A 144,179-nucleotide genomic window follows, 5' to 3' on the forward strand; every position below is an offset into this window, starting at 1 on the left:
ATACAGAAAATATCACACATAATGAAACATTTCATATAATCCACTATATACATCAAAATATCACATTATTTCCCTTATAAAACGGCACAAGTAGTATGTCAATCAAAAATAAAATAAATTTTTAAAGGGCAAAAACAGGTAAGGATGTCTTATCTTATATAAAATAGATAAATGAATACCACAGTATCAGTACTATAGTAATACTATATTACTACATTAATATGTTAGTAACATGTTCATACTAATCTACATTTTCCTAAATTCCACAAATAAATAAAAGAAAAAAATAACACATAAGTTAGAAGAAAAAAAAACAAAATTGTGATTATCTATATATAATATATTGAAATTTCAAGAGAATCAAATAAATTACTACAAGTGACAAAAGAGTTTCGTAAGCGGACCATATAAGATGACACAGAAAAATCAGTAACTTTCTGAAATGTCATGTATCTTGTTAGGGATTGTTTGTGTGTGACAGAAAATCTGAATAAACAGTGTCTAAAAACAAATTAATGGAAGCCAGGCACAGTGATGCACACCAGTAACTCTGGCAACTTGGAAAGCTGAGGCGGAGGAACATAAGTCGGAGGCCGACCTGAGAAACCAAGTGAGACCCTGTCTCAAAAATAAAAAAAGCCTGCAGATGTAGCTTATGGTAAGTGTGCCTCTGGGTTCAATCTCAAGTACCAGAAAAAAAAAAATCATATTGTCAAGGAGGCTTTCTCTAACTCAAAGACTCAGGTCATACATAAATTTTATATATTCTCAATCAACCTAATGATTTTAAGAAAATATTGATATTTTTATCCCAAGTGTGTATGTGATTGGTTTCTGGATTCCACATTTTGTACCATATTTTCGTGTCAATAGCACATGGGATTTGATGTCTAATAGGGCAAATTTTCTCTCATTATTCATCTACTTCAAAGTCATCCTGACAATTCCTATAGTCTACTATATGAGTTTTAAAATTAGTTTCTTAGAATATGTGGGAAATTCTATTGGGATTTCAATTTTGATTAATTTAGTAGGTTGATTTGATAAGAATAGATGCTTTTACAATAGTGAGTTTTTGGATCCATAAGTTTGACATATTTTTTGTTTATTTTAAATCTTCAATTTTTTTTCTTCATTCCCCCCCCCCCAGTTTTCTGAATATAGGGATTCTACACAGAATTTTTACAAGTAATATCAAAATAATACATACATAAATGTACAAAAAAGATCTGGAATATTACAAACCAAACTGATATTGGTGGCTACCTCTGAAGAGAAGTTCTGCATGAACCCCTATGAGCTCATGAAAGGAGAATTTTAGCCTAATGTATAAGGCTTTAAGTTTTACACAATTAAAATGTAAGAGGTCCCACAACTGCCTATATCTATCAAAACTCGTAGAACTGTGATTATTCTGCATTCCATCAATTATGGGAGTTACATGAATCAACGCATAGGTAAAAAAATCTCATAGAACCACTCAACAAAATAAGTAAATTTTATTGAAAAGTTTAAAATTTTTAAATCTGTAAGCAATTATATATCTGTCACCTAAAATAGGTAAGTTAGGATGTACATAAATTATACCTCAATATTCATGACCTTAAAAGAGTTTAATTAAAAAAGAACAACCATAACTTGTTTAAAGAATAAAGATAAAATTACATTAGTGGTATGAAAATTACCTATGATATATTAATTTTTAAAGCAGATACAAGATATGCATACTATGTATGTGTATAAAATAAGATCTCACTAATAAATCTGAATCATATCTCTCCATACTGGGATTATGAACATTTTTTTTCTCTTACCTGTATTTTTTTTCCTATTGTGGACACATTAATTTCTAATAATAATTTTCTTCAGTGTTAGCTGGTTGGGCACTGGCTTAACTGTGGAGACTCAGCAAAGAATCTCCTCTCAGTTTGGCTTTCCTGCCTGAGCCCAAACTCCAAGGGTGAGCCTTGGCAATGGCCCAAGGGAATGCAGTGGGGGTTCCCGTGAGAACAAATGAAAAGCACTGAAGGCCCTGACAGCAGTGTGCCTCTGGTATCTGATCATTTGGTTACAGGCATGCATGAAAGAGTTTGCCAAACTGAATATAGCTCTTAAGAACTGACTTTGAGGTCTCTTAAGGCACTGTCAAAGATTTCCTTCTCAACACACTAGAAAGCATTCTCTGCCACCAGATTGGTCCCTGTCAAATTATTTATAGGCAATTGGTTCACATACTCAAAATGGTATGAATACTTCTAATTATATCCAAACATGCCAAATGTCACTACAAACTATGCTGAGGGTTCATGTTGCCAAATGTGTTGCCTTAACAAAGAGGAGGTAGTTGCAGCATCAGCACAGTAGTTCCTATATAAACAGGATTGGCCCTTGAGCCTTATCTCCACCAAGAACTCAGAGGTAAGTGATGGGGTCTTGGGAACCCAAGGACCCCTAAAAGAAGAAAGAACTGAGCCTGTGGCTATCTCTGAGCATGAAACTCTTCCTCCCAACTTTAATTTTTTTTTTCATAGAGCCAGGCTTTAGGACAGGGAAATTTTAATTCTGTAACTGTATTACTGAAATTGTAGAGTCACTAATTAGAAACTTCTTGTTTTATAGTGTGGGACACTTCTGACCCTGCATTTTCTTCTGGAATTCCAGAGGTAAGGTTTGGATTGATTTAATCATTGGTGATAGAGAGGATTTATTTAGTCTAAGGAAACTTTGAACAATTCTTAATTATACACCAATTCCATGTTTTTACAGTTATAGCAATATAAATACTTGCAAGTGACTACTTCTAAATGCTGGAGAATTTTTTTTTTCTTTTTTCAAAATGTCTTATCTTTAGAGATTACTATTTTCATTTGAGTTCCAGGGTTAAAAGACCGTTTAGGACAGAATAAGTTTTGACAGTGAGTTCTCAGTGGTTCTTAAAATCATCCAAGGCAATAGAGTATCTCACACCAATCTCCCTACTGCAAAGCATTGAACACTTAGACATTTTACAAACATTTTTTAAACACCCTAGAAAAATTCTTACCAAAAAAAAAAATGAACGCAAACATTGTTAAAACAATATTTTAGCTATTTTTGATTATTCACTTGTTGTTGTTAGAAATATTATTGTTCTTTTAAAAAGTTGCAAGTCTTTAAAAGAAAAAGAACCTCATGGAATTTATATGGGAAGAGAGCCTCTATGATGAAGCTCTCATTTCTTGTGGTTAGATCTGTAACTGACAGATGAAATCTCTCATGGCATAAGGAGAGTGTCAGAAGAGATTTAGGAAATAGAACAATGCTAAGTTTCTTGGTAACAAGCCAAATAATGAAAAAAATCAAGAGAACAAGGATTTATTTAGATTCTCTTAACAAACCACTAAGAGACATAACACCAAAAATCAACATGAAGAAGAGGTTAAAGTTAATTATTTGGATCATAAGAGAAAAATGACTATCTGAAAGACAAAGATATTTTGGATAGCTTTGAAAATATCCTTAATTTGCATAAGATAAACTTTCTTTCCCTACTACGTGATTGTCCTAGCATATGGCCGTTGCAAACATTATGCTGAAGGAGAAATGAGGATTAAACAATGACAGATCCTATCCATCACTGGTTTTAGCTACAAAGATTGTTAAAGCTTAGAAATAAAAACGTGAGGATTCCATTCTAACTCAATTGCAGGTACTCCACCTGATGATCAAGGTATATAATCTGGAAAGGAAACTTACAAATTGTACAAATGAAGTGTCAAATTACAGTCTCATTCCAAACTAGTCCTTTAGATTGTGTTAGAACACCAGTGAATGTCAAGATTGGAGGATTAGTCACAGCAGCAGCTAAACTCAACACTTTGTTCATTTCCCAGCCTAACTTACTTTATGATTTCTGCTTTCCCTTTCTACCTTTCTTGTTTTTTTTTTTTTTTTTCCCCTGCACAGAATCCTCTGCTACATAAACTGCAGCCATGAGCTCGGGTTCAGATGCCGAGATGGCTGTTTTTGGTGAAGCCGCTCCCTACCTTCGAAAATCAGAAAGAGAGCGGATTGAGGCCCAAAACAAGCCTTTTGATGCTAAAACATCTGTCTTTGTGGCGGAGCCCAAGGAATCCTATGTAAAGAGTGTCATACAAAGCAAGGAAGGAGGGAAAGTAACTGTCAAGACTGAAAGTGGAGCAGTAAGTAAAAGCATAAGGAGAAAATAATCCCCATTTAATTTCTCTATCTCCTATTGCTGGAAATCTCCAAGCCTGTTGCTAATACAAACACACTTCTAGTTAGCGGGTAGACATCAGATTTGAAAGGCAAAAGAATTCACAGCAGTAACTGCATGTCTTCCTTTCCAACTTCATATAGGACTTTAACCCATTAATACAAACCATTTCTCTTCGATTCCCAACTTCCCAGTCTGAATCTCCCAATTAGGAAAGTAAAAAATAGCTTCTCTGACCACAAGAATTCTTCAGTTACTTATTTAGTTCAATAATGTATTAATATCTCCTTTACTTCAAAAAGAAAAAAAAAAGCAGTTGTTTTATAATGAGTAATAAGAAAAAGAATAAAAAGATATAAATTGATAGATAAATCTGGATAGGAAAAAGATAGTGGGAAGAAAGAAAATCTTTTAAAAAATGGATAGTGCCACAGTGAACATGCATGCAGGTAATCTCTTTGATACACTGATTTCATTTCCTTTAGATATATATCCTGGAGTGAGATAGCAGGATCATGGGGAGATGAGCGGGTAGAAAAAGGGTGATTGGATTTGATCGATGCATGCTGTAATGTATGTATGAAAATATCACAGTGTATCCACTGATATGTACAATTAGTATATATTAATTTTTAAAATGGTAGTATCCTAACTTATCATAAGAAACATTTTCTTGGCATTAAACTCTAAATAAATATGTTTATATGCCTTTAAAGAATATAAAATAATATAACAAAAAGTATGTGTGATTAGTTTTATATCATAAACCCTATCTCCAACCATTAATTCAAACTCATCTCCTGCTTCCTTACCAGACTCTAACTGTCAGGGAAGATCAAGTCTTCCCCATGAACCCTCCGAAATATGACAAAATTGAAGACATGGCTATGATGACCCACCTAAATGAGCCCGGAGTACTGTATAACCTCAAAGAGCGCTATGCAGCCTGGATGATCTATGTAAGTGTCCTTCAACATCTCTTTTTAGTCCATTTATTTTTCTGAAAAAAGAGACAGGAGCTAGGGATATAACTCAGTGGTAGAGAACTTGTTTGGCATGTGCAAGGCCCTAGGTTGAACTTCCAGCACTACCAAAAAATAAAAATAAAAAAGCAAGATACATATTTTGAATTTTCTGATTTTCTAGACCTACTCAGGCCTCTTCTGTGTCACTGTCAATCCCTACAAGTGGCTGCCAGTGTATAACCCTGAGGTGGTGGCTGCCTACAGAGGCAAAAAGCGCCAGGAGGCCCCACCCCACATCTTCTCCATCTCAGACAACGCCTATCAGTTCATGCTGACTGGTGAGTAAGGCATGTATAAATAGACTCTATGATGAACAAACAGACTGCATCCTAGTCTTATTATAATAATGTATTCCAGCCACTTGGGACTTCACTGTTTTCAAAGAACTTTCACAGTCATTATGTCATATTTCTTCCCAGGTGAAACTCACTGAATTCATTGTCCTGCCACGCTAATACAGCTAGTAAATGGCAACCTATTTAATTCAAGTAGAAGACTTCTGTAAAAATAGTTATTACTGACCAAATTTTTTTAAACTTTCTGATTTGGGTACAAAAGAGTTTAAATAAAAAATTTTTAAAAAAGAATCTACATCCACAGTCATGGAGGAAAAGACTTCTCAGCCACAGCTGGAGGATTTTGTGAGTTTTTATCTTTATTTTCAAATGGCACAGTTAATTCTACCAGCCTCTTTGGTGAGTGAATGAGGCATCTATTCACAGAAATGTATTGCCAGCCTCTCTGGCACTACTAGAACATGAATAAAGAAAGAGCTGTGACTCTCCTCCCAAAGATTGTGAAGGGCTTTCCTACCAGAATGGAAGGGAAAAAAAATCTACTTTCACTTTGGGGAAAAAAAAATCTCTTTTCTCTGAAACATTTTTTTAAAAAACTGTATGAAAGTCTGTTATTCCTGCCTTATCAGAGCATAAACAGGCAGCTTAGATTCACATTAGAGGCCCAAATGTAGGATTAAAACCTTTTATCTTCACATACCAAATGTTTTGCCTCTGGAAATATTCTAAATTCTCTAGTTTCCTGTTCTTCCATGGAATTTTGGAAACTGAGGGGCTTTTTTTTTTTTCATTTTTCTTTCTTTTTTATTTTTCATTTTTCTTTCTTTTTTATTTTTTCATTTTTCTTTCTTTTTTATTTTTTCATTTTTATTTCTTTCTTTCCTTTCTTTTTTTTGTTCATTTCGTTGCACTTTCTTTTAAATTGTCTTTTATAGAGGGAGAGAGAAGAAAAAAAATGATAAAATAAGAATATCCTATTATGAATTATTCAGGAGTTCTACAAGGATTCTATTCCAGCAAACTGCTCTTTGGTTGTCTACAGAAGCTAGCTACCTCCCAAAATTTATCCAAATGCTAGCTTATGTCAGAGATTTTAATACTCAGCAGCTGCATTTACAAAATCATGGAAGCTATGTACATCACCCCAACTAACTCCTCAGGCTTTGGGGCTACTCCAAACCCAAGATCACCTATGGCTCCCAAATATGATTTTTGTTTAAAATCATGCACAACTGTGGCATTCAACCTAATTAATATTATTTTAGCACTGCCAACAGACACCAGAATGCTGTTATCCATTTTCCACTATGTGCAATAGTATCTTCCATTATTTTGCTTATAGTAAAAATAAAATCATCTGAATATGATCCAAATCTGCATTCTATTTCCCTGAATAGAACTTTAAAGTTCTTTAAAGCTTATGTCTATATCTATATCTAGAAATGAATACAATGTTAAAAGGAAAATAAAAGTAAGTAAACTCCAAAATTCACAATTCCAGATCTCTTCTTATTTAGTATTATCAGCAATCAAATTAGTGACATCAAAAACTGGAAGGAGACCAGGTAGCAGAAAAATATGTGAACTGGAAATCAAAAACATGAATATATTTGAGTTTAACTAGCTTGTAATTAATATTACAAAAGTCACTTTTTCCTCTTTATGTCTCAGACTATTAAGACTTTGCCTAAACAATTTCTATGGTTTCTTATGACCTCAAATTTATATAATTCTTTTTAAAGAATTTACCAAAAAATTATATGATGCCTGAGGTTTTCTTTTTTATTAATAATAAATTTATTTATTTTAATTAGGTATATATGACAGCAAAATGCATTGATCCATTGTATACAATTACAGCACAACTTTTCATTTCTCTGGTTGTACACAATGTAGCATGGCACCATATGTGCAGTCATACATGTACCTAGGGTAACGATGTCCATGTTATTCCACCAACTTTGCCTGAGGTTTTCTTTAAAATAATTCAGTGAGTTTGGTATGGGGTTGAGATGATATAAAACTGGCTGGTTAAACTGCAAATTTTATGCTATGTATATTTTACCACAATAAAAAAATTTAAAATTGTTGCATCTATAAGATGCTCATACAGGGACTCAGTACATTATTGTGTCCACTTTTGTGTACATTTAAATTTTTCTGAAACAAAATTTTTAAAAATTAGTAAAATATGTACCTCTGTGCATAATATATATATTATAATATGGCTACTATTTAAAAAACAGAAAATAACAAATGCTGACAAGGGTATAGAGAATTTAGAATCCTTGTGCACTGCTGATAGGAATGTAAAAATGGCACAATTACTGTGGAAAACAGGTGGTCTCTCAACCAATTAAAAATATAATTATAGTATGATCCAGCATCCATTTCTGGATATGTACCCAGAAGAACTGCAGCAGGATTTCCAAGAAATATTAGTACATCCATGAGCACCATTCGCAATAGCTAAAATGTAGGAATAATTCAAGAATCCATTAACATATTAAGAGATAGGCAAAATATGTTATATTCATATAATGATATATTATTCTGTCTTTAAAAAAAAAAGAAAATTCTGGTCTGTGCTATATGGATGAACCTTGAGGAAATCATGCTAAGTAAAATAAGTCAGTCACAAATAAAGACAAATACTATTTTACTTCACTTATATAAGGTATTTATAGTAGTAAATTCAGAGAGACAGGAAGTAGAATGGGGTTGCCAGGAGCTAGAGGAAGAGGGAAATGAGGAGTTAGGGTTAATGGTTATGGCATGTCAGTTTTACAAGATGAAAGAGTTCTGGAAATAAAAGGTAGTAATGATTACAAAACATTATGAATGTACTTAATATTAATGAACTGTACATTCACATGTTGTTAAGATGGAAATTTTATGCTATGTGTATTTTACCACAATAAAATACAAAAAAGAAAAAAAGAAAGAAAAAGAAATGCATGATTCTTTTACCTCTAATTTTCACAGACTTTACACCAAGTGTCAATTGGCTATTTGGAGGGCTAGACACAAAGCCAAAATCCTAAACAAAATCTTCAACAAATTAAAAAGAACAAGCTTTGTCTGAGCTGAATCGATTTAATTATCTTCCTATTGAATGCACTTTTGTTTTAACTGATGATCTTGATTTCTTTCACAGATCGTGAAAACCAGTCAATCCTGATCACGTATGTGATTTTTTTTTCTTCTTCTTCTCTGATTTGCAGTGATTGTCTTAGATGTTGACAATGTGGGTCATAGTTCTGATCTCTTCTGATTTGTTTGACAGTGGAGAATCTGGTGCAGGGAAGACTGTGAACACCAAGCGTGTCATCCAGTACTTTGCAACAATTGCAGTTACTGGAGAGAAGAAGAAGGAAGAATCTGGCAAAAACCAGGTGGGCCTGACTGCCATGGTCAGAATCCAGGCTCTAATTAGGGCTCTCAGGTACCGAATTCTTGAGCCCCAGATGTGAGAACTGCTCTCTCCTTTGCAGGGGACTCTGGAAGATCAAATCATCAGCGCCAACCCTCTACTAGAGGCTTTTGGCAATGCCAAGACCGTGAGGAATGATAACTCCTCTCGCTTTGTAAGTCTCTTGTTCATGAAGCTCTTCTCCTTCTTCAAGTGTCGAGTAGCCATGTCTGAATTATTATTTCAGTTTCATCTCTCTGTATGCTTTGTTTTTTTAAAACTAATCTTTATCTTTTCAAGGGTAAATTCATTAGAATCCACTTTGGTACTACAGGGAAGCTGGCATCAGCTGATATTGAAACATGTGAGTAACAGGACTGCTGACAATCCAAACAGAGATACAAGTAATTTCATTTCCAGGGTTATTTTGCAATACTTACTATGCATGAAGCCTATAAAACAGTGGCCTGCTGCCTTGTTGCTTGTGAGCTCATGCCAGAGTTCCCCAAAATTCACTGTACACTCCCTTTATCTCAGTCTGAGACTGATGGTCCTATAGCACAACCTAGAGAATATCTGCTTCAGAAGCAGCTATGATTTTTTTCCCAAAACAAATACTAGGACTACCTATGGGTTCCTATGAGTTACCTGTGAGGTTGCAATATAACTTTACTCAATAAATTTTGCTCTTGATCTCAACTTTGATGTGTCCAAGGTAGCCCCTCACCATGGATTGACTCTGACATCATCCAAGGAAGGATGAGATATTATATATTAATTAAAATAGAGTTCACATATCCTCCATATGAAGCTGTTTTTGTTCCAGAGCAGGTATGCTTCGATTTCTGCTATTAGATGACGAGAAGCATAGGAAATGTCATATGCCTATGTACAACTGCAGGATGGTCATCCAGGTGCAATCTCAGTGAAGCCAACTGTAGTGCCCTCAATTTTGACTAAAGACACTGAGGTTCATTTAATTTGTCAAAAGAAATGATATTTTTTTTCTAGTTGTCTTTCTCTCTTTCTAGATCTTCTGGAAAAGTCTAGAGTTACTTTCCAGCTGAAGGCAGAAAGAAGCTACCATATTTTTTATCAGATCACTTCCAATAAGAAGCCAGATTTAATCGGTAAGAAAGAACCTAAATTCATAGATGTTAATATTTTTACAAAAAAATTCTAATATAAAACATAAACTCTGAATTCTGTGTACCCAGAAATGCTCCTGATCACCACCAACCCATATGACTATGCCTTTGTCAGTCAGGGAGAGATCACTGTCCCCAGCATTGATGACCAAGAAGAGTTGATGGCCACTGATGTAAGTCAGTCTCTCTCTCTCTCCGCCCACCTCACTCCCCCTCTCTTTCTCTCTCTCTCTCTCTCTCACACACACACACACACACACGATTTTAAAAAATCCATGTATGGTAATGATAATAGCAATCTAGTATATGTAGGATGTACCATAAATTTTCATAAATATGTAGTGTCTTCTTCCCTAACTTTTGTGCCCTTATCTTTTCTGGTAGAGTGCCATTGACATCCTGGGTTTCACTCCTGAAGAGAAAGTATCCATCTATAAACTCACAGGGGCTGTGATGCATTATGGGAACATGAAGTTCAAGCAAAAACAACGTGAGGAGCAAGCTGAACCAGATGGCACTGAAGGTACCAAATGAACCTTCATCTGGGTTTAAATCAAGAGAATATATCAACAACAACAAAAAAAATATTAAACCCTATCCTACACTCATCTCTCCTATATGGCAGGACTTCTGAAGGGAACAAACACATTTATACACTCTGCGTGCTTTCCTCACCACTACTTTCCTCTCTCCATCTCTCCTTCATTTATATCCAGCCCAAATAAGATCCAATATCCACTCACAAGCCTAACCTAGGACCAGATAATTGGACATAAAATACAATGCACTAGTACTCCTGCCTTGCCTCAGCAATGGTGGGTCATTATATTAGATAATTTTGCATACTGGTCTATTTTATCATTATCTGGACAAGACTAGGAGCTGGCAATAGAGGATCTGCCCAAATACTGGATAAGGGGTGAAGAATGCCCCTAGGGACATATGCATGTATATGTGAGTTGTGTACATATAAACCTGTTGGCAATATCAGCAGCACATAAGATTTTAAAAAAAGGATTTGAGGAAAAAAATCATGTACTCTGCATATGACAAGGATATGCAATGTAATGGATATACAACCCAAAGCTAGTTACCTGCTCTTTAAAGCCATTCCTGACCACCAAAGTTTAACATTTGCTCTTCCCTCCTCTAAACTTTCTAGAAGTTACTTTTGAACATGACATGTGTCATTACATTATAGTCACTAGAATTTTAGTCAGAATCATCCATTTTAATTTAATCCCCACATTTTCAGATAAAGAAATCAAACCAGTAAGGTTAAATCCAGAATGGCAAAACTAAGAAAAAAATCCAAATATTCTGATTTTTACTCCTCCCTATTATTTAGTATTAAGGTTTATTTATCTTATCTTTTCAACTATATCTAAAATGTCTTAAAAGAAGAGACTATGAATTTTACCTTACATAAAATATTACAATATACACTAGACACATGTTTACTTTTAATGAAAAACTTCTCAAAATCTACTTGGAAAAATCACTAAAGGCCAGTATACATGATCAACCTTTCAGAGGCAATTACATGTCCTGATGTACAGAGAATCTTATTTGACCTTCTACAGAATTAATTAAAGCTTTTTATTTGAATAATAAGAAAACTGGACTGAAAGAAAATGGAAAGATTAAGTTTAAAAGGATGTGCATTATTACACAGTCCCTGATTTGTGTGTCTGCAGTTGCTGACAAAGCAGCCTATCTCCAGAATCTGAACTCCGCAGACCTGCTTAAAGCCCTCTGCTACCCCAGGGTCAAGGTTGGCAATGAGTATGTTACCAAAGGTCAGACTGTGCAGCAGGTAAGCACACAACTCCAATGAATCACATCCATCCCAGGCTTCCATGACATGTTTTTGATAATATTAACAAACATTACTGTTTGTGAAGGTATACAATGCAGTGGGTGCTCTGGCTAAAGCTGTCTATGAGAAGATGTTCCTGTGGATGGTTACCCGTATCAATCAGCAGTTGGACACCAAGCAGCCCAGGCAGTACTTTATTGGGGTCTTGGACATTGCTGGCTTTGAAATCTTTGATGTGAGTTATATTAATATTAATACTAAGTGAGGGGGAGGCAATTATGGGATTTGATATACTAGGTATTTTCATTATTCACTTACATTGTTACAGTGTCCACATGGTTTGTTCCAATGATGCACCTAGAACAAGACTTATCTCCAAAATATCCAGGCAGTAATAGAATGCAATAATACTAATAACTAACTTTTATTGAGTAGTCAGTGTATTTCTGGCACTATACTAGGGATTTCAAAAGGTTACTTCATTTAATCTTCAAAACAACCCATGAAGGAGGAGTTAACATTGCCTTTAGTTACATACAAAGAAGTTGAGATTCAGGGAAGTCAAAACAATAGCAAAAGATCTAACAGACATTCAAGACAAAGCCACATCATGAACCCAGATCTGCAGCATTTGAGCCACACGCAGGCATCTTTCACGGAGGAGAAAAGGTAGAAAGACATCCAGACATAAATGATAGTCTTTCCTTGTCCAAGTTCATCTTATACAAATGATTTAACGTCCAGGAGGATTTTTTAAATGTTTGATGTAGAGATAATAGCCTATTCATTTCACTTTATACATCAATTTAAGATAAGATTTCCTAGCTGGGTGCTGTGGCTCATGCCTATAATCCCAGTGGCTTGGAAGGCTGAGGCAGGAGGATCATGAGTTCAAAGCCAGCCTCAACAACTTAGTGAGGCCCTAAGCAACTCAACAAGACTCTGTTTCTAAATAAAATAAAATAAAAGGCTAGGGATATGGCTCAGTGGTTAAGAACCCCTGGTTTCAATCCCTAGTACCAAAAAAAAAAAAAAGATAAGCTTTCCTTAATAACATGACAACCAAGGTGAAACATGAACTTTATTTTGAATTGTAGCATTGGGGCAGTTAAATAAGGGAGGCGTTCCAATAAGTTTCTTTCCCTTTTGCTCTTAAATCTGAACCACAGCATACAGGACCATGATTGCATTTTTAATGTACATTCTTGTCTGTGCAATCTTAAAGTGAAAAGATACCTTATAGTGTAATTGATACCTGGGCCCCTAAAGAATGTCCAGAATTCATAAGAAAGACTCATGTCAATAATGGTCATATTTTCCTGGAAATTTTGAAGGAAGAATAATTACTTTAAATAGTATCTCATTACTCTATTACACATTGTTTCAGTAAAAGATAATTTTCGGTAATGAATTTTACCACCATAAAAAACAGTTAACATTGGAAATCTCTTCTGTTTTGAGCAGTTCAACAGCCTGGAACAGCTGTGCATCAACTTTACCAATGAGAAACTGCAACAGTTTTTCAACCACCACATGTTCGTGCTGGAGCAGGAGGAGTACAAGAAGGAAGGCATCGAGTGGACCTTCATTGACTTTGGGATGGACCTGGCTGCCTGCATTGAGCTCATTGAGAAGGTCTGTTTGGCTTCCAAGGGAAAGTCAGGCTGTGAGGATTAGTTTCACATATGTCTTCAGCAATTCTAGAAAGTTAATACTGTAATCTCAAGTAATTTAAGATCTGAGTGAACTGGAAAATAACTATTTAGAAATAACTTCTTCTATGACTCTTACATTGGAAGGATGAAAGAGAGGTTAATTTTGTTCTACCCAGTTTTCCTTTTCCTTTCTTTCCTTTTTTCTTTTCAGTACCGGAGATGGAACCCAGGGCCTCACCCATGCTAGGCAAGCACTCTAAGATTCTATCTTCAACCCTTTTTATTTTACTTTGAGACAGGATCTCACTAAGTTGCTCAGGCTGGCCTCAAACTGTGATCCTCCTGCCTCAGCCACCTGAGTAGCTATACAGCAGGCATGCACCACCATACCCAGTCAGTTTTATTCTAATACCAATACAAACACAATTTTAAAGCAGCACTGAAAATTTTACTTGAGGTCTGCTTCACCAGAAGAATCACCCTTATTAGATTAACTATCTCCATTACGATCCAATGTCATTATAAAAGACTTCTCTAAACAAAAATGAATGTACAGGTGATACAGTTGGTGCTTTTATGAAAGCTAATTTGTTAAAGTCCAACTGCTCATGCTACTTCATAATCTGTTTTTTTTTTAACTTTTTTTTTTGTAGTTCTAGATGGACAGAATGCCTTTATTTATTTTTATGTGGTGCTAAGGATCAAACCCAGTGCCTCACACATTCTAGGCAAGAGCTCTGCCACTGAGCTACAACCCCAGCCCCATAATCTATTTTTAAGGAGATAAATATACAACCCTTTAAATAAAGTTTGGGTTACTCATACAATTCCATTATTGTGTGTAGAGTCAACATCATTCTAAGTAAGTAGGTTCTTTCCATAGCAAAATAAAACTTTGACATTTATTTAATAGAAAAAGAAGTGTGATTATTCAAAGCATCTTTAAAAATCACCGATAATTGCTCTGCTGACCTTTGGGATTTGTAGTCAGGTATTCTTTTAATTGAAAATAATGCTAGATTGAATGTGAGAAAAAATACACACACACATATTTAATTGAGGGACTCATAATTTTATAAAATAACAGATCTATATATTTTGAAAGAGAGGCAACTGATACCACTGTTTACTCTTCTGAATCCAGCCACTGGGCATCTTCTCCATCCTGGAAGAGGAGTGCATGTTCCCCAAGGCAACAGATGCCTCCTTCAAGAACAAGCTGTATGACCAGCACCTGGGCAAGTCTGCCAACTTCCAGAAGCCCAAGGTAGTCAAAGGCAAGGCTGAGGCTCACTTCTCCCTGATCCATTATGCTGGTACTGTGGACTACAACATCACTGGCTGGCTGGACAAGAACAAGGACCCCCTGAATGACACTGTGGTTGGACTATACCAGAAGTCAGCAATGAAGACATTGGCCAGTCTCTTTTCCACATATGCTAGTGCTGAAGCAGGTACTTTCTATGTCCTTAATCTAAATTAAACCTGTATCCATAGAGTGTTCATATAACATTCTAGCCTTTGGGATTCTATTATAATTGATGGGTTTTCTTCTTTTTACCATAGATAGCGGAGCAAAGAAAGGTGCTAAGAAGAAGGGCTCTTCTTTCCAGACTGTGTCAGCTCTTTTCAGGGTAAAATGCTAATTTAAAATAAAAATATATATTCAGCTTCTATAAATTATTATAATTATAGAATTTATAAAGGAATGGAATGTTAATAGGAATCAATTCAAATATTTACTTTTGTCATTCCTACAGGAGTGGTTGCTTTATTCATTATTCCTTATTATGATTATCTAATGAATTCAGGAATGCCAAAATATTCTTAGAAGCTTTTTATTATATAATGACCTGATTTTTAAGGAAGCATAACTGAACTTCATAGCTATTTTGTGAAGGTCATATTCCTATTTCCTAATGTTGCCCTTTGAGAATGTTTTTGAGTTTCTCTTTCAGAATGAGCCTGAATATACTCTTTTTAGAATATCCTTACACTATAACACATCTTTGTCCTCTGAAGTGCATTTAATTTTTTATATTAGCTGAAAAATCCTAGTGATTTAAATGAATAAGATAAAAAAACTCTTGAAATTGAAAGAATAATAATTTCATTACAAATGTAATTTTCTTATGTCGTTGAAAAAATGGCTCTTCCTAAGGGAAGTACATAATACATCTAGTCTAATGACTGCTTTATGAGATTTTGTGTGGCTAAGTCTCATTCCCTTCAAAACTAAAATGCAGATATGGCCTATAACCTCTGACTTAAACGGAAAATTTCTCTTGTTCTTTTCCTTTCTCACTACTGATTTGCATTATCTTACCAAATAGACTCAGTTTGTTAAATTGTTCTTATTATATGTTTTCAAGACTACAAACTCACATTACTTATTTCCATTTCCTAATGGTTAACTGAGATACAGAAAAAATCTGTCTTCTGTCTTCTTAAAGATTATGCCTAAGAAAGACTGATCAATATTTATATGTAAGATTTTTATGGCTGGATGAAACACCCTCTCCTGTCATAATCAATCTCTGTATTTTTGGAATAACTATCCCATATGCTGCAGACCATGTTCTTGGGTACCCAAGATCAATCCACACAAGATTATAAAATCTCAAAATTTTAGATTTGTCAAAAAACTAAACAAAACTAGAAGTTAGAGGACCCTGGGAATAATGAACTCAAGGTAGGAATCGAAAAAGTTGAACAATTGTTAATCTAGGTTTCCTCTGTAAACTGCTAGCAACTGTGAAAACTATTAGCACTGAAAGAGACAAAAGAGACCAAAGGATCATATCAACTATTTTCAGATGAAGCTCAGAGAGACAAAAGGGATTTTATAAAGTCAGGCAGCTCATTAGTGGCAGAGAAAGGCCACTAAGTCTTTTGTCTTCTGATTCCCAGTTGAGAACACTTCCTGTGTATCAAGGCTACTGACTTTGCAGTCTGTTTATCAAACAGATCCTAGATGTTATAAATTAATTCCTTAGAGGTCTACATTTCTTCCCAGCCCTCTGGCCTTCTGGCTACTTAGCAAAATAGAATCCTGAGACCTTCAAAATACTGAGCAATTGAAGCTCCATAAGCTTATGTCTATTAGTTAAGAGAGTATCATATAATTATTTTTTTAAAAAATCCAAAACAGAACTTTCTCATCAAGTCCCTTCTATTTGGTTTTCTAGGAAAATTTAAATAAACTGATGACCAATCTGAGGAGTACACACCCTCACTTTGTACGGTGTATCATTCCCAACGAAACCAAAACTCCTGGTAAGAAACAGAGCATGAAATAATCAAGCAGGAACAGGTTTGAAAATTCAGTGCCCAGAAGTTAAATTCTCTTCTCTATTTTTAGGTGCCATGGAGCATGAACTTGTCCTGCACCAGCTGAGGTGTAATGGTGTGTTGGAAGGCATCCGCATTTGCAGGAAAGGATTCCCAAGCAGAATCTTATATGGGGATTTTAAACAAAGGTCAGTTCTCTTTGTTGTATTTCATCAAACGTTGTGAAGATTTTATCATCTTAATTGCTGTCCTCTGTTATTCTATTTCATGTAATCTTCTTGGTATATATTATAAAATTAAGAGGTTTAATAATACAGTTTTGAGGTAAAAGTACAGGATAACAGGTTAGAAGAACAATAGGAAGGAAGTATGCAACAGAAAATCATAGTTTCACTATCTGACCTTAAAGAACAGTTAGACTTCCTACTTTGACTTTTGTTCTTAAGATTTTTATTGATATTTCTTTTTGGTGTCATTTGAATCTGGAATCACACCTTCCTAACTATTCTTCATCTGTCTAACTTAACAGATACAAGGTTTTAAATGCGAGTGCTATTCCAGAGGGACAGTTCATTGACAGCAAGAAGGCTTCTGAGAAACTCCTGGCCTCTATCGATATTGATCATACTCAGTATAAATTTGGACATACCAAGGTACGTTACTTATTTATGCCTGATCCAAGTACCTTCTGCCACTTCTGTCTCATGTAGTATGGGGATGATTTGTGGCTCTTCCTTTCTCCAGGTTTTCTTCAAAGCTGGTCTTCTGGGTCTTCTGGAAGAAATGAGAGATGAAAAGTTGGCCCAGATTATAACAAGAACACAAGCTGTCTGTAGAGGATTCCTAATGAGGGTAGAATACCAGAAAATGTTACAGAGGAGGTAACAATGATATAGAATATCAAGACTATAATTATCAATTAGACTGGAGATTCCCAATCAGACTTCATCATTCACTAATTCTTTTGTTTTGTGGTTAACATGTGCCTCTCAACCGTACAATACATCAGCTTTTGCTTCACAGCTCATACTTGAATTCCCTCCAAAACTTCTCTCTTGCCTTCAATTTCTCCCTTTTCAACTATGTCACATATAGCCACAGAAACAGTTTGCAGAAAGCACTATTTTCATCAAGCCATATCTGAGTTTGTGGCTCCCCATGGTGTGCTATATCAAATCCAAGTTGCTTTGTTTGGTTTCAAGGCCCTCTCTGTTCCCCACCTCATCTATCATTTCCAACCACACAGTCTTTTCCAGCCAGGCTAAACAGTTTACTTATCTCTTATGTTCATGTTTTCACAAGTCCTGTCCCCTCATCCAAATTTATCTATTTAAAGGTTCCATTTCTCCTTTCTGTAATTAACCTCACCAACCTTATCTACACATTCCCTTTCCTCACACACATCTTACATTCATTTTGCTTGACTGTACTTATTCAGGTTCACATTACTAGTGTTCTCAAGGCTTTCCCATGTGTCTACATTATGGTTTTGTCATAGTGTCTGCCTTGTCAGACTTGTAGTTCTTAAAAATTGGAGCTATAGAGATAGAATTTTCATTTTAACAAACTTGAAGATAGATACACATTGTTACTAGTTACTCAAACCCTTTTAGTCTATTGGTATACTTTGCAGAAAGGGTATATTCTATTACTATTTTTGAGTTTTACCTAAGATTAAACAAATTTTAGAGCACAGTTCATATTAAATACTCAGCAATTATTAATATCTAATTAAGCAGATAAGACTGAGGCCCTCAAAAGAATTTAGTAAAACCACTGTATTATCTGAGGAAGCTAACAAAAGAAGAGTGGATATTTCAGTGGTGATTAAAAAGGAGAAGTTTAAAGAAAGAGATGACAAATCAGATGGTCACTTTAGCTGGGGCAATTCTGAAACCTATTCCATTTCACAGCTAACATTCATATGGCAACAGCCAAGCAACACAAGCAACTTAAAATTGCTACATCCACTCCCAAATCATTACCACTGTAATAGGTCAAATGATCCTTCAGTGAATGGGTATGCTACTCATAAATTCAAATATTTACCCTCCAAAGTCAGCTTCTATCCTAGTTTGATGGAAACTAAGAAAAAAGAATTGCTCAATAGGAACAGAACTTATTAGCAAAGTAGTTGTGCTGAGGACTGCAAACTATGAATGTGAGTGTTCAGAGTACATGTGTGTAAATTTTGCATATACAGAATCTGACATTCATGTACAAAGATTATCATTAAAAGAACAGTTCATGTGCAATAGTTATAAAAATTTTGCATCTAATGGATCAGTCTACACTGATATTGTTTTGTTTTTGTTTTTTTGGTACTGAGGATTGAACCCAGGATTACTTAACATTGAGCTGCATCCATAGCCCTTTTTTAATGTTTTATTTTTCGACAGGGACTTGCTAAGTCCTTAGGGCCTCACTAAATTGCTGAGATTGGCTGGAACTTAAAATCCTCCTGCCTTAGCCTCCTGAGTTGCTGGGATTACGGGCATGTGCCACTGTACCTGGCAACACTGATATTTTTATATCATTTCAGAGAAGCCATTTTCTGCATTCAGTACAATGTCCGTGCATTCATGAATGTCAAGCACTGGCCCTGGATGAAACTATTCTTCAAGATCAAGCCCCTCCTCAAGAGTGCAGAGACTGAGAAGGAGATGGCTACCATGAAGGAAGAGTTTCAGAAAACCAAGGATGAACTTGCCAAGTCAGAGGCAAAAAGGAAGGAACTGGAGGAAAAAATGGTCACTCTCTTGAAAGAGAAAAATGACTTGCAACTCCAGGTTCAGTCTGTAAGTACCCCATATTCTGAACACTCCATGTTACCAAACCTTTATCTGAAATGAGCATAGAGTCTGACTTACAAAATTGTCTTCTTGAAAAAAAAATCTCAGGTTTTGTTATTATTGTGTAAGTATTTCCTGATCTTCCCATATTATGTAAGGAAGGAAAAGCACAATTACATCCAAGTTACAAAAGGGAAAAGGGAAGATTGAAGAATTTATTCAATAACATCACAAAATTTAATTGCCACAATAGAATCTAATTGAAAGTAAAGCCCCCAAATCTCAGTGAAGTATTTTATTCCTTTGTCTTGGCTGCACCATCTCAGCCTTAAGAGTATAGTCTTATTTTCTAAACACAAGTGTATGAGATTGTCTTCAAATTCAAAACTGACAGTTAATATTCTTTGTCTCTATACCTCCTTTCCTCAACACCTGAGATTAAACATAATAAACATACTTGCATTAACTTGAACTGAACTACCAAAGAAGAAGGCCAAGCAATGCAGCCTCCCAATTCCTCCTTTGATGCAAAGAAGAGTTCTTAGGCCTCTGTTTATGAGTCAAGGAGTTCTGTCAGTGTAGAAGTATATTTGTCACCAGCGTTCTGGACAAACATAACCTCCCATTTCCTTAGTTCAACAAGCCCAGCATGTCATAAGGAAGCTATAAAGAGGATAGTTTTCCTAAATTTTAAGTGATTTTTCAATGTTTCCTCTGATAGTTTCATTTATATGAAAGTTACATTTTTCTCAAAACCCAGGAACCACAGCCTATCTTTACCTCTTTCCATAGTCATGATCAGTTAGAGAATACTTATTGAATACATCACTATTTTTAAAAAAGCAAAGGAACTATAAGAGTCTCATTATCACCCTTTTTTATTACACTTATTTTCAAATAATTTTTTAAAATGTAAGATATAAACAAAACAAACTGTGAGAAGTTAAAGAAATTCCCTGAGGCAGAGTTAATCTAATAAGTTGTTGGCTGAATTGATTTTAATGTGAGTCCTTTAATCAGTCACTTATAAAAAAATTTTACAAAGCTCTCTATACAGTTTCTCAGAATTACTTATACATTCTAAAGTTCATTTTGAAGCTAATAGGTAATTCTTTAAATGGAAATGGAAATGTTAAATAATTATAGTGTTGTCATGGACTGTCAAAAAGGTTTCAGCTTAATAAAATGCTTAATAGTGTTTAAGTTATTTTTTTATTTTATTTTTTAAATGAAATCCAGCAACTAGTTGTTGATATGAGGAGGGAACAAACAAAATCAAAACTAATTGATTTCATTTAATCAATATCTTTGAACATTACAGCTGAACGGCCCTTGGCAATCATTTATTCCAGTCTCCTTTTTTACATATAGGGGGAAAAAAAACAAGAATAAGAGAAATAAAACAATTTGCCCAAGAATCCAGACTTCCTTTTGCACTGTCTAGATGTCTTTCACTCCTCTACACACTATTTTTCAGAGTCAATGGCATCTATGATCCAATCATTATGGAGACAAGTGAACTTCTGAACCTAAATCTCACGTCTAATTAGCCACATTTCTTCAGGCCATGTAATAAGGTTCACTTAAAGTGGAATTTATATTCATACTAAAAAATTCAACAGAATTCAATAAAACACTAATACTTTGTGCAAAGAATAAGTTTCAAAATCAACACCAAGTTCTCTAAATGTCTTAATGAATCTCTCCACAGGATGCAGATAGCTTAGCTGATGCAGAGGAAAGGTGTGAACAACTGATTAAAAACAAAATCCAGCTTGAGGCCAAGATCAAAGAGGTGACCGAGAGAGCTGAGGATGAGGAAGAGATCAACGCTGAGCTGACTGCCAAGAAGAGGAAACTGGAAGATGAATGCTCAGAACTGAAGAAAGACATTGATGACCTTGAGCTGACACTGGCCAAGGTTGAAAAGGAGAAGCATGCCACAGAGAACAAGGTATGAAACATACTCTGTTGCACTGTATCCAGGTTCTTCTCAGTCAGTAGCAGAAGTCACCTCTTTCTTAACCCCTATAGGTGAAAAACCTCACAGAAGAGATGGCAGGCCTGGATGAAACCATTGCTAAGCTGACCAAGGAGAAGAAGGCCCTCCAAGAGGCCCACCAGCAGACCCTGGATGACCTGCAGGCAGAGGAGGACAAAGTCAACACCCTGACCAAAGCTAAAACCAAGCTTGAACAGCAAGTGGATGATGTAAGCACATTTTTAATGGCCTTTTGAAATATTTTTCAAATATACTTTCAATTTTTAACATGTTTATTTTTTCATTAGCTTGAAGGGTCCTTGGAGCAAGAAAAGAAACTTCGTATGGACCTAGAAAGATCAAAGAGGAAATTAGAGGGTGACCTCAAATTGGCCCAAGAATCCACAATGGATATAGAAAATGACAAACAGCAACTTGATGAAAAGCTTAAAAAGTAAAACTCTGAAAAAAAAATTTATGTGATACCATTTTGCAATTAATATGGGTATTAAAATGACTTATTCTTTCTACAGGAAAGAATTTGAAATCAGCAATTTGATCAGCAAAATTGAAGATGAGCAAGCAGTAGAAATTCAACTACAAAAGAAGATCAAAGAGTTGCAAGTGAGTCATCTCACCTCTACTTTTTCTATAGAGCAAAACCACTAAAATTGAGCTGGGTTGATGTTAATGTGCTTGTTTCACTCATAGGCCCGCATAGAAGAGCTGGAGGAGGAAATTGAGGCAGAGCGAGCCTCTAGGGCCAAAGCAGAGAAGCAGCGCTCTGACCTCTCTAGGGAACTGGAGGAGATCAGTGAGCGACTGGAAGAAGCTGGTGGAGCCACTTCTGCTCAAGTGGAGTTGAACAAGAAGCGGGAAGCTGAGTTCCAGAAACTTCGCAGGGACCTGGAGGAGGCCACCCTACAGCATGAAGCCACTGCGGCTGCTCTTCGTAAGAAGCATGCAGACAGTGTGGCTGAACTTGGGGAGCAGATTGACAACCTGCAGCGGGTCAAGCAGAAGCTGGAGAAAGAGAAGAGTGAGCTGAAGATGGAGATTGATGACCTCAGCAGTAATGCAGAGGCCATTTCCAAAGCCAAGGTATTCAATACTGAATCTAAATGAGGGTGATGACATAAAAATACTCATCCACTGTTCTCTGGCATTAAACATAGTTTGCAGGCATTTTATAGCACTACTCAAAATATTTTTATCCTAATATATTCATTTTATTTCATTTTTTAAAAAAATTACTGGTTATCGGGCTGGGGATGTGGCTCAAGCGGTAGCACGCTCGCCTGGCATGCGTGCGGCCCGGGTTCGATCCTCAGCACCACATACAAACAAAGATGTTGTGTCCGCCGAAAACTAAAAAATAAAAATATTTTTTAAAAATTCCCTCTCTCTCTCTCTCTCTCTCTCCCCCCCCTTTCTCTCTCTCTAAAAAAAACATTACTGGTTATGACCCACTAAGAGGATTTCAAAATTCACTTTAAGCAAGTGTCAATATCATTGGAATACACAAATGGTCTCCAACAGCAAACAATGTAGAGGCATTATGTACTCACCATGCTTGAACTCTGGCATATCCCACAGAGTTGATATAACTTTCTACTCACACTCGACATAAATTTATACATGCTAAAAATGTTTTAGGAATCAGAGTCTAACTTTCCTTTTTATTTTTTGCTGCATTCAGTGTCTTTTATCTTTCATGGCATCTGCCCCATAGGTAAACCTTGAAAAGATGTGCCGTACTCTAGAGGATCAGGTCAGTGAGCTGAAGACCAAGGAAGAAGAGCAGCAGCGGCTCATCAATGAACTGACAGCGCAGAGGGCACGCCTGCAGACAGAAGCAGGTAACCGCACCTGCTTGGAGTCCCAAGGTTATGGTCTAGGTCAAAGTGATTCCGGGGATCTGAATAAATAGAAATACCCCCATGCAGAGGAGGACAAACTAACTATCAGAATTTTCTAGGCAGAATAAAACAGGAAAAAAAGCAAGATGAGAAGACAAGTTTACTAGTTACACTCTTCTGGCAGTTCTGCTAGTTAGTTCCCAGTTCTGTAACAATATTTAAAAGCAGATTACACACACCAAAGAAGTTTGAGGCTTATTGTTACGCCACTAAAAATTCTTTTGCTTCTATTATTCTTAGGTGAATATTCCCGACAATTAGATGAGAAAGATGCCTTAGTCTCTCAACTTTCAAGGAGCAAACAAGCATCTACCCAACAGATTGAGGAGCTGAAACGTCAGCTAGAGGAAGAAACTAAAGTGAGTTTTACCATTAATCTTCTTGATTAATCAAATCTAAGCATGCTCAATAGGGACTACTTAAGTTGTATAAACTAATTATCACTAAATACATGAACTAAAGTCACTGAATTGCCATTTCTATAGGCCAAGAATGCCCTGGCCCACGCCCTGCAGTCCTCCCGCCATGACTGTGACCTGCTGCGGGAGCAGTATGAGGAGGAGCAGGAAGGCAAAGCCGAGCTGCAGAGGGCGCTGTCCAAGGCCAACAGTGAGGTTGCCCAGTGGAGGACCAAGTATGAGACGGATGCCATCCAGCGCACAGAGGAGCTGGAGGAGGCCAAGTATGTGCTGTGAACTTGGAGGAGTAGAAAGACATAGTCTCTTCGTAGTGCAATTCTGCAACTCCTAGAAATAGCTGTGATGATTTTCATAATATAAAAGTAGGACAAGCTAATATCCACTGAGTGTATACTATGTGTCAAGTACTGTATTAGTGGATATATATCAATATATATATTTTATAACAATATTATGGTTGATATCATTATTCTTATCCCTATTTTACTGATGAGGAAATTGAAGCCACAAGATGTTAACCAATGAGCCTAAAGATATATGCTTAATAAATGTATATAGTTGGGATTAAAACCAGATATTCTGATTCAAGAACCCACCTTCTTAAGCACTGAGTAGACAAACACATCTCTTAAAACTTTTTGATACCAAAGATGCCTTCCAGTATTTTCTTGAATATTAAAACTAAAGTTTTTTTGTATCTTAAGAATATATTATTTCAAACAATTGTATATAAAACAACAATGTAAAAAAAATTTAAACAAAAAACAATCATGCCTTTGCTTAAACTATAGGAATTTTCCTGATTTTCTATCAATTTCTTTCTCTTTTTTAGATAGTCAAATATATATAATTAGAAGAAACTGGCTATTCTCAGGGGGGGAAATGGAACAGAAATGGAAAGTATGAGAAAATAATGCTGGGTATATTTTTGCCCACTAAAATATCTAGTTAGCCTCAAATCCTTTTTGAAATGAGAAAGGATATATAAATCAATCAGACTTTCCCTGCTAATCATTTTTATAACCATCCCCAATCAAAAGTCCTAAAAATTCCAAATTACTAATGAAGTAAGGCCCAATGGCAGCATCCATAGCAGCTTCTAAGAATTCAGTGATATACCAAGGACATGAATCCAGTTGTTCACTACTTCAGAACTTTCCATATAGTTTATCAATCGAGACAGCTGTTTTGGCTCCCACAGTTTTGAAAACAGAATGGGTTTTGCAAGTATTGAACAGGACTGTGAGAGAAGCCATGGAGTTTTTCACTTTATCCCTGGTCTTAGCCTGGTCTTGACTGCCTGGCTTCTTCTTTAGGAAGAAACTGGCTCAGCGTCTGCAGGAAGCTGAAGAACATGTTGAAGCTGTGAATGCTAAATGTGCTTCCCTGGAGAAGACAAAGCAGCGACTCCAGAATGAGGTGGAGGACCTCATGCTGGATGTAGAAAGATCCAATGCTGCCTGTGCAGCTCTCGATAAGAAGCAAAGGAACTTCGACAAGGTGGCCGAGCCTTCTTCAACTTTATGAATTTGTTATTTGGTTTCCCTTCTCCATGTATCTGCTGACAATTTATTGCTTCTCAGGTCCTATCAGAATGTAAACAGAAATATGAGGAAACTCAAGCTGAACTTGAGGCCTCCCAGAAGGAGTCCCGTTCTCTCAGTACGGAGCTGTTCAAGGTGAAGAACGCCTACGAGGAATCTCTGGACCTACTTGAAACACTAAAGAGGGAAAATAAGAACTTGCAGCGTGAGTCCTCACTGCCTATGCAGCCCTGACAGGACCTTCCTGTGTTGCTAGAGTCTAACTACTTCTCCCTGGTCTTTTCACACACAGAGGAGATTTCTGATCTCACAGAGCAGATTGCCGAAGGAGGGAAACAAATCCATGAATTGGAGAAAATAAAGAAGCAAGTGGAACAAGAGAAATGTGAAATTCAGGCTGCCTTAGAGGAAGCAGAGGTACATATAATTATGTTGTGAGAAAACACCCAAGACAAACATCAGTGAAAATACTGAAAGTGGGTACCATGAGATCTATACATTATTATGGATCTGATGACAACTCTAATTTGTATGATATTTGTGAAGAACAACTTGACAATGGTTATCAAAAGCTGTAAAAACACAAATTTTCTGATCCATCAATTGTAAGAATTTATCCCAAGAAAATAAAGTTAAAAAGAAGAAAAGCTTTAAGATAAAAATGGACAAAAAATAATAATAGAATAGCCATATAATGGCATTCCATATAGCCACCAAATAGGATTAATATGGGGAAATATTTATGATAGACCAAAATATTTGCTTTTTAAAATCAGCATACAGAGTTGCATGTACAACTTTGATTATGTAAAAAATATGTAGAAATGGGAAAACACATTAAGATGGGAAAAAACACATTAAGATGACTATCTCTCAGTAGAGGCACAATTAGTGGTTTTTAATTTATTCTTATACATTGCCCCTACATTCTAAAATGAACATGTATTATATAATCAGAGAAATATATATTTTTAAAATGATAGTTTCTATACCAGATTAGTATATCATGAACATTTTAATTTATAAAACAGATTGAGTTCATGTTTACTACACATTAAATTTAATCACACAACTTTGCTACTACTAAAAAGAATCTTTTTGTAACAAAGCATCTTCATTACAAAGCTGTCCTATATAATTTGTGAGTGGATAAACAAAAGCATTATTTTGCTTAGGTTTCTGTATTGTGCTTTGCACAATTAGATAAATTTATATATTAATAAGTTTGGGTCACAATGGGATAGGCTCCAGATACTCACATTTTTTTTCATTATTAATTGATCACTGTTTTGTTCAGGCATCTCTTGAACATGAAGAGGGAAAGATTCTGCGTATCCAGCTTGAGTTGAACCAAGTCAAGTCTGAAGTTGATAGGAAAATTGCTGAAAAAGATGAGGAAATTGACCAGCTGAAGAGAAACCACATTAGGGTGGTGGAGACAATGCAGAGCACCCTGGATGCAGAGATCAGAAGCAGGAATGATGCTCTGAGAGTCAAAAAGAAGATGGAAGGAGATCTGAATGAAATGGAAATCCAGCTGAACCACGCCAATCGCTTGGCTGCAGAGAGCTTGAGGAACTACAGGAATACCCAAGGGATCCTGAAGGTAAATGGGTCTACATTAGCCTCTCAGACGAGTCAAGGAAGTTACCTGGCTGTCATTCCCCAAATACTTTGCTAGGGGTGAGCCCTTTTTTTGTCTTTTAACAAATTATGTCGCTGAATGTATGAAGGCAACTAAATTAAAGGCACATAGAACATAATATTTTAAAAAATACCATATAAAGAAAAGCAAAGAGAAGCCCAAAGATAAGGTATAAACATACACAGAATTTGGTATCAGACAGGCCTAGGTTGAGTCTGTTTTGTCGCTGCCTGATTTTTGACAAGTTATTTAGCCTTTCAGAACTTCTGTTGCTTTTTCTCCAAAATAAGAATGAAATGTTCCACCTCATAGGATTACTGTGAGGATCAAATGAGATAACAGATACTATGTACTATGTAGAACATATGCACAAGGATAAGCATTCATGACTCACACATTAAATAACTACTTAAAGGCAGAAAAAGAACAAAAATCTATGTCCTCTAATAAGCAAGCAATATAACCATTTCAAATTCATTCAAATGACATGCATGTCATTTCCTGTTCCTGGTACCAGTACATTCTTCTGGTTTGTCTCCTGTGATATTTCCCATCCTCTTCATAATATCTAAAATCTTTTTTTTTTTCACTTAATAGGAAACCCAGCTGCACCTGGATGATGCCCTCCGGGGCCAGGAGGACCTGAAGGAGCAGCTGGCAATTGTGGAGCGCAGAGCCAACCTGCTTCAGGCTGAGATTGAGGAGTTGCGGGCCACATTGGAGCAGACCGAGAGGAGCAGAAAAATCGCAGAACAGGAGCTCCTGGACGCCAGCGAGCGTGTCCAACTCCTCCACACCCAGGTGAGACAAAAGCTGATTATTGGTAAGTGATCAGTCAGATTTGTTTCTATAAATATGGATATATAAACAAGAATGAGAGATATGCTTTAAAATATCAAGTGCCATTACCTTTGGGTGATGGGATTATGGGTGGCTTGGGTGTGTGTTCCTATTTAACTTTTTTATTTTATTTTTTAAGATTCTCTACCAAAAAGTGTTGTTGTTGTTGTTAACTTAAAATTGAGGGTTGCCTCTTCAGATTATCTTCAAAACTATGAGGTAGAATAAATTTCAGTAAAGACATCTGTGTCTCCAAACTCTGAAAATGTTCCATACAGAGCGCTCATTAGGGGCACTGCCATATTTGGCTTCACTGTATCCACTGTCTCTGTGCTTCACAGGATCTTTGGCATCCCTGACATGCACAGGCATTAAGTGCAATAGCAACTCCTAGTCACTGTCACACACACACACACAAAAATGCACTTCCAAGCATTATCTGATATCCATGGAAGCAGTTTTGCTTCTCTTTGAGAATACTGAGTTGAAAATTTAACAAATTCAGAATTACCCAAGGGAGCAAGCAATGAAAGCTCACCTTCTGAGAAACTTCCTGTTCCAGGCACTTACAAAAAAGAATCTACTCTTTTCTAACACAGTATTCCTGGCCTTTTAAGGATAGAATAGTAGTGCCAGGTCCCATCACTCGAGAAGCTGAGATAGGAGGATCACAAGTTCAAAGCCAGCCTAAGCAACTTAGCAAGGCCCTACAGAACTTAGCAAAACCCTTTCTCAAAATAAAAATATAAAAAATAAATGGCTGGGAAATGTTGCTCAGTGGTAAAGCACCCCGAAATTCAATCCCCAATACCAAAACATAAAAAATAAAAAGAATAGAATATTAGTGATGTCTTATTAAAATATAATTGAAAGAGCAAATAATTAATGTCCATCAATAGGAGCATTCTTAAATTTTAGAGGTCCTTATACATAAATTAGATGACTGCTGGGGCACTGGAGAGAGAATGAAGGAGTTTCAAACTGTGCAAATGACTGATTTCAGCACTGAACAAAAATTTAAAGCTTAATGAAATGTTGGTATCAAGCCAACAACAAAACATTTGTAAAATGTGAAAAGGGCAAACTGAAAATCGTGTCAATTTCCACTACCATTTTTTACCAGAACACTAGCCTCATCAACACCAAGAAGAAACTGGAAAATGATGTTTCACAACTCCAAAGCGAAGTGGAAGAAGTAATTCAAGAATCACGCAATGCAGAAGAGAAGGCCAAGAAAGCCATCACTGATGTGAGCAAGATGTGCATTTGTCTTCTTGACATACCTGCAGTAACTGCTACCAGCAGGTGTCATTATTTTCTTGATTTATTTGCTAAATAGGCTGCCATGATGGCTGAGGAACTAAAGAAGGAGCAGGACACCAGTGCCCACCTGGAGCGGATGAAGAAGAACTTGGAACAGACGGTGAAGGACCTACAGCACCGTCTGGATGAGGCTGAGCAGCTGGCTCTGAAGGGCGGCAAGAAGCAGATCCAGAAACTGGAGGCCAGGGTGGGTGTTTCAATCTATGAATTTGAGAAAGGAAAAGGAGCACTGCCTCATACATATGGCTTCCATTCATGTCTTGGGGCAAGGGACACCTAGCCCATATCTTCAGTAAGTTGTAGTCTAATTAATATCCCATAAACTAATTACAAGTGTTTCTTGGTTGCAGGTACGTGAACTTGAAGGAGAGGTTGAAAATGAACAGAAACGTAACGCAGAGGCTGTCAAAGGGCTTCGGAAACATGAAAGAAGAGTAAAGGAACTCACCTACCAGGTAAGGGGAACAGCTTTCTAGAATATCCAGACTCCCTTACTCAGAGGGAAAATGAAACCCTGGGGACTATTTATGTGGCACTCACAAACAGATACATCTTACCTCAGTAAATATAATGGGTAAAAGATGGTTTCCTATCATATACATATACTCAGCTAGGAAGATTAGGGAGGCCTTTAGAAAATAATACAGAGCTGGAGATGTAATTCAGTAGTAGAGCATGTACCAAGTATGGGCAAGACCCTGGGTTTTAATCCCCCCAACACACACACACACACACACACACACACACACACACACACCAAAAAAAAAAAAAAAAAAAAAGAGAGAGAGAAGAAAGAAGGGAAATGGCATATCAGAGAAAAGACCTGAGTAGATAAACCGAGTATTAATCCTAGTTTGGCCTGTTGATTTTTGAACTTGAGTAAACTACTGATTACTCTTAAGCTTAAGCTTTAGTTTCCTCATCTATAAAACAGAAATAACAGCATCTACTTGCCAGGAAAGAGAGGTAGGGATTAGAGAAGATGTATGTAATTCCCTAATACAATGCCTGCAAAAAGCAGACATTTAACAAGAGTGGCCACTGTTAATACAATGAGGGAATCCTCAGAGTCGGTCAAGTTTCCCCCAGGTCCATCTGCCATCATACCAACTAATTTATTTTACTACCCATAATTGGACTAATTTCTTTGGGTTGAATGCACATTTTCAAACTTTCAGACTGAGGAAGATCGCAAGAATGTTCTCAGGCTACAGGACTTGGTGGATAAATTGCAAGCAAAGGTGAAATCATACAAAAGACAAGCTGAGGAGGCTGTAAGTATTTTTTAAGCCCTTGAGCAAAGAAGCAAATTCCTACTGAGGTTAAAAGAATGTGTTAATGAGAAAGAAGGAACAAAGAATCTACCATTTATATATATTAAGAAAGGTTGATTTATAAATATAAATTTATCCCCTAGATCTTAATTAGGACTTCAAGAGAATATATTTTTATTATTAAGCACTTTGTAAGGGATAGGGGATAAAGAAAGTTCTAAATAACTCACTTACTTGATAGCTGCAAAGAATATATAGAAGAAACTCTAACACCAGGATGAATATTCCTCTCCCTTCAGATATACACAAAACGAATGGTTCTTAAAAGCCACACCAATCTTTTACCTGAACTGGTGACTCGTTCACTCCCTACCAGTATCATCAATGGGGGCTCTTGTCCCCGAATCTGCTCTAGCTACTATAAAATCATGGTGAAAGGGCTGGGGGTGTAGCTCAGTGGTGGAGTGCATGCTTTGCATACATGAAGCCCTAGGTTCAATTCTCAGCACTAGGGGGTTGGAGGGGGCGGATGTTGGAAGATTCTCCAGCCAAACATTTCCTGGTTGTCCCCTGAACTCTTCCAGATACATGTGGTGGGTAGGAAGGAAGGAAGGGAAGGAGAACAGAAAAGGAAAGGAGGCACAAATGGCAATGAGTCAAACCAACAGAGGTGGTCTTTCTCTTTCTTGCCTTTCTCTATAGGCTGAGTCAAACATGGCAAAACAATATTTGTGGGATTTTTCCTAAGTTATAATTTGACCTTACATTTACTTACTGAACTCTGTTGCGATACCTGGGTCTTCTTCCTTTCCAGCCCAGGACATGCACCATGAATAATATCTGGGCTTGACAAGAGGCTGTCCCTTGTACTCCAAAACTATTTCTCCTTTCCTTCTTTCAAGTAAAAATTGAAAATGAAGTTATGAATTATCTCTAGATTTTAAATCAGATGTGGCAAACAGAACATGAGAAAGAAGTATCTGACTAGAGGAAATAATCCTGTGTAATGACAAGTACAATGAGGACAAAAGTCACAATTCTCTCTCGATTCTTAGGAGGAACAATCCAATGCTAATCTAGCTAAATTCCGCAAGCTCCAACATGAGCTGGAGGAGGCTGAAGAACGGGCTGACATTGCAGAATCCCAGGTCAACAAACTTCGAGTGAAGAGCCGGGAGGTGCACACAAAAATTAGTGCAGAGTAAACACACCTTCCTGATGTTGCCAAGTGCTTAAGAAATGCACAAAATGTGCTATTTTTAATCGCTTGCTTTATCACGTTCATTTTTCTCTTCATGTTAAATAAATAAAACCTACGGTAAATTTATTAACTAAAAGACTTATATTTTAATTTGGAAAATTATTTACTTTCAGGTACAGTTCTCACCTACCTATTTTAACATTTATTTTGTACCTCCATTACCATCCACTGCCCCTTCCCCCACATGTTTCCCACATACACATATTAACATCTTTTGCAGGGCTTATTTTTATTAAATTTCTCTAGACTATTACAAATTACTAAGGAAAACATTCTCTGATGACACCTCTCCAAACAGACCCACTCATTTAACCATTCCATAAATAGATATTGAATATGTACTGTGTGTTAAATACTGCTCTAAGTAGGGAACAAAACATATTCTATGAAGAGAGAAAAGCAAGAAACAAGTAAGTAACCATATAATGTATAAGATGATAAGTGATAGTGAAAAATTAAAAGTAGAGGAAGACAGTCACAATTTTATAGAGTAGGCAAGTGGGTGAGCCGCAGCGACAGGAAGAAGGTCAATGTGGCTGAAAGAAATGAGTGAGACAGACAGTTCTAACATGAGAGAAAAACCAGGGATGCAGATCATCTAGGGACTGAGGGCCACTCTAAGGCCTTATTTTTACCTTTACCTCAGAGTGAAGCAGGAAAGCTTTGGAGGATTTGAAGAAGAAAAGTGATATCAACATGCATTTTAAAAGAATCACTTTGTCTACCAGCTTGTATAAAGAATGAAGAGAGCAAAGGAAGAAACTGGGAAACCGATTATGCACCTATTGCAAAATAAAAGGTTAAAAAATGTCAATGGCTTAAACCAGAGAAATAGCATTAGGAGAGGATCAGAAGTGGATGAATTCTAGATTTACTGAAGGTAGCACACATAGGATTTTCAGGTAGGTTAGCCAAAAGAGGGAAAGAGGGAGTGAGGGGAACATAGAGGGAGAGAATGAACTATGAAAAGAGGGATGAAGGATAAAATAATTTTGGAGAAGTACAATATCAAAGCTGGCCTTCAGAAAAAAGGAAAGCAGTAAAACAAAAATGCAATCTAGAAAAGACAATACTTCACGTACTCTTTCTTCCACCTTCTAGCATCTAATCTTCCCCACCTCTCAATCCCTACCAATCTCAATCCTTTACAGTATAAATTGTTCATCTCATAATTTCAAATATGTCTATAATTAATAACAACAGTTTAAAACAAAAACAAAGACAAATTTTTCATAATGTCTCTTGAAATTTTGGGTCAAAGAAGAAATCAAAACCACAATCATGAAAACTACTAAATGTAAACCTTAAGAGAAAAATCTTTGTGACCTTGGATTAGGCAATAATTTCTTAGATCTAACACTAAAAGCATAAGCCATGAAAGAAAAATTAATAAATTGGACTTCATCAAAATTTAAAGCTTCTGCTCTTCATTAAACACTGTTGTGAAGAATGAAAAGACAAACCAGAAGCAAAGAAATAATTTTTGCAGTTTATATCCTTCATAAAAGACTTGTATTCTGAATAAAAAACAAATCTAAAAGTTCAATTAAAAAAAAACACCCAAAACTTTAAAAGGTTTAAACAAACGTTGCACTAAAGAAAATAGGCATGCTGGGTACAGTGGCATACACCTGAAATCCCAGCCACTCAGGAAGCTGAGGCAGGAGAATTGCCAAATTCAAGGTCAACCTAAAGCAATTTAGTGAGACTTTGTCTAAGATTAAAAAATAAAAGGGCTGGGGGTGTGGCTTAGTGGTTAAGCATCCCTGAGTTCAATCCCCAGTATCAAAAGAGTAAAAAGAAAACAACAAAGGAGAAGAAGACGGAGAAGATGACAGAAAAGACAACAAAATAGGAGGAGATGAAAGAGGAGGAGAGAAAACATGCAGAATTTCAAAAACTGAAAAATGCTCAGCATCATGAGTCAATAGGAAAATACTAATTAAAACATGAGATACCACTATACACCTATTTCAACGATTAAAAGAACAAGAGTTAGCCCAGAAGTGGCAAAATGGGCCTCTCACAGTTACTAGTCATAATGTAAAATGGTACAACCACTTTGGAAAACAGTTTGGCAGCTCTTTAAAAGTTGATAAATTATACATATGAGCCAGCCATTCCATTTCTAGTTATTTATCCAAGAGAAATCAAAATATACATCCACATAAACACTTGGACACAAATGTTTACAGCATATTTATTTCCAATAGTCAAACACTGGAATCCAAATGTCCACCAACAGATGAATGGATAAACTGTGGAACATAAATGAATGGAATTCTACCCAAAAAAAAAGAAAAATTTCAAAATATTTACTTTTATTTTTTAGTAGTACAGGGGTTTGAACCCAGGGGTGCTCTACCACTGAACCACATCCCGTTTTTTTTTTTTTTTTTTTTTATAATTTGAGATAGGGTCTTGCTAAGTTGCCAAGACTAGATTTAAACTTGCTATTCTCCTGCCGTGGACTCCCCAGTCACTGAGATTAGAGGCATGTGCCACCACTCCCAGCAGATAATTACACTTATTGAAAGTAGCACAACACCTCTCAAAAAAAGTACATACTGTATGATTCCATATATATAAAATTTCTAGAAAATGAAAACTAATCTATAGTGACAGAAAAAAAAAAAACTAATGGTATGCAGAGGGAAGTTAAGGGAGAATAAAGAGGACAGTAGGAGAGAGCAAGAATCGTCTTGGGGTTAATGAACATGCTTATTATTAACTAAGATGATGGTTACACAAGTGTGTACACATCAAAACTTAGGCTGTATACTTTAAATGTGCTGTTTATTACATGCCAATTATATTTACACAAAGCTATTAAAAATTCTTCATTGAGGGAAATACTACAATACTGAATATTGCATATCAAATTTTAAAGCCAGAATTAAAAATTTTGAAAGGAATTGCAGTAAACCTGTTCATTAGTTCACTGATATTTTACTATGCTGAGTTCTCCATTTCATGACTACAGTCTATTTCTCCATTTATTTATATCTTGACTTAATCAGTGTTTTGTAGTTTCTAACATATAAATCCTGTGCATTTTGTTAGATTTACACATTTTACTTTTTTTGTAGCAAACATAAATGATAAATCTTGGACTTCCAGTGAGGTTATTGCCCAGGAATCCATGATAAATTGAAAATATCCTTCTCCAAACATGCATTTAATACATCTAACCTACCAACCATCCTAGCTTAGAAACACAAGACATCAGATTATCAGTTGTTTCCCCTTGTGATCAGAGGGCTGACTGGAAGCTGCAACTCAAGAGACAGTTCTACTGCATATTAGCCTGGGAAAAGACCAAAATTCAAATTTCAGTTTCTATTATATATATGTATATATGTATGGCTTTCATACACTTGCAAAACCAGAATCTCTGTCTGTACTCAGACCTATCATAAATTGGGGAGGGTCTGTGCTTTATATCATCAAAAGAATTACAAAACATGTCCTAAAAGCAGAATACAAAACTGTGCTTACAAACTGATACCTCGGTTGCATGTGTTTAGGAACACAAACATACATGCTAAAAAATGGTGGGAAGGGATTTAACCAAGATAGACATAACATCTGTGATAAAATTTTAGGAGCTGTTTGGGCAAATGGTATTTAAAGGATAAAAATTGCAGTTAAACAGGAGGAATAAATTCAAGAAATGTATTACATAGCATGATTCCTATACCTAATGACAATATTAATAATTATTATATTATTAATAATTCATTATAATTAGATAAAATAATAATTATTAAGAATTATGAATTATTTTTGAAAGATGCTGTGAGTGTATGTTAAGTGTCTTCACCACAAAATAAATATGGGAGGCAAAATATCTATAATTAGCTACATTTAAATATTTCCTTTTGTGTGCATGCATATAGATGTGACTGTATGTGTGTGCATACAAATATATGCATAACACAAAAATATTTCAAAACTTCATGGAGTACATGACAAATACCTGCAATTTTGTCAATTAAAGAATAAATTTGAAAAATAAAATAAAATTTTCCTTCATTCTGGTTCATTATATTTTTTAATGTGTTTATTACTTTGGGAAATATTTAAAGGCTCATATTTTTAAAAAGTAAATAAAAATAATCTGCCTCTTAAGATTTCCTATCCAGTTTTCATCACAACTGACAACAGAAAGGTGAAGGGGAGAGGGTCATTTGATGGATGAGACCATTAGCACAGCTGCTAAAAGCTGTGGCCTTTCATCCAAGCTTTCTGTATGGATTAACATTCCAGGGCTAACACCCAGCAGCTGTCAGTGGGCAAACTTAAATTCTGCCTCCTGGCTGTGGCAGAGGTTGGAGCACATGTTCCACATATCAGTGTCCCCAAACACCTTCACCGAAGACTTCATCGGTCACATTTTCCTAAGTGGGAAGCTGAAGCAGCAGCCGTGGGCAGATTCTTAAGCCCTACTTAAGGATGGAATTTACCACTGGATTCCTCCCTCCTGGGCTCCACAGGTCACCAAGATGCTGCTTCCGGAGCCACAAGCAGGGACTGGGGGGGAGGGGGCTCTCCATGATGAAAGAGAAAAAATATCCCGCCTTAGGGACTGCACCCCCAAACAAGGCTTTTCTTAGATTCCATTAACCTGACCTTTGGGAGAGAACGGGCTGTTTTTTTCAGCTCCCAACAGAAACCCCAGCCCCGTGGCGCTCTCGGGGGTGGGGGGGAGGGGGAATGGAGAGGATGAGCGGTGGTGCCAGGGCTCAAATGATGAGAAATTCTGTTAAAAACATGGACAGAGAAGACGGTTCTTCCACAGCAATGGAACCTTTTTATCCACTATTTTGAAAAAAAAAAGATTGCTACACACATTTTAGTACCCAAACTGGATTTTTTATGACATTTGAACTATGTCAATATAATATACGATATTATGATAATATACATGCAAAATTTTTAAATGGGATTTAGTAACTCTAAAGAATTTTCCAGAACTTTCCTTCCGGCTCAGTCATGTCACGTGCCCTGCCTCCAAATTCCCTTTGCGTTCGGTTTTTTTTTTTTTTTTTTTTTAAAGATAGAGTGAGAGAGGAGAGAGAAAGAGAGAGAGAATTTTTCAATATTTATTTTTTTTTTTAGTTTTTGCGGACACAACATCTCTGTTGGTATGTGGTGCTGAGGATCGAACCCGGGCCGCACGCATGCCAGGCTAGCGCGCTACCGCTTGAGCCACATCCCCAGCCCCTGCGTTCGGTTTTACACACTCGCCACCATAGTCCTTCACACAGTCACTCGCTGGGATCACAGGACACAAGCCAATCGCACTCCAGTCACTCACGAACCCTCCAATGCGCACTACCCACCAAATCCCAGTAATGCCTCCCGACCAGCGCCAATCATGGCGCAGTGTTACTTCCTGCCTCAGCCTGGCCCCTCCCATGATGCCCTGGAAGTGATTCCTGCCTCCTGTTGGCCATTGAACTGGGGTCGCTCTCCCGGATGTAGTGTGTCTCCCTCTAAACTGACCGCCGCGTTTCCATGTGTTATCAGTGTTGTGACCACACACGCGTCTGTACCCCAATGATCGTAAGGGGGTTGACAGAATAAACTTAATCCCCACTGCCTGGAATAGTTTCATGTATTGAATGAAAAAGCAGGCGTTCACTACAGGATTTTTGTTCGATAGAATGAAGCAATGTTGAGCAGAAAAAGAGCAAGCGAAGCCTGCATGGCCTCACTTCCATGTGGAACCTTAAGATAGATGACTTCATCAGGGCCAGTTCCACTACTTGACTACTCTGGAGGCTGAGGTAGGAGGATCACTTCAGCCCAGGACTTCCTGGCCAGCATGGATAGCATAGCCAGACCCTGATAAAAATAAAGTAAATTAAAAAAAAAAAATTCAAAGAAGTAAATGGCCACTAGAATTTGGAGTAGGGTTGGCGTCAGGGGATGATGGATAGTCAAAGGTACAAAATTACAATAGACAGGAGAAATAAGTTCTGGTACTCTATGGTACAAGAGAGTGACTCTGGTTAGTGGTAAAATACATTTCAAAATAACTATAGAAGAGAGGATTTTGAGTATTCTCAGCCACAGAGAAATGATAAATATACAAGGTGATCGATAGGCTAACTGCCCTGATTTCATCAATGTGCAATGTATACGTGCATAATACATGAAATTGTACCCCATAAAGTGTACAACTATGAAGTATCATTAAATAAAGGAAAATATCAGGTAATAGAGCTACCAGCAAAGGATAAGGAAGAATAAAATTGCCTTTATTATAACAACTGACATTTAAAACATAAAGTCCTAGGACTAGGGATATAAGCCAAATGGTAGAGCATGTGCTTAGTGTGCACAAGGCCCTGGGTTTGATCCCCAGCACTACAAAAAAAAAAAAAAAAAAAAAAGTACTAAATGGAATTCAGCCCAATGCTTACCTTAATTTGCAAGGCTCTAAACCATATGACCCCTGCCACTTCAATCCCACCACTAGTTTCATCCTGCACCAGTGATCCCCTTCTGTTCTTGCCCAGCCACACTCATCCCCTAGGGTCTTTGCTTTTGTTTTCCCCTTTGATATTCTTGTGGCTTGCTCCTTCGTTTCACTTGTGAACTAGTTCTTCTCAAATATTACCTCTTAAGAAAAACGTTCACTGATCCATCTATGTAGACACCTCAGGTCCGTTATATCTTGACTCTGCTTTCCTTTCCATTGGAGCATTTATCACTAAGTGACATCTTAGTATGTATCTAGTTTACTGTCCCCACATAAACATACATCCTAGATGTAATTTCCATGAAGGCAGAGCCCAGCACATAAAATCTTCCTTATATATAGTATTTCCTCAATAATGTTTGATGAATAAACAATGAGTGCATTCTCGCTGTATGGCTGGCTCCCTGCTGAGTACTATATACAGCTTTGAATCAGCAGTTCCAGGTGAAAATTTCTTCAACATCCTAGTTTGGTAGGAGATCTCAAACTGGTTTCACTTAGCCCCCATCTTGAGGCCAGGCTTAAGGACTTTGCCATCACACCCCACCAACTTTTCAATTGCAAGAACTCCCTCAGTCCCAAGCAACCAGGATGACTGTCATCCTACTTTCACGTATCCAGGTTCTTATTCTCCCTGTTTGTTTTATTATTGTGTATGGGAGGAAAAGAGGTTGGCCTAAGAGTGTTTGGGCTGTCTGAACAGGATGCTAGTTGTGTGTAGTGGGTGTAATGGGAGGATTTGATGGACGATGGACAGGCTGTGGGTCAGCTCCTGGGTCTTACCACACCATAGTATAAAAGATGCAGAAGAACAACATTGACCAAATTTCTGGACCCTTCTGTCCGTGGCAGTGGTTGGTGCATTCTCCAGAAAAAGCTCATGATTCCTCAATCTCAGTTCCTTCTATTGACATGACCCTAACCATTCTGCCCCTTCCCAAACTATTCATTGACTCAGAACCCATCTTAAAGATAGTAAACTAAAAATCAGAAAGGTTAAATAACTGCCCAAATTCACATAACTTAAGTGGTAAAGTCAAAATTTGGTTCACACATATTCTAATACTCAAGATCCATTCTTAGTTACTACATTATTAAGCATATTTAATAATATAAATATATACTTTGTGTCCAACAAAGGATGTAGCTTTTTGAGGGTACATTGTTAAGACCCCAATGGTAGTAATGAAAAGCAGTTCATCATTTTTTTCCTTAGTTCTGGTAAGACTTTAAGCAACTGAAGTACCAAAACATAGTTAATAGATAAAACAAAGGCAAGTGAAAGGAGACCCTAACTCTCACATCTGTCAAGGTTATGAAGCCAGGCAGGAAAATCTCCAGTTTACTGAACCGACATAGCTGGTAGGATTTATTCGCTGAACAGAATGTTCCCAGACCAGCCACACAATATTTCCATGTTATTTTCAGAGAAGATTTATACGTAATTCAGAGCAGCGTGTATAATTCTGAAAGCATTAATGTCTTACGGGATCTTGTAAAGCCAGGAGCAATGGTCTTCTAACAGAAAGACAAGCCAGATTTAGAGTCAAAAATGTTTGTTTCCACTCTCCCAATTACTAGCTGTATGACTAGTCACCTAACCTCTCGAGCCTCAGTTTCCCATCTGTAAAATTGTAATGTCTATCTCCTCATTGCCATTTAATAAGAATCAATTTAAATAATGCCTTTGAATTCCCCTTATCAATTTTTGCAATGCACATTTTCAGTATGTAAATGCCAGCCGTGAAGAAAGTTACAGATTATACTGGAAAGTTCTGCACTTACGCTCTTGGGTTTGAATAAAATGAAGAGAGGGTCAGTTTTTACCTTCAGCATGAATTAGGCGATCTGTCCAAGACCTCAACTTCTGATTCTGTAAGGTAGGAGTTAGACTAGATAATATGCAAGGCTCTCTTTAGTTCCAGAATCTAATCTTCTCCCTCAAATCCTTAGTTAAGCAGTTCAGATATGAATTAGCATCATTCACTAAATGTACCTGTCCTGTGACTTTCATCCAGAAATTTCTGGTCCTGACTGGGCAACTCCCTGCTGCTCTTTGAAACTTCATCTGTTACATAAGCTCTTAGATACCCTGAGTTGTGAGGGGTAAGACATGATCCTCTTATCAGCACAATTAATTGCCCTTTCTTCTCAAGTAGCCTTCTGAAGAATGACCTTGACCACACTTTTTCTGAGTCCTCTCTATCTGGCTTTGCTACTGCTTTCTCCTCCTTACTGCGCCATCCAAATCTACATTTTCTCTGAATGCATCTTAATTCTTGATTGGTGTCAATATGGTCTCCTAGGAAAATCAGGAAAACTTTTTCCTCCTCCTTAACACCTGTTCCCGTCATAATCCCCAGCCTTCAAATCTGCCACCCCCACCATCCTGCTAATATTACTGTCAGGATCATCTCCCTGGCCAGTTCAATGCCCTGTTCCTGGTCCTGTCTTTCTTTGGGTAGTGTTCTTTTTCATATATTTTTTTTTATTGAAAAATGTCACTTCCCTTGACTTCTTTTGACATTAATAAAAGTTACCTACATTTTACAGTTGACAAGATAACTATGCTAGGAGACTGAAGAAAATCCTTATTCACAGAACTCCTCTCAGGTTTCAGAGAGAGATGGTGAGGGTGTGATGTAGGAGCTATGGATCACAGTGGATAATATTGGGGTAAAGATGAGACCCTCTAACACAAGTAAACTCTTGGAGGTGATGAATATGCTATTGCTTTGATTGTAGCAATGATATCATGGATGTATACATAGGTCCAAACTCATCAAATTGTATACATTAAATACATGCAGCTTTTTGATTATTAATTATACCTCAATACAGATGTAGACAAAAATAAATTAAAAAGCAAAGAAAAAAAATATGAGATCCCATTCCCCTGACAGAGCATCTGTGAGTAGAAAGAGGTGGATACCAAACTTGCTTCTGAGGATGGATGCAATCTTTACTTGAGGACTGAATCACCCAGTGAGTAGAAATGCAGGTCAAATGGCTGAGTTATTTGGTTCCAAAAAGTAGAACAAATGAGTACCACTAATGGGTAGGGGAAGACATAGAGAACGAAAGTAATGACTAGCAACATCAGTGTGAAGAAAACTGGACTTGACAGAACAGCCATTTCTGGTGAAAATTGTGAAGTTTATCCTGAGGGATGTAATGTAATCTATGTTTCCCCCTTTACTTCAGTAAAGTTTGCATTGCTTATTTACATTTTGAGTGGTGGCAGATTATTTGCTGAAACCTGTGTCAAGGTTACAGAGATGAAAATGTATTGTTTGGTATGAACTAGAAACTCCATGATGTACACAATGTCTAATTTGATCCCCCATTTCATCCTCATAACTTGGGCAGAAAAAAAAAATCTGACTTTTTTGGCAGAGGGGATTTGCTGAGAGAGGTAAATCAATTTGCCAGTCAGTAAATGGCAGAAGTAAGATGTTGTCTTAGCCTGTTTTCTGTTACTAGCACATAAAAATTGAGGCTGGAAACTTCCTAAAAAAGCTTGTTTTGTTCATGATTCTGGTGGCTGGATAATCCAAACAGCCCGACACAGCATCTGAGGGCGCTCTGGCTCTGTCACAACCTCACAGTGGCAGGAGCATGTTTAAGAGACAAGCTCTATATGCAGAAGAGATCACATGACAAGAGATAAAGCAAGGGGCTGGGATTGTGGCTCAGTGGTACAGTGGTCGCCTAGCATGTGTGAGGCCCTGGTTTCCATCCTCAGCACCACATAAATAAAATAAAGGTATTGTGTCCAACTACAACTATAAAAATATATATTTTAAAAAAAGAGAGATAAAGCAAGAGTCAAGGGAAGGGTTAGTCTCACTCTTTTATAACATCCACTCTCTTGGAAACTAACCCATACCTGTGAGACCTAATCTACTTTGAGAAACTACCATTAATCCCTTCCTGGGGATGGTCATGGCTCAATCACTTCCCCCAGGCTCACCTCTTAAAGGCTCCAATACCTTCCAATACCATTACATCCCATGAGAGAGAAATCATATCTAAGCCAGAGCATGGCTGGACCCACTTGGGTCTTCTGACTCCAACAAGAAGATATTGCTTCTCACTCTGATATTGGCTTAATTCCAGAATGGAGATCAGTCAATATGATCGGTCCAGAATGTGTTCAGTCAATGTGATCACATCAGCATGTTTTCTCCAAACTGTAGCATTCACAAAGATCAGCAAGTTTTCGCCAAACTGGAGTGTTCACAAAGATCACCCTGAAACATACTCCTTTTACCTCTTGAGGTTAAGAAGTTCTCTTTTCTTTTTGTTTCTAAGTAGCACATGGTGGAAGGAAAACAAAGAGCCTGCATAATGTTCTTTTTGAATCTGTAGGTGGACTCAGCCTAAGCACTGTGAAAACCACCATCTGGTGCTTTGTAAAGTTTTAACAGAGTTGAATCCTTAGGGACATCCAGAGGTAGATTCTAACCATCTTACTGCCTACCTTCCCCCAGGATTATGGAGTTATCAGAGTCAATATGTCACATCAGCAAGTGTTCACCAAATATTTTAGTCAATAAATAGTTTTAGGTGCCCAGGTTTATTCTTCACCATTATATCCTATTCATCAGGCCTAAATATATCTCTACCATCAGGTCTAGACCCATATTTAAAAAGAAATTATATATACAAAATCTGCTCACCCACCAGGTATGGTGGTGCCTACTAATCATCCCAATAACTTGAGAGGCTGAGGCAGGAGGATTGTAAGCTCAAGGCCTCAGCAACTTAGTGAGACCCTCAACAACTTAGTGAGAACCTGCCTCAAAATAAAAAGGGCTGGGGATATAACTCAGTGGTAAGGCACCTCTGGATTCTATCCCCAGAACTTCAGAAAAAAGAAAAAATATCCTCTCACAAATCATAAAATGTTCCCCTCTGTTTTCAGAATAATGCTCTGACTTCTTAAGTGGGCACTGGAAATCTATCACAAACCTGCCCAGCCTACTTCTCTAGTCTTCACTTCCATGTTAACCCCACCTGACCCAAATCCTGCACTATAGCCAGGCTCACATGAACAGCCTGCCTGAAACATATCCTAGGAAGTCTTGTTTTCTTTCTTTCTTTTTTTTTTTTTTTTTTTTTGGAAGTCTTGTTTTCAAGCCATGATTTTTTAGTTCCTCAAGAACCTCCTCCCTGTTCTCTTTATCTGAATAAAAATCCACTTCCTTTCCATTGGGGGTGTAGCTCAATAGTAGAGGGCTTGCTTAGTATGCAAAAGCCTCTGTGATCTATCTCTAGCAGGGGAAAAAAAAAATCAACTCCTTTAAGAGAAAATGGCAGAAGAGAGAAGAAAAGCATGGCTTTGGAATTAGAAACCCTGGATTTCCACTAACTATTGGGCCTTTGGACACCCCTTTAACCCCCTTAGGCCAGTGTCCCCATTTGGACACTGGGAATAATAGCAATATAAATGGTATAATTCCTTCAGTCTTGTAGAGAAAATTAAACATAATAAATTGTACAATGATGGTATGCAAACTGGAAAGAACTAGAAAACATTATTATCTGTGTACTCAAAATGATTATTATCTTAGTCACCACTCCCTTCCAAATCTCTTCCCTCCTCCAAAGTATTAATATTATCATTAAAAACATTTTGATAATATTTTATATATACAATGCATTTCATGGTTTTCAGACACCACTGTGATCCCACTCCTTTGGGTACTTAGTTTCATCTCGAGAGAATGACTTATCCTATCCATGCCTATACACTTTGTTGCCATCTCCACTGTCAACTCCTTTAGGACACTGACCCTATCTCATGGGCCTGGTTCCCCATTCCCAGTACAGAGCTCTGTACCATCCATGCAACTCAAAAATGATATGATTCCAAAAGTGAGAAGTTTTAATCGTAGGCTGTAGAGTCGGAGAGGGTCTGAGTCCCATTTCCACTGCCCCGTACCTGTGTGGCCCTGGGTGAGTCCTGAAACTCTTAGGGTTCAGTTTCCTTGGCCATAAAATGGGAATGACATTGGTGCCTGCCTCACAGAATGATTATGAAACCTCAGTGAACTAATATGGATACAGCTTGACATGTGATGAGTTCTTAATAAGCCTTAACCATTACTATTAAATGAAACTGAGAGTCCGATCCCATGATTTTTTACCTTATCACTTCAGGCTTCTTTCAAAACAGATTCCCTTGTGAATTTTCTTGGTTTATTTATTCACCAGAACATTTACTAAGCACCTGTTATATGAAGAAAAAAAAAGTATTCCTTCAATAAAAGCAGCTGTGTGTATGCCTGATAGCTTTCTGTTGCTCTTTTCTGGGCCAAAATTTCTAAATGGATCTCATCCCTCAGCCTTCCTCTTTTGTTTTATAGAGCAGAGACTAAAGAAGTTGATGTTCCAACATTGGGAACTTCCAAGTTCCCAAAAAAGTTATTCAGGACTGGGGAAGTAGTTCAGGGATACAACACTTGCTTAGCATTTGTGAGGTCCTGAATCCCAAACAATAAATTTATTCATATTTCTTTATCAAAAGAATTCTCAGATTCCTTAACACACTAACATTTATATGACTCTATCAGGAGAGAATAGAATTTGCCCCATTTCCTAAAAGTATTTAATCAGGGAACCTTTAGAATCAGCCTGTTTTGGAAAATGCTCTGGAGAAATTCTATTCCCTTCTACTCCTATTCCACCTACATATTCATTTTTGACTAATGCAACTTATCCTTTGGAAGTGGCCCATGTGAGACTCTACACTCTGGAGGACTCAACAGAGAATCTTCAATTCAGCAAACATTGGTCATTTACAATTTAAACACATCAGACTGTGAGTGGCTTGAACTTCTACATGTACAAATTCTCCTACATATTTAAATATCACTCATTGTATCCCCTAAATCCTCTGAGTAACTATAGGAATTGTCCCAAAGACTTTTTTGTTTCAATTAGAACCCTCTAAATCTTATTTATTCTTACTTTCATCTGATCTTAACTTTGTAATCTGTTTCTCGATTCATAGCCGATTTTAAAAAGCAAAACCAGGCTAGTAGAGGTAAACTTATTAACCACAGAAAGAAAGTACACCAGAGAGGCTGATCCTGAAGGTAAAAATATAAAAAGCTGGGCACAGTGGCTCATGCCTATAATCCCAGCTACCAGAGAGCCTGAGGTAAGGGATCCCTTGAACCCAGGAGTCCAGGCCAGCCTGGGCAACATAGCAAGACCTTGATTCGAAAAGCAAAACCAAACACAAACAGGATATAAAAGCTTAAAAATAGAAATATTCACTTCAGCCTAGGAACAATGAGTGCAGGGCAAAACCCATTAAGAACCTAATATCCATGATGACCTCACTACATCATTTCCCAGAACCCTTGAATGGTCCAGAAAAAGTTAAATTCTATATTAAAGAATATTAAGGATATTAAATAAAGCAAAAAAAACGAGTAATACACTTTGGAAAACTTTCCTCCTACAGTGAATTTTTAACAAATAAACAAATTATCAAGACTGGCTGTGTCAAATGGTCAATCTTATATTTTCCAGGAATTTCTAAAACAAGAAATACTACTCCATCCACATCAGTGCTAGGTAGGTGAGGTGTAGTTACTGTCCATGCTATTGATCACCCATCACTTGACATATTAGCCTGCGTTTCTGCCCTTTGCTGACCTTCTTAGCACACTCTGCCCCAGTTCCACTCAGCCCCTAGGACTCTCTAAGTCTCAAAGATCTGTGTCCAACGTCAAAATCCCTATGCAGCTGACTTGGCATTATGCAGCCTCCGCTGGTCATTTATCCAAGTAATTTAACAAGAGTGAGAGATCAGGGCTACGACGCATTTACATCTAACAAGTAAATGGTGATCCCCCAAATATAGCCAAGTTGGAGTGCTGGGCTGGCAGATTTGGGAGTATAAAGAGAGCTGGGGGCCACACTCCTGAAATTGCTCTGACTGCAGCATCTAAAGGTAAGTACGCACAAATGTCCGATTTTTCCCTCCTTGTAGCAATGATTAACCTGATCAGATTACCAGTGAAGAAGGGACAGTGACACAGAGCACTTAAAATGTAAGGTCCCTTGTTAAGGGCAATGTCAGAGATAATATGGCAAGGCAAGACACCTGTCTCTTCAAGATTTTACAAGGGGCAAAAAGACAAGAATAAAAGCAATTATGACTAAAAAAAAAAAAATCCACGCTGCTGAACAAAACTGAATATAATGCTTAATCCACCCCCCATTCTCAAAGTTAATTTGTTATTCAATTAGCAAATTAACATGTTAACTCATCTCCTCTGTGATTGCCTTGAATATTTTTATGATTACTTAAATCTATGATTGCAGGAAGACATCATCTCATCGAATTATTCCACATTTTATCCATGATAGGATGCATCATCATCTGGTTGTTATTGACAGGTTTGCAGGCTGGTCCGGTATGACGTGCCTTCAGGACTTTGAACTAGATCCTATCTGACAGCACAGTAGCATCCATCACAATGACTCCAGCTTTCAAAGTCTTGTGATGCTTTGATTTCAGGCCACCATTACATTGGAGAACTTTCTGTCATAGACTCAAAAAGGCTGAAAGGAATTTTGAAGATTTTCTGGTCTGTTCGATTTTACAGAAGGAAAGGAAAACTTAAATCATAGCAGGTCCTTAACAGAATTGTTATTAGAAACCTATGGCTTTGCCTCCAAGTCTTACCCTTTTAGAACCAAGGATTCAGAATATAATATGCCACAAATTATTTTTTTCTGAGAAATTTGTGTGCTTATTAGGATATAGCTGGAGTTTATTAAGACTTGTGAAAGGAGAAGGGAGAAGGCAAACAAAATAGCAAACCAAATGTGGTTGAAAGGATTTCATGAAGTATATCCCTACCTCCATAAAAGTATTTCATGATAAATGGAAAGTTTGCTTAAATTAAAATTTATACCCCAAAATTTCAAACTCAGCTCCATGAATTAGTCACATAATTTCTAAACTTCTAGAGATGAGATTCCTTAGTATTGATGAGTTTTCAGCTACCCATCTTCATCTGCTCCAGGGGAATTTAGGGCATGTAAGAGGACCTTTCTTAGAACTCTTAAAGAAATCTTTGCCCACAATTCACAACTTTTCTCCTACTGGCAAAAGAATTTGACAGCTGCTCTATAGTGTCCAAGTTACACTCTAGATCATTCCCCCTTTCTCCTTTCTTTGTCTTTGATTCCAACCAGAGTCACCCCTTCAACAAGATGCAAGTCCTCTAAGCCTTAATTTTGACTCAACACTTCTTACTCTCCCTTGTTCAAAAATTTATTTCAGCATTTCTTTTAACCCTGACTAAATTTTGAATTCTTGTAGGACAGAAACAGGATTTCTTTCTTATCTGTTTCTTTTCTTACTTCCTTCCTAAGAGGCTGAATAGTTGTACATATGGAAGTTTCTAAAGAAAAAAAAAAGTGTTGTTATTAACCAGTTATATCTAAAGAATAATAAGTTGATCAAAACTAAAAATGCAAAATGGAAACTTTCTTTTCATCTCACCACACCTACTGTGTATCTATTCAAATCTAGTAAACCAGAACAAACACAATTTCTGGTAAACCAGAACAAACACAACTTACTTAAAGTCTTTGCAATTCACTCATTTTTAAATTCTATTTGTTTGTTTTTGATTTTTTGAATCACCCCCAAGAAGACACTTCATTCCTGAAGGACACTCACCAACACTTTGGGAACCAAGAAGGTAAGATCTACTTTTGACTTAATCCTGAATGCAGAAAGGGAAAACAAACATTATTTTGCACATTCTCATTCTTGCCATACGCATAAGTAGTGGAAACCAATGAATTTGAGATCAATTACTAAAGTACTCTTAAAGACAAATTTTAAAAATGTGCAGGTTTTGCCAAAGAAAAAATAACTTCCCAAGAATTTGCTCACTACATTGAAATGTGTAAAATAGATTATAGAACTTTAACGAGCAGTCTCCCGATTAGTGCATTTAGTTGTTCATAGGATCAAGATCCAGTTCACACACGGCTAACTTGACTGTTTCTTAGGCAGAATTCGCACCCCTGAATTTATGCAGCCATACCTTTGCTTATAAGTAATGCTGAAAGAATGAAGAGGGATCATTCAAATTTATGCCCCATGTGGTAATCAAACTCCTTTTTCCAAAATTTTTGTGTCTATTCAAGGTAATTCTAAATGAATTAAAATCAAAGGAACCAAAGTGTAATTGATTCATGACCACATTGTTGCTGACCAGAGAGGAAGGAAAACCAAGAGCCGTGTCGTGGTACCCTGAAAGCAAAGAGAGAGGGGAGCTCTCAGAGGTGGAGATGGAGATTAGGCAGGTGGGGGTGGTTATATCCGTTGGCAGGTTCTTGAAGACAGGAGAAGAGGAGGTGGTTGAAGGGGCACAGCTATGTAGTGCGGGAACAGGTCTTGCTCATGGAATAAAGAAGAGGCTAATTAAGGTTGTTTCTGAGAGTAAATTCAGGGGCCATCAGGAGTCATCTGGCAAGAGAGTGGGGCCAGATCTAACAAGGTGAATTTCATTAGCCAGGAATAAATGGTTTTTGCCCTTGAGTCCCAACACAGTCGCATAAATATAGGGAGAAGATCTGACTTAGCAACCACATGCACAGAGAGGATTGAGGGGCTTTGCTAGACAGTGAATGGTGAGTCAGCAGAGGGACATGGTTGCCAACAGGCAGTCACCACCTCAGCCATTACACCTAGGTCAAGAGAGGTGAGGGCACACTCTGATGGAGGAGGACATGTGGTTTGGATATCACACTTTAAGAGATTAGCAGGAGTAGATTCAGAGTAAAGTGACCAGGACAGTAAAGGAGATTCAGAAACACATCATGGAAGAAGCAGATGAAGATGGAAAATGGAGCGGAACTTATTTAACACAGAGAAGATAAAGTCAAGAACACAGGACAACCATCAAGCAAATGAAGAGCTATCTTGTTGCAAGACTTGAGCTTGTCTTACTGTTACCAAGAGCTGGAATGAGAATGAATCATCCTGAAGTTATGGGAACACGATTTCCATTCAAAATGAGAAGAATCCTTAGCCTGTCAAAGTGGCTTAAAATAGAAATGACTTGTACCTGAAGATATTCAATGAGGCTGGATGACACCTGTGTAAGAATATTACTGAAGACTACTCAAGTCATTAGATAATACAATTAGTAGATACTGGGCTCTAAGTCATGGTTAGAATAGATTTTTTTTTTCTCTACCTGAAAATTAATCGTAACTTGAGTCCCACATGGAAAAGTCTAGTTTTTTTAAGAAGACTAAAAACTATAATTTAATCATCAGTTATTGTAGTCTTTCACCAACTTCAGGATTAGCATCACAAATTTTGTAATATCCATTTAAAATCAGTACTATTAATTCACTTAATATATGTCTCTTCATTATTTTTTTTAAATTTTTTTTCTAACTTTCCCTGAATTTTTACTGTGAAAGTATTAACCAGATACATCAAAATCAGCTGAGAAATTTATAAGATATTCAAAATCTCAATCCAGATCTTCTAAAAATTCCCAGTTGGATTCATATGCACATTCAAGTCTCAGAAATATTGCTTTATATTGCTGGTATAAATGGATGTGAAATACTCTCAAATGGGAAACATTTATTATCCTGTTTTATCAATTCTTATTTTCTTCACATTTTTTCATAAAATGTTACTTCTGAAATTGGGATGCCTATTACAATCTATGTAAGGAATAGTATGGTTTCAATTAGCTGTATTTTCTTTCTCTGTAGATCACAAAATTGATGGCATCTTATATTTTGATATAATAAGGTAATGATAAGTTGTACAACATGGTGAAATATGGCTGTAATTTCAGCTACTGGGGAGGCTGAGGCAGGAGAATTATCAGTTCAATGCCAGCCAGGGCACTTTAGTAAGACCCCATCTCAAAATAAATTTGAAATATATATAAAAAAAAGAAAGAAGAAGAAGGGTGGAAGCTGAGGATGTAGCTCAGTTGTAAAGTGTTTGCCTCACATGCATGAGGCCCTGGGTTTAATCTCCAGTACCAAAAAATTAATAAAGTTAAATAAATATATAATTACTAAATTAAGAAATATTTGCCCAAGATCATTTTGTGCACAACCAATGGGACTATGTCACGATCCTAGCCTTAGAAAAGCAAAGTAGTTTCAGAAAAGCAAAATAACAATTTAAACTAAATAATAATTTAAACAATTTTAAACCCAAACCTCACTCTGAGGCCTTGTAAATAGATCTGATTCTCTGGTCCCCACTACAGAGATTCTGTTGCAGATGGTTTCTATGTGTATGATCTCTCGCCATCACTTTTGGGTATGTACTTAACATTAAGTCAAACTAAATAATAGAAGCCTGTAATTGTACATTCTGCCTAGATTCCCTAATGCAAGAATGCAGCCATTCTCAAAGTGTGGTCCGTGGATCCCTGGAGATGCCCCAAGAACCTTCCAGGAGATATGAGATTAAAACAATTTCATAATAATACCCAGCTGACTTTGTAAAATCTCTTTCACTATGTGAAAGATGTAAAATCATGGATGTATAAAACTGCTTGCAGTTTTAAAAATCACCAAACTGCACTTATAGTCATGATATTCTTCACTGCCATATAGTTGAACTAAAAAAATTTCTTTTCAACTAAAAAAGCCAGTTTCACTAAGAATTACTTAAAATTTTTTAAGTAAGAATTGTTAATTTTATTTAATTTCAATTCTTATGTATACATCCTTTTAATATCTTTTGCAATGAAATGGAAAGTCCACTAGTGTTTTATGGTTATCTCTGGGGAAAATACATGTATAGTTTTATGAGTTGCAAGCTGAACTCGACATTGTACTCATGAAACACCGTTTTTACCTAGAAGACCAACAAGCAGACAAAACTGTGGGTTATTCAAACTTAGAGATTTACTAGACATGCTCCCAAAAATAAATGAAGTGTGATTGATTTTTGGAGGAAAAACATGCATTTACTAGAAATAAACTTTAGCCTTTAAACAAAAAATAGAACATAAGAAACCATGTATCTGCCATCATTAGCTTGACAGCTTCCTAGTATTTAAGGATTTTTTCCAATGATATTACAGTGGCAACATTAATGATTGTGAGTTTTCAATAATGTGCAATGAAATGTTTCTACATATGGAAGTTCTGTATAACTCAGTGATCCACTATTTTTCAAATGGACACTATATAATGCTCATTCATAGGGGAAAAAATTAAAATACCAGATAGATCAATGGATTATAATGTACCAAAGAATAAAACATTTGTTGATATGTTTTCAGATTCCACAACTAGTCTTCAAGAAACTTTCACTTACGTGTTGACACAGTATCTAAGAAGAATATTCACAATTATTTGAAAAGGTGATTAAAATTTTCTTTTCTTTTACAAATAGTGTTGCTTTGCAAAACTGGACTTTTAAAATATTTATTTTAACTCCCCCCAAATATATGGCAATACACTGTATACAGAAGCAGTCATAAGAACACATCTATCTGTCTTCCGTTAGCAGGCATAAAAGAGATTCACAAAATTAAAACCAAAACTACCCTTCTTGCTAATTGTTTTCTTTTTTTCTTTTGCTTTGAAAAATGCTGTCTTCAGAAAAATGTTAACTTATGTTAAGATATAGGGGGGCTGGGGATGTGGCTCAAGCGGTAGCGCACTCTCCTGGCATGCGTGCGGCCTGGGTTCGATCCTCAGCACCACATACAAAACAAAGATGTTGTATTCGCTGATAACTAAAAAATAAATATTAAAATTCTCTCTCTCTCTCCTCTCTCACTCTCTCTTAAAAAAAAGATATAGGGACTTTATAGTAATTTCAAAAGAATTAATAATTTTTCAATATTAATATATTTTAATATATTAATAATATTTATATTAATAATATTATATATAACATTTATATTAATAATAGTATTATTAATAATGATATTATTAATATATTAATAATATTTTAATATTAATATCTTGATTTTAATATCTCATATGGTACATATCGAGAGGTATGACTTATATATATATAACAAAGTTCTTGGGTTCTCAGGAGTTTAATTTTAAGAGAGCCAAGGGGTCCTGAGACCACAAAACCTGAGAATGGCTGTCCTAATGAAACCCACTTAAGCCACAACACTAGGGGCTGCCTTCAGAGGAGTAAACCGGGAAAATGATGGATTCTTTTCCTTTCCATGTAATAACTGAGAAAATTTAAACTGCCTGACAGCTACAAGCCAGGGGCCCTCTTTGGAATTCTAGACTCCTAGCTATGAAATCTTAACCAGGAGTCCACAGAGAGTTCAGAACAGCCCCTGGCCAAAGTAAAACCAAATGCAACTTTTTTCCTCTATCCTGGGAATTGAACCCAGCAGCGCTCTACCACTGAGCCACATTCCCCACCCCCTTTGAGACACTTCGGGGAACCTTAAATTTGCAATCCTTCTGCCTCAGCCTCCCAAGTCTCTGAGATGACAGGCATGTGCCATTGTGACCAGATCCAAAACACAAGTTAACCTGATTAAGGCCCAAAGCAAGGCAGGTACTTCTCTCTAGGCAACATAGAACTCCACAGAATCATAGGAAGAAAGGGTTTCCCTTTTTGTGGAGCTGGGGATGGAACTCAGGACCTCAAGCATACCCCAGTCAAGTGCTCTACCACTGAGTCATATCCTCAGCCCAGAGGGGATATTTAAACCTTGACCAATGGAGAACAATACCCTAAAGGCTAAGATGGGGGAAAGATAACTATAATATGTTCAACTGTCTCACTTTTAAAAAGAGTATATAAAAGATTCCATTCAAAAAATGTTAAGTGCTTTTAAGAGGGATATGGGAAGGTGTGTGTGGTAGTGTCATTTAATTTCATTTTATTTCAGTTACAGGAGAATAAATAGGAAGGAAAAGAAGAGTGAAAGGGAAGAAGGATGAGACATGGGGAAAACAAGTGGAGGAGTTGAGGGAAAACAGATCCAAAGAAGAAGTGAAAGAGGCAAACAGAGAGGACAAGAAGGAACCATAAAGTCACACAGCAGGCAGGAGCCTTAGACAGGGGCTTTATCATTTTAAGTGGCAAGAGACAGGAGCCCAGAGAAGTTAAATGGTCTGATCAAGGTCAATGCCGGGATTTTGGGATTGGGTTTTCTGATTTCTAAGCAGAGAATACACACAAAGAGAAGAGCCAGTAAAGGGAGGGGGGTGTTGATTATAGGAGAGAGTGACCTTGCTGTGGGCCCATGTGCTGTTACTGCATTACCTAAGCAAGCGTGAGAAGCCAGTATTCTGTCATTTTACTTGTCACTGGGCTATCTGCAAGTTCTACCGGGGATTCTCAGTTTCCAGCAACTGTTTCCATATTCACTTAGGAACTGGGGGAGACCTCAAAGCCACAAGCTCAAACGGGAGGCAAAATTTAAGACGATGCTTGAAGCCCCCTTTTACTGGGCTCACCAGAGTCGTCTTTCATTGGTACAGATGTGCATACCTGGGGCTGAACGAAGAGATGTTCCCAAAAGTGACTCAGAAAGAAAAAACAATCCTCACACCTTTTTTGTTCGCTTTTGTTGTTGTTGTTGTTAGTACTGGGGATTGAATCCAGGGGGGCTCAGCCATTGAGCCACATCCCAGCCCTTTAAATATTTTATTTTTGAGACAAGGCCTCCATAAGTTGCTTAGGACTGGCTAAATTGCTGAGGCTGGCTTTGAACTCACAATCCTCCTGCCTTCAGCCTCCTTAGTTGCGGGGATTACAGAAGTGCACACCCATGCCCATCCTTAAATGTGCCTTTTACCTCATTCCTATTTGCCCACTGTAAGCCATAGACCTGGTTGTAGATCCCTCAGGACCTAGCTCTTCCCAGAGCCTTTGAATCTGGCCCTCATGTTGAATAGAGATGACAGGTTGCCACCCTATAGATGCAGTGTTCTCCCAGGTATGAGACTCAGCAATCCCCTGGTCTTCCCAGCTCCCCGCAGTCATGAGCTCAGATGCTGAGATGGCCATTTTTGGAGAAGCAGCTCCCTACCTCCGGAAACCAGAGAAGGAGAGGATCGAGGCTCAAAATCGTCCATTCGATTCAAAGAAAGCCTGCTTTGCAGTGGATGATAAGGAAATGTACGTGAAAGGCATGATCCAGAGCAGGGAAAATGACCAAGTCATCGTCAAGACCCTGGATGACCGGGTAAGTGCTGATCTCAAATGTCTTGGATAAGATGGGTGTCCTTGTTTTCCTTTGGAATGGAATATTAGAAATTGCATCTAAAGACAGATTGAAACTTACATCTCCCTGTTCTATAGTGAAGTTCTCACATCATACACCTTGCTCCTGTCTCTTTCCTTTGAGGGTTTGGTCTTTGAGGATTTTTTTTCTTTGGAGAAAAGGGGAAGGTGCAGGTGAAAGACTTTGGACTACTTAAAGGCAAATTGATGCTATTGTTGCTGAACAGAAAACCAAATATAGCTTGTGGGCTACACACAATCATTCTTAAGAGGAAGCCCAGAAGGCACTGGCTAGTTTAATACGGAGAATTGCAGCATGCCTTTCAATTCAGTACTTATTGGATACCTAGTAGGTTTCCATCAAAGCATGGATCACTTTTCAAATATTTACAAATCTTAGCACATTCCTTCCCCTAAACTTACCCATCTAGTGAAGGAATCAAGATGTATTCGGCATGTGTGAGTCTCAACTCAAACTCGGACACATGAGACAGATTTTTCTCTTAGTTTTTTTTTCTTTATTATTGGACATAATCTCTGATTCCAGATCTTTATCACTGGGCTAGAAAAAAATGTCTTCAGTCACTCTTGGGGTTGTCCCACCCTCAAGGTTGTGGCATATTCTCAACCTACACAGTCTTGCTTCGGGGTTGCATTGCCTCCTAAAAGATCTATTTAGAAAAACGTGCCAGATCCTATTGGTTCAGGATACAGAGACTTTTCTCTCATTCCTTTGGCCACAGTGGGGTCTCTCTTTCTAGACTAAAGCAGTGGCACAGGAGGGCCTCCCTTCTCAAGAATTTTAGGCTATAGCAAATCTCCTTCCTTTTACCTCTTCTGTAAAACCCTCAAACATCCTCTAAGCACTTTGGGTTTTTTTGGAAAACAAAATCCAGAAAGTCCTATAGGTTCCCTCTCTTTTCTGCCCTATTTTCTACCTCTCTTAAGAAAGAAGTACAGAGACAACTGCATGTTTGAGTGAGGACAGGCAGGAAAAACACAGAGTGGGGAAAAATCCAGTAATCATCTTGAAATACTTTACAACTATGGACCGTGCATGATGCAGGCTCAAATGTTCTAACTAGGACAGCAGGGGTACAAATAATTGTGGGAGGCATGAAGAAACAAGGAAGAGAGGAAATGGGTCTCAGAAGAGGGAGCACTTGAAGGTGTCCAGATATCATTTCAATGAAGATATTCTTTGAAGATAAAGGAACCCACTTGATCAAGGGCATTGAGGTAGAAATGCATAAAACACACTGGAGCAGTTGCTTCCAACCTTCTAACCTTTGTCACATCCCAGAACTCACAGCAAATCTGGTAAACAAAGGCAATCTACCTTGATAGTGGCTATTCTAAGCTCCATCTGGCCATCCTGAAGGCAAAAGGCTCTATAGCTCTGCACGCCTGTAACCATCTCCTAGAACCCACAATGGCAGACTGATTGGGATCATCAGACCAGCACTGGTTTGACCAGAATCAGGTTAATCAAGGGCAAGTTACTTAAAGATCATCTCTAGACATGGAAATGACTAATGAATATATCACTGAATATACCACAGTATCTCACTACTTCACCCCTCCAGTGAAGAGGGGTGCAGATCATTGGCTTCCTCTCCATTGCTTGCTTTTCTTCTCAATACGCAGACGCTAACTCTGAACAGTGATCAGGTGTTCCCCATGAACCCTCCCAAATTCGACAAGATCGAGGACATGGCCATGATGACCCACCTGCACGAGCCTGCTGTGCTGTACAACCTCAAAGAGCGTTATGCAGCCTGGATGATCTACGTGAGTGCCCTTGAACATCGGTGCACAACAAAAACATTTATTTCCCTGAGTAAAAACATATACATATACATGGATACATATGTATATGGTTTCCCCCACAGACCTACTCGGGCCTCTTCTGTGTCACCGTCAACCCCTACAAGTGGCTGCCGGTATACAACCCAGAGGTGGTGGCGGCCTACAGAGGCAAAAAGCGCCAGGAGGCCCCACCCCACATCTTCTCCATTTCCGACAACGCCTATCAGTTCATGCTGACTGGTGAGTCCTCTCTTTGTTCATGCTTTTAAAAATAATTGTCAGTTATTCAAGCCTGAGGCTTTGGTCATCTGAACAGTGCATGAACCAAAGAGCTTCAGATGATTTGGGGATGAATAGCCAGCAATGCAAATCTTTTATTTACTGGTCATGATGCATGGAAAGTCCAGTGGTCATGGCCAAAGCCACACTAAGTCCGTGCTTATTTAGGGAGCACAAAGAAATGTCCTGTCCTTACCTGCAAAGCACCCTTAGCATGGACATACTTAGAAGAGAAACTGTGTTAGTGTCCACAGAGTTGTAAAAATAGGTGGAAAAGTCTCCCTTTACCTGCTTTCCCCCTTAACTCAGGCTTCTGTGCATCTTCCCCGGATTTCCAAAGTGGCATTAGAAATAGAGATATGGTGATACTGCCATGCCATTATCACTTTTATCTTCTCAATTTTTGCCTGATTTGACTCAGCACAGAGACAAGAAATAAAAGCCAGCATTCAAGATTGGAGGACACTTAAAAATCATCCAGTACAATGTCACCCATACTTCAATCATTTCTATCCCACATTTACAATCTTTACCCTTTCTGCAAACAATATTTGTTTTCTTTAGCTGAAGTGACCTCAGTTTTAAAGGGAAGGTTAATATCACTATTAGGATGCTATAAGTGCTATAACAAAGTACTACAGACTGGGTGGCTTAAACAACAGAAATGTATTGTCTCACAGTTCTAGAGGCTAGAAGTCTATAATCGAGGTTTCAGCAAGGTTCTTTCCTTCTGAGGCTGTAGGAGAATCTGTTCCAGGTTTCGCACTTAGCTTCTGTGGTTTGCAGGCAATCTTTGATGATTCTTGGCATGTAGAAGCGTCACACTGCCCTCTGGCTTCATCTTCACATGGCATTCTATGTGTGTGTGTGTGTGTGTGTGTGTGTGTGTGTGTGTGTGTCTTTAAATGTCCCCTTATTATAAGGATACCAATCATATTGGATCAAGATTTCACCCTACCCTGAAAGACCTCATCTTGATTAATTACATCTGCATCTTATTTACATCTTATTTCCAAATAATTCTGAGGTTCTGGATATTAGGACTTCAATATATGGATTTTTTCAATCCATACACTCTCAGAAATAGTTTCTCATGAGTAGAAAATAAAAATAAGAGAAAAATACCATGACAGCCAATAAGTGCCTACAAATTCTAAATAGAAGCTGTGGTCTCCTACTTGCTCTGAACCTGAAACTGGCTTTCTTTGTTTCAAAGGGAGATGGAAAGCAAAGAGTTAAAGATCTACCAACATGAACAACTTTTACATGTGGGGTTCACTGTTCATCTCCCAGGCTTTCCATACATTCCACATTTAAGAAATCTGTACAAATTGTAGCCAAGATTAGACATGCCTGAACCACACCTCAAGTTCAAAATCCAACCAGGCCCTAGGTTCTTTAACTTTCCCCCAATTTGCTCTGTATTTAAATCCTACCTGTTTGTTGTTCACTTATTTTGTTTTGCCTCCTTTTGTGTTTCTAGATCGAGACAACCAGTCCATCCTCATCACGTGAGTAACCTGTGTTTGAGCCCATGATGACTCAGAAGCCAGTTCCCATCCCTTGCACTTTCCTTTGTCACATTTACTTTTCTTTTTGGTACTGGGGATTGTACTTAGGGGCACTTGACCCCTGAGCCACATCCCAGCCCTATTTTGTATTTTATTTAGAGACAGGGTCTCACTGAGTAGCTTAGCGCCTCGCCATTGCTGAGGCTGGCTTTGAACTCGCGATCCTCCTGTCTCAGCCTTTGGAGCCACCGCTGGGATTACAGGCATGTGCCACCGAACCAGGCCTTTAACCATTTACTTTTAAATTGACAGTGGAGAATCTGGTGCAGGGAAGACTGTGAACACCAAGCGTGTCATCCAGTACTTTGCAACAATTGCAGTTACTGGGGACAAGAAGAAAGAGCAGCCAACAGGCAAAATGCAGGTAAGCAATGGCCTGCCCTGGAGGATTATTAGAATAAGCATGTCTGACATATTGGGTGAGCGCCAAGGGTGTGTCACAGCTCAGATGAGCCAGGTAAACAGAACAGAAGTTTCCTCTTCTCTGTATTCTCACACAGAACATTTCCAATGCCAAATGTGTGAGGTTTTGTTGTTGTTGTTGTTGTTTTATTTTTTTCCCCCACACCAGGCAATATCCTAATTCTCTATAGACACCCACTGGGGTAGGGGGTGGGAGCAGCAATCTTACAATTCAATTCAATTATGATACTAACTCCCTGGAAATAGTATCATATTCCATAAGACACCCCCACTTCAGGTGTCCATTGCAAGTCCCAGTGCTAAGTGGAACTGACCAGTTACACATCTGGGGCTCCTACAAACCCCTTCTCAAGTTCAGTAATTTGCTAGAATGGTTCAAAGAACTCAGAGAAACACTTTACTTAAACACTTTACTTTTCTTTATAAAAGAAACAATTCAAGAACAACCGGTTGGAAGAGATGCATAGAGGGGTAAGACAGGGAGAGAAGCATGGAACTGCCATGCCACCTCCCAATGTCTCCATGGGTTTGTCAAGAATTCTCCATGGTTAAGAATTCTTACAGAGGTTCTGTTACATGGGCATAACCAACCAGATCATTGGCTTTGGTGATTAGTTTAACTTTCAGTCTCTCTCTCTCCCCTGAAATCTCCAGTCCTGTAATCAGTTCCCATGGCAAACAACCCCCATCCTGGGGCTGTCTGGGGACCCCCCCCCCAGACACCACTCATTCATTATTAGTATATAATAAGACACTTAGAACTTTGGAGATGCCAAGGGATTCAGGAGATTTGTGTCAGAAAACGGAAATATATATCTTTTATTATATCACAATCAGGGGCAAGGCAGAAAGTGGATTTGGGATCTAGCACTAGTTCCTTCAACAATAGTTGAGTGATCTTGACCAACTCCACATGCCCTCTGGAGAAGGGAATGGAAACACCAGGAGTTTTCAAATTGAAGCACATATCAGAACCAATTAAAGGGCTTTTAAAAGGAATTGAGAGCCTCAGCCCATAATTTCTGATTAAGAAGGTCTAAAGTGGGATCCAATGTTTTGCCTTTCTAACATGTTTTCAGGTAAAGTTCTTACTGCTGATCTAGGGATCACACTTTGAGAATCACTAGGTTTAACAGTTTCCAACCCTCTCTGGAGCCAGAAGGATAAGTGATGGAAGTGAGGTAGAAATCCTTTTTACCATAGTAGACTCCTGAGTAACAATTTTTACGATTTTTTTTTTTTGCTACTTACAAGACATTTTTTGAAAACCATTTTTTTTTTATTGCACGATCTTTGAGGTCATTTCCCCTTCTAAACACAAATGTCTATGATACTAGGTGAGTACAGAGGTACATGTATCTAAAAACCCATGATTTTTAATGAAATATAATCAGAGAAGAGAGGCAGTGTGAATGTCAAGATGGAGAGGATAATGTTCCATCCTAGAATCTGACATGACCAGGGGTTCCTTCCTTGCATCCTAATAGGAGCTTCTCTGGGGTAGGACCTTAAGACTCCTTAGGTGGGATCTGGTGGGGCCCTGGTATCTCCACATGTTTACACTGGACACCAGGTAAGACTGGTGGACACTTCTCCCTGGACCTTTCCCAGAGCACACACACTTTCCAGTCACCTGTGGGCTTCTCAGGAAGACAGTCCAAAGTCCTCTCTTCTCTTTGTTGTTAGGGAACCCTGGAGGATCAGATCATCCAAGCCAATCCCCTGCTGGAGGCCTTTGGAAATGCCAAGACCGTGAGGAATGACAACTCTTCCAGATTTGTAAGACCCAGCCCAGTTTTCACCTACCCCAGCCAACCACACCCTGTCCTTAAGTGCTGGATGTGAAAACTTGTCACATAAACTAAAACATACTGGGCCTTGTTCTACCCTCCAGCAATTCAGATTAATCTACTGAACTGGAATATTTTAATCCACTTTGAAAATAGTGTTGGCCTCTTCCTGGCAGAGGGAGGATTTAGCTGTCTTTCCCTAACTAGTCAACATCACCTCACAAGCATCCTGAAGCCTCAGAGATTCAAATTCTGCAAGTAGAAGTCAATTCTTGAATGCTATCATCAGATTCTCTAGATGGAGACATTTTAAACCTTATTTTGGCCACTTTTATAAGTGTGTAGTGATATCTAATGAAGGTTTTAATGTATATCTCCTAAATTGGTAATGACAGTGAACATCTCCTCATGTGCTCACTTAATATTACTGAACAACATCCATTGACTTAGCTACAGAATTCTCAGTGTGAATTAGGTTTGTAGATTTGACCTACTCCAAGTCAGGAAGTCCTAGGAGCTGCAGAAGAACTAGCAAAGACAAAAGGGATCCCAGTAGGAATTGGTTGGTGCTAAGTATATTAAAGTTAATCATTCTTCCTTCAACCATTTCACTTAAGAATAGTACCACCAAAGAGGTGTTTATTTCCACACTGGCAAATAAGCATTCAGCAATATGTTCAATTTCATTGGCCAGGGGAGCAAATACTCAAGAGGTACAGCCGTCATTTATGCCTCTAGTTGCAAAAGTGCCTCAGAACTTCACACATCTCACCAGCTGGACAATCTCAAGCTCACATTTTATGGTCACCCCATAAAGATAAAACGGTTGCTGATTAAAAAGTAGATGCATTCCTCAAAGACTGTATCTCTGAGCCTTGGCCTTTCTTTCCTTAGATATGCGCTTGGTCCCCTGTATACTACCCACTTGTACATCTGTCTTCCTGGGTGCAAAACTAAGCCCTTCTTTGTGGGGGATCTGAGTGCATTTTACATGTGTAGAGATGTATTACAGTGCTTGGACCAATTGTAGCTATGGTGCTAATCTGATTCCACATTTAAGTGGAGATAATGCCTTTAGGACTCCCTGTCATCACATCCATTTATTCACTTTAGGCTTTTCCTTTTGATCCTGAGCCAGAATTCATAAGCACTCTGTACACCTTCTGCCCTCCAGACATTTGTAGGCTAGTAATTCCATTGTCTTCCAGAAATTAGCTAAAAATACTGAAGCCCCAATACTCTCATTCACACATACGTCCACTGACCCTTCACAACCCTTATAGGCCTCATTCAGAAAAAAGATTGAGAATATTATTGAGTACTGACCACATTCCAAACTGTGTGGAATAAACAAGTCAACATTTTCACCCTTAAATTTGTTCACAGTATGGTAAGTACCAATTAAATGGATATGAGAAACAGGCACACATAATTTCTATGTACTATGCACATATTTATATGTACTATGTAAATTAATACATATATAATTCACATGTATGCATTATATCTAAATTTTATAAAATAATATAAATTAAAGTTTATATATTTTATATGTGTGTATGTGCATGTGTATATATACATACACATTTATATATACATATATACACATACATATGTATGTGTGTATATACATACATGTGTAAGTATGTATAATATATATGTGTATGTATGTGGGTGTGTGTATACTTTAGTATCACTCCCCAAAAAGGGAGAAACCCAGACCCTGAGTTGTTCTTTGGGGAGCCAGATGCCTAGGAGTTAGACTTGCCTGTAGTAAGTAGTATGTAAAATCTCAGAATTAGCATTCAAAGGCAAAAAAAAGAAAGAAAGAAAAAGAAATTAGACATCCCATCCATATAATCAATTCTAATATTTGAGAAAGTATTTGGGAAACAAGGTGTAAAAATAGTATAAAAACCAAGGATGCAGTCAGGAATGAGGTGGTTCCAAGCAGGGAACTGGAGGGGAGCCTATGGATGCCCCCTGAGCTGTAGGAACAAGGCTGGGAACTCTGGATAGGGCTACCTGAGCCTTGGTCGGCTCAGCCTGGGGACTGCAGGAGTGAGACAAACCGAGACAGGAAGTACTTATGCTTCTGGCTTCACTGCCTCCCTAACCCTGTGCTTCCCACCCTTCGGTGATAGCACCTATCAGAGGCCCACACAGAATCATATAGAGCAAGTGACTGTGGTGTTTTTCATCCTGCTATTGGACAGGGGAAGTTCATTCGGATTCACTTCGGAGCCACTGGAAAGCTGGCATCTGCTGACATTGAAACCTGTAAGTCTGGACACTTGATACAAATACCTTGGTAGTTTGCCACAAAGGTCACTCTTGGAAACCTGAAATTATTATTTTTGTTGTTGTTACCTTAGATCTCTTGGAAAAATCCAGAGTGACATTTCAGTTATCTGCTGAGAGAAGCTATCATATTTTTTACCAAATCATGTCAAACAAGAAGCCAGAACTCATTGGTAAGCTCTCGGATATCATTCTTATCTTCCTCATCAGTGGCTTTGGGACAATACCCAGAGTAAGTTGTGTCTACAGTATTAAAAAGATCTTGGTGTTTTGCAGACCTGCTTCTGATTTCAACCAACCCCTTTGACTTTCCCTTCGTGAGCCAGGGAGAGGTCACTGTAGCCAGCATTGATGACAGCGAGGAGCTGTTGGCGACTGATGTAAGCATGAAATTAATTTGTTTATGCAGAGAATTAAGGAGTTTGAACTGACAGGCAGCTCAGGGAACTCATGAGAAAACTGGGACCCAGGGACACTAAGTGATTAGACCAAAGACAGGGATTGAAAGCTCAGAGAATGAGTCCAGTTTGCCCTTTTCCCTACTTAGCTCCACATCACAAGATTCCAACATAAGAATCCAGGGGTTCTCCAAGCACACCGTCACTTCTATCCTCTAATACTTGAATTAGAATAAATTTTTGCATTTATAAGCTTTGTAATGTAACATTTGTTGGAAGTTTTCAGGTTACAAAATCACCTACCTACACGGCTCAAGAAAGTTTAGAAAATATGAAGAAGTACAAAACAGAGAGGCAAAATAATAATAACAATAATAAACAACCTCACACTTCAATGCCTCTCCATTATTCTTTCTACCTGTCCTTGTAGGTTCACTTTAGGGACCTATCTCCTCCGTATAACTATCTAGTCTATGGCCTTTTACTTTGGGGAATAATTTGAAAAATTATTATCTCATTAAATCCACATGAAATTCATGTGGATTTAATGAGATAATATATAGATAGTGCTTCACCCATCCAAAGTTCCTCCACTCATCCCACACCCCCACCCCATTATGGATGAGCATCCACTGCCTAGAGTGAACATTTGGCCTTTGGTTTTTTGGGATTGGCTTACTTTGCTTAGCCTGATATTCTCTAACTCCATCTAATCACCTGCAAATGCCATAATTTTATTCTCTTGTATTGCTGAGTAATATTCCATTGTGTATGTATATATATATATATATATATATATATATATATATATATATACATACCAAATTTCTTTATCCATTCATCTATTGAAGGGCATCTAAGTTGGTTCCACAGTTTGGCTACTGTAAATTGTGCTGCTATGAACATTGATGTGGCTGCATCACTGTAGTATGCTGTTTTTAAGTCCTTTGGGTATAGACCGAGGAGTGGGATAGCTGGATCAAATGGTGGTTCCATTCCCAGTTTTATCCAATGCACAGCGCAAAAAAAAAAAAAAAAAAAAAAAAAAAGGAGCTTTGCCTAAATTTGCTCCTTTTTCATTCGAAAACCAATGGTATTATATTCAGTGATCTCCTTTTCTAGATCTAATGTTCTATAATGCATTTATTTGATTCTGAACAATATTGGAACTCCTATGTTACAATGATAAACGTTCAAGCTTTGGGACTATTTCTCCATCACTACCTATGTGATTTCCTTCCCACGATGATTCCTGATCACCTCATCCAGAAAATAGCCCTCATCTATGTGCAGTGGGAAGGATTTTACTCAGTTCTTATTTGATGGACAAAGATAGATCATTCACGTATTCTTCCTACAATCACCACCAGACACACAAACATGTTAAATAAATGGTTTTTACCCACTAACTTACCACACCCCACCCATCATCCATTTATCGGAACAAATTTTATCTCATGTTCTGTAAGGAGGTGAGGTCTCTGCCAGGAGAAAGCTGCAGACAGATCCCTGGGTCCTGTTGAGACAGCTGGTCCTTTTTCCCCCTCTCAGAATGCCATTGACATCCTGGGCTTCAGCTCAGAGGAGAAAGTTGGGATCTACAAGCTGACAGGAGCCGTGATGCACTATGGGAACATGAAGTTCAAGCAGAAGCAGCGAGAGGAGCAGGCAGAGCCAGATGGCACAGAAGGTAACTTCTTTGAAGAAGGTGGATTTGACTCCCCATCTGTGTTTGTGTGTGGATGATACCATGGGAGCTAAACACTACATCTCAAGACTTGCTCTTCCAAAATTGTATAAGTGGAACTTGAGTTGTCTGAAGCTCAGAGTACCAACACTGAGGAAGTCCACCAGCTTGATCGGGGACTCCTGTAGTGGTGAATGACCAACCACTCTGCTAGTTTCCACATTCAAAGTTGGCCTGCTTTTTAAGGTAGAATTAATGCGAGAATATCATGAAGTGAACTTTACTTTCTTTCCGTGTATATCACTACTATTAATGTAAACAATACTGTCATAATCATTAGAGCCTAAAATGAGGCCTTTGATAAAGTGGGGGTCCAAATTTTGTTCTTCCTATCACTCCCACCGTGATATCTGTTGAACTTGACCTTGAAGTAAGGACTGGTGAACAAATGTTCCTCTTCCTAACTCTCACCTGGCTGATCTCACCATCATCCTCTGAGAGTCTTGGGAGTAGAGCCTAGGGAAGCAGGAGGGCTGAACAGGGACAAGATTAACCCCTATGTGTCCTGCTCATTGAAACTCTTATCTCTCACAATGCATCCTACCAATTCCTTGAATAAAAAGCTGGCAACATGGGTCACCCTGATGATTCCAGCTTTATCTGTCATTCCCACAGGATGTGAAGCAGAGTGTTTTTAACCCTTGGGTAATAAAGAAGGAATTAGAGACTAGGCCCCATAAAGCCTGCCTGCTTAGGTTAATCCCTCCTAGGATAATCTCCCTTTTGTATCAATTCAAAGTCCACTGATTAGCCATCCCATCAGGGATGTGATAGCCCATCATACACTCCTGCCACACTAAGGTGAAGAAGAGTGTGTATGCACACCCGGGGGAGCATGTCTCTGAAGCTGTCTTAGAATTTTGCCCTTGATACCTGTGCAGAGTAAATCACAGGAGAGAAAGATTCCGGGAGGAATGCATTTCTGACTGAAGTAATCAGGGAAGGCTTCCTAGAGGAGAAGCCACTGACTTGGACTGTGAAGAATGATTAGGATTCTGGAAAATGTGGGGTAGAGGGAAGAATAGGTATTAGAACTGCCTCCACAAGGTAGTCCAGAAAAGATTGTGCTGGGAAGGAAGGGACAGAGAGGGGTCCACTTTGGCTACAGAGCAGTCTGTGTGTAGTGGGTTTGTAAGAGATTAAAATTTAAACGTGATTATTTTGGCATTAGTTCTGAAAGTCCTTGAGTGCCAGGGTAAATGGTCTAGAACGTATTTGGCAAGCTGCAGAAACCACTGACACTCCAAGTAACAAGGGAAGTGTGTGACCACCTGGGATTAATCAGCCAGCAGTCAGCTTGTGAACTCACCAACCACCCAGCCCAAGGGCCACCCCTAGGGATTCACATATAACCTATGCACATCCTCCAGGATGCTTTAAATTATCTCTAGATTACTTGCAATACCCAAACAATGTAAACTCTATGTAAATAGCTGTGCTGTATTGCTTAGAAAATAAGGACAAGAAAAAGAAGTCTGTATATGTTCAGTACAGATGCAATCTTTTCCCAAATATTTTTGATCCAGCGTTAGTAGAATCACACATGCAGAACCCACAGATACTGAGGACCAAGTGTAGTCCATAAGCCATATAAAATTGCCCATGTTCAACTGCTTTCAACTGTGAACACTTGAAGGCAGGTTCAAGGTTTTGAGTTTCTCTCTCAACCATTAGCACGGCACTTTGTATAAATTAGGAAAGGGCCTAACATGTATTGTCAACTGTCCACATGGTCCTTTACTTCAGTACCATTTTATGTATTATTGGACTCTAATATTACTATGCAAGTTATGTCTTTTTATGAAGTTGAAATATCAGTAGGTCAAGATCAAACAAAAAGTTAATTGCTGATAAAGGTTATATCCAAGAGGCAGATTGCAAGTTCTTGAGACAGGTCCCTGGACTATGAGTCCAAAGCTCACTGAATCAGTGCAGTCCTGTACATATGGGAGAATGCAGAGACATCAAAAGGGACTCATAGAAAATATTTCTGGGAGGAAAGAGAGCCTCATTGGGTGCCTTAGCAGTGGCTGCTTTTGCATGACACATTTCTCCTCTTCTGTCAGTGGCTGACAAAGCTGGGTACCTGATGGGTCTGAATTCTGCAGAAATGCTGAAAGGCCTGTGCTGTCCCAGGGTGAAGGTTGGAAATGAATATGTCACCAAAGGGCAAAATGTCCAACAGGTAATGGAGATGCTTCAAATCCAGTTGATGAAGGTATTTTGCCATTTTAATCATCATATTAAAGTCTTCTCAGTGACAGTTTTCAGAAATACATATGAAACTGGTTTGGGCATTAAGGGGGAATTTATTCTTAGACCTCAGGGGTAACACAAGTCATGCCAAAGAAAAAATGCCCACCCACCACCACCCCCTGGATGTCATGAGCACCGGGAATCAGGCAGTGAAGAACCCTCTAGAGCCAGGTGGCTTTTTCTAGCATCTTTACTGAAGTGGCATGGGCAGTCATCTTTCTCCTTCTCTATTTATCTTTGCTTAGGCAGAGAAGCTTTCTCCACCTCTTTGGGTGGATGACCCCCTCATACTTCCCAAGTTTACATATCTGTGTTTCCAGATCCACCCAGATATTCAGACCAGTCAACTCCAGATTCTCTTAAGAGATACTCTAATTCACCCATACTGGAGCAAGGATCCAACTCTGGCTCCAATAAGTATGGCCAGGGGCTAGAGTCATGGGCTATAATCCTGGTTGTTAGAAAACTATCTTTGTAAGCGAAATAGTTCTCAGAGAAATAGGAGCATCATGAGCTGGACAAATATCTCAAGAAATATTTAATATTATGTTGAACAGTATGAAATTGACAAAATTCAATGGCTTTTGACCTTCTTGACATCAATTTCATCTGTTCCAACTTAATGGGACTGTAAAAATGCCAATTGGAGTGTGGTGTGGGTGATCCTTCCTCAAGGTGACCAACTCAGTGGGAGCCCTGGCCAAAGCCGTCTACGAGAAAATGTTCCTGTGGATGGTCACCCGTATCAACCAGCAGCTGGACACCAAGCAGCCCAGGCAGTACTTCATTGGGGTCTTGGACATTGCTGGCTTTGAGATCTTTGATGTGAGTTGTTTGGGGAAATGACTGGCTGACTTGGTGTCTGCTTGGCAGAATTTCCAGGGAATTTTCCAAACTCACTCAAACTCTTTGGTATTGGAAACACCTAGTTCAACAGCTTGGAGCAGCTGTGCATCAACTTCACCAATGAGAAACTGCAACAGTTCTTCAACCACCACATGTTCGTGCTGGAGCAGGAGGAGTACAAGAAGGAAGGCATCGAGTGGGAGTTCATTGACTTCGGAATGGACCTGGCTGCCTGCATTGAGCTCATCGAGAAGGTAGAGAAATGCTGCTCCCCAGGGAAAGCTCCTTTTGGCTGGGACCCTGGGATAATTGTTACTCTGTCTCTTCTCTGCTAATAGATTGGTGTCCTAACTTGATTCTCCAAGGCTGTGAGCCTTCAGATGACTGAATCCCCTTTTATAGAAAGGATAAAGCATTTGAAAAGCACCCCAGAATCTGTTCTGACACTTCAAAGAGGTGCATGGATGGTTCAGATCCAAGTGTCCCATTATTCCCAAGAATGTGAGTGCCAGTCCAACAAGGACTGTGGCACTTCTTACCCTCTAAATTTGCCCAAAGACCCAAGGGGGAAAGACCGTGCACAATGGGGTTCTTGGTAGAACATTACTATGAAAGCAGGAGATGACATCAACTTTTAAAAAATGACTTCCCATAATAATTTTGAAAACTGATCATGTTGAAATAACTATATCTTCCTAAGTAGCCATAGGAAGCCCAGATATCATTTAATGTATGATTCATCTTATGGCTCTATGTGCAACTTTCTATTTTTTCCATGTTCTTTTGTTCAACAAATATTAAACACATTCTGTATATCTACCATTGTTTGGTCATTGCACCAAAACAAGAGCCTTGCTCTTACAGAGCTTATGTTCCAGTGCTGGAAGTACCAGAGCGATGGCACCAAAGAAATTCTCTTTGGCTTCCCCAGACCATGGAGCCATTGGTAGGTACTCTTAAATATAGAGGAATGGTCTCTGTTATCCTCCTTCCAGCCTATGGGCATCTTCTCCATCCTGGAAGAGGAGTGCATGTTCCCCAAGGCAACAGACACCTCCTTCAAGAACAAGCTGTATGACCAGCACCTGGGCAAGTCCAACAACTTCCAGAAGCCCAAGCCTGCCAAAGGCAAGGCCGAGGCCCACTTCTCGCTGGTGCACTATGCAGGCACTGTGGACTACAACATTGCTGGCTGGCTGGACAAGAACAAGGACCCCCTGAATGAGACAGTGGTGGGACTGTATCAGAAATCTTCACTGAAGTTGCTGTCCTTTCTTTTTTCCAACTATGCTGGTGCTGAAACAGGTAAAATTCTTATCTTTATCCCCTCCCACCCCCTGTGGAAATCTCTGTGTAATTACTCATATCACAAAGCTGCTCATGCAACCAGTAGTCAAGCATGAGCTTCAGGCTGAGCTAGATTTGTCTGTCTCTGTTCTCCATTTTTTCTTTTCCCTACTCCAATTCCTCCTTAAGATAGACGTCTGTGGAGGTAAACTGCCCCTCTTAGTGCACAAAGTCACTAATACTAAATTATTTAATTATGTTTTCATTAATATATAATTTACATTCAATAAAATTTACCCTTTACATTTTTCAGCAGTGCTTAGTATATTCACAATGTTGTACCACCACCATCTGATTCAAGAACCATTTCATCACCCCCTGCAATCTATCAACATCCGTCACTCCTCAATTTGGTTCAGATCCCCTGAAAACCACTAATCTCCTTTCTGTCTCTGTGGATTTGCTATTCTGGAGATCTGTTACAAATTGAATCACATACAACATGGCCATTTGTGTCTGGCTTCTTTCACCAGACTAATATTTTCAAGGTTTGTCTATGATGTAGCATATTTCATCAGTACTTCCGTCCTTTCTGTAGATAAATAACATTCCATTGTGTGAATGTACCACATTCTGTTCATCCATTCACCCATTGGCAGACACTTGGGTTGCCTTGACCTTTTGGCTATTGTGAAAACTGCTGCTATGAGCATTTGTAGACACGTTTCTATGGGAATATGTGTTGTCAATTCCCTTGAAAATATACCTAGGAGTGGAATTGCTGTGTCACATGGTAACTATGGCAACCTTTTGAGGTGGCTGAATCCTTTTTCAAAGTGACTGCAGCAGCTAGTGTCACTTTTTAAGGTTACCATTGTATTTATATTTTAAATAATTGCCTAACTAGAGTTGAAAAGGAGAGACTACCTTAAATGTATAAATTTATTACATTAATGCTTTTCATTTTAAAATATATGCAATATAAACATTTCATAGATAATTGGATCTTTTTAAAAATTAATGTCTAGCATACTTTGGCAGAAAAATGTGATAAATGTGCATAAATTTAAACTTGATGTGGGCTAAATAAGAAAGTGAGCCATTCAGAAAAAATAGACCAAATATCACTGACTCCAAATTCAGATAGAAAATTGGGTTATTTCTTTTAGAAAGAAGAAAATTTGACTTGTAGAATATTATTGGCTTACTTTTATTACCTTCAGTTACTTTCTTATTAAGAAGTAAACAGGGGAACTGAGGATGTACAGCCCTTGCCTAGTGGGTGAAAGGACCTGGGTTCAATTCTCAGTACTGCCAGAAAGGTAAGAAAGAAAGAAGGAAGGAAGGAAGGAAAAAGAGAAAGAGCTAAACAAAAAATCTGGAATAAAAGGATGTCAACTCAAGAAAGAAATCACGGGGCTGGGGTTGTGGCTTAGCGGTAGAGCTCTTACCTAGCACAGGTGGGGCCCTGGGTTCGATCCTCAGCACCACATAAAAATAGATAGATAAAATAAAGATATTGTGTTCAACTACAACTAAAAAATTTAAAAAATATATTTAAAAAAAATAAATCACAATAATTAGTCATTACTTCTTAATAAGAAAGTAACTGAAGGTAATAAAAGTAAGCCAATAATATTCTACTAGTCAAATTTTCTTCTTTCTAAAAGAAATAACCCAATTTGCTATCTGAATTTGGAGTCAGTGATATTTGGTCTACTTTTTCTGAATGGCTCACTTTCATATTTAGCCCACATCTAAATCTTGCCAATTAGTCAGTCTGATTTCATGTCTAACCTCTAAAGGTAAGAGACCAATCTTCTGTTCTGAGAGTCTTAAGTTATTATTAAAGTAAAATGCCACTCACATGCACCCTCCCCACCCCATCAATGGGTATAAAGTTGAGCTTTCCCAAATCTGGACAGTTTAAAAGCATCTTTTAAAAAATCAAACAAGGGGCTGGGGTTGTGGCTCAGGGGTTGAGCGCTCACCTAGCACATGCAAGGCCCTGGGTTCTATCCTCAGCTCCACATATAAATAAATAAAATAAAAGTATTGTGTCCAACTACAACTAAAAAATTATTATTTTTAAAAATCAAACAAAACAATTTAAGTCTGTTAAGTCAAAAGAAAACCAAAGCTCCTGTTTTTGGACTTGAAAGAGGTGATTGGAGAGTCCACCACTGTGTTCTCTGGGCTGCCTCTGACATGCCCTTCCCTGTCTGCCTCCAGGTGACTCCGGGGGAAGCAAGAAAGGCGGGAAGAAGAAGGGATCCTCTTTCCAGACGGTGTCAGCCGTGTTCAGGGTTCGTGTTTTGGCAACTTCCACATTGCAGTTATTCTGCCTGGTGAAAATGACATGTGCTGAAATAAATGGGCTTGTTTTTTTTGGTTTGTATCCCAGGAAAATTTAAACAAATTGATGACCAACTTACGGAGCACTCACCCTCACTTTGTACGATGTCTGATTCCCAATGAGACCAAGACTCCTGGTGAGTAGCAGCCCCATCTTGCAGAGCATTTATCGAACCGGGCAGAACTTCCTAAAATGTACATAAAATTCTGTGCATGTGTGTAGGGAAAGGGTTATAGTCTTTATCACTTCTCAAATGAGTTTGTTAAATCAGGTTACCTGACTTGTAAATTAAAACACTGGATGCCATTTTAAATTCTAGTTTCATTTGCTGTGAAGAAGCTTTTGAGCTTAATGCCATCCCATTTACTGAATATTGATTTTACTTCTTGCACTTTAGGAGTCTTGTTAGGGAAGTTGGTTCCTGAGCCAATGTGTTCCAATAGTTTGGGCCTACATTTTCTTCTAGTATGTGCAGAGTTTCTGGTCTAATTTCTAGGTCTTTGATCCACTTTGAGTCGAGTTTTGTGCAGGGTGACAGATAAGGATTAAATTTCATTCTACTACATATGGATTTCAGATAAATAATTCAAAAATGGCTGCTAGGTGCAGTGGTACATGCCTGTAATCCAGCAATTCGGGATGCTGAGGCAGAAGGATCATAAGTTTGAGACCAGCCTGAACAACTTAGCAAAACTCTGTCTCAAAATTTAAAAAGTCTGTGGATGTAGCTCAGTGGTATAGCATCCCTGAATTCAATCCCCAGCACCACAACCCCTCCACACAAAAATACTTATGTGACCCATGCAATGTTTGGGATATATATATATATATATATAATTTATTTAATTTAAATATTAAAAATTATTCATTTTATATTTGAAATTCAAATTCAACAAGGCATCTTATATTTTTTTTTCTAGTGCCCCTACCATGAAATCATATCCCAAGCATTGTATGTATGTGTATAGACACATTTCATCCATAGCTCTCATAAGATTCTTGAAGGGCTCTATTGGCCTCTTTTATCCTAAAGTAAAGAATCATTTGCATTTGGCAAATAATTGTCTTTGGTATCCCATCATAAAAACAGCATCAATCACAACAGATTTTTGGTTTTTATCCTGTAGTGTATGTCAGCCACCTTATTAAATGATCTCTCATCCTCGAAACAGATACATGTGATTACCTCCACTTTAAAAATGAGAACTGAGAATAAGAGACCATATAAATCTAGATAGAGAACATCGTGCACTAAAGTAGGACCCTAATTGTCACCCAGGCCCAGCTCACACTTAGTAGAGTATAGCTGTCTCTAGGGGTCCTTTGTCTCAAAGAGAACAACTATTATCACAAAGAGCTGTGTCTGTGAGGGAGTCTATACACAGTGAAGTCCTTCTATACCCAACGCTCGCTCATGATAAAACACTCGCCTCTTTCACATCACAAGTGAGTGGAGAGATCAGATGGCCTTCAAGTATCAACAGATACAGGAATGGATTGACCTCTGGGAATTCCAAACTGTGCCAATGGCTTACCTTTTCTTTCAGAAGGTCAATTCTAGGGAAATCTGTCGTTTCCTCTCTGTTTCCCCTTTGCTCTGGCGTGGCTCTGTTTTCATTTCCTTGTCTGGAAAGAGACTAACACCCTGCTATGGTAGATAGCCTGGGAGACACCTCAGAAAGCACTTAGTGCCACCCCTTCATTTCCTAGAAGAGGTCACACTAAAGACCCTGGGATTCCAGTGCTTCACCCCAGGGCACTCAGAGCTGGGACTGAAAGCCACAGTCCAAGACCAAATCTCCAACTTCCTCCCCATCCACAAGCACATGTGGTTCTTTCTAGTTGTTCTTTTACAGCCTCTCAGGGCTTCATGGGATCAGAAACAGGAACCCCTAGGAAGCAGGGCTGCTGCCTCCCTCTCTGACTCTCTTCTTGTGACAAGCCTGGGACTATCCAGGTGTGTGCTGTTTTAAAATGTGGATTTGACTATTATTCAAGTATGGTGAGGCCAACAGATTAGGAGAGTCCTGAAAAGATGGTTTGTCACTGCAATTCCCAAGGTAGGGGGTTCACCCTGTAAGGTCAGGAAGGGAAGGACAAGGGCCAGGTGAGGGGCAAGAAGAGCAAGGGGAAAATCTCAGATAAGAGACTTTATTGTGATTTTCATGGAAAAGAATAGGTGAGTCGATGTCAACAGGCTAAGCTGGTTTAGGATTGGATAGACCCGAATAATTGCATCAGGCTTCAAGGTGTATGAACTGCCCCAGATGTCTTGCTGCTGTATGATTAGGACAGAGGCATAAGGTCTCAGAGTGTGAGAGCTGAATAAGGACAGTTTGGAAGGTAAGGGCTTTGAATTAGTTGCTTTGCATATGAAAGGCTAGTTTAACAAGGAGTCATTAGCTAAGAATTCACTAGCTACAGAAGGGGCAATCTTTTCCTGGTTAGCAGATCCCCTGAGATGCCAAAAATTATAAAATGGATATCATGGATGTCATGCAACTGCCTGGGGAAGGGTGAGATGGGAGGAGAAAAGAGTGAGAGGGAAGTAAAAAGTGAGGGAGGATAAAAAGGAAAAATCTTCAGGAGTTGGTAACATGAGAAGAAGGAGGCGGTGGCACAAGGAACATTTTAGAAGTTCTGGAAATTTGTACCAAAACAAATGAGGACTTTTCAGGACCTGCTAGAAAACAACTCAGACAGGGCTGGGAGGAAACATACAGAGGGTCCAGTCTTCGATCTGCCAACTACCTTGCAAAGCCTTTCACTTCTCCAGGCCTCAGTCTCCCCCAGGTTCTGTGGAGATTAGGCCCTGTCCTCCGTCCCTCCTCTCTCTCTCCACCACCAAGTGCACACAGTATACAATAGGTGCACGGCTTGGCAAGCAACATGGCTGCTCTGGTCTCCCCATCATCAAATGATGGTCCTTTTCTTTTGGTTCTAGAAGGATCATTGACCTCTACCTGTGCCTTTTCTCCCTGCTCCTGGCTCTTGTAGAGATGTAGGGCTTAGCCTTGCCTTTGACCATGCGCGGTTGTGGCAAATCACAAGGACAAGTGTCCGTGAAGCCCCCTACAGTGTGTCAGGGGCTATTTTAACCTCTTTACATCTTCTTCCCCTTAATCTTCACAACAGCCTTTTAAAGCAGATACTCAGTATTTTTCAAGTGAAGAAATTGAGGCACAGAAAGTCCCTGGTTCACATAGCCAGTAAATAGCACAGCAGGGATTTGAACCAGCAGGAATCATCATCTGAGAATTACTGAGGGGTGGACCAGATGATGTTTAAGGTTCTGTCTACATCAGTGATTGTCTGAATTTCTGATACAATTTCTATTTGGTCTTAACCAATTTTTTCTCTAGGGAATCACTGTCCAATTGAACCTTTGGGAAGGATAGAAATGTTCAATATCTGCACTGTCCAATATGGTAGCCATTAGTTATGTGAATGTGGACTAAGTGCAACTAAGAAAATGAATTTTTAATGCTAATGAATTCAGATGTAAATAGGCCCACATGGCTAATAACTGCTGTATCAGACAGTGCTGCTCTAGCAAAGCCTTAGAAATTGTATAATGATCTCTCCTCACAGCCACCAGGGAAGCTTGTAGCATTCCAGAAGTTTTCATAAGGTTAAGTCAAAGCCAGCTTTAGCCACACCCTCCCCAGCAATTTAGGAAGCCCTTGTTAAGAAGCTGTCATGTTGGAACTGGAGAATATCATGCTAAGTGAAATATGCCAATCCCAAAAATCCAAAGGCCGAATGTGTTCTCTGATATGTGGTTGCTAACTCACAGAAGGGGAGAGGGTGGTAGGTAAGAATAGAAGTGCTTTGGATTAGACAAAGGGGAATGAAGGGAAGGGAGGGGGAATAGGAATAGGAAAGACAGTGGAATGAATCAGACATTACTTTTCTACAGGCATGTATGATTACAAGACCAATGTAATTCCACATCATGAACAACCAGAAGAATGGGAAGTTATACTCCATATATGTATAATGTCAAAATGATGTTATCAGGTATAACTAATAAGAACAAATAAAACATATTTTAAAAAGAGAAGCCATCATGTCACCATGGTACCTCACCTGTAACTCCTCACAGAGCCCCAAGTCAGAGTGTTCTCAGCCCCAGTTTGATTTGTGTCTGACCTAGGCTGATTACCAAGAGTGGCCATGGTACCTCCCCCATGGGGATTTGTCCTTCTGTTTTCTCTTCTTCAGTGCAAGTTTTAGTCGTCACCCCCGCTTCCCAGGGCAGGTGTGAAGCGATTGACTGATGATCACCCACCCTGAATTCAGCCTGCTCCCTTCTCTCACTAAAGACAAATCTGTATAGTGTAGAGGCAGGAAGGGATTTCAAGGTATCTAACGGGAAGCTCAGTAACCACTCCATACCTAGTGTGCCCTCTCTGAGAGCCTCACTAGAATCCAGAGCCATAAGCAGAGTAAAGATCAAACTGTTGGCTCTCATTCCTATGGTTGTGGGTGCCAGAGTCTCCCAAAGAGACCGGAACTTGTTAGCAGGTTTTAGCCACCTTCAACCCCCGTCTTAAAGCTGGCATTACCTCTAGTGAAATCTGGGTGTTTGGGAGTGGCTCCTGGTGCCTTGGATCATCCAGGATGAACAATGAGCTATGAAACTCCGGAGGTTTTGCAGAAAGGACTGCAAGTTTTAGATCAACCTGGAAAAATTGGCAAGACTCTGTCTCAAAATTAAAAAAAAAATACAAAAGACCTGGAGATACAGCTCATTGGTGGATACCCTTGTGTTCAATCCTCTCTACTGCAATAACAACGACAAAAACAAAAAGAAAACAAAAAAGTAAAAGGAGCTGAACAATGAAAAAGCCACAGGCATCCCTTAGAATGTTCTCTTCCCAGGTGTGATGGACCACTACCTGGTCATGCACCAGCTGCGCTGTAATGGGGTTCTTGAGGGCATCCGGATTTGCAGGAAAGGATTCCCCAGCAGGATTCTCTATGCTGACTTCAAACAGAGGTAGGTTACCTTGTCTTTGCATCTGTCGCCATTTGAGGGCACCTTTTGCTCTCCCTAAAAGCATTCCTTGGGTTGGGTAGTTGGGGAACTCACAAGCCTCCTGGGGTTCTTATGGACTTTGCCTTTTGCTAGGGGATGATCCCATGTTCAAAATGAGTGCTGGGCCTGCCCTAAATGGTCCCAAGGCCAGAGCTCTCTAGCTTGTGACTCTAGACTACAGTGACTCAACCTCCACACTATGGACATTGGGAGCTAGGTAATTAAGGGACTGTCCTGTGCATTGTAGGACTTTAGCAACATTCCTGGCCTCTGCCCAACATGCTGGTGGCAAACCCACAGCTCTTACCCTCAAGCTATGACAATCAAATATTTCTTCAGACATCCCTGGGGACCAAATTGCCCCTGTTAAGAGCCACTGCTCCAGACCACCTCTCTCCTCCTCTCTTCTGGGCCTGGGAGTTAAGCCCATGTCCAGAGTAGAGGAGGAGCTGGGACCCTCTAGAGGTAGGAGAACTGAGGTCTGTAGGTCACAGCTGATTTCAAGGCTCTTTTAAATTAGATAGGAACCATTGCCTCTGAAAGCAAAAGTCCAGCTCTGTGTGCGCTTGCTGGGCTTCCTTTATGCTTTTATCTCTCTACCATGGCCCTAGTATCAACCCCTAAATATCTCCCTCTCCCAGAGCAGCTGATAGTATCCTACTTCCTCCTAAGGCTGGAACAGAAGGTTCTAGAAGCCCTGGTCTCAAGCATGGGACCATTCTGGGAGTTGAATCCATTTAAGATGTGCTGTCACCTTTCTTTAGGTATCGGATCCTCAATGCCAGTGCCATCCCAGAGGGGCAGTTTATTGACAGCAAAAATGCTTCAGAGAAGCTCCTGAACTCTATTGACGTGGACCGGGAACAGTTCCGGTTTGGTCACACCAAGGTGAGAACAGGTGGAGCTGGAATCCCACCACACCCCCAATACCTCAGGGAACCCACAGTTCTAACTGCTTGTTAGTTGGTTGGAGGAAAGAGTCTCTTTCCTCTTCTGATCCACCTGGTCATCCCTTATCTGAAGCCCAGATAAAGGAAGCTCTGTGGTTAGGAATAGAAGGTTTTCTCTCCACATTGGTCTTGAAGTAAGTAGAAGCTGAGATTGGAAGCCCCAGTGAATAGCAATGGGGAGCTTTGATGTCCTAGAGGGAGACGAGAAGAGAGACTCTTAAAGGGAGAGAAAGAGCAACTGACAGAAGAGAACATAGAAGATCCCAGAGACAGTGGGGGTTTGAGCAGAGTAATCATCACCAATAAAATGGATGCTAGTTATTGAGCACATGTGTTATCAGTCCTTCCATACGTATTTCATTCTTCTTATAATAACCGGTGAGAGAGGGGGCATGGTGATTAGGATGGCACCTGCCTCCTCTGGTTCTTGGGAGGGCAGAAGAAATGCAGGGTAAGGGCAGGAAGGCAAGGACAAGGACAATGCTCAAGGTCACATGGAGAGGTAAGTCAGATAGGAACCACTGAGTGGCAAAGGCTGGCTTTCAGTCCTGGCCTGACTCCAAAGATCCCCCTCCTGGAAAGAGGCAGGCTGGGGTCCTCAGATGGTCCACAGAGTACTCTATTTCCTAGGCTGCCATGGAGATGGAGTAAGTTCTGCCACTGCATACAGTTGGTGCAGGGGACGAGTGAGACCCACCTTTGTTGATGGGCAGGGAGAGGAGGAGACCTCATCTGGGTGCAGTTGCACTAGTGTGATTATTCTGAACTCATTTTTACTGTCTGAGCATAAGCTCTGACAGAACTGATCCATATGAGTTGGTGGGTCTGGAACCTACTTTAGGACAGGTTAGCTCTCTGCCCCAAAGGTGCAGCTACAGAGACCAGAGTCAGTGGGGAAAAAGTCTTAGAGGCTAAACTGCCGCCGGTTCCAACCCAGAACTCTGATGAGAGTCCAGGAGTGGGCTTGGGTAGACATAGGCTCCCTCAAGAGACTCAGTTGACCACCTGCTGAAGACAAAGCAGGGGTCATCTCTCTTTGAATACAGGTATTTTTCAAAGCTGGACTCCTGGGACTTTTGGAGGAGATGAGAGACGAGAAGCTGGTGACCCTGATGACACGCACGCAGGCCGTGTGCAGGGGGTACCTGATGCGGTTGGAGTTTAAGAAGATGATGGAGAGGAGGTGATGCAGACTCTCCCTCTGTGTTACCCTGCCCGTCCCACATAGCAGCTGGTTGTTACTTCCTGCTTTTATTGCTGGGAGACTCTCCTTCATTCATTTGACCAACATTTCCAGAGCAGCAATCTCATACAGAAATGAACCCTGTCTTCCAGCAGCTCATGGAGGAGGGGGGAAGCAGACATGGGCATGACCAATTTTAACACAAGTGCAATGTTATAGTCAGGGGAGTGGGGACCTGACACAAGCAAGCCCCCCCCAAAAATGCTTGGGGCTTTGGAGTTGGCATAAATGGGTCAGCACGAATTGTTTTTCTCCTCTGGAAAAAGTTTTGCATAACCTGTTTTAAAATATGATCTGGAAGGGACACCAACAAGCAGGTCACTGTTATTGGAGCACTGAATCAGGCAGATAGCGAGGGTCCCCATCCTCTGGTTGATGGGGAAGCTCCAGAAGGAACATAAGGAGATGAGTGAGGGGATCAGGTCACTCTAGCAGCTGGGAAGAGAGTGAACCTGAGGGGATGGAAGGGATCATGACCCCGACTGTAGTGGAAGTCCAAATTAAAGAGACAAGGACCTGAATTGAGCTTTAGTCTATGGGTGGGAGAGGAGGGCATGGAATAAGGAAATATTTAAGAGTCTAATTGCTTGGATAATTCAACGAAAAGAAAAGCAGCATAGATGACTGGTTATGTGAGGGCATTAGGGAAAGCAGAACTTGGGTGGCAGCTTGGTCTTCCGGTGTAGATCTAACAGTGGACCTCCACCATGTGCTAGGAATACACCAGGCATCCAGTTTGGTGAAGCCAATGGAAGCTTGCATGGAAATAAAGTATAGATATTCCAAAAGAAGAACCAGTTCAATGGAGACATAAATACATTTTTAGGCACTTATGTATATTACTATGAAGCCGTGTAGAACATGCAGGGACATAGGCAACAATCAAAATTAGGAAAACAAATCATTTCCCCCAGGGCAAGAGGCTAAGAGACAACTAAAACAGGTCATGGGGTTCTACCAATGCTTCAGCAGGAAGAGGAGGTCTGTATGTCAAAATACTACAAAGCAGCAAATCAAAGGCAGAAGGAGTTCCAAAGAAGTGAGATTTGATTAATAATTCAAATGCGGGAGAAAGACCCAATCGTCTGAATAAATGTGCTGATGGCATTGGCCACTAGGCGTCCACCGATGATCTCAGGTAAAGGATTTTCAACAGGGTGGTGCAGCAGGCAGCCAGGCAAAGCGAGATCCACAAATGGCCCTGTGCCTTCTCTTCTTTCCAACCTTTACACATGCTCTGTCCTGTGCCCCTCATTTGCAGAGCTACTCTGGAACCACAGGGTCTTCGAAGCATGGCTGTACTTCCTTCCCATTCAACCAGGAAGGATGCAGATCCTGGGGTCCTTTGAGGGCAAGCGGGGGTTGAGGCAGACGAGGTCTTGCTGGGGTTTATTAATTGGAGTCCTAACCAATGCACAGGGACTCCATCTTTTGCATCCAGTACAACATCCGCTCTTTTATGAATGTCAAGCACTGGCCCTGGATGAACCTCTTCTTTAAAATCAAGCCTTTGCTGAAGAGTGCAGAGGCAGAGAAGGAGATGGCTACCATGAAGGAGGACTTTGAGAAGGCCAAAGAAGACCTGGCCAAATCTGAGGCTCGGCGGAAGGAGCTGGAGGAGAAAATGGTCTCCCTGCTGCAGGAAAAGAATGACCTCCAGTTGCAGGTCCAGTCTGTAAGTACATCCTCTCTGAAAATGCAAATCGCTCAAAAGGAGGACGTTGAGGCCCCTTAAGGAGTCTATTCAAGAGGCAGTGGTGCCACCCAGTGGTCATACTGAGTATTTCAGTAGAAAGCAGGCCGCTGGTCCCAAGGTCTGCACAGGCCAGAAATCATGTCTGCAAAGTGAACTTGGGCTGTCCCTGATCCCTCCCAGTCTGCCGTAGCAGAGTTAGACGTGTTTCACTGTAGATATGAGAGCTGTTTGTGTCTTCATAATAAAAATCTGTCAGGAGTTCACCAGGTCTTTTAAAATCCTATCAATAAAAATAAATCATTCAAATGAGATGATTCAATTCAAAGATGAGTCATTTTCCACATGATTTTCAATAAGTATTATACTCAGAACTGCTTTAGAGAACACTTTTTTATCAAATAAATAGGAAAAAATGAAACCACATCTGCAGCTTGCAAATTCTGGCAGTTCCCAGAAGTTAGGGCATTTGTGGGTTTTTCTTCTTAATAAACCCCCCAATACTTTCTTTGCCTATTGCCTTATTGCCAAGAATTTTCAACTCCCCTATCACTTTCCCAATCGGTATAGTACAGTTTTTAGGAACACTTTCCCAGTCACAGTGGGTGAGATAACAACCTATTGTCTATGGATAATGGATAACAACCTCTGGAGCAAGACACCTGCATTTACATCCCAGATCCTTCACTTGTTAGTGAAGGTAACCTAACACAAGGCCCTTCTCTTTGTGCCTCGGTTTTCTCATCTGTAAAATAGGAATAGTAATACACCCACCTCATATAGCTATTGTGGAACGACAGGGAGCACATACCTGAGGTTTAAAGATGTGCAATAAATATTTGCGTTTTTTCTTGACGGTCTCCTCCTATCCATTTCCCTGCCATGCATGTCCAGTTTTTAAAATTCTCTTATATGGGAAGATAGAGCCTGTTTTGTTGAATAACAGAATTAAGTAATCTTCATCTGTCTGAGAGATTCACTGCAGAGTCTTCTGGTACATGGACTTATTAAATCACTGATTCTTGTGTGTTTTTCATTGTAATGTTCTGTGGCTTGAGGAGGCTCAGCCGAGGACACACAGGTACCACTTCTGTGTTGAAAGTTAAAAGGTAGTCATGTTTTGAAAATTCTAGCTTAACGTGGGATAATATGGAGTAGATGAGTTATTTTTCAACTGTTGTTCGCTAGGAAACATGAAATAATCAGACAACTTTCTAGAGGCTTTATTCTTTAAAATGAATGCTGTACATATCTGTAATCCCAGCAACTCAAGAGGCTGGGAGAAGAAGGATTGTAAGTTCAAAGCCAGTCCCAGCAATTTAGTGAGACCCTGTCTCAAAATAAAAAAATAAAAAGGGTTGGGGATGTAGCTCAGAAGTAGAGTGCCCCAGGGTTTCACCCCTAGTCCTGATAAAATACAATAAAATAAACTGAACTTGGAACTCCATGAACTCTTTTGAGTCACTTTAAGTGACTGTCTCTTAAATAAGTGATATCCTTGGTGGTCTAAAAGAGAGTATGTGGATGATATGTAGGCGTGTGTGTGTGTGTGTGTGTGTGTGTGTGTGTGTGTGTGCGTGCAACCACTCCTTGGCGTAGATACAGGAAATGGACTTTTAGAGGGTCAGTCCCTTTCCTTCTAAGGCTTGCCAAGTGGCTGATGAAAACTTATAATGACCTGGTACTTTCAGGAAACAGAAAATCTGATGGACGCCGAGGAACGGTGTGAGGGTCTCATCAAAAGCAAGATCCAACTGGAAGCCAAAGTCAAAGAGCTGACCGAGAGGCTGGAAGAGGAGGAGGAGATGAATTCTGACCTGGTGGCCAAGAAAAGGAATCTGGAAGACAAATGTTCCTCTCTCAAGAGAGACATTGATGACCTGGAGCTGACCCTGACAAAAGTTGAAAAGGAGAAGCATGCGACAGAGAACAAGGTGGGTACCACTGCCACCACTCCTCCCCCAGCTCCCCACCAGTCTCCACTTTCCTGCTGGGAGGTTGGAGCAGGAGCCAAGCTGAAGGGTAGTTAGGTCCCTCTGCCTTGTTCTCCAACCTGCAGGCTCTTCTCAACTCTCCCTTGTTGTACCACAAACTTCCAGCATTTTCTTAAGAGAGAAGGTTGTTTCATATTCATCTCTGTTGCTCATAGCACCCAGCACAGGGATAGCAAACCCAAAATGCCTGAGAAACAAGACAGATCATGAAGGAGGCAGAAAACTAGATAATACCAATGACTGATTGGCAGGGAGGTGGGGCACAGGGACCCTGATAAATTACTGGCAGGTTATAAACAGATGCAGCCTTTGGGAAGGTCTTTTGGAATTACAAAATTGAATTTATAACCACATACTCTACGACTCAGAGATTCTGAGGTGTGCAGACCAAGGAAGTCTTCCACCAGTCCACAGATGGACAAAGTGGGCACCACCACTACCACCCCACCCCCGTCTCCTCACCAGTCCCCACTTTCCCGCTGTAAAGAGGAGGATGATTGGAGCAGGAGCATATGCAAGGAGGTTTACAGCAGCATTGCTTGTGGGAAGCTGCAGGAAATATCCAGGTCCACCCCTGGGGGAACAGAGAGGCAGAACATGACGGATGCACACCAGGGAATACCACGCAGCTTTGGGAAGCAAAAGACTTGTGCACACACACGGGGCATCAAAAATGGACAATGAATACCCAGGACTAGTGGGGAGAAATATGAGGAAAAATGGAATATCCAACATGCACATAGGACAGAAATATACATGTGGCAAAGATATGTAAAAACACATGCATGATTCACACCACAGCGGTCACCCATGAGGAGGGGGTAAGGGCTGAGGTCTGCTGGATATGAGATGACAATGGCAGTTGACAATCGGAGTCAATGTGGGATAGACAATTGAAACTGATAGGAATGAGTGGAGACTGTGAACCCTGGCCACAGATAGTAGCCTTGACTAATCACCAGCCAACTACCATCAGGTAGAAATGTCTATCCAGCATGGCCAGAGCTTCTAATTTTCCACAAGAAGTCAGAAATTGAGATTTTAATGTGAAATTTCTTTTTCCCCCCAATTTGATAACATTTCAAAAATTGTAAATGAAAGAAAATATGTTTGGGGCCAGATTCAACTCATGGGTCAAGAAAGGGTAACCTCAGATTTGAAAGATGTGTACATGGAAAGCAATTTTATTTAATGCCTTAGAATTCTATGCAAAGTGCCCTAACCACACACCCCAACAACACCAGATTCCCCTCAGGATTTTCTTGCATAATATCTCATGCCTTTCCTTCCCTTCTTGCCTCATTCTAAACCCCCATCAGCCAACCTAACAAATACCTGCAGATGCATTATACATTACGAATGAATATAAATTGCTATGTTACCCTTCAGAGGTAGCATATTTGCATTTTAACAATGTCCCTCGTTATGTGCTCCTTGAAGAAATAATTCTAATGGGAGAATCTGAGATATCATCAGAGAGCAACAAGGCAAATTTTTAAAAACTGAGAGACTGTGTGGGCACAGTGGCACATGCTCCTATCCCAGCTACTGGGAGGCGGAGGCAGTATCACTTGACCCCAAAAGTTTAAGGCCAGCCTAAGTAACATAGTGAGCCCCCATCCTAAAAAAAAAAAAAAAAAAAAAAAAAAAACTGAGAGATTGTCAATTCCAGGAAGTAAAAAAGCAGTAGTCAGAGGAAGAGAGACAACAATCACATTTTTTTTTGTATCAGGGATTGATATCAGGGATGCTTAATCACTAAACCACATCCCATCCTTTTTATTGTTTTATTGTGAGAAAGGCTCTCACTAAGTTGTTGAAGCTGGCTTTGAACTTGTAACCCTCCAGCCTCAGCCTCCTGAGCAGCTGGGATTACAGGCATGCGCCACCACGCCCAACACAGCAATTACATTTGTTATTGGAAGCTTGGAGTTTAATTGTTTCAATATTAAATTGGTGGTGTTATTCTCTAGGTCAAGAATCTGTCTGAAGAAATGACAGCACTTGAAGAAAACATTTCCAAGCTGACCAAAGAAAAGAAATCACTACAGGAAGCCCATCAGCAAACGCTGGATGATCTGCAGGTCGAAGAAGATAAAGTTAATGGTCTAATCAAAGTAAATATCAAGCTGGAACAGCAAATAGACGATGTAAGTGCATCTGACTCCTATGCTGTAGCGACTGTTACTGGTGGAGGTGCAGGCAAGAGAGGGGATGAACATCATAGGGGGGATTCCAGTCCTGGAATCAGAACCCCGGGTTCAGCCTTGGCCTGACCCCAAACAATTCTGGCATAATGACCAGGTCACTTAACCTTGTGAACCTCCATTTTCACCCTATGGAATGGGGTCACAAATAGTTTTACCTTGCAAGGTTTCCATGGAAAATTCATCACATAGAAAAATTGAGTAAGACCTTGGCTGCTAATATTATTACATCATCATCTTCATCATTATTACCATCCACTTGTAGCTCATTTGGGTTCCAAAACCTCCAATCCTGTTCTAAAATTATTTAAAACTAGTTCCATTTGGAGCTAGTGTAGCTCAGGGGTAAAGCACTTGCCAAGTGTGTATAAAGTTCTAGGTTCAATCCCTAGCCACAGAAACACTAGTTCCATTTGTGGCTCTGAAAATTAATATATTCCATATCATAGTAAATTCTTATATTCTCTCTCTCTGTCTCTCTCTCTCTCTCTCTCTCTCTCTCTCTCTCTCTCTCAGAGCAAAGTTTGTTTATTTATTTATTTATTTACTTTGGTGCATTACAATTACATATAACTGGGGATTCACCATGCCATATCTCCACATGCTCAAAACATAATCTGGTCAAGCTCATTTCCCTTTAACTTCCCTTTCTCTCTCCCTCCCTCCCCTGCTATGCTTCTATTCTGCTGGTCACTTCTGCTTTTATTATTATTATTTTAACCAGTGTTTTATGGTTATAAATCCAACAGTATCCATTGTGGTATATTTGTACACGTACATAGCAGAATTTGGTAGATTTCATTCCCTGGTCCCTCCCTATACCTTCCCCTTGTCCCTCCCTCTCCTCTATTGGTCTCATTGATCTCCCTTTTTTCCCTTTTATTTTCAGAGATCCATTATTATTATTATTATTATTATTATTCCTCTTTCTCTCTCTCTCTTTAATTTCCACATATGAGAGACAACATTTGACCCTTGACTTTCTGAGTCTGGCTTATTTCACTTAGTATGTCGATCTCCAGTTCCATCCATTTACCAGCAAATTACATAATTTCATTCTTCTTTATGGCTGAGTAAAACTCCACTTATTTCATTCATCATTATGTTCCATGGTGCTATCATGGTAGGCAAGGATCAGCATTTAAGTGCTTCATAGACTTCTAGAGCAAGTCCACAATTGATTTGATCGGTTCCTTATTAATGGACACCTATTAATGCGTGAGCACGCGCGCGCGCACACACACACGTATGTATATTACATTTTCTTTACCCATTCATCTGCTGACCAACACCTAGGCTGATCCTACGGCTTGACATTATTGTTCTTAATATGAGAACCAGGTTTGAAGTTTTCTAATTTTTTTCACTACTATGTCTAGAACTTTTCCAAGTCTCTCATATTCTTCTGAGGCCAGAGTAGGTGTGCTTTCCCCCCATTCCCTCCTTTCCCTGTGCCTATTTGTACACACACACACAAAGTCCTTGCCCAAATCCCCCCAACAGTTGCATAGAATAAGCAGGGGGGGGGTGTATGTTGTGCAATCTGGACCTGCATGTGTCATTCACAGAATCCCCCATTTGTTCCTGTCTGGGCAAGAACAGCCACCTATGGGTGCCAGACTCCTACAGGGAATATGTCCTAGAAAGGGTCAAGTGGGAATTGGCTGAAAGAAGCATCCAGGAGCCAACCAAGGGATCCCCTAGGGTTCTCTTTGCAAGAAGAGGGAAGAGGGGGAAGACTTGCTTCCTTCCAGGGTAGGTGCTTATGGTCAGCACCCTACAGGAGCCCAGGAAGCCATGGGCCAGGTGTGTGGCTGCACTGACTGAAGGGGCTGAGCTCATTTTGGTAGCAGGGTTCCATACTTTCTGCCTATGTCTTCCCAGCTCGAGGGCAGTCTAGAGCAGGAGAAGAAACTGCGGGCAGACCTGGAGCGAGCAAAGAGGAAGCTGGAAGGAGACCTGAAAATGTCCCAGGAGTCCATCATGGATCTAGAAAATGACAAGCAGCAAGCAGAAGAGAAATTGAAGAAGTAGCTATTTTATCTTCTACCTCTCCATTGGCTCTTGAAAGCCAACTTTCCCACCCTTAAAAAGCTTGTATCTCATGTTCTTTTATTTTTTAAAAAAAATCTACTTGCAGGAAGGAATTTGAAATCAGTCAGTTACAAACCAAAATCGATGATGAACAAGTTCACAGTTTGCAATTGCAAAAGAAGATTAAAGAATTACAGGTAAAAGTGTCAAAACCTTCCCAACTGCAGAAATCCCTTGGCAAGTGCCCCTGCACCCCTGTTTGCTCTTTCCCCCTGTGGTTCTTGAGCTTCTTTTCTTCTTCCTATTGGAAGCTGGAGAAAATGTCCTGTTTTTTTTTGTTTTTTTTTTTTTTGCCCAGCCTGGTCTCAAACTCATGGACTCAAATGATTCTCCTGCTTCAGCCTCCCGAGTAGCTCAGAACTACACGCGTGCACTACTGCAACTGACTTTTGTTTTAATTTTTGAAATTAATATTTTAATTTTCTAAGTAACATACATATATTTCCTTGGAAAGAATAAAATATATGACCAATAAAACTAAATGTTATTAATAGAGAAGCATTGCCACTGTCCTAAGCCAGTGATCTCTGAGTTTCTCAGAGTAACTACCAGTTTCAATCAGATGTACATCCTGGTGGATTTTTTGCTAAGTATATCTGTGTACATTTAAGATCCAAAGAAAATATATAGAATATATTTATGCAATATTTTGTTTCTTTGCATTTTTAGCATAAAAATTTTCATACTGAGCACATCATTCTGTAACTCACTTATTTCATTGATCATTATTTTCTGTGGCGCTATCCAGGGTGGGTAGGCATGGATCAGCAGACTTCTAGAGCAAGTCCACAATTGATTTGATCACTCCCTTATTAATGGACACCTAGGTTTTTTCCAATTTTGTTCCACTAACTCAGTGTTATAATGTATTCTTAACTACATGCTGCCAATTCCTCATCACTCAGTCCCTCACAAAGTGAGTTGTTCCCTCCCAAAACAACATTCCTGATACACTGACCCTTTTAGGCCCGCACAGAAGAGCTGGAGGAAGAAATCGAAGCAGAGCACACGGTCAGAGCCAAGATTGAGAAGCAACGCTCAGACCTGGCCAGGGAACTGGAGGAGATCAGCGACAGGCTGGAAGAAGCCAGTGGAGCCACTTCAGCCCAGATTGAGATGAACAAAAAGCGGGAGGCTGAGTTCCAGAAACTGCGGAGGGACCTGGAGGAGGCCACCCTGCAGCATGAAGCCACAGCTGCCACCCTGAGGAAGAAGCATGCTGACACTGTGGCCGAACTCGGGGAGCAGATTGACAACCTGCAGAGGGTCAAGCAGAAGCTGGAAAAGGAGAAGAGTGAGCTAAAGATGGAGATCGATGACATGGCAAGCAACATCGAGACAGTCTCCAAGTCCAAGGTACCTGACTGGCCAAGTAAGGCAGCTAAGTCTAAGTTCTTCTGTCCCGTGGGCATTTCCCCAAACGTACAGCATATTCTGTACTGAGACCCTCTCCCCCACTTCTGTTTGCTCTTAGTTTCTCAAATTCATTTAAGATGTGTGTCTTCTCCATTTGGGCTGTAATTTATAAACAATAGATATTTAAGTGGCAGGACACTTTATTTAAGGGTCGGACTTATTGCTCACAGTTCTGAGACTGGGAAGTCAAAAATCAAGGTGCCGGCCGATTCAGTGTCCAGTGAGGGCTCACTCTGTGCTTCAAAGATGGTACCTTACCACCCTGTCCTCAATGGCAGAAGAGGAAGGGAGCTAGCTATGGCTTCTTTGATAAGGACACTAATTCCTTAGGAAGGTGAGAACTTCAAGACCTAATCCCTCGTCGAAGGCCTCACCTCCCAGCTCCACTGCACGGGGAACTCAGTTTTAACTGAGTTAATTGGGGAGTTGGGGGACACAAACATGCAGACCACAGCATCATTCAAGCTTGACCAAATGATCTACCACTCCTCACAGTGGCATGGTCCTTCCTGAATCTTACAGAAAGCCGCCAGTCCATCTGGAATGTTCTAGAACTAACCTATCAATGGATTGTACCATAGGGGATTTATAGGCATCTACACCATCTTCTTACCCCTTTGTCAATATGAAGTTGTGCCTATGAGCATGAGCATGGGTGGATCCAGGTTTTATGGTAATTAAAGCACATAAAACTTGGAAGGGTTGGGGCTCTTTTAAAAAAAAAAAAAAAGTTGCTGTCCCTCAGTGTCTATGGGGTATTGGATTCCAAGACCCTCATGGATATCAAATCCACAGCTCAAGTCTCTCAAGCAAAAATGGCACAGTAATTGCTTATATCTTATGCACAAACTCCAATACACTTTAAATTACCTCTAGATTACTTATAATACCTAACACAATGTACATGCTGTGTAAATAGTTGTTACAGTGTATTGTTTAGGGAATAATGAAAAGAAAAATAAAATACTATACACATTCAGTAGGGATGCAATTTTTTAAAATATTTTCAATCTGTGGTTGGCTAAATCTGAAGACATGGAACCCATAGATAAGGAGGGATAACTGTATGCAAAATTATGAAAATTAGATATGAAAGGTAGTATTTATTTAGAGTAAAAAAATGCAGATTATTAGAGAACCAGAAAACAGGTTCCTTTCTTCTGAGGGCTCATTAGACCATTTGCCAGAGATTCCTTCCTTCCGAGAAATACACTGTGCTCTCGAGGGCTCCCCCTCCCCACCTGAAACTTACTGCAGCTCCCTAAATTCTCTGGGGCCCATGCAGATGAGTGCCCTGAAGCTTAACTTCATCAGCTGCATAGTAATCCACCTCTGCATATGACTTCAGGTAAAGCTTCTCTCAAAGAGCAGCTATGTGTGCTCCTCCGTTCAGGAGTGTCCTCATTTCAAGGTGTACTGAGCTATTCTTGTAACTGTTTGGCTGGGTTAGAAGAAGCAACAGTGAAGTGTGGGTCTTCCACAGAGGGATTCCCAGAAGGTCAGGGTATTCATCAAGAAAAAATGGTCGGGGGAGGTGGTTCCTATGGAGCTTCTTTCTATCCCTGTTTAGGGTATGGTTCAGACTTCCCTGTGATTTCTCTTGATTTCTTCCTCACTTTCTGTCTTAGCCCATTTCCATTCCTATAACAAAATACCTGAGACTGGACACTTGATAAAGAAAAGGGTTTTATTTGGCTCGAAGTTCTGAAGGTTCAAGGGCACAGCATTGGCATCTTCTCAGCACTGCTAAGAGCCCCATGGTAGATGGCATCACAATGGCAGGAGCATATGTTAGAGTGGTGAGAGGCACATGCAGAAGAGACACTCAGGCGCCAGGCTTCTTATAATAATCCATTCTCATGGGAACTAATTAAATCTCTCAAGACTAGCATAACTCCCTTCTGAGGATGGGCTCCTCATGACCTAATTATCTCCCACTAGGCCCTACCTTTTCTTTCCTTTCTCCCTGTCTCCCTCCCTCCCCCCTTCCTTCCTTCCACTCACCAGGGATTGAATCTAGGGGGTGCTCAACCACTGAGTCACATCCCCAGCCCTTTCTTTGTTGTTGTTGTTTTGGGAGTTTATTTTTGGAGACAGAGTCTTGCTAAGTTGCTCAGGGCTTTGCTAAGTTGCTGAGGCCAGCTTTGAACTTGCAATCCTCCTGCCTCAGCCTCCAAAGCTACTGGGATTGCAGGCATGTACCACCATGCTTGGTTTAGGCCCTACCTCTTTAAAGGTCCTGTTACCTCTCAATACTGCCACACGGGGCACCAAGCTTTCTGTGCATGAACCCTGTGAGGACAAACCACATCCAAACCATAGTACTCCCTGACTGGAGCTGGTTACAGGGTCAGGCGAGTTAGAAGAAACTCCAGCACCTGCCATACACTGCCTTTCTTACAGCTTCACTCGCACCAGAATTGCTTTTTGCTCTCAGCTCTTGATTTTAAAATCCAGTGGGAGGAGCATTTCCTATTACTTTATATTTTTTTTAAGTTATTGTATTCTTTGATTTTTCTCCTTGTGTGTTATCTTCCCCTTTCCAACTCCCCCTGATGGAATTCTTTTTACACGTGTATGTCATCTTCTCAGAGATTCAGAGTGCTTGGAGGTCTCCTTTGGGATATAATATCCCTGTCTTTTCTGCCATCTTATGCTCCCCAGGCTAAGGAAAAGCTTATGCTCAATTTATTTTACATTTTATGGTGTGGGAGGAGGAGGAAAGAGGTCTGCATTATACATGAGGTTGCTGAAAATTTTTCACCAAAATATAGGCCAATCAGACTTTATAAAGGTGAACCCCTCCAAGTCACCTCAGGGAATCATTTATATTATTCAGTGAAACCCTCAGCAGAGTCACATGAACACATGGCTCACAAACACCATTCACCTACCAACAGAATTACTTATATTCCAAGAATCTCAGAGTCTCTTTGAGTGACATCCTCTCAGAAGTTTGCATATAAATCATTAAATATGTCCTTACCAAAACCACTGTTCCAGGTTACTGGTCATCAAGCAGCAATCACAAATAAAAATGAGGCAATTCTGATCTGATTATGATTTTTTAAACTGACCTTTATCTTTTCTATGTTATATTATTTTACCTTATAAGAAGTCAAATTATCAAACTGTCCAGTTCAATATCAAGTACCAGAAAGCCATTTTTGCCATTTGTGTTGACCTTTATCTCCCACTCTCACACCACCCCCCAAGAGTAACATGGAAAGAATGTGCCGGTCTGTGGAAGATCAATTTAATGAGATCAAAGCCAAGGATGATCAACAGACCCAGCTAATCCATGATCTGAATATGCAGAAGGCAAGACTGCAGACCCAGAATGGTGAGAACAGTCAGGGCTGTGGGGTCTGGGTAGGTCCCAGGGGAGGGCGGTCGGCTTTGCTGATGTGAGGGTCCCATCTGTTTGGTAGGGGAGCTGAGCCACCAAGTGGAAGAGAAGGAGTCTCTGATTTCACAGCTGACCAAAAGCAAGCAGGCCCTCACTCAGCAGCTGGAGGAGATTAAGAGACAACTAGAAGAAGAAACCAAGGTAAGGACACCTCTTTGAGAATTGCCACATCACAGCAGATAGAACCTGAGAAGCTGGGGAGCACAATCACTTCACTTAGGCAGGTTGAAGGCAGAGCTACATTAAAAAGTCTGCCTTGTAATATGGTGGGAACCTGCTCCTTAAAGTTTAAGTACCTTGACATTGGATCTCCTTTCTCATCTCCGGACACCTCTATCCTCTACAAAGTGGTTAAATAAATTTCCCTCTTCAAATGGGAGCATCTCATCCCCACCATCACTGTGCTAATTTGCTCACCTCTGCCCAATGATTCATCCAAGCCCCTTGGAATTCTTCCTCTTTATTCTTCATTACACCTATAACACCTGCTTCTAAGTACCCTTTCTCCCAAAAGACTATATGGTCTGGGGGATACCCTTGAGATAGTCATATCCTCGATTCCAGAATCTAGACACTTGTGTTTATAATACGTGTTTCCCCACTATCCTTCACTCCTGAAGAGCCAGAATAATTTTCCCTCACCCTAGTAGCACTCAGTAGGTGCAGTCCTAGTAGGACAATACACATAGTAGATGTTCAGTAAATGCTAATGATGTGTGTTCAATTATTAGAATAGGAATCCAGAAGCCCACAAAACTGCATAAATGGAAAGCTGGGGTTACTGTGCACTGGTCATGACCTATAGGGCAATCTTTTAGAAATTTCTTCAAGCCCCCATTTTTCCCTTCTGTAAAAGAACAAATGTTATACTTACCTCCCATATTTCTATTCCCGGTAAAGGTTTTCAGAAGACTAAAGGGGGGGCAGGGAATGGTGAGAACCAGATTCCAAACAAGTAATGAGAAGGTCTACTATAGGAATGAGGCTCTCCTTTAGCCAGAAAACAACAGCAGTAAGTGTTCCTTCTTAGGTAGTGTTTTGCAGTTTGTGTTTTTTTTTTTTTTAGTTTGAAAATATAATTTTTTTTCTTTTCAACTAATTATTTTATTTTTTATTTGTTTTAATTAGTTACACATGACAGTACAATGATCTTGACATATCATACATATCATACTGTGTTTTTTTAAATGATGAAAAAAATACACAAATTACTGCACCAGGTCAACAGAACTCTTTTCTTTGATGGTAGCACCAGAGGGTGTTTCGCAACCATTATAGAATCTTGAGTTAAACTTTCACCCTATCCAGATGACAGTGAGTGAGTGAAGAGACCTCTGGGCATGTCCTGTCTCACTTGAAACAGGAGGTGGAGCCCTGGAAACAGTGCAGCCCATTTCCACAGTCCCCAGTGTGGGGACAAATCCCCCTGATGACACCAAAAGATGCTCTCAGATTTCTCCTGGTTGTAGCATTCAATAACATTGCATCACGTAGTCAGAATATTGTTCCCTTTTTAATTCTGTTTCAAAATCCTTCTGATGACGTCCAGGAAAAAGGTCTCAATTTGGACAAATCTTTAGAATTTGCTTATTTACTTTATCAAGCAATAAAAATAAGGCTTTAGACACAGAGTCATAGCAGGTGACAGTGCCAAGATAAGCAGCGATAATATTGCTTTATTTCCATTGCATTTGTTTTTATGGTTACCTGCTGTTTATGGCAAATGTTAGTGGTTTTCTCCTGGCTGTTGTGGAATAGTCAAATATAATTAAAAAGCAAACTTAAGAAAACTAAACAGGTGATATGCTGATATGGCAAAATGTTTTGAAGATAGTATGGGAATGATCCTAGTTAGGGAAAAGCTATTTCAATGAAAAATACCTTAATCTGGGAAAGAATCATATATTTTTTGCAATTTGTCACCACTGTAATTCCCAGGCCAAGAATGCCCTGGCCCACGCCCTGCAGTCCTCCCGCCATGACTGTGACCTGCTGCGGGAGCAGTATGAGGAGGAGCAGGAAGGCAAAGCCGAGCTGCAGAGGGCGCTGTCCAAGGCCAACAGTGAGGTTGCCCAGTGGAGGACCAAGTATGAGACGGATGCCATCCAGCGCACAGAGGAGCTAGAGGAGGCCAAGTATGGGCCCTAAGGTTACAATAGGAGAGGTGACCCCTGGACACATCCTAAAGGCAGAGAGGACTTCCTACCTGGAGAGACTCTCTTGTTACAGTTTCTTAACCCATTCACATAATCATTCCCCATCCTCTTGGGGTCTCCCCCTTTCTTGTGGGGAACTCTTTCATCTGGCCCCCTTGGTAGCTTCTTAGGGACCTTCTTTGTCACCAAGCATTTTGGGATTATTCCAGAGATACAATCATGTTGCTTAATGACAGATAAGTTCCGAGAGACAAATCATGAGGCAATTTCTGTGCTGTACAAACATCCTGTGATTTCCTTACACAAACCTAGATGATATAGGCCAATCACGGGATGTACTGTTTTACAGTAAACTTTTTTTTTTAATAAGTAGAAGGGGTACACTCTAAAAAAACAGTAACAAGGATAAAATAGGTCTGGGGGTGTAGCTAAGCGGCAGAGAGCTTGCCTAGCATGCAAAGGCTATGGGTTCAATCTCCAACACCACACACACACAAAAAGTATAGTATAATAAAAATATACATCATTAACAGAATTGTTTTTTATCACTATCAGGTACTGTGTACTGTATATAAACATATGTATCATACCTTTATATGACTGGCAGCACAGTAGGTTTGTTTATAACAGCATTTCCATAAACATACGAAGTAATGCATTTCACTACATATAACAATGGCTACCATGTTCCTAGATGTGAATTTTTCAGGTTCATTACAGTTTTATGGAACCCCAGTTGTATGTGCTCTGTGACATGTCATTATGTGATACATAACTGTACTTGGATCCTTTCCACTCAAATGCTAAGTCTTGCTCAATCCCTTCCAGACAGTTCTTTTTCAACCTGACAAGTTACATTCTGAAATATCCCACTTTTGCCAAGACAAGGAGGAAAAAAACAAACAAACAAACAAAAAACATCTGGTTCTCTTAGGAAGAAATTGGCCCAGAGGCTCCAGGAGGCAGAGGAGAACACAGAGACTGCAAACTCCAAGTGTGCTTCCTTGGAGAAAACCAAGCAGAGGCTTCAGGGAGAAGTGGATGACCTAATGCTGGACCTGGAGCGAGCCAACACAGCCTGCGCCACTCTGGACAAGAAGCAGAGGAACTTCGATAAGGTCCTTCCCCAACCGCTTAATGGAGATGGTGGTCAGAGTGACAGGCTTTCACATTTGGATGTGAGAGATGCACCCACATTCAACAAGGCCCCCAGCTAGAACATTAATTCTCAGTTTGGAGGACTCTGAGTCTCTCTTTACTTTTGTGACAGTCCCTCTGAAGGGAATTTTAGTTTTAGTCACAGCTAATTCAGATTATATTGAGATTATAATACAGATAATCCAAATATCCTAATCCAAATAGCCAAAGTGCTCCAAAATCCAAAAATTTTTGAGCATTAATACAATGTCCCAAGTGAAAAAATTTCAGAGTGACTTCATGTGCTATGTTGCAATTAAAATGCACATGAACTAACAATGTATAAAATTACCTTCAGGCCAAGTGTATGAGCTGTATATGAAACACAAATAAATGTTGTGTATAGACTTGGGCCTCATCCCCATTAAATCTCATTTTATACAGATATAAAAATGAGATTTATGTATATAGTGAAATTTATGTACACACATACACACATGAGCATTACCAAATTCAAAGGAATCTGAAGTCTGAAACACTTCTTTTCCCAAGAATTTAAAATCAAGGATACTCAATCTATATCTTTAAGAATCCAGCAGAGGTCAGGCACCAGAGTGCATGCCTGTGATACCAGCTACTTGGGAAGCTGAGGTAGGATGATTGCAAGTTTTGAGGCCACACTGAGAAATTTAGAAAGACCCTTTCTCAAAATAAAAAATGAAAAGAGCAGGGATATAGCTCAATAGTAGAGTACCCCTGGTAATAATCCCTAGGACTACAAAATAAATAAATAATAAAAGAATCCAGAAAAGCAAAGATTGTAGCCAGTGGTCCAGAGCAGGACCCCTCCTCTTCTTTGACCCCCAAAGATGAAAGACGGAAGCCTTGGCATTACTAATAGCCCTTGTTTGAGCAGACTTTCAACTCCCCCAGCCCCCTCTGCTTCTCACATGGCCCTTTATCATCTCCCAGGTCCTTGCAGAATGGAAGCAAAAACTGGATGAGAGTCAAGCTGAGCTGGAAGCCTCTCAGAAAGAGTCCAGGTCGCTTAGTACTGAAATCTTCAAGATGAGGAACGCCTATGAAGAGGTGGTGGAACAGTTAGAGACGTTGAAACGGGAGAATAAAAATCTGCAAGGTGAGCTCTCTTGGGGCCCCAGCTGTGTAATATTTCCTCTTTTCCTCCTGCCATCCCCTTCCCCGATTTGCCCACAGCCTCCTCCCTCCCACTACTCTACCAAATCCTCTCCCAACATGCATCCCATTTGCTCAATGGGCCCCAGGTCTTGTGCCTTTAATGAGCATAAGATCAGCTTAGAAGCAGCTTAGTTTTATTTTTAAGAACTGAAGGCACAATGGGTTACAATGCCCACTCTTTTAGAGAAAAAAACCCTTCAGGGATTCTTAGTGGCTTTGCATCTTTGTGCATGTCACTAAATCCCTTAGGACCTCAGACTTTTGCCCTATAAAATTAGAAGACCAAGATCCAGTGCTTTCTAAAGCTTCTGCCAGCTTATGCATTTCCTGGTTCTCTCGGTGATCCTGTTGCATTCTTTGTAAAGTTTTAGGATTTATTAAAGTGTTCTATCCTTGTCGCTCACCCCTCTGCATAGCTCAGGTGAGACAACACATCTGGTCTTACCGACACCTCATCTGAATGGCTTCCCTGTATTCTCTCCTATGTGAATGTCACGAGTGAGCTGCCAACCCCTAAATTGCCTGGCAAAAGCGTAGCTATGCTATAAGCTAGAGTCTGTTGCAACAGCCTAAATCAAGCCTGTCCTTTGCAGAAGAGATTTCTGACTTAACTGAGCAGATTGCAGAAACTGGCAAGAACCTCCAGGAAGTAGAAAAGACCAAGAAGCAAGTGGAGCAGGAAAAGTCCGATCTCCAGGCTGCCTTGGAAGAGGCAGAGGCAAGTGCCTTGTCTGGAATACGGCACTGGGAAGTTCAGGAAAACAGGAATCTGAAAGGATGCCCTTGTCCACCCATAGAGGTGCCTCCCTGCCAGGAGGCATTGAGTCCCTGTTGGGAAGAACATTCAACCCTTCCTGGGGCTGAAAAAGCTAAGCTTTGTGGCATGGTCTCCCGAGTACCCTCTCTAGCACATGTCCTCTTTGGAAAATAAGTGTGTTCATTGTGTCCTCAATATCTTCCTTGCAAGAAGCAAAACAAAAAAATCAATCAGCAAACATTCTGAAAGCCAGCTCAGAATCCTTCAGTTTTATGTTTAACTTAGGGTTGTGCACAACATGGTTGGCTATTAAGAATCTTAAATCATCAAAAATAGAGCCAGATGTAAAGTTCAAATTTATGAGCCCTGGATCCATAATAATGATTAACATGTATGCAATTTATTATGGGCCAGGCACAGTTCTAAGTCCTTTACTTGTATAATTCATTTAATTCTCACAACAGACCTTTGTGTACATTATATATACATATGTATAGGTACGTATGTGTATGCGTATCTATCCATATATGTATCTATACCTGTGTGTTATATGTGTGTGTACATATGATTAGTGTAGATATATTATTCTTATCCATTTTATAGATGCTACAAAGAGAGTGCGTAACCAGCCCAAAGCTCCTCTAAACACCAGATCAGGTCATGTCCAGAGCAGGGCAATTGGTGATGATGTTTCTAGGAAAATTTGAGCGAACGCAGGATAACAGAAAAGCACTTACCCTGTCATTGTAGAAAATAGCTCTTGAATTATAGTTATTATTAAAATAGATACCCACCATAGAATTTTTATTTGAATTATGATTATTATTAAAACAGAAACCCATCATCTTTTTTATTAATTCCAAAGGATGCTCAATATATAAAGTTTTATCCCAACATTAGGGATATTTGTGGGCAAGTCAAATACTCAAACCTCTGAATATTGTTCCCTTCATCTGTGAAATGGGTATAAAATATCCATTTTACTACAATAGGGGTAGAAAGGTCCATTCGAGAGGTGATGCCCACAGCACTCCCAATTGCTCCTTTTTTCTAATTAGGGTTCCTTGGAACACGAGGAGAGCAAGATATTGCGAGTCCAGCTAGAGCTGAGCCAGGTAAAATCCGAGCTTGACCGCAAGGTTACTGAGAAGGATGAAGAAATTGAGCAGCTAAAAAGAAACAGCCAGCGAGCCACAGAGGCCATGCAGAGCGTGCTGGATGCTGAAATCCGGAGCCGGAATGACGCCCTGAGGCTTAAGAAGAAGATGGAGGGAGACCTCAACGAGATGGAGATCCAGCTGGGTCATTCCAACCGCCAGGTGGCGGAGACCCAGAAACACCTGCGCACGGTCCAGGGCCAGCTCAAGGTGAGCACCACCCGCTCCCACGCTCCCTCAGCCTGCCCTGCGGCTCTGCCTTCACTCCTGGTTTCCCCTGTAGGATTCCCAGCTGCATTTGGATGATGCTGTAAGGAGCAATGAGGATCTCAAAGAGCAGCTAGCCATCGTGGAACGCAGGAATGGTCTCCTGCAGGAAGAGCTGGAGGAGATGAAGGTGGCCCTGGAGCAAACAGAGAGGACCCGCAGGCTGTCGGAACAAGAACTGCTGGATGCCAGCGACCGAGTGCAGCTGCTGCACTCCCAGGTGCGTCCGCCTGTGCCAGGCTCTAGGTCCACTGGGAGCGCAGGTAGGGCCTCCCGCAAGCCCAGGTATCTCTGCACTACTTCCTCCACGTGCCTCTGCTCAAGGTTCATCATGGGAGCAAGTAGAGCCCAGGTCCTACTCCTCCCAAAGTAGTGGTTAAAACTGCCAGGTAAACTTGAACTCTTGATTGACAGATTCCTGAGCTTTCTTTTATCCAAAGATAAAGACAAAAGGTCATGCATGTTAAAGGGAATTCAGAGCAAGCACGAATCATATTATTGCCTAAAGCAGCTGGGGAAGGCTTCACAGAGGAAGTACAGATTAAGTAGCCCTTATCCAAAAGTACTTGGGACTAGACATATTTCTGATTTCAGGTTGTTTTGGATTTGGGAAGATTGGCACATACATAATAAGATATATTGGGGATAGGACCCAAATCTAAACATGAAACTCATTTTGTTTTATTTTCACTGGGTACACATAGCCTGAAGGGACTTCTATAGATTCTGTTTAGGGTGCCTGAGTTTTGACAATGACTTATCACATAAGGTTAAGTGTGGAATTTTCCACTGGTTGTAAGAGGTTTTGAATTTGGGATCCTTTTCAGATTTCAAGATTTCATGTGTTTGAATTAAAATGCTTAGCCTATACCATTTAAGCTGAAATCTGAGAATATTAGGATTTTCTTTCAAAATAACCATTTTTATGAAAGTTTTAAGAAGTTGCTTGTGTTATAAAACAGAAAATATGAGCAGACACACAGAAGAAATAAAATCAACCATATTGTTAACATTTCAGGGTATCTTATTCTTAGGCCCTTGTGAATTACATAAACACATTTTTGATAAAACTATGTTTGATCTTTTGTAACCTATTGCTTTCATTTAATAATGTGTCATGAACTTATTTCTACCTCTTTAAATCATCTATGATATGGTGGGTTTTTTTATTGGTTGCTCAAGATAATACAATGATCATGACATATATGATATGGTTTTTAATGTCTGGAAAACAGGCTACTACAGGCTATAATATGGCACTTTAATCAATCCTCTGTGGTTGGTTAATTTAGATGGTTCCCAATAAAATTTTTATGATTAGAAAGACCATTGTTACAAATGTGCTCATAACTAAATTTTCATATACATCTACTATTATTATTGTCTTGATATTTCTGGAAGTAAATAAAATTCTAGAAATAAAATTTCAGGGTCAGAACAATAAAGATATTCATAATACATTGTAAATTGCTCTTTAACAAGGTTGTCTCAATTTTTATTCCAATTAGAAAACGATGTGAGGGCTCTTTTCTACAAATTCTGAAAAGTCCCTGTTATTTCTTGAATCATCATCAGTTTTATTGTTGGAGCATATTTCATTGGGAATTTTAGTATTTATTACTAGCAAAGTGAATCGCTTCATCATTTTATTGTATGTTGTATTTCTTCCTGTGTGTTTTTTCCTACTTGTACTCCTTGCCCCTTTTATTGATTCATCTTATTTACATCATAAGGAAGAGAATACTTTTTCCATAATATATGTTGTAAATATTTTTTAGTTTGTTATTATCCTTTCAATTCTATCTAAGGTACATTTTGATTATTAGGATTATTTTTCATGTGATGTGTAGTTATATCTATCAACAATTTCCTTATTCCATTGCCTTTTATTGACTAATCTATCCTAAATATTCAAAATTCCACCTTTATCATTGATTCAATTTTTTTTTATGTTCAGTTTTGGATATGTTTCAAGACTTTCTGTTCAATTGAAGCTGAAATCATACCTAACAGACCACCCATGTGAAAAACAAGAAATGGAACATGATTATAAGTTATTTACTAACCCACCCGACCACCTCCTTTTCGATTGTTTCATATGCCCAAATAAAACCTTCACCACTGATATCTCATTTTTCTTGTAGAACACAAGCCTGATAAATACCAAGAAAAAACTGGAGGCTGACTTGGCTCAGTGTCAGGCAGAGGTGGAGAACTCCATCCAGGAGTCCAGGAATGCAGAAGAGAAGGCCAAGAAGGCCATCACGGATGTAAGCACTGTTCTCTTTTCAGATGCTGTTTGAAATGGAGAAAGGGGGCTTCCAGGCCAGGGCATGACAAGTAGGTTTCATCTGCTTATGAGTACAGTTAGTGGTGGCTTCCTGGAGTCATTAAAAAGGCAAAATGGAACATGATAACTGGCCTCAGTAAGACAGGGGAGATTCAATCTGATGCACAAGACCAACTTGAACAGCATCATCCATATGCTCTGGGAAGGGATAGGTGGATTGTTTGCTAATATGTCCTGTGAACTTGACCAGGCCGCCATGATGGCTGAGGAGCTGAAGAAGGAGCAGGACACCAGCGCCCACCTGGAGCGGATGAAGAAGAACTTGGAACAGACGGTGAAAGACCTGCAGCACCGTCTGGATGAGGCTGAGCAGCTGGCCCTGAAGGGTGGCAAGAAGCAGATCCAGAAACTGGAGGCCAGGGTAAGTTCTTTTGAGAGTATTCTGGCTCTTGAAATGATATCCAGTTCAGCTGCCTCAGGCAAAACCATGATCCAGAAATTTATCTAGTACAAAAGTGGCTGCTGATAGACTGAAAAGATAGCTTCAGGACTATTTCCAAAAGTCCCTGTGAGCCAAATTTCTACATATTCTCTTTGACCTTTTCCTGTACCCCAACACACACAAATGGGCACTCAGCCATTGAGCCACATCCCCAGCCCCATTTGTATTTTACTGAGAGACAGGGTCTCACTTAGTTGCTTAGCACTTCACTTTTGCTGAGGCTGGCTTTGAACTCACAATCTTCCTGTCTCAGCTTCCTGAGCCACTGGTATTACGTGTGTGCCACCACAACCTGCTACAAGTACATTTTGATACGCTAATACCTTGGTATCTGTAGTGGGATGATGTCTTTTAATACTCATTTTCTGTTTTTCATGCAGACTCAGATCTATGCACCTAAATGAGAAAAACTCACTTTATAATCAGAAAAATACACATTTCATTATAATTTACATTTTGGACTGTGATTCATTTTGATGAATGATGGTCCATCCTATAGTCTATAGTCTCCCTTTGTCTCCCACTCCCAGGTCTCTTTCTCTTTCCAACTTTTCTAAGTTTCTAAATGCAATCTGTGATTCTGGTGTATTTCCCACTCCGTCCCAAAAGGAGAGCAATTGGTATTTCTTCCATGTTAATGCACCAAAAAAGATTGGCCCACCCCCCCAACACTGAAAGTCCTATTTGTATTTTATCTGGAAGCTTCTTTTGTATTTGTTTTGTTTCTTTGTATTTTATCTGGAAGCTTCTTTTGTATTTGTTTTGTTTTGCTGACTATCCTCTTCATTTCCTCTACTGCTTGATTTTCCCTTTAGACCTGTGATGGTTTATTTCAGTCATTTTTTTTAAATGGGCTGTGCTAGCAATTGACATTTTAGAAAAGGGCTATGAGGAGGAAGTTAGAAGGAGGTTGTTAGGAGATCTCTATTGTCCCAGGAAGACAGGAAATGAAAGAGTGGGAGGGAAAGAGGATGAGGAGGAGGAAAAGAAAAGGAAACAACTTTTCCCAGCAGGAAAGCCCATCTTTCTTTATACCAACCTCCCTAGGATGTGGTCACCAGGCACACAGTTTATTTAAATATGAAAGGATTTTTTAAAAATTTTTGCTAGAACCAACAAGTTGTAGATAAAAGTAAACCCACCAGGGAATTTAGAACTTCCTCTCAAATTCCTTAAGTGTTTACTTGCAATTATTTCCAGTCCTATTCCATTAAAAGGAGCTTAGACCTACCCTTCTCATACATCCCTTAAGGAGGGAAAGATCAGGACCCTCTTGCCCTCTGTGGTTCTGTGATTTCTGGGTTGGCTGAGGGCCCTAGGCCACCCTATCTCTGGTGAGGCACCTTGACTGTCCTCCAATCCCAGCTGCCCAGTTAACTGAGTTCCATAAACCTTGCATAGACCTACAGAACAATTTCAAGGGGGAAAAAAAAAAAGTTTTGCAGAGCCTGATAGAAGACAGTTTGTAGGGACCATGAAATGGAGGGTGTGAGGATCTTTTTGGAAGGGTTTCCAGAGTAAACAGTTTCCACTGGGAGCTTTCCAAGATGATCCAATGAGACTCCAAGTCCAGAGTTGTCCCCTCTGCAGCCACTGGGGTTCCACCCACAGTTGGATCTTACTGGGTTGTGGCTTTAGGACCACATTGAGGAACTGAGTTCTCAGTGACTGCTCCTCCCTTTCAGACTTCAGAAAAGGCCTAAGCAACTGTGACATTAACAATACCTGTGCAGTACTTTATCCTTCTAAAAATACTTTCACACACTTTATCTAGTTTTATCCATTTGAGGTAGACTGGCTGGAAGGATCATTTCCATCCTAAGTGATGATCATCGGACTCCATGATGGTTACTGAATTGCTTTAGATCCATCAACTAGAACTCTCTTCCTCCTCCACTCCCACCACTCCCTCTCATCCTTGTGGATCTGCCCCTTGATCAAAGAGGTGAAACCAATAGGAGAGAAATGGAATGGGCTGAACCCAGTGTTTTCCAATGTATCTTCTGGGGCATCAGGTCAGGGGGATGTGAATGACAGGAATCTGGGGACAGGAGGAGGGTAGCTTTTTCTTTTATAGAAATAGACTTTGGGATACTCTGGGTTAAACCAAAAATACGCCTTTTACTTCCCCATGGCCCTACTGCCTTACTTCATCAGGAATCCTAGCCACCTTAAACAGCCATACAGGTTTCACCTCTGGGGTCCAAGTTAAAGCTGAAGCCCAGACTGTGTTGCCCTTACCAAACTGTAGGGATCCAGAGGAAGGGGCATCTTTGCCAATCCTGGCCCAGTTGCCCAGCTCTGTGCACATGGGCTGCCTCTGCCCAAAGAAGACATCTCATTCGAATCTACACAAAGCCACTGATGGTCTAGTGGTATCCTGGTGAATAAAAATAGCTCCCATGTCCTATTGCAAAATCTAATTAGGGAATCTGGAGTTCATCCTAAAATGCCTGGCATGTGAGTCTATGAAAGAAGGCTGGGAACTCTGACTTCATACTTGCGTTTTCTTCACCTACCCAGGTGCGAGAGTTGGAAAGCGAGCTGGACGCTGAGCAGAAGCGGGGAGCAGAAGCTCTGAAGGGGGCCCACAAATATGAACGCAAAGTCAAGGAAATGACTTACCAGGTGGAGTCTCCAAAACCTCAGTGAATGTTGCATGGGCCACACCCTATAAATAGAAGCCATAGGTTGGTGGGACTCTGTCACAGATATTCTGTTTGCAGGCTGAGGAGGACCGCAAGAATATCCTCCGGCTCCAGGACCTGGTGGACAAGCTGCAGTCCAAAGTGAAGTCTTACAAGAGGCAGGCAGAGGAGGCAGTGAGTATAGGAGATCCCCAGGAATACCCACGCACCTGGCTGTATGCCTCCACAAATCCTTAGTGGGAACAGGTACCTAAGTTTAGTATCATCGCAGAGGGTCTGACCTGAGTTTGCATTTGCAAGTATAAACATAGGCCACCTCTTCTCACTCCCCTGGCTTACCTTCCCTACCTCCACCACCTCTGTGCCTTCTTATCTCCATCCCCTACATTGTACTGTCACCTCCATCCCCTACATTCAACCTTTACTCACCTCGCTCCATCCCATCCCACTCTGACTCACTCTGTCCATTGTGTTTCATCTTAGCTCACTTTACTGGCCTTGCATGGCCCAAACTCTCCCTAACCACCCCACCCGCCACCCCCTCCACCTTCCCTGAGACACCTCATCTTAATGCACATCATCGCCACACCCTACATCCTTTTCCCCACCTCCTCCAGTCTTCTCATCCTCCCCCACTCCCACCACTCCCTCTCATCCTTGTGGATCTGCCCCTTTATCAGAGAGGTGAAACCAACAGGAGAGAAATAGAATGAGCTGCACCCAGTGTTTTCCAAAATATCTTCTGTGGCTTTAGGTCAGGGGGATGTGAATGACAGGAAGCTGGGGACAGGAGGAGGATAGCTTTTTCTTTTATAGAAATAGACTTTGGAACACTCTGGGTTAAACAAAGTTAAACTGGCTGCTTTACTTCAAGAGTTTCTCGGATTTTGTAAGTAATTTGCGATTAACTCCCCCAGTAGAAGAGATAGTCTATCATGTAGCATTTCCTACACTTAATTGATTTTCCTACACTTAGTTGACATGTGCACAAAGCTGGGCAACTGAGCCAGGATTGGCAAAGATGCCCCTTCCTCTGGATCCCTACAGTTTGGCAAGGGCTTCAGCCTTAACTTGACCCCAGAGGTGAAACCTGCATGGCTATTTAAGGTAGCCAGGATTCATGATGAAGTAAGGCAGTAGGGTCCATGGGGCAGTAAAAGGTGTGCTCAGACCCCAGTTCCAGAACCTTCTTATTGCATGCAGAGTTTCTCTCACAAATAGTGTTATGAGGAATAAAATTTAAAGGATTCTCCCCTAGAAAAATGTCTAAGCAGATGACTTTTCCCATTGCCCTTTTTCTTTCCTGCCTAGAAGCCTGGACAGTTCCAGACTCACCTCAAAGAAGTATATTTGAATTGGTTAAATGGAGGGAGAGATCATACACATTGGATTAGTGCAGTTCCACCAAGATTGGCAAGGCTGGAGGGGTACCTAGGAGGCCACTTAAGCCAGGAACTCTTAGATAACCCTCAAATGGATCCATACCATGCTCCGGCCCCAGACACATGGTACTGGGCAGAATGATAGGACAAAGGGGACCTGAGCCATTGGTCTCTGAGACTTTCTGGTGTCTTAGAAGAACTTTAGAATTGTGTCTCCTCCAAAAATCTCTGCGGGTGAGATAGCATAGAGAAGGGGTTCAGGGCTATGTGGGTGGGGGCTTGGAGCACCTGCAAGGTGAGCCCAGTGTACATGGCCATGAACTGGGAGCTTCATCCTCACGCTCTAGAGAACTCAGCCCACCTTTCCTCCCTGTTATTAAGTAATCCAGGGCCCACAGCCTCCTAGTCCTCAAACTCCCTGGAGCCCCAGAGTCACACTGAGAGGCTCCGTCACCTTATACCTCCATCTCCCCTTCAGGAAGAACAAGCCAACACGCAGCTGTCCAGGTGCCGGAGGGTACAGCATGAGCTGGAGGAGGCCGAGGAGAGGGCGGACATCGCCGAGTCCCAAGTCAACAAGCTGAGGGCCAAGAGCCGAGATGTGGGGGGCCAGGTAAGAGCAGACCCCTGAGACCTAGGGGATCAACAGAACACCCGGGGAGAGCTTAGAGGATGCCTGTGGGTCCCCTTCACCCCTGCTACTGTTCATGCACTCACGGATGCTACTATTTCAACAGAGACTCCCAATTCCCAGGCTCCTGGGAGAATAAGCCCAGAGACACAAGGAGACAGATATGTTGCCCCTGTCTCTCTCTGTCACTGGAGATGCTGTCCAGGAAGCTCCTTGCTTTTCGAGGACTTGTCCTATCTCTAGTAGCTTGACTGGTTTGTTTTTTACAATGTGCAAAGAGAGATGAAGCCTCTTCTTAATGCCATTTTTTTGCTCCACCTGAAGGCAATGATCAGCCTCCCATTGAATTTGACTCATTTCCTGTGTCCATTTTTTTTTATCTCCTACAGAAGATGGAGGAATGAGGCCCTCCTGAGGCTCGTTGCCATGGGACACCTCTGGGAGAGTGGAGGGAAAATACATGAGAAATAAATTCTCCTAAACACTTCAACTGCTGGCTCGGCCGTGTTTGTTATGAATTCCTAATTTTTGCAAATTCAGTTTTCCATTTTCTCTCTAAATTTATAGATAGCGACATGGGAGTTCATTCTTCTTCTGCGGGGCTGATTTTTAGAGACTTACCTGCTCTACTGTAAATATTAAGAAATATAAGGGATACGAAGGAGGAGCCTCCTTGATCCTCATAAAAAAGGTGAAAAGCCACCCCACTGCCAGCTAAATTACCAGCTTGCATAAACATCTAGGAATAAAGACCCAGCTGGGGTGTAGCTCAGTGTTTGACCACTAGCCTGGCATCTGTTATACCCCAGTTTTTATCTCCAGCACCACAAAAAAATTAAAGATGAAAAAAATAAACCAAAATGAAGACTATCACCCCAACACCTATTAGAGTTGCTATTACCAGAAAGAGAAAAAAATAACTACAATAGACAAAAGATAATAAGGACACAGAGGAAAGGAACAACAAAAGACAAAATATCATACCTAGGATGTCGAGCAGAGGGAATCCTTGTGCACCATTGAGGATAACATAAGTTAGTATGCCATCGTGGCAGATGGTATTGAGCTGGGCACAATGGTGCATGTCTGGAATTGCAGTGACTCAGGAGGCAGAGGCAGGATTGTAAGGTGCAGGCCAGCCTCAGCAGCCTAGTGAGGTCCTATCTCAAAAAGTAAAAAGGATGGGGGATGTTGTTCAGTGATAAAGAGCTCCCAAAAGAAATGGGGGGGGGGAGAAAGGAAACAAGTAAGCAAGCATAGCATTTCCTCAAAAAAGTTTTTTTTTTTTTTTTAAATACTATCCTAAGACCCAGCAATCTCACTACTGGATAGACACCCAAAGGTAATAAAATCAGGATCTTGAAGAGGAATCTGCATATCCATGTCCATGGCAGCATTATTCACAATAGCCCAGACACAGAAACAGCCTCAGTGTGACAGGATGCATAAATGGATAAAGAAAATATGGTGTATAGGTACCCAGTAGAGTACTATTCAGTCTTTTCCAAAAAAAAAGGAAATTCTGACATTTGTGAAAACATGGATGAACCTGAAGGACATTTAGCTAAGTAAAATAAGTCAGGTGCAGAAAAAAAAATGCAGTGTGATCTCACTTACATGAGGAATCTAGAATAGTCAAACTCATCGAAGGAGAGAGAATGGTGGTTGCCAGGGGCTGGGAGTTGGGGAACTGCAAAATGTTGATTAAAGGTTATAAAGTTTCAATTACACAAGATGAATAATTTCTGGAGACTTCATATACAGCATAGTGACTATAATTATTGTACATACATGAAGCCCTGGGTTCACCTGAAATACATACAATTTCTATTTATAAATAAACCTTAGTAAATATGAACAATGCTTGGAGAAAGGAAGGACCCTTTCAAATAACTATAGCACATTTTCTTCCCAGGAATTCATAGTTCTCACAAATTCAATTTTCCATTTTCTACCTATATTTACAGATTGGGACATTAGGTTAAGGATTCTAACTATAGTTGTCCAAGACAGGGTGAAAACTAGGCCCTGGAGATCCCAGATTCCTAGGCCAGTGCTCTTGTGCTAAACAACTCTGATTTTCCATTGCATGCCTATTAGAGGCTGTGTTATACAAGTCTCCCATGCCCACCCACAGTTCCCTTTAATTTATGAGAAGGTAGCAGACCCTGTTGAACTCATTCACTTCCAGAAATAACAAATGCTTTGGGAAAAGAAAAAAAAAGAGAAAGAAAGAGAAAACCACAGGTAGGTTCCTAGAGACCATGCTGCTCCTGCTTCTGGCTAGGGTAACTTCTGTCCCTCCTATATGGATCTTCCTCAGGTTTCCCAGGCCAAAAGGCAAAGTGGGCAGCTGGACCCAGAGAATTGTTAACTTTTAAAGTTTGGGTTGAGGCTGGGCCCAGATGCTATCTTCTCTTCCCAACAAAATAGAAGTTTCTGTTAGTTTCAGTCCCCTCCCGTCTGCCTCCCCCATCCCCTCCTCTGATCCTAAAGATCCTGCTGATCATGATTAGGCTGATTTTCTGTCCCTTCAGGGGAAAAGTAGGATGGAAGAAGGACCATTGTGGATGGAGTAGGGGCCAAGATTATATGTGAGCCTTGACCTGATTGCCTGATACCTGTAGCTGTGTGGCCTTTGGTTGGTCACTTATGTTCTCCCAACCTGAGCTTCCTCACTGATCACACTGACCTATGTGGTCAGGAGTGTGGGCTCTGGATTCTGGCAAACCTGGAATTCTTATGGAATTCTGATGCTGTCACACAGCAGTGGTGGGGCATTGGACAAGCTATTCTCCTCTCTTAGCATCAATTTCCTTATTCTTGTAAGGTGGATGTCACAGTAAAAATCGTAGCTCCAGCCAGGCATGGTGGTGCACATCTGTAATCCCAGCAACTGGGGAGGCTGAGGCAGGAGAATCACAATTGCAAAGCCAGCCTTAGCAATTTAGTGAGGCCCTAAGTAACTTAGTGAGACCCTAAAAAAGGCTGGGGATGGAGCTCAGTGATTAAGTGCCCCTGAGTTCAATTACTAGTTTAAAAAAAAAAAAAGAATCATAGCTCCATTGAGAAGGATAAGGGGATGGCAAAGGGTGTAGGGTTTATTTTGTGTGTGTGGGCGATAGGGGGGTGCAAATATTCTAAAATTGATTGTGGTCATGCATAGTCTACTTTTAATACATCAAAAAGGCATTTAATTTTAGGCTTTAAATGGATGAGTTGGATGGTATGGGGATTATGTCTCAATAAAACGGTGTTAAAAATCTATAATTTCTTTGTGTTCACTTCAGCAGTACATATACTAAAGAATTCCCAACTTCCTTTATCTGTTTTAAGTACTGACTTACTATGTACTAGGCACTAAAATAAAAACACGGTCATCTAATATCTTGTGTCATCCCTATTCTCTGGTCTCTAGATCCTCTTTTTCATCTCATCACCAGCTCATCCCAAATGCCTTTGACACAGTGAAGTTGGAAGTTGAGGAGGATTGGCAGAAGTGATGGTAATAGAAAAAGTTCTAGAGTCACTTGCCTCTAATATTACCATCACCATCACCATCATCACCACCATCAACAGCATCACCACCATCATCATCACCATCACCATCACAATCATCACCACCATCATCACCACCATCATCATCACCATCATCACCACCATCATCACCATTACCATCATCACCATTATCAACAGCATCACCATCACCATCATCATCATCATCACCATCACATCACCATCATCATCATCACCATCACTATCATCACCACCATCAACAGCATCACCACCATCATCATCATCACCGTCACCATCACCATCATTACCACCATCATCATCACCATCACCTTCACCATCATCACCATCATCAACAGCATCACCACCATCAAAAGCATCACTCTCACCATCACCATTGCCATCACCATCATCACCACCATCATCATCACTATCACCATCACCATCATCATCATCATCAACAGCATCACCACCATCACCATCATCACCATCATCAACAGCATCACCACATCAACAGCATCACTCTCACCATCACCATTGCCATCACCATCACCATCACCATCATCACCACCATCACTATCATCACCACCATCACCATCATCACCACCATCACCATCATCACCACCACAACTGCATCACCACCATCAACTGCATCACCATCATCACCACCACTACAACAGCATCATCACCATCATCATCACCATCACCACCATCAAAAGCATCACCATCATCATCACCATCACCATCATCACCACTATCAACAGCATTACCACCATCATCATCATCACCACTATCATCATCATCATCACCATCACCATCATCACCAACGACATCATCTCCACCATTATCACCACCATCATTCTCATCATCATTGTTGAGAGTTCATCAGAAATTATCTTTTAAATCTTCTTATTTTACAATCAAGGAATCTGAAGCCGCAAGGGAGCAACAACATCCTCAAAGTCCCCCAGATTGCAGTCCCTAGTCCAGCACTCCTGACATTTATATGTCAGGAGTTATATCATTTCAAAGACACAGAATTAATTTTGTAGGATGCTAACTATCCATATGTCTGTTTTTCTCCTTTCCATTCCATGCCTCTCAAGAGATCAAGCAGGTATTAAAATCATTTTCTGGAGTTGTTGCAGGAGAGTAATGACCTGCCCAATGTTTTGAGAAGGAAATGAGATTACAGATCTGCAGACTCCCTGCACAGCACAGAATCTCACAATGGTGGGTTTTCCTTCTGCCTGTGCTAAAATGGTAAAATCCTTGGGTCCAGCACTGCCAGAGTCTCCATCCTTTCGTATTCCCTGCTAACTTTGTAATCTTGGGAAAGTTACTTCATGGCTTAATCCTCAGTTTCCTCACTGTGTAAAATAGAATGTAACAATTTACTTTTTCTTTCTTTCTTTTCTTTTTCTTTCTTTCGTTTTTTTTTTTTTTTTGGAGAAGTAAGCAAAAATATTTAGGAAGCTCACTTGGTCTATAGCCTGGCACGTGGTCAACACTCTGATAATCTTTTATCATGATGAGGAAGGTTGAGACCATGGCAACAGGAAGTTCATGGCCTACGAGACAGGGGTCCAGATGAACAACAGTCTGAGACTTTGGCTGTTTCTCTAAGAGGTCTCCTCTGGGAGGAGTGAACACATCATGCTGGGGATCATTAAAAACAAAAAAAAAAAAATCCTACGGAATTATTCCTCCCCAACAACCTAAACAAACCAAATCTGAATTCCATTTCCTCAAATACCACCCTCAGTTTTTACCAGCAGATCCCTAGGAACAAACCACTCCTAAATATTTCTGCATTTACCTGGCCCCAGAGGTCAGCTCTTGGCCCCCATATCTCCAAGTTAAAAGAGAAAGAACATTTCCCCATCTTTCATAGTGCCTATTTATGTCATTAGAATTCTTCTAACTGTGGAATGAAGGGATGAGGGAATGAATGAATGAGCCTTTCATGTCTAGACACTAGGTATGCCAGGATGGGAAATAAGTAGCTAAAGATAAATCTAAAGACAAATTTTCATTTCCTCTTCTTTTTTTCTGGGAACTGAAAGAAAGAGAAGGGAATACAGATGAGGTTCTTGTCGGGACTTTTCTTCCCCAGCATATACACATCAAGTTCTAGGGGTAGCAGGGAACCAGGACCAAGCCCTCAGCCTGAACTAGGTTCCTCTGCCCACCCCTGACTATTCTACAAAAGGCCTTGGGTCTTCCGCCACTGAGTTAGAGAGTGCACAGGATGAAAGCAATCTATACTTTCCAGAGGGCCTTGGGGAAGTCAGGAAATGTCTCTGAGCCTCCACGTGGGGCTTGTAGATAGTTACCTATCTACACAGTGGGTGTTTACAAGGTTCCCATGGGATGGTATGCAAAAAAGGTTTCCTCTGTGATGCAGCACTGCCCAAATTGTTGCTATTTTGCTAACAATTATGATGATGATTCTGCTATTCCTATTGTCAATGTTATTATTGTCATTAGTATTATGATTATTCAGCAGTAATACTTAGCCACCAAATTGGACTTTGAACTGTAGGGCTTTGAAGAGCAGGGCGTATCCTGGCCTACAGCCCCCCTCCAAAACAGAACTCTGCTGCCACCTCCTGGCTATGGAAAGACATGCTTTTCATTATGCAAATAACCTAGAGATTAAACTCCGTTTTAGATTACACCATTCCTAGCCAGAGGTATTCTTTAGAATCATGAGCATTTGGTATAAGCCTCTGGTTTTGCAGATGAGAAAATTCAAATTGGTGGTAGGACATGGTAACTTCTCAGGATACAATGTGAAATCCGGACAGCCCAAGTCTCTCAGCTCATACACAAGGGCTCCCTGCAACTATCCATAGAAATAGATCCTGAAGAATCTTGAGATGAAGGGCTAGGACTGGCGTGGCAGAGAGAGAGAGGAGTCCCTGGTGATGACCCTAGGCAGAGAAGGTGGGAGGGAACATGACCCTGGGTCCGCACCACAAACCTTATCTTCCTTATCGCAGGAACCTCTGCCAGATGTGTTGGTCATAAAAGGTAAAGCAGTACACCTACACAGACATCCCCCTGACCCTAAAAATGGTGAGTCTTTAGGTTGAAGGTGGAAAGTTCCAAAACCAGACTCTCTGGCCCTTTTCTTAGGCCCAAGATGAAGGGCAAGGTGTCCACTCTGCAGCAAGTTACCCAAGGTCAGTACTGTGCCTTTTGACCCTTGAGACCCTTTCCCCCTCTTTCCACCCTGCTCAGTACCTCTAGGAAGTTGAACAATGGGCTCCATTGCCCTCTGGCTTTGGGTTGGGTCTAGCCAATGCAGGGAAAGAGGAGACTAAGATAAATATTTATTCTCATCATCTCTCTCTCCAACCCTCTCTGATGACAGCTGGTTCATCATCCATGCTTGCACCTGCAGGCCTGGAGGCAATGGAGGCCTGAACTGTTAGAGCTGGGGTGTGCTGCATCCATAATGGTTTCGCTATACCTGCCCATAGCTTTGTAAAGAGACTCTTCCTCAAAAACTCTTCACATTGTACTAATTTGGATATGCTATCTTCTGTGGAAAACTTGACTGACCAAGGACCCCTGCTTTATACATCTATTTCACTGGATTATGGCCCTTGGTATCGAGCAGGACCTGCTGATCATTGCTAGTCAGACAGCTGCCTCACAGCTATTGTGTGCATCTCTGGGTCACAAATCACATTCAGATAGGTAATAATGCATTCAATTTCCTCACTCGTTTCAACCTACCCGTTGTTCACCTGGAGCTCATGAAAAAGTAACAGGCTGGGATCCAACTAGAATCAGTGGAGATTCAGAACCAGCTCATAGAGCTAATGATAAAACTTTCAGGAACTTTGGAGGTCAGTTGTCAAACTCAAACATTATTTAAAAATTAAATTATGTATGTTTACGATGAAGTGAATTCTATTAAAAATAATGGTAGCAAATGTTTTAGACTAATAACTGTGTGTGTGTGTGTGTGTGTGTGTGTGTGTGTGGTACTGGGGTTCATACCCAGAAATACCCTACCACTGAGCCCTTTTTATTTCTTATTTTGAAACAATGTCTAACTAAATTGCTTAGGCTGTCCTCAAACTTGTGATCTTCCTGCCTCAGCCTCCCAAATCGCAGGGATTACAGGTGTGTGCCACTGTGCCCATCTAAATTAATAACTTCTTGGCCACCCACTACATTTTTATTATTATTTATAATCTCTTGAGTCAATTTACAATCATTCAACCTGTGGGTTGAACTACCTAATTCCCCGCTTGTACCCCTTCCTACCTCCTCCTTTAGACATGTCAGGTTGCTCACTTGAAATTGGCCATGGTGAAAATGCTCGCACCACAGAAATCAGCAAATTCTACATAGCAGAAGTTATTAGTGTGTTAAACATTTACCAGCACACTGGTGAATGAAACCAGTGAAGTTCAAGTAAAAACAAACATGCAATTCTATAAAGAGAGATAGTGGAGTATGTAAAGCCAGTAAGACCTAACACTGTCCAACTAGGTTAGCTTAATAGAGGCAGCAAGTTGGAAAACTTCACAAGACTAGGAATTCACATCCTGCACAGGGCAGGGCCTGGAGGAGAAGCAGAAGGGAAAAGGGATCTGTGTTGTCCAAGTCCCAGCTCCATTGTCATGCTCTAGTCACCAGAACTCATTCAGGGCTGGGATTGTAGCTCGATGGTGGAGCCCTTGCCCAATATATTTAAGGCCCTGGGTTTGATCCCCAGCTCTGGAAGGGGGGAAAAAGCTGTATTCATAAAGTCAACTACAAATATCTAGATAGAAAATTTATTGCTTCACCTAAATGCAATTCCAAGAGTAGTCAGTCTTCAGTCTGACTATGTCTATAGATTTGTGGTCAGATCTGGGAGCTAGACTTTCAGAGGATTCCTCTCTCTTTTTCTCTCTCTCCTCTAAATCAACTGTACTATCAAAAAGCTTGACTCTTTGTTATTACACAATGGCTAGATGTGGTTTATATCCCACATCTTAAAATCCTTATACTAGCAGACTCAAGATAATTCCAGGGGGGGGACCTCCAAAACTGACTCTCCTTGGCTCTAATTTCACAATATGGTCACATGCCCATGGTCAGGAGGTGGTAGGAGATTTGTGGAGTTTGATTGGTCACGTCTGAGTCATGGGCCCACCCAGGAACCTTTGGGTAGCACCAGCTCCACCCAAAACCCATGATCTGAGAGTAAGGAGTACTGTTTCCTACCCCTCCTATTCCCAGAAGAAATGGTGTGGAAAAAAATAACAACAAATGCCTCTTATGAGGGCTTACTAGTATTATGGCTGTGGACCATGTTGAGTCTGTTTCTCTTAAACTTGGACTGATCATGCCTTCCCATTGGTCACTGGGCAGACACAATTATATGATGCTGGGTGTGGCGGTGCATGCCTGCAATCCCAGCAAGAGGACTGCAAGTTCAAGGTCAGTCTGGGGAATTTAGTAAGACTTTAAATTACATAAAAAAATTAAACAAAAAATAAATAAAAAGGAAGCATCCCTCGGTCCCATTCCCATTACTGGTAGGGGAAAAAAAAAAAGATCTGATGACTGTCAACCTCCTGTCACAAAGTGAACTTCTAGGAATGCCCCTTGGAATTTCCCTTTCTTCCCAACTCATCAGCATTGGTCTCTGCCCCATGAAAGACACTGCCACTGCTATAAGATTCTGAGATGTGGGACACATCTACTTCTTCACCCACGTTGAACCAGCTGGCACTGAGACCCAGCAGACATCTCTCATCCTTCAACACTGTGTTAAGGGTCCAGCTTCTCATAACATAACATCATTTCCTCCCAGCCAGTGACCCGAATTCCATGCAGGGCCTCTCACCGCTGACAGGAGGAGGAAGAGACCGTTGCTCAGAGTCGCTGCCCCTCCGCCAGGGGCTTCCTGTCTCATGAGTCAGGAAGGAGAGAACTGGGTGTGGCCAGACAAAACATCTGGACCCAAATCAGGACTTGGCTGGGATCCAGACCCAGGGCCACCCATGGCACACGGGTGCCCCGGCCAGGCACATGGCTCACGATGGAGGACTTGACCTTTCAGGAGCAAACTGAGGACATGTGAGTGCCAGGAGTGACTCTGGGTGCAGGAATCATGATGGAGAAATACATATCAAAATTGAAAGTGCCTTCCTCTCAATACACCCTGGATTCATCTCCTCTGCCAGCCCCTCCCACTGAGTGTTCCCAGCTCTCGCCAGCCTCATGTGCTCTCTCCCAACCCTTGTATCACTTCCCATCCAGCCTTTTGTTTATTATCAGCCTTTTGTTTATTATCAGCCTTTTGTTTATTAAATTTAGTTCATTCCCCAGTTTCTCTCCACCACTAAGCTGTCAACTCCATACAGCCGGCACCCCCTTCCTCCTCTCAGCATCCTCCAGCAGAGATGAGACTACCTATGTACATGACCAGGAAAGATAAGTGTTCGTCACAGCTCTTTCATAATAATAAAAATGATTGAAAATAACCTGCTCTTTTATAATAATAAAAATAATTGAAAATAACCTAAAATGCTAAATAACAAAGGACCGCCTCAATCCTGAATACGCTATGGTATTAATTCCAGTAGTAGCAGCAGCTAAAGCTAACTGGGTATCTATTATGTGTTTGGTGCTATTTTAAGAACTTTATATAGATCTTTTTATTTCTCACTACACACCTAGGTTGTACACTCTTATCCTTTTTTTTTTTTTTTTTTTTTTAACTGATGTGGCTCAGAGAGGTTAAGAAATTTGTCAACTTCATACAGCTAGTAAATGATGAGGCCTAAGCTTGCAATCACCGTGCTGCTCTGGGATGACTGTGTACTGGGAAAGATAAACACACACATAGGACCTGGCTGCATCAAGATGTATATGTTAATGCACCTACTGACAGAAGTTAAATGAATGAAGTCCAAGATAATGTGTACATACTGGTTATGGCCATGCAAAAATGTCTGGGTATATCAGAAAAGACCACATTCCCGGGAATGATATAGTTTCTAATCTCTCTGAATCTTTATCTCTCGGTAAAGCTGTGTATAATTTTTTTCAGGTTATCTATCTGTGAGTTTTTGTCCTGGGGGATCAGCAGACTATTCACTAATTTGATAGATGAATCCTTGCTGAGATGTTTGGGAGTGAGACTGGCTCCAGCCCTCTGCTCATTCCCAGGAAATGCATTTGACAGAACTTGTCAGAGCAGAGATGCAGCTCAAGGCTGGCTTTGGGGGAGTGAGATTGGCTCTGGGCAATCTAGAGAAATGGAGGAGGACCCTTGGGATAGTGGGGATGGAGGAATCCTTGAGAAGGGTGTCACAGAGGGGTGACAGTGTCTTGACCTGGTCAGAAAGCCTCTGTCCTCGGCAAAGGATGGACCACTCTCCACGCTCTGCAATTTTTGCCACCCCCAATTCCTCAAGGGGGTCTTTAAGGAGTGATTGGAGAAACGAAAGCCCAGGTTATTAATGTAGCATTGAGGTGACTCTGGAGGAGCCAGGCAGGAGTCCCCAGAGAGGATGTCTGGAGCAGGAGGCCCAGCAAGGCAGGTTGGGGGGTCAGGTTAGGCAGATGCATATGGCTCCATCCAGCCCTGAGGGGATTTCCTTCCTTTATCCTCAAGAGCTTCCCAAAAGCATGAGCAGTCTGAAAATCCCCCCAGGACTGGAGCCAGCCCAGAAAATAATGAAGGGAATAGTTGCCATGCCAGGAAGGGGTGGGAAAATGGAGACAGGAGAAGAGGGGAGCTTGGGAGAAAGGAGAGAGTGGATAGCATTCACTTAGGGGCAGCTTGAATTGGGTCAGGGGTGTGGAAACGAGGCTGCCTGAAGACCAGGTGAAGGAACAGTCATATTAGCCTCTAGATGAAGCCTTGGAAATGCATGCAGCTAGCTTCTAATATTCAGGTAGATGCTCCTGAGGAAAAAGGCCATGTACTGCATTGTTCTAGAGCCTTGCTATTCTACATATGGCCCATGGCCCAGCATTGACATCCATGGGGACTTAGAAATGCAGAATCTCACAGGGTATCATGGTACGTGCCCATAATCGCAGGGACTGGGGCATGTTGAGGCAGGAAGACGACTAATTCAGCAGCCTGAACAATTTAGTGAGATCCTGTCTCAAAACAACAAAATAAAAAGACTGGGGTTATAATTCTCAATATTGAAGTGCCCCTGAATTCAATTTCTAGTACCAAGAAAAAGAGATAGAAAAAAAGAGAGAGAAATTCTAAATCTCAGGCCCTTCCCAGACATAATCAATCCCAACAAGCACCTTACCAAGATCCACAGGTGATTTGTGGCCATATTAAACCTGAAAAGCACAGATCTGGAGCATTTCTACTCAAGTTATGGTCCCAGGGACCAGTGTCCATCTCTGAACTGTTTGATAATGGTCTCCCACAGGATACCTGCAGAAATTGAAAGCGTTTGGAAGTTTTTAAATAATTTAACATTGCTGTGACATCCAAGTTTATGGTCAGTGGGTCTATCCCATTAAACAGGAAGCATTTTAATCTTGCAGAACTGGGCACTAGTCATGCCTGATAGGTCCACATGGGTTGGGGAGAAAATCTTCACCGCAGAAAATTTGAGAAGCTGAGTTCTGATGAGTGGTTCTCAAATTTTAGCATGTGTCAGCATCCCCCAGAGGGATGGTTAAAAGGCAGACTGCTGAGTCCAACACCCAAAGTTTCTGATTCTCTAATTCTGGGGTGGGAACTGAGAATTTGCTTTTCTAACCAGATCTCAGGTAATGCTGATGTTGTTGGTCCAGGAACCACATGGTGAGAAGCACTACTCTAGAAGACAGGTCCAGACCAGTGGGTAAGAGTTACAGGATTCAGCTTCTCACTTAATATAAAGAAAAAAGTTTTAACAGATAACTATGTTAATTAGCTATGTAAATTGCTAGCATAGAATTGGGTGAGCCCGCCATTTTCAAAATGCTTTAACACTCATCTCCCTTAGACCTTAAAATAATCCTAAGAGGAAAACTGTTACAATTTCTGTTTTCCACATGAGGAAACTTACTTACCCAAGGCTGGATGGCACAGCAGGTTGCCTGGTGGTTCAGACGAAGCCTTAAGGCCCTCCCTTCTGGTGATACTGAAGGGACATTCACATTGGATACAGTTTGGGTCCGTAGTTTCTACGACTTTTTCTACCTTGAAGAACGGGGAGACTCTTTTTTCCACAAATTCCATCCTGCTAGCCTCACTGGCACCCATGCCAATCCATCAATTTTATAATGAAATTGTCATTATTGGCTTGTGGAATTTCTGCATAACTCAGCATGTCCCTTGGGACTAATGGATGGTGTTACAAAATCATAAACTGGTGAAAGATCCATTCAAAACACAAGATAGACCCATGGATTCTAACGTAGCATGGTATGAAAAGGTTAGTGATGTGATTTTAGATTTCATGCTGCAACTAATCTTTAAGAAACTACTAATTTTCAAATTTTGGTGTACAGAGATGGATATCTATAATTATCTGAGGAGTCATTCAAATATTCCTCCTTTTAAGTTTTATTCATCCATAAAGAAAAATGAGAGCTGGGCGCTTTGGTGCACACCTATAACCCCAGCAACTCAGGAGCCTGAGGCAGAAGGATGGCAAGTTCAAAGCCAGCCTCTGCAACTAGCAAGATCCTGTCTCAATAAAAAAATAAAAAGGGCTGGGGATGTAGCTCAGTGGTTGAGCACCCCTGGAAGGAAGGAAGGAAAGAAGGAAAGAAGAAGGAAGGAAGAAAGATGAAATTATGCCTTCTGCAGGAAAATGGATGGAATTTGAGACCATTATGTTAAACCAAACTCAGAAGGTCAAAGGTCATATGTTCTCTCATAAGCTAGAAATGAAAAAAAGAAAAGAAAGGTGTTGGGTGGGGGGTCTTTCATGAAAATCAAAACAAGAGCAGTAGATTGAGGAAAAAACCAGACGGTGGGAGGAAAAGAGAGAGGGGAACAGCTAGGTAGTGATACGGGCCAAATTACATTGTTAAATTATGCACATATAAGAATATGTAAAAAATAAATTCCACCATTATGTACAACTACAATGCACCAATAAAAAAAAATGTGGAGGAAAAGATGTTCCTCCTTTTTCTAACTACATATCTAGGTGAGACCGAATTCTCTTTACATACTTTAGCTAAAACAAACAAAAACAAAATTTATTGCCATGGCAAAGTGCAGGAGCACACACCTATAATTCCAGCAGCTCAGGAGGCTGAGGCAGGAGGATCGCACATTCAAAGCCAGCGTCAGTAACTTAGCAAGGCCCTAAAGCAACTTAGCAAGACCCTGTCTCAAAATAAAAAATAAAATATAGCTAAGTGGTTAAGTGCCCATGGATTCATTCCCTGGTACAAAAAAAAAAAAAAACACTTACTGCAATGGATTTAGTGCAGAAATAGTCATGAGAATGAGCTATCTTTTATTAAGTCAGAAAAAAAAGGAGTTTACAAAAATATAAGAGAACACCACAGTTCTCACAAGTTATCCTGTAAAACTGTTGTTTTTTCATAAAAATATATGACTATGCTAATTATAATGGGTTAGTTGCTATTTTAAATTAAGTATTTTTAAATTTCTCAGTTTTATTTTAAAGTCTGATAATTATTAATATTTAGGACCATCATAAACCAAGTTCTTTGGGCTTGATAATTTTTAAGAAAGTAAAAGGGCCCAAAGACCAAAATGTTTGGTTGTTGTTTGGGATTTTGTTGTTGTTGGATTTTGTTTGTTTGTTTTTGGGTTTTTTTGTTGTTGTTGTTTTGTTTCTTTGGTGACAGGGATTGAACCCAGGGACACTTCACCACTGAGCCACATCCCCACCCTTTTTTATTTTTTTTATTTTGAGACAGGGTCTTGCTAAGTTTCTTAGGGCTTCAGTAAGTTGTAGAGTCTGGCTTTGAACTTGAGATCTTCCTGCCTCAGCCTCAGAACTGCTGGGGGCTTTTGTTTATTTGTTTTTACTGTTGCTTTTTGAGGTACCAGGGAATAAACCCAAGAGCTTGCTACTACTAAGCTGCATCTCCAAGCCTTTTCATTTTATTTTGAGGCAGGGTCTCACTAAGCTGCTTAGGCTAGCCTCAAACTTGCAATCCTCCTGCCTCAGCCTCTGGAGTCTCTGGGATTATAGGCATGCACCATACTGCAGCTCCAAACCTTCTGAGAACTGCTGACACGGGGCTTTAGCTGTGACCAGAGCCTTGGAAAGGAATGCAGATAACTCCTTCCTCTCCTTTCCTGCTCACTGCCCACCATGTGGCAGACTCCACCGGGTACAGTACAGGAAAAAGGAAAAGGAAATCTTCTTTCCTTTCCTTTCCTGGAATAAGCCCGGGGCAGCCTCCCTCCAAGTGCCAGGGGAAGTGTCACACCCAGTTTTCCCAAGCAAAGGGCTGGGGAGGTTTCCTGGTGGCTGAAGGTACTGAGAATGCCTGGGCCAGTAGGGTGAAGACAGGGACAGAGGAAGGTCCCTGAAGCTAGACAACAAGAACAGCTTGATGTATCCACACCACGATGCATGCAGATCCTGGTCCTAGTCAATGCTCCAATTAACAGCATTGGGGTGAACGTGAATAACATTCACATCACAATAACGCGGCTGCACTGTGTTTTTAGGATTCGAGACCTTGGTTTTCTGTATAATCCCCATCTTCTCCCTCCCCACCAACAAAGCAAGCACATGTGAGCCTATTCCCTGTGTGTGTGTGTACGTGTGTGTGTAGTTGTAAGTGAACACAATGCCTTTATTTTATTTTTATGTGGTGCTGAGGATCAAACCCAGTGTCTCATGCATGCTAGGTGAGCGTTCTTCCACTTGAGCCACAACCCCAGCACTATCCTCTGTATTAATCAGCTTTTTGTTGCAGTGAAACAACAAAATACCTAAGGGGGGAAAATAGATGAGTAAAGATTTACTTTGGCTCCCAGTTTCAGGGTACTGAGTCCATGGTTGGTTGGCTCCCAGGCAGAAACAGCATGGTGGAAGGGCATGGAAGGGGAAACCTGTACAACCTTGGAAACCAGGAAGCAGAGAGAGAAGGAGGAGGAGAAGGAGGAAGAGGAGGAGAAGGAGGAAGAAGAAGGGGAGGAGGAGGAGGAGCAAGAGGAGGAGGAGGAGGAGGAAGAGGAGGAGGAGGAGGAAGAGGAGGAGAAAGAGGAGGAGGAGGAAGAGGAGGAGGAAGAGGAGGAGGAGGAGGAGGAGTGGCAGCCAGGGACAAGACACAGTTCCCATGGGCATGCCTCTAGTGATCTACATCTTTCCTTCACTGGGGTTCCATCTCCTACAGTTTACACTGGCTTCCAATAATCCATTTATTGGGCTGATCTGTCAATGAGGTGACAGCCCCATAATCCAATCACTTCCCTAGAGCTCCACCTCTGAACATGGCCACATTGGGGACCAAACTGTCAACTCAGGAACTTTTGGAGAACATTCCAGATCCAAACCATAACATCTCCCATCACATATCCTACAAGCTTACAAAAACTAGTTAGTTATCCACCCAATTTAACAAAAGAATGGCATAAATGATCATCTGTATTCCTATTTCTCCTAGCATTACAGAACTCCAGAGAAGATAAGCCATGTCTGTGCTCCACTTATTATCATAAATGGCTAGGGGACCTCCTAAGGGGATGCTCCGGGGCTCTGAAAAGAGAGTGTGCTGAAGATGGTTGGGAGACTCTCAAGTCCAGATTGCTATTTTTCTTAGCTTTAAATCCTCATGAGAGTAAAACAATGAAGAAAGAAAGAATTTCAATCTTAGAAATAAATTTAAACTTTTTTTAGAGAGGATATGCCCCAACTCATTTTATGAGGCCAGTACAATTTTGACTTCAAAACAAAATTTATAGGTCAATCTCATTCATGAATATGGATGCACAAAAATTTCTTTTAAAAAATGACAAACAGAATCCAGTAATATACAAGAAAGGTACTATCTGTTGAAATAAGTTTGGGATTCTTCCAGTATTTTAAGTTGATGTGACATTAGAAAGTCAATTGATACCCATACATGACATAAAAAGATTAAAGGAAAAAATTCATAGGATCATTTCAATAGATGCAGGAAAAGAGTTTGTTAAAATTCAACAGCCATACACGATTTTTAAAAATTCTTCCTCTTGAAAGGGACAAAGGGGAAATACTGGGGAACAGTATTGACCAAACTATGTTATTACACAACTGAATGTATGGATATATAACAACAATTCCCACTACTATGCATATAATGCATCAATAAAAATATGGAAAGAGGGTTTTCTTTTATACTGAGAATAAAAATTAACTTCATGATTAGATAAAAACCTTTACCAAAGTCTTACCAAAGCATAAAATTTGATTAGTTAAATGTTGGAAACTTTTAATTTGAGATGGAATAAGACATAGATGCCAACTACCATCATCTCTGTTTATCAAGGTACTGGAAGTCCTGCTTAATACCACAGGAAAAAGAAATGAAGAAAGAATCTGTATCTACTGAACCTATCCCACATGCAACAATTGACTCAAAAAGGATCAAAGACCCAAATATAATAACTGAAACTACAGAACTCTTAGAAGAAACACATAGGGGGAAAACTTTATGACATGGGATTAGACAATGATTTCTTGGATAAGACAGCAAAAAACCCAGGCAATCAAAGTAAAAATAGATAGATTAGACTATATAAAAATAAAAACTTCTGGAGCATCGAAAGTTACAATATAGTGAAAAAGAAACTTTACAGAATTGGAGATGATATTTTAGGGAATGTATCTGATATGGGATTAATACTCAGAATATATAAAGAACTTGTACAACTTAACAACAATCTGGTTAAAAAGTGGGCAAAGGACCTGAATAGACATTTCTCCAAAGAAATATATGAATGCCAACAAGCACATGAAAGATGGTCAACATCATTAGGGAAATGCAAATCAAAACCACAGTGAGAAGTTGGTTGTGGTCTCACACACACCTGTTGTCCCAGCTACTCAGAAGACTGAAGCAGGAGGACCACTTGAACCCAGGAGTTTGAGCCCAGTGTCAAACTGGGCAACGCAGCATTCCTTGTTAAAAGAAATTTTAAGGGACTGAGGTTGTGGCTCAGTGGTAGAGCACCTGGCTAGCACATGTGAGGCACTGGGTTCAATCCTCAGCAACACATAAAAATCAATAAATAAAATAAAGATATTATGTCCATCTGTAACTTAAAAAAAGTTTATAAAAAAAGGAAATTTTATGCTGAATTTGTTAAAAAAATCAGAAAATAACAAGTGTTGGCAAGGGTGTGAAAAAATTGAAATTTTTTTACATTGCTAGAAATATAAAATGGTATAGTTGCTACGGAAAATATTATGGCATTTCCTAAAAATAAAAAATGAAAATAAAACATATGATCCAGCAATTTCACTTCTGGGTTTATACCCCAAACAACTGAAAGCAGGGTCTCAAAGAGATATGTGTACCCTCATGTTCTCAGCAACATTATTCACAATAACCAAGAGGTAAAAACAGCCCTGGTCCATCAAGGAACGAATGCATAAGCAAATGTGGTATCTTTATACAATGGAATATCATTCAGCCTTAATAACATGGGTGATCCTTAAGCACATTATGCCAAGTGACATAAATAAGCCAGTGGGGACCCAACTTCTGTGTGTTTCCACTACTATACCTTATCCCACATGCAACAATTGACTCAAAAAGGGTCAAAGACCCAAATATAATACCTGAAACTATAAAAAACTAGAATGGTGGTTGCCAGGGGCTGGGGGGAAGAGGAAATGAGGAGTTAGTATCTAAAGTGTACAGAGATTCCATTTTACAAGACTCAGCAAGTTCTGGAGATGGATGGTGGTGATGCTGCCCAAGAATGCAAAGTCTGGGGCTGGGGTTGTGGCTCAGCGGTAGAGCACTCACCAAGCACGTGCGAGGTCCTGGGTTCAATCCTCAGCACCACCTAAAAGTAAATAAATAAATTAAATTAAGGTATTGTGTCCAACTACATCTAAAAAATATTTTTTTAAAAAAAAGGAAGAAGAATGCAAAGGTATTTCGCGCTGAGCTGTATATTTTAAATTGGTTAAGATGGAAAATTTTATGTTGTGTGTATTTTACCATAATTTTAAAAAAAAACTAATTTCAGCTATGGAACAGAATACTCATATTGTAAATTCTGTTGTGCTAAAACTGATCATCAGGAGATGGAGTCGAGGAAGGGAGAGAGAGGTGAAGGATAGGTGTGTGGAACTGACTGTCTCATCTTACGTAATGGAAAGTCAATTTCTAAGTTGGAAAACACAAACCATAGAGGGTGGGGGTAATTTTTAGAGTTGTAAAATGGGACCAAATCACATAACTGAGAAAAAAAAATATAAGCTTAATTGATCCTCGCTGATAAGGAAAAGTCATTTCCATATCATCTAAATTTGATACATCAAGAAATACAAATAATAAACATATGGGTGTGTTGATGGCTATAAAAGAAACTCTAGAGGGGCTGGGGTCGTGTGGCTCAGTGGTAGAGGGCTTCCTACCATGTGTGAGGCACTGGGTTGGATCCTCAGCACCACATAAAAATAAATATAGGTATTGTGTTCATCTACAACTAGAAAAATATTTTAAAAGAAAGAAAGAAATCCAGAAAGCTCTGGTTATTCCACAATGGGAGAATAGAGTCTCAGCTTCAGGATGGGAACAAGCTATCACAGGATGCCGTGCCTGTTCCCACCCTATCATCCCTTTTGCCCTACCCCATGTGTCAGTAATGCTGTCTCTCTGCCAGCCACTCAATAGCTCTTTCAGATCCTATGAATTGTTGCTGTCTCTGCAAATTCCCTTCCAGTCTCCTTCCTGCTCCCTGACCCTCTCAGTCCTGCACCTCACCTCACTATTGATAGCTAAGTGCACTTCTCAGCCACTAACCCACTCTCCAGAGCTAGGGCTGTGTGCTGTGGGGTACAAGTGCTCAGCCTCTCAACCTCACAATCCTTTATGATTTGGATGAAAGAGCCACATAAGGTAATTGTAGAAATGTTGTGTGTCCAGTTCTATGGGGGAAAAAAAAAATCTGAAAATAACTGATCCACAGTGGCTACAGAGCCCTTTTGGGGCTGGATTATAGATTAATTTTTTTCTGTATCGTCTCAGAGGGAAGGTAGGGAAAGCGAAGGTACTGGGGAATGAGATGGATCAAATGATGTGCATACACGGACACGGCTTAACGAATCCCACTATCATGTATAATTATAATGTATCAATAAAATAATTTTAAAATTTTTTTAAATGCTCATTTAATTTCCTTACCTCTGAATGAAGTGTTTTTCACTTTGGGGTGTCAGGGACACCTTTGTGAATCCCATGAAAGCAGTAGACGCTTTCCCTATAAACATTTGGACACACAAGCAAACACATAATACATAACATTTTGCAGGTATTTTAGGGTAAAAAGATGAACAAATGAATGAACCTAGGAAGCCAAAACAATAGCATTCCCTCGGATGCCTCCAGGGTCACTTGACATCTGTAGGCGGCAGAAGGCAAGGCCAAGGGATATACCAACAAGAACAGTGCCAAGGTCTATAATGGAATCCCTCCTGCCCTGGTCCCCAGAGGGCTCTGGCTGCCGACACGCTCCGGAGAGGAGTTGGACACTCCCTTGGCTCACCTGCTCTGTAAATGTTATTTCTCCTGAGCTGGACCCATGAGAACCACTGGGATCAATAGGGCCTTGATTCAGGCTCAAATTAGTCCTAGACATTCAGCAAGCTCAGGACCAAGAAGGTGGAGGATGGGGCAAAGGGAATGGGGATAATAATCAGAGAAAAACTTCCTAGTGTATTTTGAATTCTTATCCAGTGCCAAGGACAAAATGGGAATTCCCAGAATATTTCCTTTTGTTTTTTCCTCTTTAGTGCCCTTCCCAAAACCCCTGGCATCTAACAGAAGCTGCCAAAATTCTGTTTTCCAATGTTAATGCAAATCACTTCCGCAAACTTGCCTTCCCCAGGAAGAGCTGATGGAGAAACGCAGCAGTGAGCAGAGAAAGAGCAGACGGGAAGGGGGAGGGAGGCTGCCCTGGCTGAGTGGAATCTAGATAGAAGGGAAGCTTGTCATGGTGGCAGGGACTCAGCTAATGTCCCCAAGGTAAAGAACAGATTTGGTGTCTGGCATGGTGGCACATACCTGCAATCCCAGCTGTTTAGAAGGCTGGGGCAGGAGGATAGCAAGTTCAAGGCTAGCCTGGGCAATTGAATGGGACCCTTACTTGAAATACAAAATCCTGGGGAGGCTGGGGATGTCCCTCAGTAGAGTCCCCAGGTTCAACCCCTAGAATCAAAAACAAACAAACAAACAAACAAACAAAAAGATTGCTCAAAGCCATACTACAGAAAGGGCCTGAATTTGTTGGATTGGACCCTGAAGAGGAGAATCCACAGCACTTCATTATACGGCTTCTTTAATGGCAGGGGTGGCAAAGTGGCAAGGAAGGCAGATTACCCCAGCCTGGTGTCCTCCGGCGCTCTCCCAGAGAGCCCCAGGCTACCTGTGTTTCTTCAGCCAGAGCTTAGACCTCCCAGCAGCCTTTGCAGTCAGAAGGGGCTCCCTCGGGCAGCTGGGTCCAGAGAGCACCTCTTTTACCCAGAGGCCCTCGGGGCAGGCTCTGGAGATGGTAGTTAGTTAGTCCCCATTTCACACCTTCATCTTGTGGCCTCTGGGACCCCAGAGCATGAGCTCCATGTCTGGTGGGTTATGCTTATTCACAGAAAGTCAGGCTGGGACTTCCCAGGCTCCCAATCTCCAGGTCCAGCTCCCACCTGGAGGTCCCCATGGGGGCAGTTCCATCCCCTCCTCTCCGGCAGGAGCAAGGTTCAGAACAACACTGGACCATTGGACCCGTCCATCTGCATTTGGGGTAAGATTGCCCCTCCCCCAGCCCCTTCAACTTACACACACACACACACACACACACACACACACACACTCCTTATTTCCTGTGCACCCCAATGGCTCTCCTTATCTGACAGAAGAACAAAGCCTTTTTTAAGCCTTAGCCTGTACAATCATGGCCAGTTATTTCCAGGCACTTGTAGGAATTGCTTTCATTACCAGGGGCTCCTCTCTCTGCTGCGACAATGTCACAAAGCTTTTCAGCAGCCACTCTCCTCTCTCCCCTGCAGCTTGGACCAGTGCACCTCAGACCCCTGTTGCTCTTGCTGCTTTGCTCTCCTCTTTGGTCCTTCCTTTCATGGCAAAGATTGATCTCTGCCCAGCAGGCTGCATGCAGTTTCCCAGTCTGAGGCTTTCATCTGCCGCCTGCCTCGTCCGGTGGTATTTTAATAGTAGCATTCTGGGGGAGGATCCTTCCCCTGCACACTCCTCAGACCTGGAACACTACCTTTAGATCCCATCAGGCCCGCCCAATTTCTAGAAATATTAGCCCATCGATCTGTTTACTTCCTTGGTGACTTTACTCTCTGCCATGGTTTAACCCTCAAAGATTCATGTACTGGAAGCTTGGTCCCCAGTGTGGTGGTATTGAGTTGGAGGGGCAGGGCGCTTTTAAGAGATGTAACTGGGTGCTGAAGAGGGATTAACATTTTTCCACTATTGGGAGTGAATTAGGTCTCGTGTGTGTGTGTGTGTGTGTGTGTGTGTGTGTGTGTAGGGGGTGTTGTTGTTTTTTTGTTTTGTTTTGTTTGTGTGTTCTTAAGGGAGGGAGGTAGTTATTGTAAAAGCTGGTTGTCATACAGTGAGTGGGTTCTCTGGCTCTCTCCCTTGCAAGTGTCCCTCTCCCACACACCTGCTTCGCAGCCATGTTGTGACACAGCCCAGGCCTGCTACAGTTTGGACCTGGGAGTCTGCCCCAAGGCCATGTTGAAGGATTGCTCCCCACTCCGCGGCTCTCTTGGGAGGTGGTAGAACCTAACTGTTAGAGGTGGGGCCCAGTGAGAGTCCATCAGGTTAGGGGTGGGGGCAGGCCTTTGAAGGGGTTATTGGGACCCTGGACCCTTCCTCTTTCTCTACTCACTTCCCAGCCGGCACCGGGAGGTGAACAGTCCCCCACTGCTTCCTGAAGCAGCTGTGATGTACTGTGCCACCATGGGGCCAAGTGACCATGAACTGAAGTCTTTGAAATCATGAGCCAAAATCAACCTTTTCCCTTAAGTTCACTCTTTCAGGTATTTTGTCACAGTAACAACAACAACGAACAAAAACAGATGAACACCAGGTCTTCTTCAGACACCGGCACCAGGATCTCTGGACTTTCCAGAAACCAGGATTATCAGCCAAATACACCTATTTTCTTTCTAACTTACCCGTCTGTGGGATTATGTTATTAGCCACAGAAAACAGACTAAGGATTAAGTCGAATCCTTGGAATTAGACTCCATGAGAGCAAGTGTCCCCCACCCCATGTTCAATATTCTATTACTTAACTCTGAGACAGTGCCAAGCTCCTAGTAGCAGCTCAATTAGCAATTGCAGAACGTATTAAGTACTTGCCTGTGGGGTCCTCAGGAGCACTTCAGGGTTATTGGGAAAAATAAACAAGTCATGTTTATGTGTGAGGCACCTAGAACCGTGTCTGGAACGAAGTGAGTTGTCAGCACACATTAGCTATGGTTGTCTGTAGAGGGTTCAACCGCATGTGTACTGGGGCAAGAAGATAGAAGGGTGTAACCCCAACATGTAAGGCAGCCGGACAAGCTGCTATGGAGTGGCAAGATGAGGGATGCAGGATCCCTGGGATCAAAGCATCCCTTCCTGGGAAAACTGGGGAAAGCCAAGCGGCATCTTTTTCAAAATATATTTTTGGTTGTTGATGGCCTTTTATTTTGTTCATTTATTTCTGAGCGGTGCCAAGAATAGAACCCAGTGCCTCACACATGCTAGGCCAGCGCCCCAGCCCCCAAGCTCCAACTTGAGGGTTCAGTAGGAGCTGATCAGTGGAGAATGGGGGGGGGGAGGTCTTCAGGCCTGTGACAGAAGTTCAGAAAGGAAGGCTGGGGTAAGGCTAGGAAGGAAATTTTAGATCCGACTGTTCGAGACTAAGTGCATTACACTTAGTGTATGACTAAAATACACTAAGTCTCCACATGGGCTATTTGGGACTCTTTCTCAAAATTTCCCTAAATTAGATTCTCCCTCTCCCGAACTAATCTCAAGGTCCAAGAGAATTTTCCTCTTGTTAAGACCACGGCTGGAAGTTCAAGTGAGTAATCACTTTTCCCAAGCCAATTCTCTCAAACTGGTGCTTTTTCTCAACTCTTTTTAAGATATGTATTGACATGATATTAGAGCTTGGAGGAAGCAGAAAGGTGACCAGATCATAAGCCTGATGGCTTTGTTTTTTGTTGTTTTTTTTCAATATTTATTTTTTAGTTGTAGTTGGACACAATACCTTTCTTCCATTCATTCATTTTTATGTGGTGCTGAGGATCGAACCCAGGGCCTCGCACCTGCTAGGTGAGCGCTTTCCCGCTGAGCCACAAACAACCCCAGCCCAGCCTCATGGTTTTTAATTCACCAAACCTTCTAACTAACAACAACCCCTTGAGACAAAGTCTCAGTATTTCTTTTTTTTTATTGGTTGTTCAAAACATTACAAAGCTCTTGACATATCATATTTCATACATTAGATTCAAGTAGGTTATGAACTCCCATTTTTACCCCAAATACAGATTGCAGAATCACATCAGTTACACATCCACTGTTTTACATAATGCCCTATTATTGTATTCTGCTACCTTCCCTATCCTCTACTATCCCCCCTCCCCTCCCCTCCCATCTTCTCTCTCTACCCCATCTACTGTAATTCATTTCTCTCCTTGTTTATTTTCCCATTCCCCTCACAACCTCTTATATGTAATTTTGTATAACAATGAGGGTCTCCTTCCATTTCCATGCAATTTCCCTTTTCTCTCCCTTTCCCTCCCACCTCATGTCTCTGTTTAATGTTAATCATTTCCTCATGCTCTTCCTCCCTGCTCTGTTCTTAGTTGCTCTCCTTATATCAAAGAAGACATTTGGCATTTGTTTTTTAGGGATTGGCTAGCTTCACTTAGCATAATCTGCTCTAGTGCCATCCATTTCCCTGCAAATTCCATGATTTTGTCATTTTTTAGTGCTGTGTAATACTCCATGGTGTATAAATGCCACATTTTTTTTATCCATTCATCTATTGAAGGGCATCTGGGTTGGTTCCACAGTCTAGCTATTGTGAATTGTGTTGCTATGAACATCCATGTGGCTGTATCCCTGTAGTATGCTCTTTAAGGTCTTCAGGGAATATTCTGAGAAGGGCAATTGTGTTGCTATGAACATCCATGTGGCTGTATCCCTGTAGTATGCTCTTTAAGGTCTTCAGGGAATATTCTGAGAAGGGCAATAGCTGGGTCAAATGGTGGTTCCATTCTCAGCTTTCCCAGGAATCTCCATACTGCTTTCCAAATTGGCCGCACCAATTTGCAGTCCCACCAGCAATGTACAGAGTACCCTTTTCCCCACATCCTCGCCAGCACTTGTTGTTGTTTGACTTCAGAATGGCTGCCAATCTTACTGGAGTGGACCAATGGTACAGAATAGAGGACACAGAGACTAATCCACAAAGTTACAACTATCTTATATTTGATAAAGGGGCTAAAAGCATGCAATGGAGGAAGGATAGCATCTTCAACAAATGGTGTTGGGAAAACTGGAAATCCATATGCAACAAAATGAAACTGAATCCCCTCCTCTCGCCATGCACAAAAGTTAACTCAAAATGAATCAAGGAGCTTAATATCAAATCAGAGACTCTGCGTCTGATAGAAGAAAAAGTTGGCTCCAATCTACATATTGTAGGTTCGGGCTCCAAATTCCTCAATAGGACACCCATAGCACAAGAGTTAATAACAAGAATCAACAAATGGGACTTACTTAAACTAAAAAGTTTTTTCTCAACAAGAGAAACAATAAGAGAGGTAAATAGGGAGCCTACATCCTGGGAACAAATCTTTACTCTTCACACTTCAGACAGAGCCTTAATATCCAGAGTATATAAAGAACTCAAAAAGTTAGACAATAAGATAACAAATAACCCAATCAACAAATGGGCCAAGGACCTGAAAAGCTTCAGTATTTCACTCATTCAACAAATTCCATTGTTTTCAGTACTGGGTATGGAACCCCCGTGTGTTCTATCATTGAGCTGCACCCCAGCCCTTTTTATTTTTATATTTGAGACGGTCTCACTAAATTGCCCAGCCTGGCCTTGAACTTGAAATCCACCTGCTTCATCCTGCAGAGTAGCTGGAATTACAGGCATGTGCCTCATCACACCGTCATTCAACAAATATTTAACAAACTCCTACTATGTGCTAGGTACCAATTAGGGCTTTGAGAATTAAACACTGAACAAAACAGCCAAAAATCCATACCCCAATGGCTTTTATTCTGAAATCATTCATTCTTTCTTTCCCTTTCTTTCTTTCTTTCTTTCCTTTTTCAGGACTAATTTTTAAGTTGCTGTTTATATAGGTAAATGTGGGGTTTGCTAAAACAACATCCTGAATTTCCTATAAGGGAACTGAATGCATTAAAACTCAAGGCAAAGGCTGAGGGTATAGCTCAGTGGAAGTGTACTTGCGCAGCATATGTGAGATCCTGGGTTCCATCCCCAGCAATGCCCCCCCCATTCCCCCAAACAAGAACAAGAACAACAACAACAACAACAAACTCAAGCCAAAAGGCATTTGGGTGTTTAGAAGAACTCAAGTAGGAAAATCCTTTTGTCAACACATTCCCTGATTGCTGGCTCCTCATACTTTTCCTTCTAGTCAAGATCAGCCTCTAACTAAGAACAGAGTAGGGAAGAAGAGCATGAGAAGAAGACTAACATTAAACAGGGATGAGAGGTGGGAGGGAAAGGGAGAGAGAAGGGAAATTGCATGGAAATGGAAGGAGACCCTCAGGGTTATACAAAATTTCATACAAGAGGAAGTGAGGGGAAAGGGAAAAATAATACAAGGGGGAGAAATGAATTACAGTAGAGGGGGTAGAGAGAGAAGAGGGGAGGGGAGGGGAGGGGAGGGGGGATAGTAGAGGATAGGAAAGGCAGCAGAATACAACAGACACTAGTATGGCAATATGTAAAACAGTGGATGTGTAACTGATGTGATTCTGCAATCTGTATACAGGGTAAAAATGGGAGTTCATAACCCACTTGAATCAAAGTGTAAAATATGATATATCAAGAACTATGTAATGTTTTGAACAACCAACAATAAAAAAATAAAAAACAAAAATAAATAAAAAATTAAAAAATAAAGGTGCTGTGAAAGAATGTAAGACAGGAAAATAATTAAATATTTTTACTGTGGAAAAAAAAAAAGATCAGCATCAAAAATCCATGTTCCCACTGTCTTATCCCTTTTACAAGCCCCCTTTAGTGAGGCACTGGAAGACCATACCCATTAGAAATGTGTTCAGCCACAAATATCAAAGAACTCAGCAACAAGGATGGAAATGATATGGACGTTTATAGAAGTGGTCTCAGTGTTCGTCTGGAAGCTTAACAGTGGCATCCTGGCTGTTGGTACTTTTCTGTTGCTTCACCCTGGGTCTGTTGGCTTTCCTTCCTCAGGCTTGTAGCATCATGGTCCCAAGATGGCGGCCACAGTCCAAGATATCACTTCTGCCTCCAAGATGAGAAATAGGAGGGAAAGGTAACCTGTCAACTTGTCTCACATTGATCACATAAGGAAGAAAAGATGCTCCAAATAGACTTCCACGTCTTTTCATTGACCCCATTCGGGTCACATGACTATACAACAGTGCAAGGGAGATGGAGAAATTTTGACATTTGGATTTCCAGCTGGAGAAGTAAGAGAAGAGTGGAGGCCAGCCATGCCTTATGAAGGCAATGAACAGCAGTGTCTTCCAGAAAAACTTTGTCACAGAGAAACCACAACACATCAGGCTGATGGTTGCTCAAGCCATGAAGCCATTTTAGGTTAAGAAATACAAAAAAAAAAAAGAGAGAGAGAAAAAAAAGCTGAGAAGCAAATTATATTCCAGACCGAGTCTAAACATTGTGAGTTAGACCAAAATGAGGTCCAGCTGGGAAAATCCTAGGTTGGAAACAATACTCCTGTCCCCACTTCAGGAAGGGCCTCTGTGTTCGGACGTGTGGCTCTGGGGCTGTGGGGTCTACAGCTCAGCCAAACATTCATAAATATCAGGAACCCAGAGAACAGGTAACACTGTGGAGTAAGCAGAAATGGAGGGTATTGGGTTAATAATGTAGCCTCCTCTGTTGTCAGAGATTACGTCTAGAGGAAGAGAAATTCCCACCTCACATTGATCACATAAGACCATCAACCTAGAACCCAAATTTGTCAGGAAGGAGAATAGGGCTAAGGAATAAGGTTCACTTTCCCATGAACTCTGTCCATCTCCCTAACCAGCTGCAGTGCACCCTCCTACTCCAGTTATATAAACACTTACCACCACCATTATTATGAGTCCAAGCGTCTCATTCATGCCAACTCATGGGGCTTTGGGCTCTCCCACATAGGAAGTCAGAAAGTGACAATCTAGTCAAAACAGAAGTTTGGAATCAAACAGTGAAAGGAAAAAAAAAAAAAAAAAGAAAACCCCAAACAAAGTTTTGTGTGTTCCTGCACATGTGTTTGTGAGAAAACACACCCACACATAATATCTAAAGGCCACACTGGCCTGATTATACCCTAAGCCCAAGCCTTTCCTTGTAGCTCTGACCACAGTCAGATGTTTTACTTCAACAAATAATTTTGGATTCCCACAATGCCTGTATTTCATCTGGGCAAGTTAAATCAAGTTGTTCTGTGTAGAGATTACAAGCCATCATCATGCTGCTAGTTGTGTTTGAAAGTAATCTTGGTAAAATGAGCCTTGGTCTCTGTAGCCTGTGGATTTATTCCTCTATTCATGCACCCACCTACCTACCCACCTTTTTTCTTTCTATCCACCCAGCTGCCAGTTGTCCATTCACCCATGCATTCAACTATCCATCCATCAAGCCATTCATCCACCCATGCACACACACCCATTCCTTTCCTGGGGCTTCCCTACTCTTTTTCTTCCGAGTTATGAACATCTACACTGCTAAGCCTTGACTTCTCATGTGGAATGCCTTTTTTCTGCAGATCCTCAAAAGTCAGGATCTCTTTTGGAAGTTATTCTGTGGACCTCCATTGGGAGACCGCAGTGTTATTTTCTGCCTTAATTCTTATGTTACTTATGTTTTCCATCCCTCTCCTATGGATAATAAATTGTTGCCTTCTGCATCTCTTCGCTATTACATTGTATTGCTCGTCTCTTGTGATTGAAATATTCTGCATTATTTCTTATCTCCTCAAGTAAATTGTAAACTCTATGGGAAGGGTGTGGTTTTCACTTCTTTTGCAAACTCCCTCTACCATTGGTGGCTAGCCTAATAGTATGCAAATGGTATGCAAATACATACAGCCATTGGATGCACAGTGTGTTCATCTATGACGTGCGGATAATACGGGTGTAATAGGAATATTGTGAGTATTATTTTCACAAAAATAAATGACAATTGATAACCTTATGCTATCTTCAATTTGAATGAACAAGGACATACTCAATAACCATCTCGCCAGTACTTAGTGCCTATACAAGATACCAGATCTACCAAAGTGGATGGGAAAAAAAGGTCCCTGTCTTCAAGGAGCTCATGTTGTAGCAAAGAGTTCTACATAGAAGCATCTGTGCCTGTGATTGGACATGAGTCTGCAGAAAACACCAGAACACAGACACAAGTGCTCAGAGACACTCAAGGGATTCCTTAATTCTGCCTGGAGGGTTTAGGAAATAGTTCTCCAAAAGATTGTCACTTGAGTGAATAGAAGCATAGTAAATGGAGAAAGAGAAAAGAGATTGCACCTAAGGACACAGGAGCTCAGGATGTGTTTAGGGAAAGTGAAGCGGAATTGTCTGACAGTAACTTAAGGTACTAGGGAAAAGGAGTGGGAGGCAGATACTGAGAACCAGAGTCTGGCTCATGAGCCATGAACCCATCAGGGGCTCTGTGAACCATATTAAGGAATGCGATCTTGATTCCTATGACAATGCAAAACCACAGAGGAGGAAAGTGATTAGATTTGTATTTGAGCTAAATGACTGCCAGTGGTAATGCTTTCCACAGCAAATAACAGAAACTCAATTAAAACTGGCTTAAGCAAGAAGGACATGTATTATCTCACCTAACTGGAGGCTTCAGGGCAAGCAGGCTACATGCATAGCATGATTATCTTCTCAAAACACCATGATTATTTTCTGTCTTCCCTCGGCAAGTACATATTATTAGCTTTATCCTTGTATAGTTTGCAAAGTGGTGGTTCCAGTAACATATCCAGGTACCGGCCAGACCCCAAAGCATTCCGCAGCAGACATCTTGCCCCATGCCACCACATCTCATTAAAGTCACATAGCCTTGTGATAAGAGAAAGGCATTTGTCGCAGTTAGGCACAAGGAGGGAGCTAGAGACAGGGAAAGCAATTGAAAAGACTGAAAAGACTGAAGAGCAATTGAAATTACTGGCAAAAAAGTAATAAAACCTGGTATAGAGATGCAGCTTTGGTCATAAAGAAGGAAGAGAAACTCAAGACACATCTGGCACATGGACAAGAACTTGGCAACTCACCATATGTGGAGAAGCCAGGCGCTGAGAATCTTCCAAGCTTCCAGTCTTGGGTGACAGGGTGATTGAAACTCTCTTGCTGGAGATGGGTGTCTGGGGGGTCACTTGGCATGCCCCTGCGAGGCCGGCCTGACGAAGATTGAAAGCAGGAGAAAAGGACTCATTCAATCTCTCTTTCCCCTGGAGTCAGTAAGAACAGTGGTTGCAGGGCTGACTGTGGTATATGACCACCTGCCTCTCATCACTTATGAGCTGAGACCCTTGGGTAAACTTCGATTTTCTCATTTGGAAAATGGGTTATAATAATGCCTGGTAGTTGTGTCGAGGACTAAGCAGAGCCTGGCCTAGAAGAAACATCATGGAATGATAAGACAGGAACCCGGGGTCCTGGATGTGGTTCAGTCCCTCTTTCACTGTCTGATCTGAAGCCAGTTATTTCAACTGGCTGAACCTCAGTTTATGCATCTAACAAATGGGAGAAATGCCTATTCATGGGATTACCGGGAGAATTGAATTAGAAAAAAAAAATATATCAAGAGAGAATATAGAATATGGGTGGTTTAGGGCTGTCCTCTAGAGAAGTAGAAAATTCTAACTAGTCCTCACCCCTCTCTGTAAGCTGAGGCATGACCAGATGACCCAGACTCGTTCAATTAGATGCACGTGATCCTAGACTTTAAACAAGAATAGGGAGGGGAACTGGGGCAAAGACCAGAGGAATCAGATGGTGTCGGGTCACAGTAATGGACACTTTCAGGGACCAAAGTGGCCCCCAGTGCCAGCCAGACACAGTATCCAGTGTCCAGGTCAGAGTGGTCAGTGTCCTGGCCTCTGGCACTTAATGGTGTTGGAGCAACTGAACCAGTTCTGTAGCATCGGGTTTTTGCCATTCTTTACTGAAGGTACCATTTTGTTCTTGTTTATTATTTGCTCGATCCGGTTATCTAATGTTTCTGAGAAATCTATGAACTATCCCAGTAGCCTTAAAATTGTTTTTATTTTCTGCTTTAATCAACTTCAGTAATTTTCTCTGCTTATAACTGGGATCCTGACTACCCTAGTGCCTAGCCTCATGCTCAGCATGCAGTGGGAATCTAATATTGGTTCATTCTCCCTGTAGACTCATTATTCTCAGCTTCTTCCCTTCCACCCAAGTTTTGTTCTAACTAAATGGTGCTATGACCGGTAGAAGGAAAGCCTCTCTTTTGTAAAGAAAACATGGACTTTTTCCATCCCATAATTATTTGCTCACTATTCCCCATGAAAGGTTATTCCACCGCTTATAAATCTGGGGACAGAGAGAACAAGGAAAGTGATTTTTTTTTCAATGTTAAAGTTTTGAGGGCAAACAGAAACTTGTCTACCCAACCCCAAAACATGATGATTAGATTCTGTGAATACTTAGAAGTGGAATTTGGAAGGACTAAGAAACAGAATGTCTCATTTATATGGCAGTGGCCTTTTGGATTTCATAAACTGATGGGCCTAACCCATAGGCCTAATTAACCACTAAGAAAAGGTACAGCTTAAATATATGTGTGGGTTCATGAAAGGCTTGCTTAATTCGTCGGTAATGGAACCACATCAAATGGTAAAGAGGACATTGAGGGGCTTGAGGGAACACATCCATAATACTCTTGGATGAACTTTGCTGCTGGCTTCTGAAAAACACTCTAAGTATAGGACTCAGAGATAGTATATTGGGTGAACCAGGTTACTGAGGGACCACAGAACTCACTTAGTCTCATTTGGTCCACAGGTTCCCTCCCTGCAATCCAATATAGAGGCATCTCCATAGCAACTGAAGCACAGAGTTGTCAATGTTTGGCCATCCAGCCTCTGCCTAACGTCTTCAGTGACGAAGCAAATGGCCCCATAGAATGATGTAGTATGTTGCCATTGTCCTCAAAATTTACTCATTCTTTCTTCTCATGGAAGTGCCCTAGCACCAGCACTGGGGACTGTCAGTAAGGTTGTTCTGTCTTCCTTTGACCCAGACAGATTCATTAGACTTGATGAACTTGAACTTCTGCAAACTTTGGATTTTGAGTCCAGTAATGACAAGTCCTTTAATGGGGAGATCGGGTGTTATTTGAGCTGCAGCAGTGCCTTGAGTTGCTCCTTTAATCTTAAATCCTACATTTCTTTTGCTTCTGTCATTTTCTAAGCCTATTTCCCTAGGCTTATGACTATGAGCTGCCCCAAATCCTCAAATACTGTTTTTTTTCCCCTAAATACATTAAATGAAGTCTGTTGTTTACAATAAAAGGACCTACCTATCTAATTTAACACATGATGGCAATAGCTACAATGCCTAGTTGCTTATAAGTTGCTTCTTAAGAGTAAACTGAACTATGCCTCTACCGAATTTTCACCACTTTATCTTGGGGGCTGTGTTTTGGTTTTGGTGATCCCCAAAAGCTCATGTGTGACAATGCAGGAATGTTCAGAGGTGAAATAATTCAATTATGAGAGCTGTGACCTAATCAGTGGATTAAGCCAGGTGATGGATTCATAGTATGAAAGGACTGCTATACTTGGTGGTGATTATAAGGCAGGTGGGGAATGGCTGGAGGAAGTAGATCACTGGGGGCATGCCCCTGGGGATTGTATGTTTTGTCCTTGCTCCTCCCCACTCTCTCTCTCTCTGCTTCCTGGGTGTCATGAACAGAGCAGCTTTTCTCCACCATGTCTTCCACCATGATGTTCTGCCTGACCTTGGACCCAGAATAATGGAGTTGGTTGACCATGGACTGAGACCTCTGAAACCATGAACCAGAATAAACTTTTCTTTCTCTAAATTGTTCTTGTCAGGTATTTTGGTTACAGTGATTAAAAAAAAACCAAAAAACTGGCAAACATGGGATGTTTTCTGGAACAACACATAGTATTCTCCATTTAACAATGAGTCAGACATTTGAAGCCAACATATTTCCTCTTAGTTGCTTCTTTTATTTATTTTTTTAATAAATATGCATGGTTTAGCAATAGGTACTTGTAAAACACAGTGTCCAAATTTATCAACATCCTGGTGTCCCCATTAGGGACTATGAAATGTACAATGGGCCTGTTACTTCTCTTAGTCTCTCTCTTAATTTCATAAATGATCACTTCTTTTTTTTTTTTGAGAGAGAGAGAGAGAGAGAGAGAGAGAGAGAGAGAGATTTTTAATATTTATTTTTTAGTTATGGGCGGACACAACATCTTTGTTTGTATGTGGTGCTGAGGATCGAACCTGGGCTGCACGCATGCCAGGTGAGCGCGCTACCGCTTGAGCCACATCCCCAGCCCCAATGATCACTTCTTTACCATCAACAAGACACTATTGGATTATGTATATTATTAACTAAAACCAGTTTTTAAAAACATTGTTTCTTAATCATGTAAGCCAAACATAATCTTTGTAGATAATAGAAAACACAAATAAATAAAAAATTATTCCAAGGCACCCAATAGCAATAATTCCTATAAACACATTATTGTAAAATCTTCCAGACTGTTTTCTATGCTTAACATATTGTCTTTTCTAATGGTAGTATAGTGTTTCAATTCTGTTGAGGGCCACAGCCGAGTCGGAATGACGCTTGGCATTTTTGCCAGAAGTAGTGGTTGAGAGGTGACGCCAGAGAGCCATTAAGGTGATGACTTGTAGTTTTTGCGGAGTTCCCTTTGAGTTCCGCTTGAGCTCTCGCGGGGATTCCTGAAGAGTTCGCATTGGTTGGGGAAGTGCCGGAGGAGGGATTTCCGGTTGGTGTGTGGTGTGTCCTGGGAGAAGGTCGCGTGGGAGGCGTTGGCGGAAGAGTGCGCGTGCAGTGCCGGTAAGAGTTGAAATAAAGTAGTTGCTGTTTGAACCTACAAAGCTTTGTGGCTGCTCGGTTATTCGTGCCCAGCCAGACTGCGGCACAATTCATGTAATCTAATTCATAATTTTGAATGGACATTTGGGTTATTTACAGTTTTTGCATATTTTGTTTTTGCTCTCATAAACCATGGCTTTGAGAATCAATCTATGCTTGTGTCTATATATACTTATCTGAAGATTTCTTAATAACCTGTGCTGTGGTCAAATCAAAATGGATTTTCTTATGCATCTTTTAATTATATATCACCAAATTACCCTCTAGAAACCCATTTACATTTCCATTAACATATTATAAAAAGTCTGTGACTCCCTGCATTTTCCCATAAGATCTTGTTAAGCCAGGTGTCTCCCTTCCTATAATAATAATTTCTTTTCAGCTGAATGGATACTTTAATTTTATTTAATTGGTTCCAGTCCTTCATTTCCACCTATTTGTATTATTGCTTTATGATCCAGTCAAATATGAGATTACACATCCATTCTGGCTGTGTCATCTGTAAAGCTGACCTTTGACCTTGCTGTTGCCATGTAAGTTACGGAGAACACTGTTGAACTGAACAGAGCCAAGAATTGGGTCCCATGGCCATGTCCTAGGTATGTCTTTGACCTGAGTGATAATCACCTACATACCCATCAGTCTTTCTAAGGGACTCTTGGAATTGCCCACAGTCTGGCAATGAACAATGTAATAGCTGATGTCACTGGACCTAGTTCCCACTACAACCAGTATCTGTACACCTAGGATGTGCTGGTGATTAAATATTGTTCTTATCATCTCATATCCAAATACACAATAGCTCAATGAAACAGATGTTAACCGTTTTCCATATTTGTGTCTTTGGGGGGGGCTGGTTAAGAGAAATAGAATATCTTAATACAGCTCCCATCTCCCTTCTACCCTCAAAGGAAGGAATGACCCTTCCCCTTGCAGGTTGAAATTAAGGTGCACTCAAATGTATCCATAAATAATTACATTACCAATTTTTGCATTTGAAAATGTTGTGTAATTAGTATTTTATATATATATATATATATATATCCTAAGACTTTCTCAATATTGTATCTTTGAGACTTACCCATATTGATACATATAGATTGAACATTCATTTGAATCTTCTTTTAAAAAAAAACCTGATGAAAGATTATTTACACAAAGAGCATTTGCTATGGGTGTCCTTAAGTTCAATACTTTGTGACAATTTCAAGAGTTTCTGAAAGATAGACACATAGTAACATTGCTGGATCATAGAGTATGAATATCTTCAGCATATATTACCCCATTGCTCTACAGGGCAGTCCACCAGTTAGTTCCAACATACACTTCTGTCAGCACTAATTCTATGAGTTCCTTTTTCCTACATCTTTGTCAGCATTTGGTATTGTCCGTTTCACCAATTGCCAAACTTTGGGGTATGAAATCCTTTCTTGAGACTTTAATTTGTATTTCCCTGAATATTAGTGATAGTAGGCCACTTTTCATGTTTATTGATTATTTTGAATTGTTTCCATGGATTTTGTGAAAGCTATGGGAGCCAGTTTTCAAGATGGTCCCCAGTATCACCTGCCTCCTGATAGTCACACTCTGTGTGGTCTCCTTCATTATACCAGGGTTGATCTAAGACACCAGTGCAATATGACAGAAGAGCTGTTGTACCCCTTCTGAGATGAGGGTATAAAAGATACTGTGTTTTCTATCCTGGTAATTCTCTTTCTCTTGGATCACTCATTCTGGGAGAAGTCGAAAGCCATATTTTACTAATGTCTCCTTCAAAGATCTAGCAAGAAACTGAGGCCTCCAAAAAACAGCTGCATGGGTGAACTTGGAAGTAAATACAAACGACTTGACATTTTGGGTGCAACCTCATGAAAGACCCTAGAACAACCTAGCTAATATACTGCCAAATTCTTGACTCACTGTAAGGTAATAAATCTTACTTGTTTTAAGCTAAGTGTTGAGGTAATTTTTTTTTATGCAGAAATAAATAACCAAGACAATATTTTTGGACATCTATTGGGTTGTTTTTCAAAAAATAATTTACAGCATTTATTCTAAACTCATCTTTTTTTTTAGCTACAAGGAACACAAATATCCTCTCCCAACATTGGCTTATCTTATTAGCTTATTCATGATGTTTTTGATATAATAAAGGCTTAAAATTGAATGTAATCAAAGTTGCCAGGGTTTTTTTTTTCCCTTTATCGTTTAAGCTCTTTGAATGTGATTTATAAAATCTTTCCTACATTAGTAACAAAATCAGTCTTCAGCTGGGCACAGTGGTGCCTGCCTGCCATCCCAACTACTCAGGAGAATGAGACAGGAAGAAAGAGCACAGGATTCAGGCCAGCCTGAATTCAGGAAACTTAGTGAGACCTTGTCTCAAAGTAAAAGATAAAAAAAGGCAGGGGATGTAGCTCAATGGTAGACACCATGGGCTGCAAACTCAGTACTGCAAAAAAAAAAAAAAAAAAAAATTCCAAACAACAACAACAAAATAGCCCCACCACCACCACCACTGCAAAAAGAGGTCTCTTAAAAACTCTTTTTAATATAACACACTTTGTGGTCTACTTTTTAAATAATGTGCTACACGTTTTTCAGCTTGAAGATTTATTCTTGGCTCTGGAAAAGACCAGAGAAAACCACTTATTCAGGTCATGTTGTCATCACTGTCATTATATTCTGACTCAATAACCATGACCCTTTTTGCTTTTACTATTATTATTATTATTATTATTATTATTATTAGTCCTTTTTGCTTCTTTAATTGCACCAAACTTTGGGATAGGTTATAGACCCTAGTCATTCATTTCGTGGATCAGCATCTGAGCCTATTCTCTCGAGAACTCCTCATCCCCAGAAACCTTGGTACACAGCAGAGCTGGCCTCTCTCTACAGAAGGTGATCACTGCTTGCTATGGTTTGAATGATTCCATCAAAACTCGTGTTGAAATTTAATCCCCATGGTGAGATAGAAGAGGATGGACTTAATCTAACTATGGCATTTGGAGGTGGGACCCTTAGGAGGTAATTAAGATTAAACGAAGCCATGAGAGTGAGGCTGTGAATCATCAAGACTATGGCTCTGCAGGAGAGACCTGAGCTAAGAAGCTTTGTTTTGTCATATGATGCCCTGTGCCACTTTGGGACTCTGTAAGAAGTCCCCAGCAACACAAAGGACTCAACCAGATTCAGTTTCCTGATCTTGAACTCCCCACCCTTCAGAACTCTGAGATGAATACAACTTTACTCTTCATAAATTATCCAGGTTGTAGTATTCAGTTTTAGCAACAGAAAACAAAGACATAATTGATGCACATTCTCCCAGCCTCTTTTTTTGCAGCAAAGATATGGACATATGACCAAGGCTTACCAGTCAAGACACATTCCCTTTCCCTTGGGCATTGAATTGATACCTGATATTCCAAAGAATCATTAACAATTATGAAGCAATGCTTTTTTATCTTTAATGCCCATAAGAATCACCTTGGAATTTTATTTTTTAAAAAAATGTTGAGTTCCACTCCCAGAGAGCCTGATTCAGTAGTTTTGGGGTGGGACATGAGAATTTACATGCTCCCCAATGATGCTTAATCAGCTGAGTGGAAGACTCCACTTTGAGAAGAGCAACCTCTCTGGTGATGATTGTGGTGGGGATGAGATCAGGTTTCCCAGGTCAGCAGGTTGCTGTTACAGCCAGTGTCTGTGGTGGAAGCTGGGCTAGTTTGGGGGTGCTATTCTAGCTGGGTAGCTGCTCACTTTGGTCCTCCAATCCCACTGACAATTCTGTGCCTTACCTTATATCTCCAAATAGATTGCTTTGCCACTTTAATTCAGCTGGAATTTTTTCTGTTGCTTAAAGCTAAAAATACTGACAAATAAACTGAGCAGGTACCTCCAAAAAGAAGAAATACAAATGGCCAAGAAATATATGAAAAAAATGTTCAACATCATTAGCAATTAAGGAAATGCAAATTTAAACTACACTGAGATTTCATTTCACGCCAGTCAGAACGGCAGTCATCAAGAATACAAATAATAATAAATACTGGAGAGGATGTGGAGAAAAAGGAACGCTTTAACAATGTTAGTGGGATGGCAAATTAGTACAACCACTACTGAAATCAGTATGGAGGCTCCTCAAAAGAGTAGGCATGGAACCACCACATGATCCAGTTATAAAACTCCTCAGTATGTAGCCTAAAGAATTAAAGTCATCTTACTGTTGTGATCCATGCATTCCCATGTTTATAGCAACACAATTCACA

At 40.4% G+C, this 144,179-nt stretch overlaps 2 protein-coding genes across 2 annotated transcripts; both read left to right on the forward strand.

Annotated features, from left to right (window-relative positions):
- Positions 1-2,619: 2,619 nt before the first annotated feature.
- LOC113183991 (myosin-8) lies at positions 2,620-31,896 on the forward strand. Its single transcript, XM_026390555.2, has 39 exons — positions 2,620-2,663; positions 3,946-4,181; positions 5,032-5,175; positions 5,363-5,519; positions 8,695-8,722; positions 8,824-8,932; positions 9,032-9,124; positions 9,250-9,313; positions 9,981-10,079; positions 10,167-10,270; positions 10,482-10,620; positions 11,795-11,913; positions 12,002-12,151; positions 13,381-13,551; positions 14,716-15,025; positions 15,138-15,205; positions 16,760-16,847; positions 16,933-17,050; positions 17,392-17,515; positions 17,607-17,743; positions 19,405-19,660; positions 21,366-21,608; positions 21,689-21,865; positions 21,944-22,089; positions 22,169-22,259; positions 22,347-22,736; positions 23,368-23,494; positions 23,795-23,913; positions 24,040-24,236; positions 25,290-25,473; positions 25,557-25,722; positions 25,810-25,934; positions 26,815-27,123; positions 27,760-27,963; positions 29,126-29,251; positions 29,342-29,512; positions 29,676-29,780; positions 30,504-30,599; positions 31,655-31,896. Exons 2-39 carry the CDS (start codon positions 3,972-3,974, stop codon positions 31,802-31,804), a joined length of 5,814 nt encoding a protein of 1,937 aa, XP_026246340.1. The 5' UTR covers positions 2,620-2,663; positions 3,946-3,971; the 3' UTR covers positions 31,805-31,896.
- A 22,461-nt stretch (positions 31,897-54,357) lies between these two features.
- Myh13 (myosin heavy chain 13) lies at positions 54,358-106,296 on the forward strand. Its single transcript, XM_026390554.2, has 39 exons — positions 54,358-54,561; positions 56,247-56,390; positions 56,492-56,648; positions 58,171-58,198; positions 58,511-58,622; positions 60,368-60,460; positions 62,688-62,751; positions 62,847-62,945; positions 63,049-63,152; positions 64,722-64,860; positions 66,984-67,102; positions 67,849-67,998; positions 68,103-68,273; positions 69,015-69,324; positions 71,539-71,612; positions 71,711-71,798; positions 76,547-76,664; positions 77,468-77,591; positions 78,700-78,836; positions 80,316-80,571; positions 82,281-82,523; positions 84,557-84,733; positions 86,675-86,820; positions 86,931-87,021; positions 87,851-88,240; positions 91,517-91,643; positions 91,732-91,850; positions 93,648-93,844; positions 94,800-94,983; positions 95,975-96,140; positions 96,793-96,917; positions 98,015-98,323; positions 98,397-98,600; positions 100,525-100,650; positions 100,921-101,091; positions 103,696-103,800; positions 103,899-103,994; positions 105,681-105,815; positions 106,223-106,296. Exons 1-39 carry the CDS (start codon positions 54,358-54,360, stop codon positions 106,235-106,237), a joined length of 5,817 nt encoding a protein of 1,938 aa, XP_026246339.1. The 3' UTR covers positions 106,238-106,296.
- The last annotated feature ends 37,883 nt before the right edge of the window (positions 106,297-144,179 follow it).

The sequence above is a fragment of the Urocitellus parryii genome, chromosome 7 (assembly GCF_045843805.1).
Source record: "Urocitellus parryii isolate mUroPar1 chromosome 7, mUroPar1.hap1, whole genome shotgun sequence".
Classification (NCBI taxonomy): domain Eukaryota; kingdom Metazoa; phylum Chordata; class Mammalia; order Rodentia; family Sciuridae; genus Urocitellus; species Urocitellus parryii.

Bases quoted from the DNA above. Each gene is read 5' to 3' on its own strand.
- LOC113183991 (XM_026390555.2), top strand. From the start codon at position 3,972: ATGAGCTCGGGTTCAGATGCCGAGATGGCTGTTTTTGGTGAAGCCGCT. The intron at 10,621-11,794 runs GTACCAAATGAA...GTGTGTCTGCAG, and splicing joins TGAACCAGATGGCACTGAAG to TTGCTGACAAAGCAGCCTAT. The intron at 17,744-19,404 runs GTAACAATGATA...ATATCATTTCAG, and splicing joins CAGAAAATGTTACAGAGGAG to AGAAGCCATTTTCTGCATTC.
- Myh13 (XM_026390554.2), top strand. From the start codon at position 54,358: ATGAGCTCAGATGCTGAGATGGCCATTTTTGGAGAAGCAGCTCCCTAC. The intron at 77,592-78,699 runs GTGAGAACAGGT...CTTTGAATACAG, and splicing joins TCCGGTTTGGTCACACCAAG to GTATTTTTCAAAGCTGGACT. The intron at 93,845-94,799 runs GTATGGGCCCTA...TGGTTCTCTTAG, and splicing joins GAGGAGCTAGAGGAGGCCAA to GAAGAAATTGGCCCAGAGGC.